This window comes from Bufo gargarizans, chromosome 1, assembly GCF_014858855.1.
Source record: "Bufo gargarizans isolate SCDJY-AF-19 chromosome 1, ASM1485885v1, whole genome shotgun sequence".
Lineage (NCBI taxonomy): Eukaryota > Metazoa > Chordata > Amphibia > Anura > Bufonidae > Bufo > Bufo gargarizans.
Window position 1 is genome coordinate 286,244,697 of NC_058080.1, and position 144,179 is coordinate 286,388,875.

The 144,179-nt window shown below is 44.1% G+C and overlaps 1 protein-coding gene across 1 annotated transcript; it reads right to left on the reverse strand.

Moving 5' to 3' along the window:
- Positions 1-46,419: 46,419 nt before the first annotated feature.
- Positions 46,420-105,675, reverse strand: CNOT6L (CCR4-NOT transcription complex subunit 6 like). The gene is made up of 12 exons (XM_044304435.1): positions 105,331-105,675; positions 78,086-78,207; positions 74,891-75,077; positions 73,151-73,236; positions 72,981-73,070; positions 69,916-69,984; positions 66,787-66,944; positions 60,129-60,283; positions 58,458-58,609; positions 57,274-57,501; positions 55,089-55,291; positions 46,420-54,312 (listed from the first exon to the last, which is right to left on the reverse strand). The coding sequence occupies exons 2-12, from the start codon at positions 78,195-78,197 to the stop codon at positions 54,100-54,102; spliced, it is 1,653 nt and encodes a 550-aa protein (XP_044160370.1). The 5' UTR covers positions 78,198-78,207; positions 105,331-105,675; the 3' UTR covers positions 46,420-54,099.
- Between the last annotated feature and the right edge of the window lie 38,504 nt (positions 105,676-144,179).

A 144,179-nucleotide genomic window follows, 5' to 3' on the forward strand; every position in this document is an offset into this window, starting at 1 on the left:
TAAGGTATTCGCTGATGGGCATAGTGAGTTCATAGAACTTTTTATTTTTTGTCACAAGTTAGCGGAAAATGATGATGATTTTTATATATATTTTTTTCTTACAAAGTCTCATATTCCACTAACTTGCGACAAAAAATAAAAAATTCTAGGAACTCACCATGCCCCTCACAGAATACCTTGGGGTGTCTTCTTTCCAAAATGGGGTCACTTGTGGCGTAGTTATACTGCCCTGGCAATTTAGGGGCCCATATGTGTGAGAAGTACTTTGCAATCAAAATCTGTAAAAAATGACCGGTGAAATCCGAAAGGTGCACTTTGGAATATGTGCCTCTTTGCCCACCTTGGCTGCAAAAAAGTGTCACACATCTGGTATCGCCGTACTCAGGAGAAGTTGGGGAATGTGTTTTGGGGTGTCATTTTACATATACCCATGCTGGGTGAGAGAAATATCTTGGCAAAAGACAACTTTTCCCATTTTTTTATACAAAGTTGGCATTTGACCAAGATATTGACCAAGATGATCACCCCCCTGTAAGGCTCCATTCAGACGTCCGCATGTGTTTTGCGGATCCGATCCATGTATCCATGGATCCGTAAAAATCATACGGACGTCTGAATGGAGCCTTGCAGGGGGGTGATCAATGACAGGGGGGTGATCAATGACAGGGGGTGATCAGGGAATCTATATGGGTGATCACCCGCCTGTCATTGATCACCCCCCTGTAAGGCTCCATTCAGACGTCCGCATGTGTTTTGCGGATCCGATCCATGTATCCATGGATCCGTAAAAATCATACGGACGTCTGAATGGAGCCTTGCAGGGGGGTGATCAATGACAGGGGGGTGATCAATGACAGGGGGTGATCAGGGAATCTATATGGGTGATCACCCGCCTGTCATTGATCACCCCCCTGTAAGGCTCCATTCAGACGTCCGCATGTGTTTTGCGGATCCGATCCATGTATCCATGGATCCGTAAAAATCATACGGACGTCTGAATGGAGCCTTGCAGGGGGGTGATCAATGACAGGGGGGTGATCAATGACAGGGGGTGATCAGGGAATCTATATGGGTGATCACCCGCCTGTCATTGATCACCCCCCTGTAAGGCTCCATTCAGACGTCCGTATGTGTTTTGCGGATCCGATCCATGTATCTGTGGATCCGTAAAAATCATACGGACGTCTGAACGGAGCCTGACAGGGGGGTGATCAATGACAGGGGGGTGATCAATGACAGGGGGGGTGATCAGGGAGTTTATATGGGGTGATCAGGGGTTTATAAGGGGTTAATAAGTGACGGGGGGGTGTAGTGTAGTGTTTGGTGCGACTTTACTGACCTACCTGTGCTCTCTGGTGGTCGATCCTAACAAAAGGGACCACCAGAGGACCAGGTAGTAGGTATATTAGACGCTGTTATCAAAACAGCGTCTAATATACCTTTAGGGGTTAAAAAAAAATCACATCCACTCGCTTACCTTCTGTTCCTGTGAGCGCGCGCGCCTGCGTGCGCGCGTTCACAGGAAATCTCGGGTATCGCGAGATGACGCGCCGATGCGTCCAGGAGGAACAAATCAACCACCTCCCGGACGCATCGGCGCGTTAGGCGGTCGGGAGGTGGTTAAATTCCGCCCCATGATGCATTACTGGGCGGCTTATACTTCTTCCTGGAGTGTGTGTGCATGCTGATCCTGTTTCTCAGTCTGCTACAAAGATAAATGCTGTACATTTATCTGTTATTTTCTGTTTGCTGGATCCCAGGTGACCCTGACTCCCTCCGTGTCTGGTGTAGGGAGCCGGTGGTCGTGTCCCCTCACTATTGTAGGGTGTTCAGGGGTTATATAGTCGAGGTACGTGGATATGCAACCATCCACCTTTGGGATCTTTGCATAGGCTGAGCAGCCAGGGAAAGTGCCAGGTCTTGTTGCAGGGGTCTCCCTTTTGGTTCCTTAGCTTTGGATCCAGTTAGTCATATATGCATGTTGCTTTGTCTTGTTTCCTGTACACCGTCCGTGACAGGATCTTCCAAGTCTGAGGAAGATCAAGACGGTAGGCAACAGGATTGATGACAGACAAGATTTTGTAAGGCCCAATAAACTTAGGACCCAACTTCCAGGAGGGAACCTTCAATTTGATATTCTTAGTAGACAACCACACCAGATCACCAACATTCAGGTCCGGACCAGGCACACGTCTCTTATCCGCCACACGCTTATATCTCTCACTCATGCTCTTTAGATTATCCTGAATCTTTTGCCAAATAGATGACAAAGACGAGGAGAATCTGTCCTCATCAGGTAAACCAGAAAACCCCTCTCCCAAGAATGTCCCAAACTGCGGATGAAACCCATATGCATCAAAAAATGGTGACTTATCAGAGGACTCCTGACGACGGTTATTTAAAGCAAACTCAGCAAGGGACAAAAAAGAACACCAATCCTCCTGATTCTCCGCCACAAAACAGCGCAGATATGTCTCCAGATTCTGATTGACGCGCTCTGTCTGGCCATTCGACTGCGGGTGGAAAGCAGAAGAGAATGACAACCGAACCCCCAAGCGAGAACAGAAAGCCTTCCAGAATCTGGAAACAAACTGCGTGCCCCTATCAGAGACTATGTCTGAAGGAATACCATGCAATTTGACAATGTGATCAATAAATGCCTGCGCCAGCGTCTTAGCATTGGGCAAGCCAGGAAAAGGGATGAAATGCACCATTTTGCTAAAACGGTCCACCACCACCAGAATCACAGTCTTCCCTGAGGAACGAGGCAGGTCCGTTATGAAGTCCATGGACAGATGTGTCCAAGGACGGGAAGGAATGGGTAAAGGAAGGAGAGGACCTGATGGCCGTGAATGAGGGACTTTGGCACGAGCGCAGGTCTCGCAGGCTGCCACAAAACCCTCAACCGACTTACGAAGCGCAGGCCAGCAGAATCTCCGAGCGATGAGATCCACTGTGGCTCTTGCCCCCGGGTGCCCAGCAAGGACCGTATCGTGGTGTTCCTTAAAAATCTTGTGTCTTAAAGCGAGAGGCACAAACAACCTCCCAGGAGGACAAAGATCAGGAGCCTCTGACTGGGCTACCTGCACCTCTGCCTCCAATTCAGGATAAAGAGCAGAGACCACCACACCTTCAGCCAAAATGGGACCCGGGTCTTCAAAATTCCCACCTCCCGGAAAACAACGTGACAGGGCATCTGCCTTCATATTCTTAACCCCAGGGCGGAACGTGACAACAAAATTAAACCTTGAAAAGAACAAAGACCATCTGGCCTGTCTCGGGTTCAGACGCTTGGCTGACTCCAAGTAGGCTAGATTTTTATGGTCAGTAAACACGGTAATAGGGTGTCTGGCTCCCTCTAACCAATGGCGCCATTCCTCAAAAGCCAACTTGAAGGCCAACAACTCCCTATCTCCCACATCGTAATTTCTCTCTGCGGAGGAGAGTTTCTTTGAGAAAAAGGCACACGGTCGCCATTTGGCAGGTGAGGAACCCTGAGACAATACCGCACCCACACCCACCTCAGAAGCATCAACCTCAACTATGAAGGGTAGAGAAATATCAGGTTGTACCAAGATGGGAGCGGAAGCAAAACTCTCCTTGATATTAGAAAAGGCCTTACGCACCTCTACCGACCAGGAAGAAAAATCTACCCCCTTTCTGGTCATATCAGTGAGTGGTTTAACAACAGAGGAATAATTCAAAATAAACTTCCTGTAATAATTGGCAAAGCCCAAAAAACGCATCAGCGCCTTCTGATTCTCAGGAAGCTCCCACTCAAGCACAGCGCGGACCTTCTCGGGGTCCATGCGAAAACCAGAAGCGGAGAGAAGAAACCCCAGAAATTGAATTTCTGGAACCGCAAACACACATTGTTCCAGTTTCGCATACAATTTATACTCCCGCAGGATGAGCAAGACCTGACGTAAGTGATCCTTATGAGTTTTGAAATCAGGAGAAAAAATCTAAATGTCATCCAAATACACTAATACAAATTTCCCCATTAAATGATAAAAAATGCTGTTCACAAAATGCTGAAAAACGTCTAGAGCATTCATCAAACCAAAAGGCATAACCAAATTCTCAAAATGGCCCTCAGGGGTATTGAAGGCCGTCTTCCATTCATCTCCTTCTCTGATCCTGACCAGGTTGTATGCCCCTCTTAGATCTAATTTGGAAAAAACTTTAGCCCCAACAATCTGGTTAAACAGGTCCGGGATCAGAGGAAGCGGATAAGGGTCATGAATTGTGATACTGTTCAGCTCCCTGAAATCCAGACAAGGTCTTAAACAACCATCTTTTTTCTTAACAAAGAAAAAACCAGCGGCAACAGGTGACTTCGAGGGTCGTATGTGTCCTTTTCTCAGACTCTCAGAGATATAAGCACGCATAGCGACCCTTTCAGGTTAGGATAGATTGTATAAACGAGATTTAGGCAGCTTGGCGCCTGGGATGATATTAATAGGGCAATCGTACTCCCTGTGCGGGGGCAAATCCTGAACTCCACTCTCAGAGAAGACATCCGAAAATTCAGAGAGAAAGGATGGTACAGTCTTAGTAGAAACCTCAGAAACAGATGTCGTGAGGCAATTCTCTCTGCAAAAGTCACTCCAACCATTTATTTGCCTCGCTTGCCAATCAATGGTGGGGTTATGTTTAGTGAGCCAGGGTAGCCCCAACACTAGAGGAGTAGGCAATCCGCTAAGGACGAAACATGACACATCCTCAACATGAGCATCACTCACAATTAAACGGATATTGTGAACTATGCCCTTTAATGATTTCTGAGAAAGTGGAGCGGAATCAATAGCAAAAACAGGAATATCCTTTCCCAAAGTGCATACCTGGAAACCATGAGTTATCACAAATTGATTATCAATGAGATTGACAGCTGCTCCACTATCTACAAAAATCTCACAAAAAATGTTCTTGCTCTCTACCGCCACCCTGGCAGGCAGGACAAAACGGGAACTACAAGCAAACGGAAAACCTTCAATTTCCGCCTTAACCCTGCCAATGGTAACAGATGGAACATTTTTAAAGGATTTTTTCCTTTTTGTTTCTTTATTACTCCCAAAAAACTGCCTGAATCTCCTAGAGGGACAAACATTTGCCAAATGATTTATACCTCCACAACAAAAACAAACCTTCCCATGCGGGATGAATCTTCTATTGTCAGAGGCAATCAACCCCAGCTGCATGGGCTCCTGCTCAGAAGGGGCTGACAGCGACTGAGACCCCTGCGCACAGAAAGAGACCGCTGCACTGTCCTGGGATTGAGTATGACAGGAAGGAGTGATCTCTCCTCTCTAAGACGCCTGTCAATACGAACGGCCCGAGACATAGCAGAGTCCAAGGAAGTAGGCCTCTCATGAAAGGCAAATGCATATTTCAATCCCTCTGAAAGACCATGGCAAAATTGACTTCAGAGTGCAGCATCATTCCAATTCCAGTATCAGCTGCCCATCTCCGAAATTCTGAGCAGTATATCTCTGCGGATTGTTTACCCTGGCATAACAGACGTAGTCTAGACTCAGCCAAAGCAATACGATCCGGATCATCATATATCTGACCCAGGGCTAAAAAGAATTCATCCACTGAACGGAGGGGCCGTGCCCCCACCGGCAGCGAAAAGGCCCACGACTGAGCGTTACCCCTGAGCAGCGATATAATGATCCCCACCCTCCGTTCCTCATCACCAGAGGAATGGGGAAGAAGGCGAAAATGGAGTTTACAAGCCTCTCTAAAACGCACAAAATTCTCACTACCCCCGGAGAACGTATCCGGGAGCGAGATCTTAGGCTCAGAACAAACTCCATGAACGCAAACTGAACCGGTCACTTGAAACTGAGAAAGAGTCTTACGGAGATCAGCTACCTCCAATGAAAGACCCTGGAAGCATTCAGTCAAAAGTGAAACCGGATCCATGCTTGAGACGGTTTTGGCGGTTTATAATGTCACGGAAGGTGTACAGGAAACAAGACAACACAAAATGAATATACGACTCACTGGATCCAAAACTAAGGAACAAAAAGGTAGACCCCTGCATCAGACCTGGCACTCTCCCTGACTGCTCAGCCTATGCGAAAATCCCAATGGTAGATGATCGCATATCCTCGTACCTCGACTGTATAACTCCTGAACACCCTATAATAGTGAGGGGACACGACCACCGGCTCCCTACACTAGATACGGAGGGAGTCAGGGTCACCTGGGATCCAGCAAACAGAAAATCACAAATTAATGCACAACACTTATCTTGTAGAAGACTGGGAAGTAGGATCAGCATGCACACACACTCCAGGAAGAACTATAAACCGCACACTGATGCACTATGGGGCGGAATTTAAAGGGAAGCAATCAGTACAACTACATGACAGCTGAGAGAGGCTAACGAGATGAGGAACTGAAAGCAAAACAAAGGAAGCTCAAGGAGGAGGTTCTGAAAGGCATCTGTCAGAGCTTCTCAGATGTCTGGTGGTGACACCTACCTTCAGAGGATCGCGTCTTCTGCTACACATGCCTCTGCACCAACAGATAAAGATGGCCACCCTATTAGGTTAGGATATCCGAGGTGAGCTGTGGACAAAGCACCATCTTGTTATTGATGGAACTGCATCCTTGTCCACTCATGTGTACCCAGGCTGATTTTCCCCTGTGATCCTGTCTTGTGGAGGCCTGCAGAATCAATGGCATGGGTCATGCCCTGGCTCTCCAGGACTCCACAATACAAGAACACAGTCCACACTCTGCTGCCAATCATTCTGTGTCCAATCCCCATCAGAGCTGTGTTACCTGTTCGGACTAGAATTAAGTGCGCAGCACAACATTACACCAATGTTGTCTGTCCGCCCCAGTCCCCAGTGTCACACAGCCCTAACGAAAACCTTGAGCAAAACAGTGTTACCTGTATCGATCAGAGACCTTGGTTGCTCATCGTGACATCCCACTTAACTGTGTTCCAATGTCACCCGTTCCGCAAACCAACAATTTTCTCGATCCACCGTATAACAAAGTTCTACTCAAAGGGGACACAAGAATGAATAAAAAACAGCAGCGACTGGACTTACAGCAAGGAATGTAAACTACAAAAATCAGCATGGTGGAACAGATTCGTAGACAAGGACCACCACCCTCAACCTCAAGAAAATCCTATTTGTGATTGGGACATAACCTGGGTAAGGTTTATTAAATAGTTTATTTACAGATGCCTATTCAGGCATTGAACCTAACTTGCCCCAGGTGAAAATTAATACTTAACTTTTATTATTACTTGATTTAAAAAATCTAAACGTGTACTTGATACCTTTATTTATATTTAATGAACCAAAAACAAAAAAGAAGTTTAAAGTACAGTCACCACTCCTCTGTACTATCAAAGTTTGGTCAGTGAATCAAGAGGAAGAGCATGTGCACTATCTCTCGCCCCTGTCACTTTACAGGCAATGTGCTGCCATTAACCCACTTGCAGTGCCACCATCAACTAGACTGAGTTGTGGGAGCGAGGAGTCGTCAGCCCACTACGATTGCAGCACATTAGATATCCCATGTGCTATCATATCAGCATATATCCTATTGATAATGAACACTGCGGACGGAACAGTCACGGTTTTGATACTGTGTCTGACTGCTAAGATAATCTAGCATTGATAAGTAGGCCAGCCGGACTACTACTAACTAACTTGAAGTAGAGTGAATCACTGAATTAAAAACTAAGTCTGCCCCACAACATGTTTCACCAGATTTCTGGCTTCTTCAGGGGAATTGGGCAGCAAAGAAACATCAAGAAAACTTACAAACAGATAACAAAAACACACAACATGGACATACACAGGGAACAAACGGTGTAACAAATAGTACAGGGGTGTCAAATGTTGGCTAGCCTAGCTTGGCCATTCTGACCCCTCAGCAGCTGGTGATGCTGCCGAGAGGTAACTCCTTTATGGTCAAGCTGACTAGACCCCACTACACAATTTGTTACCTGGCTAATACTACTGTTGGACACATTGCAATTACTTGCACAAGGGCAATTCCTTGCAATGTGTCCTTTGTTCCCACACCTGAAACACGTGACTTGGTTTCCTGTCCTGTGTGTTATGTTCCTATCTGTTTTGCAGTGTCTCGCTATGTGACCTAGGCCACCACATGCAAAATATCTGATGTTTGCTCTGCATGGCCCAGGTCTGTCTACACTGCAGCCGTGCTCCCTTCTCCTGAACTGTTCCATTCTCAGGGACGCACTCTTCACAACAGTTCTTTTTCCCAAAGTTAGGGAAAAATCTCTGTTAGTCTGGACCGGCTTGATCTGATGATTTGACCGGTCACAGACTACTCTCCCCCTTTTTGCCCTGCACAGGGCAAAGTTTTGGGAGATTCCGACCCTGACTTTACGGAAAAAGAAAGGGCCGGCACCAAATTGGTGATAACCTTTTGCATGCCAGACATTAGATGGGACCTTACAGCAACCAAAGCCATCAATTTGGCTACCGTCACGTCAGTAGAGGCAGTCCGCTCCTTGACCTCAGTATAAGGGTCTATTCACACGTCCGTTGTTTCTTTCCTGATCTGTTCCGTTTTTTGCTGAACAGATCTGGACCAGATCTGGACCCATTCATTTTCAATGGGTCCTGAAAAAAAATCTGACATTGTGCTGTCCGTTTTTTTCCAGGACCCATTGAAAATTAATGGGTCCAGATCTGGTCCAGATCTGTTCAGCAAAAAACGGAACAGATCAGGAAACAAACAACGGACGTGTGAATAGACCCTAAGACTGAGTCAACTTAGCCTCAATTTCCTTCTTCTGCCTCTGCAGCTCTACTAACTGTGACTCTATCCTAGCCACCTGCGCATCTCGGTCAACAGTAGACTGCACATTCTCTGCCAGCTTTGCCTGTAATGCCGAAACCTGGTCCAAATTACTGACACAGCATTGGCAGTGAATGTTCTGAGGAATTGTCTCTGTTGACCAAGACACCAGTGCAACTTCCTTTGGCTTGCAGATGCTAACCTCAAATGTATGCACAAGTTTGGCTAGCATCCCAAGCCGTTTGGTGGCCTTGTTCAACACCATCCGTTTGTTAACACATAGCTTGTCGTAACCATCTTCCTTGGTGCTGTCCTTTGTTGTCCTTGGTTGCTGCGTGGAGGAGGTCCTTTAACGCCTTATCCCGTCCAGCCGGACTTCTCTGTTCAGCTTCGACGGTGATGGTCCTCTCTTCAGTCACGCATGTGATGACTTATCTCCAGTGTTCAGTGGGCGTGCAAGGCAATCAGAAAATCGTTACTACACAAAAATCTGAAAAGATTTTAGATTATCTGCTGTAGAGATTGCTCTGTGTTTGGTCCCGATTGAAAAAAAAAGCTTTACCTGTCCGAGCTATCAGGCTTTAGACGCTCAGAATCCACTGACCACGTCCCTCCCGCCTGACTAGTTCACAGCGTAAGTGATTTTTTTCACCAAATTCAAACATAGAAAACAAATTCCTAGCAGTGGGCCTGGCTCACCAATGTTAGAGGGGATATTAATTATTGATATTTATGCAAATCTCAATAATTAATATTCATAAATAGGCGTGAGTCATCTAGTGATGACGCTGCCTATTTATGCCTAAATCAAATATATATATACCTAGCTAGGTTAACTAGCTAACTACCTCTGTTACCTATACACTCCACTGAACTACACTACGTGCGACTTACTACTATACTACGGCGGCGACTACTAAAAACACTATACGCTGTATATGAACAATAAAGTATTTATTATACAATACAATAATACAAGTCTAATTATACGCTATATCTATATATATTTATAGATAAATGGTTATAAATATATATACATATAGACGCACACACCACAGTAAAGCAATAACACTACAGTAAAACACAATACAAACCTAACTACACTAGACAATACACAATTCCCAATTCCACCCCACACACTAGCTATACAATACACTTACATACATTCATTAGCAGCAACCCACCCGCTTGGCTACTCACTATCCCTACGGGGTAGACAAAGGGTTAACACACACTCAGCTGCTGCTGGGGTAAGCAGGCAGCAGTGAAGGGGTAAAGGATAAGAGGGCAGCTACAGGGGTAACTGGGGCTGCCTCAAGGGTACAGGGCTGAGGGTAATTCTGCAGGAGGTCAGCAGCCAGGGTTAGGGGATGGTTGGTGGAGCAAGGGTAATGCAGGGGTTATGCAGTGCTGGAGGGAAAAGGTTACTCAGCCATCTCCAGCGGCATGTGGCCTCTCTTCCTTCAGTGAGCTGTTCCCATGTGTCTCTGTTTGTAGTCCAGTTCCAAGAGAGTGCCTTTGTCCTGGCTAGGGCCAATATAAGCCCAAAAACAGCCCACCTCCCCCTCTTCAACAGGATGGTGATGACATCATCGTGGGCGTGTGACGGAATCCTTGAACTGCCAGTTGGCCCCCCTGAGGCTAGCTCAGGAATCAAAAGACTTCCTGCCCAAGGTGTAAATGAGAGCATCCCCCAAGATGCCACAACATAGCACCTCACATGCCTACATTATAACGATCCCTAAACAGAACTAGGCTGATATATATACACATATATTACACAACCTGGGGATCATATCAGTATATACATACAGTATATACCCACGCAACCTGGGGGCACTTAGGTATACATGTATTTACATACACACAACCTGGACAGATAAATATAATGGGCCCACATTTAGGTATATACATCCATATAGATGTTTGGGGCACATCTACATGCATGTATATATACACAATATAATTCTGGGGCATAAATAATATAAGCCCACCTGCATATAGATATATTATACATAGAGATGTATGCTGACAAGGGGGCATACATACATCTCTATGTATACACCCATACCACCTGGACCGGCCCATGCAAAAGGGCCAATACATATGCATACAGTTGCAAGAAAAAATATGTGAACCCTTTGGAATGATATGGATTTCTGCACAAATTGGTCATAAAATGTGATTTGATCTTCATCTAAGTCACAACAATAGACAATTTACAGTCTGCTTAAACTAATAACACACAAAGAATTAAATGTTACTATGTTTTTATTAAACACACCATGTAAACATTCACAGTGCAGGTGGAAAAAGTATTTTAACCCTTGGATTTAATAACTGGTTGAACCTCCTTTGGCAGCAATAACTTCAACCAAACGTTTCCTGTAGTTGCAGATCAGACGTGCACAGCGGTCAGGAGAAATTCTTGACCATTCCTCATTACAGAACTGTTTCAGTTCAGCAATATTCTTGGGATGTCTGGTGTGAATCGCTTTCTTGAGGTCATGCCACAGCATCTCAATCGGGTTGAGGTCAGGGATCTGACTGGGCCACTCCAGAAGGCGTATTTTCGTCACCCCTTAAGGACCGAGCTCATTTTCACCTTAAGGACCAGGCCATTTTTTGCAAATCTGACCAGTGTCACTTTATGTGGTGATAACTTTAAAACGCTTTGACCTATCCAGGCCATTCTGAGATTGTTTTTTCGGCACATATTGTACTTCATGACACTGGTAAAATGAAGTAAAAAAAATAAATTTTTATTTATAAAAAAATACCAAATTTACCAAAAATTTGTAAAAAATTACAAATTTCCAAGTTTCCAATGTCAGCCGTTTCACCCGCTGTATGGAAAGGGTGAAACGGCTGACATTGCAGCGATGTCAGCCGTTTATACCAGAGGGTCAGGAATATGCTGACACTCTGGTATAAACCACTTACCACCAATGAAAATTCACTCCCGCAAGCCCGCACCGCCCACAACCCCCCCCCCCCCCCCCTGCACCCCGCCGACATAAAATCATTCAGGGGTGTAGGGGGGGTTTAAAAATATTTTACTTTGGCCATTTTAAAGTTTCTGATCAGAAACTACAGAAAGCGATGCAAACCGCAGGTCTGAATTGACCTGTGGTTTGCAGTGATCGCCGATAAGGGGGGTCACAGGACCCCCCTCGGCATTGACCCTGGGTGCCTGGCTGTGTGTAACAGCCAGCACTCAGTGCTGTCACCATGTCTGTAGACATGGTAACAGTTTAATGCCATGACGAGTATACTCGTCCTGGAGTGCTAAGTAGCAGTGCTCCAGGACGAGTATACTCGTCATAGGTCCTGAACGTGTTAAGACATTCTGTTGTTGATTTACTTTTATGCTTTTGGTCGTTGTCCTGTTGCAACACCCATCTTCTGTTGAGCTTCAGGTGGTGGACAGATGACCTTAAGTTCTCCTGCAAAATGTCTTTATAAACTTGGGAATTCATTTTTCCTTTGATGATGGCAATCCGTCCAGGCCCTGACGCAGCAAAGCAGCCCCAAACCATGATGCCCCCACCACCATACTTCACAGTTGGGATGAGGTTTTGATGTTGGTGTGCTGTGCCTCTTTTTCTCCACACATAGTGTTGTGTGTTTCTTCCAAAACTCAACTTTGGTTTCATCTGTCCACAGAACATCCAGGTGTTCTTGTGCAAACTGTAAATGTGCAGCAATGTTTTTTTTGGACAGCAGTGGCTTCCTCTGTGGTATCCTCCCATGAAATTCATTCCTGTTTAGTGTTTTACGTATCGTAGATTCGCTAACAGGGATGTTAGCATATCCCAGAGACTTTTGTAAGTCTTTAGCTGACACTCTAGGATTCTTCTTCACCTCATTGAGCAGTCTGCGCTGTGCTCTTGCAGTCATCTTTACAAGACGGCCACTACTAGGGAGCGTAGCAGCAGTGCTGAACTTTCTCCATTTATAGACAATTTGTCTTGCCTTGGACTAATGAACAGCAAACCCTTTCCTGCTTTAGGCAAGTCAACAATTCTTAATCGTAGGTCTTCTGAGAGCTCTTTTGTGCGAGGCATCATTCACATCAGGCAATTGTCACGGCGGACAAGCACTCAGACACACAGAAAAACCAACAACCAGGCTCTGAGCAAGAAGCAGGGGAAGGGTCACCTCCTAGCTAATCCCTGACCTCTCTCCCTGCACTGCTCAGCCCACCTTGGTGGTAGGAATGCTGTGTCCTAGTGCCTGGGCTAATTCACCCTAAATTCCCTGAGATAGTGAAAAGGGGAAATAGGAGCAGCCTGCTCACACAGAACCTGGATGGGAGAGGTGACCCAAACCCAACTAAAACAGCAAACAACAAAAACAGAAACCACACTTATCTTATCAGAGCTGGGACAGAAAACCTTCCTTCCTTGCTTGCTCCCTAGGCCAGACTGATTTCTATAACCTGCTCAGAGCACTGGAATTGAGAGCCATTTAAACTAATGACCCCACCCAGTGCACCTGATGGGAGGCGGATCCAGCACGACTCCAAAACAAACACTAAACACGTGCTGCTATTCTGGCCTACCTCCGCACATAGTCAGAGCCGGGCATGACAGTACCCCTCCTTCTACGGGTGACCTCCGGACACCCCGGACCAACCTTATCCGGATGGGATCTATGAAAAGCCCTCACCAGTCGGCTGGCACTGACATCCTGTGCAGGAACCCACATCCTCTCCTCCCCTCCAGTGTACCAGATACTGAAGGGAACCCCGAAGAACTCTAGAATCGAGAATCCTGGAGATCTCGAACCCCAAATTTCCATCGACCAGAACAGGAGGAGGAGGCAAAGGCGATGGTTCCACCGGTTTCACTTATTTTTTCAGTAAAGACCTGTGGAACACATCATGAATCCTCCAAGTTTGCGGAAGATCCAGCCGAAACGCTACTGGGTTGATCACTGCAGATATTTTGTATGGACCGTTAAACCTTGGACCCAGTTTCCAAGATGGCACTCTCAACTTAATATTTTTTGTGGACAACCATACCAGATCACCCACACACAGCTCCGGACCAGTCACACGTCTCTTGTCAGCCATTCGCTTATACCTCTCACCCATCTTCTCCAAATTCCCTTGGATCTTCCGCCAGATGGAAGACAAGGCAGAAGAAAATCTCTCCTCCTCTGGCATCCCAGAGGAACCAGTCCCAGAAAAGGTACCAAACTGAGGATGAAAGCCATATGCGCCGAAAAACGGCAACTTACCCGTGGACTCCTGCCTACGGTTATTCAAAGCAAATTCTGCTAGAGACAAGAATGAGGACCAGTCCTCCTGATTCTCAGCCACAAAGCACCTCAAGTAGGTCTCCAGGTTTTGATTAGTACGGTCTGTCTGTCCATTCAACTGCGGATGAAAAGCCGAAGAGAACGAAAGTTGAATGCCAAGCCGAGAGCAGAACGCCCTCCAAAACCTGGAGACAAACTGCGTGCCCCTATCGGAGACCACATCCGAAGGAATACCATGCAATTTCACAATATTATCCACAATAATCTGCGCAAGGGTCTTGGCGTTAGGCAGACTAGATAAAATATAAAGTGAGCCATTTTACTGAAACGGTCAACTACCACCAAAATTACTGTTCTCCCGGAGGAACTCGGTAGATCCGTAATAAAGTCCATAGACAAGTGCGTCCAGGGACGAGAGGGAATAGACAATGGAAGAAGTAAACCAGCCGGTCGAGTATGAGCAACCTTTGACCGAGCACAGGTTTCACAAGCTGCCACGTAATCCTCAATGTTCTTACGTAACCCTGCCACCAGAACCTCCGGGACACAAGATCAAAGGTCGACTTACCACCAGGATGCCCAGCAAGGACAGTATCGTGATGTTCCTTAAATACCTTGTATCGCAGGCCCTCAGGAACAAACAACCTCCCTGGGGGACAAGAACCAGGAGCCCCCTCCTGGGCTTCCAACACCTCCATCTCCAATTCAGGGTACAGAGCGGAGACCACCACCCCATCAGCCAAAATCGGAGCAGGATCCTCTGAATCACCTCCCCCAGTAAAGCTGCGAGACAAGCCATCTGTCTTGACGTTCTTAACCCCTGGGCGAAAGGTAACCACAAAATTGAACCTGGTAAAAAACAGTGACCATCTGGCCTGTCTAGGGTTCAGACGCTTGGCAGATTGCAAGTAAGCCAAATTCTCATGGTCTGTATATACCGTAACGGGGTGAGACGCCCTCTCCAACCAGTGACGCCATTCCCCAAAGGCCAACTTGATAGCCAGCAACTCTCTATCTCGATGTCACGGCCATGGTCATGATCGTGACTCCTGAACCGCAGGCTGTTGCCTGCGGTTTGGCTTAGTGGTTTCAACCACAGGTGAGGGGCGCTAGTGTGTTGCCTCACTTGTGGTAGCCGCGGGCAACAAGTCGTTTGGTATTGTCGCAGCATAGCAGCCTGAGCTGGTGCTAGGCAGCTTGCGACAATGTTCATGCGGTTGCACCTAGCAACCTCTCTGTTAGGTGTGTGTGTGTATGTTATGCACTTTGTATGTCTGGTGTGCACGAGGTTTATGTTAGGTGTGCACTGTGACACTTCCCTTCACTGTGGCTGCCCGTGGCAACGCTTGGTATGATGTACATGTGGTGGCAGTGTCTCGGCCTTCTGGCTGACTCCCAGGACATGGTTGCCACGCATGTCGTTGCCTGCAGTAACAGCTGCAGTGTGATGTTCATTTGGACACTTCCCCTTTAAGTGGTTTCACTCCCTGGTTAGTCTTGGAAGGGTTAATTCCCTCTCCTTGTGTGTCTGTGTGGGTGTGGCCACTTTGGGCTATAAAGCCTCTTTGGAGATCAGAAGCTGAGGGGGTTCTTCAGCCATGCTTTGCTGGAGACACCCTCCTGGTATTTCCATCTGCCAGTGGGGGCCACCCTTGTGGTCATAAACAAATTATTGTTATATATTGTTATACACAATGTTATGAGGATGTGTTTGTGTGTCATGTCTATTGATTGCAGTGTATGGTTTCCTGGCGTCCTGTGTGGTGTTTGTGCTCTGTCTTTTGTGTTTGTGGACAGCAGCACTGATACTTGGGTCCCAGGCTCTGTGTCTGTGGCAGGTAGTAGGTGTTAGTACTTGTTGCACTTACCTGCCATTGCCATATCACTGTTCCAGTTCCCCTTTCTTTATAGTTTGGCCATTTTTAGACTCCTATTTCTCCGTGTGTCACGAGGGTGTCAAGACCCACGCCTGACTCCATTATACCCGGGGTCAGGAAGTTGCAGCGGTTGGCTGCGCGCTCTATGTAAGATAGGGTTGTTTCCTTATGGTAGTTTTCTGGGTTTGCTTTGCAACCCTTTTTGGCTCACTCAGAGATCCGTAGCTCCTTCTCCTAAGCTGTTCCTTGTCCAGCACTCCCAACCTCCTTATATTCCCCCCTCTCACACTTCTCTGGTTGCCAGATATAGAGCTTCCTGCCTGGACTTCTATACTGACCCACTGGAGCTGTGTTGCTGCGTTCTCTGGTTGTTGGTCCAGAACGCTTCCCTCCGGATGCCTGTTGGACCTTTGTGGTCTGCTGTGGTCGCCCACCTGGGTTTATATGTTTGTCTGTATTGTCTGTCCTGTCCCTGGTGTTTCCCTCTTAGTGTCAGTGGTGCGGACTAGCGATCCCACCGGCCCGTTCACTATATAGGGCTCATTTTAGGGAAAACCAGGGTTTAGGCACGTGATCGCCGCACGGGTGAGGAACCCGTCTAGGGACGTCAGGGCAGTCAGGTGCCAGCTGCAAGGTGAGTCAGGGGTCACCACCTTTCCCTCTCCCTTGGGCAGGGCTTTCCCTTTTCCCTCCCTGTGTGTGACGCCGGTCGTTACATTATATCTGGCCCTTATTTAGTGTAGGTAAAAAAAATTTTTTTTTTTTTTTTACCTACTTAGAATCCAGTATGGATCCAATTGCTGCTCTGTCCAAACAATTTCATGGCCTGTCTTTGGAGGTGGCAGGATTGAAGGCGTCGGTCCTCCAGCAACAGCAGCAATTACAACTGACCGCAAGCCCAGCGGTTTCTACTGGTAACCAGGTTGTTGCGGAACCCAAGGTCCCTCTCCCTGACAGATTTTCTGGGGGAAGGGACAAGTTTTTGACATTCCGTGAGGCCTGTAAATTATATTTTAAACTGCGCCCTTACTCCTCTGGTAATGAAGAACAGCGGGTGGGGGTTGTTATTTCCCTGCTGCAGGGGGACCCGCGGTCCTGGGCGTTCTCTTTACCCACTGATTCCCAGGCTCTTCGGTCAGTGGATGAGTTTTTCGGGGCCTTGTGTCTCATATATGACAACCCTGACTGAGTCGCACTGGCTGAATCAAGATTACGGAGACTCCTACAAGGAGAGCGGCCGGTAGAGGAGTATTGCTCTGACTTCCGTAGGTGGGCTACGGATACCCAATGGAATGACCCGGCTCTCAGGAGTCAGTTCTGCTTCGGAGTTATCTGAAAGTATTAAGGACGCTCTTGCATTATATGAGACCCCCTTTTCCCATGATGCGGTTATGTCCCTTTCTATCCGAATAGATAGACGCCTTAGGGACAGGTTGAAAAAACCGGAGCAATTGGTAACCCCTCCCAAGCAGCAGTTAGTCTGTACGGACTTAGACGAGCCTATGCAGCTAGGAGGAACCACTCGTCAGGTCCGTCCCCCTGAGGTTCGCCGTAGGCGTGGGGTTTGTTTTTTTTGTGGTAAGAGGGGTCATTTCATAAATGTCTGTCCTTCTTTCCTCAGAAACAAAAAGACCGTCGGAAAACTACTAACCCCAGGCTGTGTGGAGGATGTCAGCCGGGGGGTATATGTTTCCTCCATACGTACATCGCAATTTGTGTTGCCAGCGGTTATTGTTTTTGGTGTTAAGACGGAGACTATTTCTTTCTTTCTAGACAGTGGAGCAGGGGTAAATTTGATAGATGCCCATTTTGCCCGCACTATGGGTTTGTCTCTCTGTACGCTACAGAGACCTATTCCCATATTCGCTATTGATTCTGCTCCTCTGTCTCAGAGAAACCTCACCCACATTGTTCATAATTTACACCTTCGGGTAGGGGACCACCATAGCGAGATGCTTTCATGTTATGTTCTGGAGGGGCTTCCCACTCCGGTAGTGCTGGGCCTTCCCTGGTTGGTAGCGCACAATCCAGTGGTGGATTGGCAGGCCAGAAAGATATCGGAGTGGAGTGAGCATTGCAGAGAAAATTGCTTAAATAGCAATTGCTTAGTCGCCTCCATAACTACCCTACCTACATTTATTTCGGATTTTGAGGACGTTTTTTCTGAAAAGGGTTGTCAGAAGTTACCACCTTTCCGTCCTTATGATTGCCCGGTTAACCTTATTCCCGGCGCAAAATTACCCAAGACCAGGTTATATAATCTTTTGGGTCCAGAGAGACAAGCCATGAAAGATTATATCTCCAAGAGCTTGGCTAAGGGACACATCAGACCCTCTTCTTCACCCGGGGCTGCAGGGTTTTTCTTCGTTAAAAAGAAAGATGGGGGTCTGCGTCCTTGCCTAGATTTTTGCGAATTAAATCGAATAACCATCCAAGACCCATACCCTCTTCCTCTCATTCCTGACCTGTTTAACCAGATTGCGGGTGCTAGGTGGTTCTCCAAACTTGATCTTAGGGGGGCCTACAATCTGATTCGTATCAAGGAGGGGGATGAGTGGAAGACAGCTTTTAACACCCCTGAGGGGCATTATGAAAATCTAGTTATGCCTTTCGGTCTGACCAATGCTCCTGCCGTCTTTCAACATTTCGTTAATGACATTTTAGTCATCTAATCGGCAGGTTTGTGGTAATATACCTAGATGATATTTTAATTTATTCGTCTGATCTGAACACATGAGGTGCATGTCAGACAAGTACTGCAGGTCCTACGGACGAATAAATTATATGCTAAAATTGAAAAATGTGTCTTCGCCGTTCAGGAGATACAATTCCTAGGTTATTTTTTTTATCTGCTTCAGTTTCCGTATGGATCCTAGGAAGGTCCAGGCAATTTTAGATTGGGATCTTCCTGAGAACCTCAAAGCACTGCAACGGTTCTTGGGCTTCGCAAATTTTTATAGGAAATTCATAAAAAATTATTCAGTTATTGTAAAACCCCTTACTGACATGACTAGGAAGGGGACTGATTTTTCAAAATGGTCTGACGCCGCTAAAGTTGCTTTTTCCTCTCTAAAAGAGAGGTTTACCTTGGCACCTGTACTAGTCCAACCTGATGTCTCTCAGCCTTTTATTGTTGAAGTCGATGCGTCAGAGGTGGGAGTGGGGGCGGTGCTGTCTCAGGGTCCGTCTTCTGGCAAATGGCGTCCTTGTGCTTTCTTTTCTAAAAAACTATCTGCAGCAGAATTGAACTACGATATTGGCAATAGGGAACTATTAGCTATTAAACTAGCGTTTGAAGAATGGCGTCACTTTTTAGAGGGGGCAGTCCACCCCGTCACTGTGATTACGGACCACAAAAATCTTCTGTACCTCGAATCAGCTAAGCGTCTCACTCCTAGACAAGCTAGGTGGTCGCTATTTTTTACCAGGTTTAATTTTGTTATTACCTATCGTCCTGGGGCAAAAAATACCAAGGCTGATGCACTATCTCGTTGTTTCCCTGGAGGGGGTAATGTGAGTGATCCGGTACCCATTCTTCAAAGAGGAGTGGTTGTTTCTGCGGTACACTCTGCTCTGGAGGGGAAGGTGTTAGAGCCCCGGTCTCGTGCCCCTCAGAGAAATTGTTTGTACCGTTGAACCTGCGTTTCGAATTATTAAAGGAACATCATAATTCGGCACTTGCTGGGCACCCGGGTAGTAAAGCAACCTTGGAGCTATTGTCTCGTCGTTTTTGGTGGCCAAGGTTGCGTCAGGATGTATTGGATTTTGTGTCTTCTTGTTCTACCTGTGCGCGCGCAAAAGTTTCGCATACACATCCTGCAGGGTCTCTATTACCACTCGTCATTCCCAATAAACCATGGACACATCTGTCAATGGATTTTATCACTGACTTACCTTTGTCTGCGGGTAAAACTGTTATTTTGGTAGTAGTGGACAGGTTTAGCAAAATGGTACACTTCATTGCGTTACCCGCACTACCTAATGCTAAGACTCTTGCTCAGGTATTCATCAGTGAAATCGTGAAGCTTCACGGGGTCCCTTCCGATGTTGTTTCGGATCGGGGTACCCAGTTTATTTCTAAATTTTGGAAAGCCTTTTGTTCCCGTTTGGGGGTACACTTGTCGTTTTCCTCAGCTTTCCATCCTCAGTCGAATGGACAGACTGAGCGTACCAACCAAAACCTTGAGACATATCTAAGATGTTTTGTGTCTGAAAACCAAGAGTTGTGGTCATCATATTTACCGTTAGCTGAGTTTTCCATAAATAATCGTCGTCAGGAATCCACTGGCAAGTCACCATTTCTTGGTGCATATGGTTTTCATCCCCAATTCTGTACTTTCAAAGAGGGGGGTCTTCTGGGGTTCCCGAAGAGGAACGGTTTTCGTCATCTCTTTCATCGGTATGGCAGAAGGTGCAAGCTAACTTTAAAAAATATGGGAGGTAAATACAAATGCATGGCTGATAAGAGACGGTCGCCAGGTCCGGACCTAGGAGTGAATGACTATGTGTGGTTGTCTACTAGGAATATTAAATTAAAGGTTCCCTCTTAGAAACTGGGTCCTAGGTTCATTGGCCCTTACAAAATTGTAGCCATCATCAACCCCGTGGCTTTTCGCCTGGAGCTACCTCAGACTTTTAAAATCCATAACGTTTTTCATAAGTCGTTACTCAAAAAATATGTTCCACCTCTAGAACCGTCACCGCTGCCACCCCTCCTGTTGTTGTGGATGGTAATCTAGAGTTTCAGATATCCAAAATTGTTAATTCTCGTCGGGTCCGCCGCTCTCTTCAATATCTGGTGCATTGGAGAGGTTACGGTCCCGAGGAAAGAATGTGGGTTCCTGCGTCTGAGGTAAACGCCGACAGGCTAGTTCGGGCTTTTCATGCCTCTCATCCTGAGAGACCTGGTCCTGAGTGTCTGGAGGCCCCTCGTAGAGAGGGGGGTACTGTCACGAGGGTGTCAAGACCCACGCCTGACTCCGTTATACCCGGGGTCAGGAAGTCGCAGCGGTTGGCTGTGCGCTCTATGTAAGATAGGGCTGTTTCCTTATGGTAGCTTTCTGGGTTTGCTTTGCAACCCTTTTTGGCTCACTCAGAGATCCGTAGCTCCTTCTCCTCAGCTGTTCCTTGTCCAGCACTCCCAAACCTCCTTATATTCCCCTCTCACACTTCTCTGGTTGCCAGATATAGAGCTTCCTGCCTGGACTTCTATACTGACCCACTGGAGCTGTGTTGCTGCATTCTCTGGTTGTTGGTCCAGAACGTTTCCCTCCGGATCCCTGTTGGACCTTTGTGGTCTGCTGTGGTCGCCCACCTGGGTTTATATGTTTGTCTGTATTGTCTGTCCTCTCCCTGGTGTTTCCCTCTTAGTGTCAGTGGTGCGGACTAGCGATCCCACTGGCCCGTTCACTATCTAGGGCTCATTTTAGGGAAAGCCAGGGTTTAGGCACGTGATCGCCGCACGGGTGAGGAACCCGTCTAGGGACGTCAGGGCAGTCAGGTGCCAGCCGCAAGATGAGTCAGGGGTCACCACCTTTCCCTCTCCCTTGGGCAGGGCTTTCCCTTTTCCCTCCCTGTGCGTGACGCCGGTCATTACACCGTGTCCAGGAGGAACAGGTAGTCTACCCAGCTCCTAGCTTAGGGACCTGCGGAGGGCTAGTAGGGACCCGAGGTTCCAGAGCATGAGCCCTCCTACCTTCAAGGTCGGCTCATGTCGCTAGGAGTTAGGGTCAGATTAGGGAAGCAATAGGAGGTGACCTGCTCCCTAATTATGTGGTTCTGGCCGAGTCATGACTACCATCCTCTGTCATCGCACGGCTGAGGGTTTTCCCCATCCTCAGCCGTGACACTCGAACATCATAATTCCTCTCGGCGACCAAGAGCTTCTTGGAGAAAAAAGCACATGGGACCCACTTGCCAGGAGATGAACCCTGCGACAGCACCGCTCCCACCCCCACTTCAGATCCATCAACCTCCACAATACATGGCTGAGACACATCGGGCTGCACCAGAATGGGAGCAGACGCAAAACGCTCCTTAATAGCCGAAAAGGCCTGCAATGCCTCATCCGACCAGACAGAGACGTCAGTGCCCTTCTTAGTCATATCCGTGAGAGGTCTTACAATGGTGGAATAGTTTGAAATAAATTTCCTATAATAATTAGTAAACCCCAAGAACCGCATCAAAGCTTTCTGATTCTCTGGTCGGTCCCATTCCAGAACCGCCCAGACCTTTTCGGGGTCCATACGAAAACCAGAGTCAGAAAGCAGATATCAAGAACGGAAGCTCCCAAGAACGGAAGCTCCTGCACCGAAAATAAACATTTCTCCAATTTAGCATACAATTTATTCTCCCGAAGGATCGTCAAAACCTGTCTCACATGATCCTGATGGGTCTTCAGATCAGGAGAATAAATTTAAATGTCGTCCAAATAAACCACAACGAACCTCCCCACCAGGTGGTGAAAAATGTCATTGACGAATCGCTGGAATATTGCTGGCGCATTCGTCAACCCAAAAGGCATAACTAGATTGTCAAAATGACCCTCGTGCATATTGAAGGCCGTTTTCCACTCATCCCCCTCCTTGATTCTGATCAGGTTGTAGGCCCCTCTCAAATCCAACTTGGAGAACACCTTGGCTCCCACAATATGATCAAAAAGGTCAGAAATCAAAGGCCGGGGATATGGATCCCGGACCGTAATACGGTTCAATTCCCGGAAATCCAAACACGGTCTCAGCGATCCATACTTTTTCTTTACAAAGAACAAGCCTACTGCCACCGGAGACTTAGATAGCCTAATATGACCTTTTGCCAAACTCTCGGCAATATAATTTCGCATGACCTCTCTTTCGGGTTGAGAAAGGTTTTAAAGCCGAGATTTTGGCAATTTAGCCCCAGGGATTAGATTAACTGGACAATCATAGTCTCGATAAGGGGGTAATTCCTGAGCCCCACCCTCCGAAAAGACATCTGCAAAATCTGAGAGATACTGAGGTAAAATAGTAGTGGACACCCCAGAGATAGATGTGCCAAGACAATTATCCGAACAAAACTCACTCCAACCAATGATTTGTCTCGCTTGCCAATCTATAATTGGGTTATGTTTAGTCAACCATGGCAACCCCAAAACTATAGGAGCTGGCAAATCCTTCATGACAAAACAAGAAATAATTTCAACATGTGCATCACCCACCCTTAAGTGAATACCATGAACAATGTGAGTAAGACTCCTTTGAGAAAGAGGGAAAGAATCAATTGCAAAAACTCGAATCTCATCCTCTAAAGTGCAAGTACTTAGTCCTAGATTTTGAAGAAAAAGAGAGTCAATTAGGTTTACCCCAGCACCACAATCAAGGAATACTTCAACAACAAAAAAATCTTGACTCTAGCGCCACCACAGCTGGAAGGAGAAAACGGGAACTGCAGGGAGCATGCATATCTGCCTGCTCCACCACACCATTCACGCTACCAAGTGACAGGGAAGTTGTTTTTTCTTTCTTTTTCACTTCCACCTGCGTTTAACATAAGGACAAGAAAAAATAAAATGACCACTCTTTCCACAATAGTAACACAGTTTGTGCAATTTCCTAAAGTCTCTACTATTAGAATGGCAAGAAACCTGACCCAGCTGCATGGGTTCCTCCGCTATCCCAGAGTTACCTGTAGCATCACCCGGGGAGGTAGTAGAGACGAAACCACTCGCAGAAGGGATCCCTTGCGCGGAGGGAGCCCTACACCTTTCTCTGATACGTCTATCTAACAGTACTGCTAAAGACATGGCATTCTCCAAAGAGTCTGGGTATTCATGAAAAGCAAGGGCATCCTTCAATCTCTCAGATAACCCTTGACAAAACTGACTACGTAACGAGGGATCATTCCACTCTGATTCCGTAGGCCATCTCCTAAACTCAACACAGTAAGCCTCTGCAGTATGCTCACCCTGAAGTAAATTACGTAACCTCGACTCCGCCATCGAGACCCGATCTGGGTCATCGTAGATTAATCCCAGAGCCTTAAAAAATTCCTCCACCGACCGGAGGACCCGAGAATCAGGTGGCAGAGAAAAGGCCCAGGATTTTGCATCCCCATTAAGCAGAGAAATGATTATTCCTATCCTCTGACTCTCGTCACCTGACGACGATGGACGCAGCCGAAAATACAATTTGCAGGATTCTCTAAAACGGATAAAGTCATCTGTACCCCCTGAAAATCGATCAGGAAGAGCCACTTTAGGCTCTACACAAATTTGACCTGCACCTGATGCCAGAGCATTCTGACACTGTGTGACTGAACCACGTAGCTCCGCAACTTCTAGGGATAGCCCCTGCATGCGGTCAACTAACGCTTCAATTGACACCATCACAAAGCCGCTGAGCAATGACAGTCAAAGTTTGGCGGGTTATAATGTCACGGCGGAAAAAGCACTCAGACACACAGAAAAACCAACAACCAAGCTCTGAGCAAGAAGCAGGGGAAGGGTCACCTCCTAGCTAATCCCTGACTTCTCTCCCTGCACTGCTCAGCCCACAGGCAGACCTTGGTGGTAGGAATGCTGTGTCCTCGTGCCTGGGCTAATTCACCCTAAATTCCTTGAGATGGTGAAAAGGGAAAATAGGAGCAGCCTGCTCGCACAGAATCTGGATGGGAGAGATGACCCAAACCCAACTAAAACAGCAAACAACAAAAACAGAAACTACACTTATCTTATCAGAGCTGGGACAGAAAACCTTCCTTCCTTGCTTGCTTCCTAGGCCAGACTGATTTCTATAACCTGCTCAGAGCACTGGAATTAAGAGCCATTTAAACTAATGAGTGCACCTGATGGGAGGCGGATCCAGCACGACTCCAAAACAAACACTAAACACGTGCTGCTATTCTAGCCGACCTCCGCACATAGTCAGAGCCGGGCATGACAGCAATGCTTCTTGTGAAAAGCAAACCAAAAGTGTGTTTTTTTTATAGGGCAGGGCAGCTGTAACCAACACCTCCAATCTCATCTCATTAATTGGACTCCAGTTGGCTGACACCTCACTACAATTAGCTCTTGGAGATGTCATTAGTCTAGGGGTTCACATACTTTTTCCAACTGCACTGTGAATGTTTATATGGTGAGTTCAATAAAAACATGGTAACATTTAATTCTTTGTGTGTTATTATACACCTTAAGAACCGAGCTCATTTTCAACTTAAGGACCAGGCCATTTTTTGCAAATCTGACCAGTGTCACTTTATGTGGTGATAACTTTAAAACGCTTTGACCTATCCAGGCCATTCTGAGATAGTTTTTTCGGCACATATTGCACTTCATAACACTGGTAAAGTAAAAAAAAATAATTTTATTTATAAAAAAAATACCAAATTTACCCCAAATATGTAAAGAAATTGCAAATTTCCAAGTTTCAATTTCTCTACTTTTATAATACATAGTAATACCTACAAAAATAGTTATTACTTTACATTCCCCATATGTCTACTTCATGTTTGGATCATTTTGGGAATGATATTTTATTTTGTGGGGATGTTACAAGGCTTAGAAGTTTAGAAGCAAATCTAGAAATTTTTTAGAAATTTTCAAAAACCCACTTTTCAAGGACCAGTTCAGGTCTAAAGTCACTTTGTGAGGCCTACATAATAAAAACCAACCCAAAATGACCCCATTCTAAAAACTACACCCCTCAAGGTATTCAAAACTGATTTTAGAAACTTTGTTAACCCTTTATGTGTTTCACAAGAATTAATGGAAAATAGAGATACAATTTTAAAATTTACTTTTTGGGCAGATTTTCCATTTTAATATTTTTTTTCCAGTTACAAAGCAGGGGTTAACAGGCAAACAAAACTCATTATTTATGGCCCTGATTCTGTAGTTTACAGAAACACCCTATATGTGGTCGTAAACTGCTGTACGGGCACATGGCAGGGCGCAGAAGGAAAGGAATGCCATACGGTTTTTGGAAGGCAGATTTTGCTAGACAGTTTTTTTGGACACAATGTCCCATTTTAACCACCTCAGCCCCCCTAGCTTAAACACCCTTAATGACCAGACCACTTTTTACACTTCTGCACTACACTACTTTCACCCTTTATTGCTCGGTCATGCAACTTACCACCCAAATTAATTTTACCTCCTTTTCTTCTCACTAATAGAGCTTTCATTTTGTGGTATTTTATTGCTGCTGCCATTTTTACTTTTTTTGTTATTAATCGAAATTTAACGAAATTTTTGCAAAAAATTTCACTTTCAGTTGTAATTTTTTTTTTTAAATGACATCCATATACCGTATTTTTTCACCCCATAAGACGCACTTTTTCTTCCCCCAAAATGGGGGAGAAATGCCCCTGCGTCTTATGGGCGAATACTTGCAGTTTTACATCGCAAGCTGCGATGTACCAGCGAGCGGGGACTCGGGGAGGGACTGGGAGGAGGATCTGGGGGCTGTCACAAGTTAGTGGAATATGAGACTTTGTAAGAAAAAAAAAAAGAAAATTCATCATTTTCCGCTAACTTGTGACAAAAAAAATAAAAATTCTAGGAACTCACCATGCCCCTCACGGAATACATTGGGGTGTCTTCTTTCCAAAATGGTGTCACTTGTGGGGTAGTTATACTGCCCTGGCATTTTAGGGGCCCAAATGCATGCAAAGTAGTTTGAAATCAAAATGTGTAAAAAAATGGCCTGTGAAATCCAAAAGGTGCTCTTTGGAATGTGGGCCCCTTTGCCCACCTAGGTTGCAAAAAAGTGTCACACATGTGGTATCGCTGTACTCAAGAGAAGTTGTGGAATGTGTTTTGGGGTGTCATTTTACATATACCCATGATGGGTGAGATAAATATCTTGGTAAAATGCCAACTTTGTATAAAAAAAATGGGAAAAGTTGTCTTTTGCCGAGATATTTATCTCACCCATCATGGGTATATGTAAAATGACACCCCAAAACACATTCCCCAACTTCTCCTGAGTACGGCGATACCACATGTGTGACACTTTTTTTGCAGCCTAGGTGGGCAAAGGGGCCCACATTCCAAAGAGCACCTTTTGGATTTCACAGGCCATTTTTTACAGATTTTGATTTCAAACTACTTTGCACGCATTTGGGCCCCTAAAATGCCAGGGCAGTATAACTACCTTACAAGTGACACCATTTTGGAAAGAAGACACCCCAATGTATTCCGTGAGGGGCATGGTGAGTTCCTAGAATTTTTTATTTTTTGTCACAAGTTAGCGGAAAATGATGAATTTTCTATTTTTTTTCTTACAAAGTCTCATATTCCACTAACTTGTGACAAAGAATAAAAACTTCCATTAACTCACTATGCCCATCACGAAATACCTTGGGGTGTCTTCTTTCCAAAATGGGGTCACTTGTGGGGTAGTTATACTGCCCTGGAATTTTAGGGGCCCAGATGCGTGCGAAGTGGTTTGAAATCAAAATGTGTAAAAAATGGCCTGTGAAATCCAAAAGGTTCTCTTTGGAATGTGGGCCCCTTTGCCCACCTAGGCTGCAAAAAAGTGTCACACATGTGGTATCGCTGTACTCAGGAGAAGTTGGGGAATGTGCTTTGGGGTGTCATTTTACATATACCCATGCTGGGTGAGATAAATATCTTGGCAAAACACAACTTTTCCCATTTTTGTTTTTTACAAAGTTGGCATTTGACCAAGATATTTATCTCAGCCAGCATGGGTATATGTAAAATGACACCCCAAAACACATTCCCCAACTTCTCCTGAGTACGGCGATACCACATGTGTGACACTTTTTTGCAGCCTAGGTGGGCAAAGGGGCCCACATTCCAAAGAGCACCTTTTGGATTTCACAGGCCATTTTTTACACATTTTGATTTCAAACTACTTCGCACGCATTTGGGCCCCTAAAATGCGAGGGCAGTATAACTACCCCACAAGTGACCCCATTTTGCAAAGAAGACACCCCAAGGTATTTCGTGATGGGCATAGTGAGTTCATGGAAGTTTTTATTTTTTGTCACAAGTTAGTGGAATATGAGACTTTGTAAGAAAAAAAAAAATTATCATTTTCCGCTAACTTGTGACAAAAAAAAAAAATTCTAGGAACTCACAGTGTCCTTCACGGAATACCTTAGGGTGTCTTCTTTCCAAAATGGGGTCACTTGTGGGGTAGTTATACTGCCATGGCATTTAAGGGGCCCAAATGCGTGCAAAGTAGTTTGAAATCAAAATCTGTAAAAAATGCCCTGTGAAATCCAAAAGGTGCTCTTTGGAATGTGGGCCCATTTGCCCACCTAGGCTGCAAAAAAGTGTCACACATCTGGTATTACCGTACTCAGATGAAGTAGGGCAATGTGTTTTGGGGTGTCTTTTTACATATACCCATGCTGGGTGAGAGAAATATCTTGGTAAAAGACAGATATTTATCTCACCCAGCATGGGTATATGTGAAATGACACCCCAAAACACATTCCCCAACTTCTCCTGAGTATGGCGATACCACATGTGTGACACTTTTTTGCAGCCTAGATGCGCAAAGGGGCCCACATTCCTTTTAGGAGGGTATTTTTAGACATTTGGATCCCAGACTTCTTCACACGCTTTAGGGCCCCTAAAATGCCAGGGCAGTATAAAACCCCACATGTGACCCCATTTTGGAAAGAAGACACCCCAAGGTACTCCATGAGGGGCATGGCAAGTTCATGGAATTATTCTTTTTTTTGGCACAAGTTAGCGGAAATAGATTCTTTTTTTGTTTTTTCTCACAAAGTCTCCCTTTTCCGCTAACTTGGGACAAAATTTTTAATCTTTCATGGACTCAATATGCCCCTCAGCGAATACCTTGGGGTGTCTTCTTTCCAAAATGGGGTCATTTGTGGGGTGTTTGTACTGCCCTGGCATTTGAGGGTCTCCGCAGTCATTACATGTATGGCCAGCATTAGGAGTTTCTGCTATTCTCCTTATATTGAGCATACAGGTAATGAGATGATTTTTTTTCTGTTCAGCCTCTGGGCTGAAAGAAAAAATGAACGGCACAGATTTCTTCATTCGCATCAATCAATGTGGATGAAAAAATCTCTGCCCAAAAAAAAAAAAGGGGAAAGGCGTCAGGACATAGGAGCTCCGCCCAACATCCATACCCACTTAGCTCGTATGCCGTGGCAAACCCAATTACTCCATTCCCATCAATCGATGTGGATGAATAAATCATTGCCGGGATTATTTTTTTTATATACAAAATGTTTGCCAAAGCATATGAACACCGCCGCCTCCTCAGCTCATATGCCTCGGCAAACGTATCTTTTACTGTAGAGGAGAAATCTCGTCTTGCAGCGCCGCATACACCGACTTTTGTGTAATCTGACAGCAGCGCAATGCCTGGAAGGTAAAAAAAAAAAAGAAAAAAGAAAAAACTAGGCCGCAACGCAATAAATTTATTAACTTTATAATAACATTTTAACTGAACATATAAACTTTTTTTAACTTTTTGAACTAAACGTTAACTTTTTTGCTTACTGGTGATTTATTTTTATTTTTTTACCTTTATAGGACAAACCTCTTCTTCCCCATGGGACAATGTGCAAAGCGCAAATCGCCCAAAGATGTGGCGAAGTACATTATGCACTTTGTCCCAGGTGAAAGGAGAGGTTTGCAGCAGCTGTGAGTGAATGGGCCCTAATAGCCCTGTGTGCCTGTCCTGTGAGATGTGATCCCTATGCTAAGTGTACCTGTGTGTGGTACTTCCGGAAACACTCCCCTAAGCATAGGGCAGGGTGGTCAGGGCAGTCAGGACAGAAATAGCGGGTGTCACGCCTTATTCCACTCCTGCTACAGACACAACATCTTTTTCGGGGTGACGGTTGGGTTGAGGTACCAGCAACGACATTGGGGAAATGTCGCTCGTGTAGACGGCTCACTACACTGGTGGATGGGGCCACGGAACCTCCTGAATACAGGAAGTTCTCGATGATCTCTTCCTGAAATTTGAGGAAGGATCCTGTTCTCCCAGCCTTACTGTAGAGAACAAAACTATTGTTTTAACACCTTCTTATACCAGCGTCTGGTGCGTCGGGAAACTAAATGAGGAGCCAACATCTGGTCATTGAAGTCCACCCCTATCCATGAGCGAATTATAGTCGTGGACTGAGAGGGGCTTTTTAATGACACTGGTTGCCCGTTCTATTTATATTGTCGTGTCTGCGTGAATGGAGGAGAGCATGTAAACGTCACGCTTGTCTCTCCATTTCACCGCGAGCAGTTCTTCGTTACACAAGGCAGCCCTCTCCCCCCTTGCAAGACGGGTGGTAACGAGCCATTGGGGGAAGCCCCTGCGACTAGGTCGCACGGTGCCACAGCAGCCAATCTGTTCTAGGAACAAATGCCTGAAGAGGGGCACACTTGTGTAGAAATTGTCCACATAAAGATGGTACCCCTTGCCAAATAAGGGTGACACCAAGTCCCAGACTGTCTTCCCACTGCTCCCCAGGTAGTCAGGGCAACCGACCGGCTCCAGGGTCTGATCTTTACCCTCATAGATCCGAAATTTGTGGGTATAGCCTGTGGCCCTTTCACAGAGCTTATAAAATTTTACCCCATACCGGGCGCGCTTGCTTGGGATGTTTTGTTTGAAGCCAAGGCTCCCGGTAAAATGTATAATGGACTCGTCTACGCAGATGTTTTGCTCAGGGGTATACAAATCTGCAAATTTGTTGTTGAAGTGGTCTATGAGGGGCCGAATTTTGTGGAGCCGGTCAAAATCTGGTTGGCCTCTGGGACGGGAGGTGGTGTTGTCGCTAAAGTGCAGGAAACCCAGGATGCCCTCAAATCGTGCCCTGGACATGGCAGCAGAGAACATGGGTATGTGATGAATTGGGTTCGTGGACCAATATGACAGCAATTCATGCTTTTTGGTTAGACCCATGTTGAGGAGAATGCCCAGAATTTTTTTAAATTTGGAAACTTGGACGGGTTTCCACCGGAAAGGCTGGGCATAAAAGCTTCCCGGGTTGGTGGCTATAAATTGAGTGGCATACCGATTTGTTTCTGCCACGACTATGTCCAAGAGCTCCGCAGTCAAGAACAGCTCACAAAATCCCAGCGCCGAACCGATCTGAGCTGTCTCAACCCGAACTCCAGACTGGGCAGTGAAAGGGGGAACTACTGGTGCGGCTGAAGTTGGGGGCTGCCAATCAGGGTTTGCCAGCACCTCAGGGATTCTACGGGCCTGTCTGTGCGGTGGCTGCGACGGGGTTACTAATGCACATGCCACCGTACCAGCTTCAACTGCCCTTCTGGTGCTCGCCACTTCACCATGTTGTACTAGGTCCAGTATGGGCTGCGCTGCTGGTGTATGCCTCACCACGTAATCCGACAGCGCCAGCCCCACTCTGCTGCCCTTGAAGCGGATTCTGTGCAATCTGTGGTGTAGCAACACGGGGCCAGGTACGCCTGGTGCTATCAGGGATCTCATACTCCTCGTCCGAACTTTGGGTCAGACTGCCACTGCTTTCTACAGGTTCGTATTCTGACCCGCTGGATTCGTCAGATGAGGGTTCCCATTCCTCATCCGACTGGGTCAGAATCCTGTAGGCCTCTTCAGAAGAATACCCCTTGTTTTACATTTGGACTACTAAATTTAGGGGGTATTCCCTGAGACTACCCAAGAAAAAAAGCAAGCCTGTCTTACAAATGGGAGGCTAGCGAAGTACCGGAGGCCGCTGCGATTGATAAAAAATATCAAAACGGATTTTTTTTTATCACCGCAGCGCTTGTAAAGCGATTGTGCAGTGATAAATAAAAAAATAATAATTTGTCACTGCGGTGGGGCGGGGCGGGGCGTGGGTGAACGCACGTGTGGGCGACCGATCAGGCCTGATCGGGCAAACACTGTTTTGGGTGGAGGGCGAGCTAAGGTGACACTAATACTATTATAGATCTGACTGTGATCAGTTTTGATCACTTACAGATACTATAAAAGTACAAATGCTGATTAGCGATATGCTAATCAGCGAATCAGTGACTGCGGTGCGGTGGGCTGGGCGCTAACCGATCGCTAACTACCTAACAAAGGTGCCTAAACTATCCTAAAACCTAACAGTTAATACCAGTGAAAAAAAAAGGGGACAGTTTACACTGATCACTTTTTCCCTTTCACTAGGTGATTGACAGGGGCGATCAAGGGGTTAATTGGGGTGCTGGGGGGGTGATCTGGGGCTAAGTGACGTGTTTGGTGGCTACTCACTGTGATGCCTGCTCCTCTGAGACCAACCGACGAAAAGGACCAGCAGAGGAGCAGAGCAGCCATTTAACACCTTATATTTATAAATATAAAGTGTTAACTGGCTTCTGATTCGATTTTTTAAAAATCATCAAACCTGCCAGCGATGATCATTGGCTGGCAGGTTGATGATGTAAGCCCCCTCGAACTTTTTCCGGCCTGCGATGCGCATGCGCGGGGCGGCTTGGAGCGTAATCCCGCGTCTCGCGAGATGACGTGCCGATGCGTGACTCTGCCTGGGACAGCCGCCTCCGGAACGCGATCCTGCGTTAGGCGGTCCGGAGGCGGTTAAGCCCCCCTGGTGGACCCCTAGAGTAGAAACTCCATAAAAGTGACCCCATCTAAGAAACTACACCCCTCAAGGTATTCAAAACTGATTTTACAAATGTCATTAACCCTTTAGGTGTTCCACAAGAGTTATTGGCAAATAGAGATGAAATTTCAGAATTTCAATTTTTGGGCAAATTTTCCATATTACTATTTTTTTTCCAGTTACAAAGCAAGGGTTAACAGCCAAACAAAACTCATTATTTATGGCCCTGATTCTGTAGTTTACAGAAACACCCCATATGTGGTTGTAAACTGCTGTACGGGCACATGGCAGGGCGCAGAAGGAAAGGAATGCCATACAGTTTTTGGAAGGCAGATTTTGCTAGACAGTTTTTTTGGACACCATGTCCCATTTGAAGCCCCCCTGATGCACCCCTAGAGTAGAAACTCCATATAAGTGACCCCATCTAATAAACTACACCCCTCAAGGTATTCAAAACTGATTTTACAAATGCCGTTAACCCTTTAGGTGTTCCACAAGAGTTATTGGCAAATAGAGCTGACATTTGACAATTGCAATTTTTGGGCAAATTTTCAATTTTTCCAATTTTTTTTCCAGCGATCGCCGATACGGGGGGGTCACAGGACCCCCCTTGGCATTGACCCTGGGTGCCTGGCTGTGTGTAACAGCCGGCACTCAGCGCTGTCACCATGTCTGCAGACATGGTGACAGTTTAATGCAATGACGAGTATACTCGTCATAGGTCCTGAACGTGTTAAGCAGACTGTGATTGTCTATTGTTGTGACTTAGATGAAGATCAGATACCCTTTTTATGACCAATTTGTGCAGAAATCCATATCTTTCCAAAGGGTTCACATACTTTTTCTTGCAACTGTATATGTAAGGGCATATATACATATATATTTAAATCCAACACTTCCCTCAACAGTCACCATAGAGGGCTTTAAGATACGATCATCTGATCGTTTCTCCCATAGACTGCAATAGTTTAACATGGCAGCCTATGAGAGATTCACTATGTTTCTATCTAGTCCTGCCACAGAAGGTCTGAGGGTCTCATGACAATCATAAAGATCCCTTGATCTCGGAATGGGGGAGCTGATCAGAGCATGAGGAGTTAAAAGATCTCTGATCACCATTATTGCCAATCACAGACCATGCCTCTGAGTATCTGCTGAGTAAAACATCTTTAAAACTTGACTTGGGTCATACGTCTATGGTCCTGAAGGGGTATGCCCTCAAGAGTGTTTAAAAAAATAATAATTCATAGAAATATAGGTTTTAGAGTCAATGTGTCATAATGTGTTACTTACTCATGCTCCGTCAAGGAGGTTTGTATTATCAATCTGCTTGCACTAGTGTGTAGTATTTACAGCTATACAACAGAATAATTAACAATCACAACAAATCTTTGGTCCCACTTGAGGTACTGTTGGGAGTCAGTTACTGACCTTATACTGTAGTGGACTCTATCCAATTGACTTTAACCCCCTCCTGATGCAGCAATTTTCCATTTTTGTTTTATGCTCCCTGATTTCCCAGAGCCATAACTTTTTTGTTTTTCCGTTCAAATAGCCGTATAAGGGCTTGTTTTCTGCGGGACAAGCAGTGGCGTACACACAATCCATGGGGCCCCTGTGCGAAACTGATCCAAGGGCCCCCCCGCCCCCCTAGTGTCCCCGCCCCCCCAGTGTCCCCGCCCAGTCGCCCACCCTCAAGCCACACCTACGCACAGCCCTACCTATATATCGCGCCCATACCTCTTACATCCAGTGACGTCTCCTTTGATGTAGATGTTCTCTTTCTTCATCTTCTCCATTCAGACCGGACCACCATGATGATTTCTTTCAGCCATCTCTCATCTCTGCAGAGTTTGACAGACAGACATCTTAGTTTCCTACCCCCATCAGACCCCCAGTCAGCCCCCATGAGACCTCAGATCAGGCCAAAGACCTCCAGTCAGCCCCCATGAGACCTCAGATCAGGCCAAAGACCTCCAGTCAGCCCCCATGAGACCTCAGATCAGGCCAAAGACCCCCAGTCAGCCCCCATGAGACCTCGGATCAGCCCCCATGAGACCTCAGATCAGCCCAGACCCCCAGTCAGCCCCCATCAGACCTCAAATCAGCCCAGACCCCCAGTCAGCCCCCATGAGACCTCAGATCAGCCCCCATGAGACCTCAGATCAGCCCAGACCCCCAGTCAGCCCCCATCAGACCTCAGATCAGCCCAGACCCCCAGTCAGCCCCCATGAGACCCCAGATCAGCCCAGACACCCAGTCAGCCCCCATGAGACCTCAGATCAGCCCCATGAGACCTCAGATCAGCCCAGACCCCCAGTCAGCCCCCATGAGACCTCAGATCAGCCCAGACCCCCAGTCAGCCCCCATCAGACCTCAGATCAGCCCAGACCCCCAGTCAGCCCCCATCAGACCTCAGATCAGCCCAAAGACCCCCCATCAGCCACTTTTGGGGTCATGGTAGGCCAGGGCCCCCAGGGGCCCTCACTATTTAAGTCAGGGGCCCAGCCTGAGGCGGGCTTTTCCTGCCAGGCAGCTCAAACCCCCCCCCCCCGGGTGCCTGGGGGGCTGGGGGCCTAATGTGCCCTGCAGCTGCCCCCCCCCCCGGTCATCTGGCAGGGGGGGATGCCGGGGGCCTAGTTTGCCCTGTGCCCCAGAGAGCCGACGATTGCCAGGCCAGCCCAGGGTCCGGTCGGGTCCGGTCGGGTCGGGTCCGCTCCCCCCCCCCGGCTTTTACTTACCGTCGAGTTACCGGCTGGCAGGGCAGGGGAACTTCAGTTCTTCTTCTGTTCTTCCGGTCGGCGCCTCGGCGCGGCGGTCCTCTTCTCGAATCTGACGTCCTCTCTGAATTCCCGCGAGACCTGCACAGGAGTTCATACAGGTCTCGCGGGAGTTCACGGGCCCGGCGCCGGCCGCAGGGAGGAAGGAGGAGGGAAGGAGGCGGGCCTGGAGGAGGGAAGGAGGCGGGCCCGGGGGGGGCAACTTAAATGGATGCCAGACGCAGCTGCAGCAGGGGCCAGGGGTCCGCAGGCGGCCGGGCCCCCCTGGGGTGCCGGGCCCGGTCGCAAGTGCGACCCCTGCGACCCCTGTATGTACGCCACTGGGGACAAGTTGTAATTTCTAATGCCACCATTTAATATGACATACAATGTAGAGGGAAGCTGGAAAAAAATGCAATACACTTTTCCTCCCTATACATGTCAAATTTGGTTATAACCAAATTAAACATTTTGTACTCCAAGTTCTCTCTTTTAAACATTAATCTGCTTTGAGGGGATTTTGTGCCTTGAGACTCAACTGGTCGCCTGAAAGTGGACAGTTGTGGTGCTCCCAAAACCGTAACAGTTTTTTTACACATCTGAGCATACTTACATGCTAATTTGGGAGCGCTATATGGGGAGTTACTGATCTCAACTTGGTAGGGGGTCCGATTGCACGCAGCAATGTGCTCTATTTATGCTTTATACATAAAAGGCCAGTATATTTTAATGCAATGCAACCCCTTCTCTATTCAGTTAAGGCGAGTTCATACTTCAGTTAATTCCAAAACCAATAGTAAAGCCTACTCAGAGATAAGGTATAATAGAAAAATCTGCACCTGTTCTGTGTTGACCCAGATCTGTTTTGGGCTCACAATAACTGATGGAAATAACTGACAAAATAAGTGTGAACTCCCCCTTACAACTATTTGTATGATGTTTCCTCAATATTATATCTCATGATCAATGACTGACTCCTGACTGGAACGGTAAAAATAAAATAAAGATTTATTTTGCAACTTCGTGGCATTAGCCCAGTCAAATCAGTTCAGGCTTAGATGGCGTAGCAATTAAGGTGGGATAGGACAATATAACCTCCAAATAGCTTTAATACTAATGTGAATAGGCCTTGTCGCGGTAAGTGGGCCTATGCTCTTTGATCAAACTGTATACTAATGCCTCTTAATAGTGCACAGCAAATGATTGACACTAGTGCTGTATAGCCATGTTGTATCAAAAGAAATGCTGCAAATTGCAAACAGTTGTTGTATCAGAAGTATAGGATTGAGGATGTGCGATTTAGATTCTCTCTACATAATACAATTTATATGCTTTAACTTCTTTTTCCCCCCTCTGAGTCAGCACTCCTCCCCATGTGACCTAGGTGCTTTTAATTAGCAGAAGTCTGCAAAGGGTCTTATAATTCCTACCACATCTCAGTTGGAGTTCCTGAGAAGCTGTGAACAGGTGATCCCTTTGCACCAGTTCACATGCGGCGCTGAACGGTGGCCGTCGCTGCTTCTGTGCCGTGCTGGTGGAGCGATGGGATCCGAGGCCTGGGTGGCTCTGCCGTACGATGGGGCCGCGGTGTGGCTGTTGGATCCCGTTGCCTGCTGGAGCGGTGTGGAGGCGCGGTGGTCGCCGCACGGCACTGCGCTATGGTTAGAGTAGGTCCCCACTTAACAAGAGGCAACCTTGTCGCGGTAAGTGGGCCTATGCTCTTTGATCAAACTGTATACTAATGCCTCTTAATAGTGCACAGCAAATGATTGATACTAGTGCTGTATAGCCATGTTGTATCAAAAGAAATGCTGCAAATTGCAAACAGTTGTTGTATCAGAAGTATAGGAATGAGGATGTGCGATTTAGATTCTCTCTACATAATACAATTACTAATGTGACTAGGCGCTGTGGAAGAACGCTACTCCAATATCAAGAGAGCAGCATCCATTCACCTGGGTATCAGAAAGCAGCACCCGGTCACCTGGGTATCACTCTCAATGGTAATGTAGGGTCAACCAGGGAAAAGGTAAATCTTGCCTCATACAGATAACCCCCAGGTATTAAACTTCCAGTGCCCAGATGCACCTAAGGAGAAACCGCTCTGTGGTGTCATCCAAGGAAGGTAGACAGGAGCAGTTATGTGTAACTAACGACCTGACTATCACAAGCTACTAGTGCCATATTCCTTAAATAGTTGACTTGTTTATGGAGGGACAAAGGTGTCGGTGAAAGTCCATTCACCGATCTCAAATTGCCCTCAATGGAAGTATTATCATTAATGGGTGGATACTTTTTAGGTACCTTTGAGTCGGTTGTAACTGACACACTGTGGTCACTGGAATGTAGCAGTTATGAGATCAATAACATCAGGCATGAGAAAAAGGAGGCCATACAATCATTGGAACATCATCCTGAATAGTTTGAATGTCATTGTGGATTATTGATTTTCATGCAAGACAACTTTCTCCCTGAAAATAGTCTATTGGAATATATAGTATTCACCAATAAGTGACTCAGGTGGTCATTATATGCATTTTTAGAAAGTATTGTCCTTAAATTATGATTTTGGACACTTTGGTGAATGTAGAAATATCACAGAGGTGTCCAAAATGATTGCTGCAAAAAACGCATCGAAATCGCAGGGAAACTGCATGGTCTCAGATGCGTTTTTTTGGCTTATTGGAATCACCTGGTTCATATCTACATATGGATGAAGGGGTTTTTACATACCCAGCTGCAAAGATAATCTAGAACATAATTTTGTCTTTATGTATTGAGAATGTGATGTTTACATTACGAAACATTTGAACACTACATCATCCTGAATAGTTTGAATGTCACTATGGATTATGGACTTTCATGTAAAACAACTTTCTCCCTGAAAATAGTCTATTGGAATATGTAGTGTTCACCAATAAGTGACTCAGGTGGACACTACAGGTCCTTCAAAAAAAATTAGCATATTGTGATAAAGTTCATTATTTTCTGTAATGTACTGATAAACATTAGACTTTCATATATTTTATATTCATTACACACCAACTGAAGTAGTTCAAGCCTTTTATTGCTTTAATATTGATGATTTTGGCATACAGCTCATGAAAACCCAAATTTCCTATCTCAAAAAATTAGCATATTTCATCCGACTAATAAAAGAAAAGGGTTTTTAATACAAAAAAAGTCAACCTTCAAATAATTATGTTCAGTTATGCACTCAATACTTGGTCGGGAATCCTTTTGCAGAAATGACTGCTTCAATGCGGCGTGGCATGGAGGCAATCAGCCTGTGGCACTGCTGAGGTGTTATGGAGGCCCAGGATGCTTCGATAGCGGCCTTAAGCTCATCCAGAGTGTTGGGTCTTGCGTCTCTCAACTTTCTCTTCCCAATATCCCACAGCTTCTCTATGGGGTTCAGGTCAGGAGAGTTGGCAGGCCAATTGAGCACAGTAATACCATGGTCAGTAAACCATTTACCAGTGGTTTTGGCACTGTGAGCAGGTGCCAGGTCGTGCTGAAAAATGAAATCTTCATTTCTATAAAGCTTTTCAGCAGATGGAAGCATGAAGTGCTCCAAAATCTCCTGATAGCTAGCTGCATTGACCCTGCCCTTGATAAAACACAGTGGACCAACACCAGCAGCTGACATGGCACCCCAGACCATCACTGACTGTGGGTACTTGACACTGGACTTCAGGCATTTTGGCATTTCCCTCTTTCCAGTCTTCCTCCAGACTCTGGCACCTTGATTTACAAATGACATGCAAAATTTGCTTTCATCCAAAAAAAGTACTTTGGACCACTGAGCAACAGTCCAGTGCTGCTTCTCTGTAGCCCAGGTCAGGGGCTTCTGCCGCTGTTTCTGTTTCAAAAGTGGCTTGACCTGGGGAATGCGGCACCTGTAGCCCATTTCCTGCACACGCGGCTCTGGATGTTTCTACTCCAGACTCAGTCCACTGCTTCCGCAGGTCCCCCAAGGTCTGGAATCGGTCTTTCTCCACAATCTTCCTCAGGGTCCGGTCACCTCTTCTCGTTGTGCAGAGTTTTCTGCCACACTTTTTCCTTCCCACTGAGGTGCCTTGATACAGCACTCTGGGAACAGCCTATTCGTTCAGAAATTTCTTTGTGTCTTACCCTCTTGCTTGAGGGTGTCAATGATGGCCTTCTGGACAGCAGTCAGGTCGGCAGTCTTACCCATGATTGCGGTTTTGAGTAATGAACCAGGCTCAGAGTTTTTAAAAGCCTCAGGAATCTTTTGCAGGTGTTTAGAGTTAATTAGTTGATTCAGATGATTAGGTTACTAGCTCGTTTAGAGAACCTTTTCATGATATGCTAATTTTTTGAGATAGGAATTTGGGGTTTTCATGAGGTGTATGCCAAAATCATCAATATTAAAACAATAAAAGGCTTGAACTACTTCAGTTGGTGTGTAATGAATCTAAAATATATGAAAGTCTAATGTTTATCAGTACATTACAGAAAATAATGAACTTTATCACAATATGCTAATTTTTTTTAGAAGGACCTGTATATGCAATTTCTGAAAGTACTGTCCTTAAATTATGATCTTGGACACTTCGGGGAATGTAGAAATATCACATAGAGGTGTCCAAGATGATTGCTGCAAAAAACGCATGGAAACCGCATGGTGTCAGATGCGTTTTTTGGTCCACTGGAATCACCTGGCTCAGATCTACATAATAGATGAAGGGGTTTTTACATACCCAGTTACAAAGATAATCTAGAGCATAATTTTGTTTTTATATATTGAGAACGTGATTTTTATATCACGAAAGTTTTGAGACCATTTTAGCATATGTTTTTTTATATATATATATTAAAGTTATTTGGGTAATACGATTGTATATGGTATGGCAAGGATTTTAATGGGAATAAACTCAATGAAATAGAGTGGACCAAAAATCGATTGACTCCAGGTTTTTGGAATAGCTTTTCCATTATATAAGAAAGGGGTGATGTTAAACCCCAAAACGCATCAAGCCTAGACAGGACCCCAAATCTTGGACCACTTGGGAAGCTGGAGATTTGACTGGAGAATCGCAAAGAAAGAATCATCTGTCACACGAAGGGCATATTTGGAAAAGAACTTGGAAGGCCTGATTCCATGGGGAAGGCCTGACTACATGTGCCAAACAATTGCCTGTGTGCGAGTTTATTACGAAATATTGGTCTGCAAACTCAGAGGAACAATAACTTCATCTTTGTCGATTTATCAAGGAAGACGGTAAGACCGTTCGATTTTATCCAGCGATTATTATCCAGCTATTTAAAAACTGCATTAATATTCCAGTGGGACGCCGCTGGTGGATGCTATTAGAGGGACGCAGCTTGAGTTTGTTCATTTGATTGTGCATTGGGACTTTACTTATTTTCGGATATCCCTGATACATATCGAAAGGGACGTTGTTAAAGGACATTGGTTTATAGCAACAATTTAGTAAGAAACTTTCCCAATACGAATATTTGTTGAGTATTCCATTTTATTCCTCTAATTTTAGTATTTATATTGTTAGTATACCATTTTCCATTGGTCTTATTGTATTACTGCATGTTGTATTTTATGGTTTTGTATATTTTAATATTATTACTGTCAGCACGTACAGTTACTTATGCTATTATATGTTAATACATTTCAAATGGTCCAGATATCCTGAGAGTGCCCAGTCATCTTTGTTTTATTATATTGTTCTTTTCAGAGTGGACTGGGTGAGTCCACTCAACTGAGTGCACCTCTTGGGTCATTAGCCAGTCCAGTGCGTCACATTTACTCCTTTAATCATTGGATGTGACATCAATTATCAAACCCTTGAATAAGGCCTCATGCACACGAGCGTTCAGTTTTTTGCGGTCCGCAAAACACGGAAGCCGCCCGTGTGCCTTCCGCAATTTGTGGAACGGAACAGGCAGCCCATTGTAGAAATGCCTATTCTTGTCCACAAAACGGACAAGAATAGGACGTTTTATATTTTTTTTTTGCGGGGCTACCTAATGGAGCAACGGATGCGGACAGCAAACGGAGTGCTGTCCGCATCTTTTGCGGCCCCATTGAAGTGAATGGGTCCGTTGACCAGAACAACGGTCGTGTGCATGAGGCCTAAGGGAGGGAATATAGTTGTGTTTGACCATAAAACAATCTTGAGATGTGTTACAATCTATTAGGTGATCAAGAGACATACAGGATTTTACCTACTGGTCCGACAAACATCTTCAAAAGACAACTCTGACATCCTAATGGGGGGTGTGTAAGGACAAACGTATTAATAAGTCTGGGCTTGCCCTCCTGCTACCTGAACACCCCATCATGGCAACATTTTACAGTCTACCAAAACTGAACAAGGGGCCAAATCCACTGACAACAACCATCAGTGCATATGTTAACATTAGAGTTGAACGGACACCTGGATGTTCGGGTTCGACGGGTTCGGCCGAACTTCACAAAAAGTTCGAGTTCGGGACCCGAACTTGACCCCCTGAATCCGAACCCCATTGAAGTCAATGGGGACCCAAACTTTTGCTGCAAATAGCATCAAAATGTTGTTAAGAGCATGGCAAGTGCTCTGCAAACAAATGTGGATAGGGAAATTACTTTAAATAACAAAATACGTTGATCTAGGAGGACGAGGTCCATATGAAGTAGGAGGTTGAGGAGGTGGTGGATGTGGCGGTGTAGGTGGAAGCGGTGGTGGAGGAGGTAGCCTACACTGCTTTTTGGTTTTACATTTATTTTTTTAAATTAGGGTACACCCCAAAACATTGGAAAATATAACCTGTGATAACCCCCTCCAGTTGTGCTAAACACACGTTCAGACAATACACTGGCTGCAGGGCAGGCCAGCACCTCCAAGGCATAAAGAGCAAGCTCAGGCCATGTGCCCAATTTGGAGACCCAGAAGTTGCAAGGGGCAGAACCATCAGTTAGTTCGTGTAGGCGTGTGCACACATACTGCCCCACCATGTCGCACGTCCCCGTGATGTTCACGATCCAATTGGATATCTGCTCTATCAACTTTCGATGTTCTTTTCTGCACCTACCATGTTGATCACGGTTATCGGCAATCAGGGTTCCACCCCGGAGAGGGAGCGTGAGAAAGAGACCACATCCAAGGGAGATCAATGTATGAAATTTAATTGTGATTGAGCGGAAATGTGGGAGAAGCTATTAAAACTGAAGAATTGAAGGAAAGGGGGGGGGGGGCACAGCAATTACCCACTCCCGACTCGGGGAGGTAGTGACGATAAATAACAATATGCCCTGTTATTTGAATGATTAATTAAAAATTACAGGGAATGTCACTGCAGTATTTTGGATTAGGAAACGTAAGATAGGAGAGGCCCTGCTGCCGCTTTGTTGACTCTAGATAACGATGTTCTTTTCTGAGCCTACCATGTTGATCACGGTTATCGGCGAATCAGGGTTCCACGCCGAAGAGGGAGCGTGAGAGAGACCACATCCAAGGGAAGTTAATGGTTTCAAATTAAATGATAGAGCGTAAATGTGGGACAAACTATTGAAGCGCAAATGTGGGACAACTTGTTAAAGTTTAAGCATTCGATGAAAGGAGGTGGCGTACATCAATTAAAGAAGAATTTCTGAAATGTAATTCCCTGTCACCTATGCAGAGCAGGGGTTTCTATCCGGCAAAATTTGTAAACTGACAATGTAACAGACGATTTTTTTGAAATTTATGTTCCAGTCACCTATGCACGTGCACCACCCATTTGGCTATCTTCTCTATCAACTTTCGATGTTCTTTTCTGAGCCTACGATGTTGATCACGGTTATCGGCGAATCAGGGTTCCACGCCGGAGAGGGAGCGTGAGAAAGAGAGAACACATCCAAGGAGATAAATTGATGAAATTGAATTTTGATCGAGCGGCAATATGGGAAAAGTTATTAAAGCAGAAGGATCGAAGGAAAGGGCCGATTAAAGACGAATTTGGGAAATTTAAGTCCCTGTCACCTAAGCAGAAATTGGTATGTCACCGAGCTCAGGGCAGGATAAAAAGATTGTGCACTGCACCCACACAACTAAAATCTATTGGAGTTCTGAAAACAGATTCTGTCCTATCCTCTCCCTACACTAAGCACAGCAGAGTAATGTGCAGCGCTACGCGACTCCAACTTATATAGAGGGGGGGGGGGGCACACTGCACCACCAATGATAATTACCCCTTTATGCAGGAGGCAGGTACCGGCAGTTAACCCCTTAGGTGTCGCACCTGAGGGGGGGGGGGGGGGGGGTTAACTGCCGCTGATCGCAGCTCCCTGTCAGGGGCAGGGTGCCGGCAACGTGAGTCTGCTGCCGGCACCCGCCTCCTGTATGGTGTTAAAGACTGACTACTTTATATGGGACTCCAGACTTTCACCATTAGGCTACACAGAGCGGCGCCCAGCGATGTCCCAGCACTCACCATTAGTCCTGGGCGCCGCGCCGTTCGCCCGCAGTGCCCCATTTCCGTCTCCTCTCCTGCTCCACATGCTGCTGATTACTATCGGAGCGATGGGAGGAGACAGTAATGGGGCACTGCGGGCGAACAGAGCGGCACTCAGGAATAATGGCGAGTGCTGGGACATCGCTGGGCGCTGCTCTGTGTGGGAATAGTCCCATCATTGGTGGCGCAGTGCGCCCGCCTCTCCTCTGCCCCCTCTCTCCTCATTGGTGGCAGCGGCAGCAGCACAGAGGGGGGGGGAGGGAGGACAGCTTCCTTCTCCCCGTGCTGCTGAGAGAACATGACCACGCCGATAGAGCGCTCAGAGATACTAGACTGCGCAGAAGTGCAGCCCAGTATTGAAAAAAACCGAAATCCCGGTATCGTATCAATACCGGGACAAAAGTATCGATTGGGTATCGAAATTTCAATACCCGCAACAACGCTACCCAAAGTGGATGTTTGTTTCATAACAGAATATGACAGCAGTATATAACCCTTGAATTTCATACGTGCAGATGCAGCATGGGCTGTAAAATTGTGTATTTTGCCCAAAATGGTGTAAAACCCAGAAAATTATAGCTGTATGTCTAACTTAAATTGCACACTGACTAATACGGAAAAGGCCCAAAATGAATGTTATTGCCATAAATGGGTGTTTTTTCAAAGCCAGAAAATTTAAACAATTTTAAGTTTGTTTTTAACAATCACAGATGCAGTAAGGGCTGTAAAATAGTGTATCTTGCCCAAAAAGGGTGTTTTTAAAAACCCAGAAAATTATAGCTGTATTTCTAACTTAAATTACGCACTGTAAACCTGCAAAAGGCACCAGATGTAGGATAGTGCACCCAAAAAATGTTTGGGTTTGTTTTAAAACCAATTATTGCAGTATTTCAAGCTTGGATTTGAATGTCACAAAAGCACAGATGCAGTGCTGGTGCACTGAACTTGCATAAAATGACCGCCACCGCCACCCACCTAACAGACGGATAAAAGTTATTTTTCTCTGTCACTGGGCTCAGGGCAGGATAAAAAGATTGTGCACTGCACCCACACAACTAAAATCTATTGGAGTTCTGAAAACAGATTCTGTCCTATTCTCTCCCTCACAGCAGCAGCATCCTCTCCCTACACTAAGCACAGCAGAGTAACGTGCAGCGCTACGCGACTCCAACTTATATAGAGGCTGGGTCACGTGCTGCACTGGCCAATCACATCCATGCCATTAGTAGGCATGGCTGTGATGGCTTCTAAGGTCACAGAGTAAAACGCTTGTTGATTGGCTGCTCTGAAGCCTTTCAAAAAGCGCTAAGAAACCGCCAAACCTTGAACTTTTACTGAAATGTTTGGGTTCGGGGTCCAAAAATCCTAAAGTTCGGGTTCGCTTAACCCTAGTTAACATCTGTTACATACCATTACTAGCCTTCCCTCATACACCAGGGATACTATGGATGTGCTCAAAAGACTGAAGAGTACATTTTTAGCTAGCCTTGATGTGAAGGCACTTGGAAGATTTCCAGTGACAAAGGATTCCCTCAGTTGATGCAACTCATTTTTGAACATTTATTAAGCTGAAATACGGCTAGATTAGGCGTATTTCAAACGCAGATTGTGGCGCAACAGCTAGTTGCACCGCAATCTGCGGCTTCTCCCAGCTCACCCTAGTCTAAAAAAGTGGACGGGAATAAAGCAGTAATATGTAGATTAGCTTTCTGAGCAGAATCTCAGTATGGTGAAGCTATGGTACATAGTAATATGATATTGCCAGCACTCAGCTCTTGGATATTGCTGTGTCCTCAGCCTGCTGGCTACTCCTGTCAATCAAGGGGAAGGGGGGAGTGTGCAGAGCGCACAGGGAGTGTTCCAAAGCAGTGCTTAAAAAGTCAGCCCCGCCTCCTGGTGCTCCAATTGCTTATTTGAATATGAAATAAACACAGATTTATCTGCTGCCATTTATCACACAGGCAAAAATAAAAAGGTATTGTTTTAATCAGCATGATGAGCCCCAACAGGCAGTAGGTCTGCTTTAATAGGGTTGATCCTGGGGACTACCTGTATGAGGCAAGATTTACTTCTCCCCTGGTTGCTTAACATTGTGTGAAACAGGTGACTGGGTGCCGCTTTCTTGATATGGGAGTAACTTTCTTCTACACCGCATAGTCACATTAGTATTACGGTTTTTAGAAGGTCTTATATACAATAAGGTCTCATGCACACAACCATGTCTGTTTTGTGGTCCGCAAAACAGATGCTGGCAGTGTGCGTTCAGCATTTTGTGGAACAAAGTCCAGCCCTCAATAGTAGTGAATGGGTCTTTATCCGAGCTGCAGTTTTTGCACGGTCGTGTGGATGAGGCCTTAACATACAAGATGTTTAGGCCTTGCATACTCAAGGGAAATTGCGAGCAGCATTTTCATCTCCAAAGTGACTGCACTCAAGAAAACTGGGCAGGTCAAGTGCTTCTTCTGCAGACACCGATTAGGTGTGACTTCATCTGATAGTCACCTTTTCCTCACCCATGGTCAGTTTGAAACCTTTTGTAAAATAGTGGGGCCAGACTGTAAATGGCAAATGTCTGAAATAGAGCTTCAGCGCATAAAGAGAAAAACCACTGCTTCGCCTGACCAACCCAGGTCTTCAACTCAACTGTACTACGTAACTCTTATTTGCCAACACCATATACCAAAACAAGCACACAAATATGCAGTTGCAAAATGGCCATTTATTGCCTACATAGATGGAGGGTAAAAAAGGTACACAAGGATACAAGCAATTTAGCCCTATACATTATATGTAAGCAGTACCCGATCTCCAAAATGGATAAAAGCAATCTGTCATCAGAAATACTGTGAGGTTCTTCAGCAACTCTCCTCTTCAGCTGCCACAGGTCTAGAAAGCAGGATAAACAGTGCAACTTTTAGGCTGGATTCTTTACTGTTCACATTTGTAATACTATGAAATTTCCAGAGCACAGGATTTTATGTGTCAAATATTGCCCAAAATACATCAGCTGTGCAGTCCAGATTGTGGTATACCTCCATAAATACAAAAAGTTAAAAAAAAATGGCTGGTGATAAACTCTTTACCTTCAGATATACATTCTTAAAAATGCACTTCAAAAGATCAATTGCTGTAAATTAAAGAAAATTTTATTTTTGCATATTCATACTGTGTACAGGAAAAAGACCCCATCGAGCAACATCTATATATATTTTTTTAGATTAAACTTCAGACAATGCTATACAAAATATTATATGTGGTAAGCTCAGGCACCATATCATACATCCAATTAAGGCAGTATTAAGCCTGCCACACTTATACAGCAGTAATGAACTGTTGAGAGGAATGATGCATAGGGAGATGGGAAAAGAAATGTGTAAAAATCCTAAAGGACTGCACCAGTAGGTAGTTTACTAAATCTATACTTTGTGCAATATTAACTACAATGAAGGTCTAAACATACATTCCATTTTAACCCCTGTAAAATTGCAGGGTTTTTTTGGGGGGGGGGGACGGGACGGGACGGGACTATACTTTAGAAATCTTCAATAACTCAACAACCAATGTACTTCTAGTAATCCATTTATATATGGTTTGGCAAATAAAATGCACACAAGCTGGAATTGTGCTTAATCCTGAATGTGGAAAATTCATGTAAAAAAAATAAACCCACAGCATTTCTGGTAAAATCTGAGTACTGTCCTGAGCTTAGCACATCAGAAGACATCACCATTCAGCAACTGTATAGTAGATGTATACATTTACTAGTGGCAAAGCGTGGGGAAGTTACATATACAGTATAGTTACTAGACACCAGTTTAAAAGTGGGCAAACCCATGTTTAATTTACTTTTATTGAAAATAGTCCCACTGAAACCATTTGCATCTGTGTAAATCCTCAATGAGGGAACCCAACCAAGCAATAAACATGTTTAAGAGTTAAAATCTTAGGTTAATTCCCAATTCAACAAGACACCATTTGATTGTGATGAAACATGATTTATGCAAGTAGCAAAATGAAACTTTTGTGAAAAATTGTACGCATATGCATTTATTTTAAAATAGTAATATGAAGTCTGTTTTCCATCAGATTTTATTTTCTACAATAATTAAGGGGTGAGGACACTTCATACAATTCCAAAGGGGTGGATCATTATTTTTTTAAATTTAACTTCCATCTGTAGAACATTTTATTGTTCTTGGCCGAATATAAATCACCCCAGCACATACAAATGGGGTTCTTCACTCACATTATTTAATTAGAAAGGTTATAAAGTTCCACAATCTCCATTAGATTTAAAACAAAAAAAAAAAAAAAAAAAAAACACACAACTTAATGGCAGTGCACAATTTGAGTATTCCAGGCATGATCAGAAAAAGTATCCCTCCAGAATGACAGAAGAATCAGCCTTGAATTACAAAGAACTTACTAAAAGATTACAAGCACATCACCGCGTTAAAACTGACGCGATTTCTGGCTTATCTGGAGGGATGTAACCTCGTACATTAGAAATCAGGCAGCTGCAATACAGTACTTTCTGAGAGGAGTACTTCATGGAGCAAATAAGACTGTAGTGATTTGCTAAAGGAAATGAACACATTCTAAAAGCATATGGCAATAGGTTATAAGTGGGAAGGGTTTAGATTTCAAGGTGATGCTTTACATGCTGCATACATTTTAGTTTTTAAAGTTGACCAAGCTAAATATCTTTTCTAATGTGGCTACAAAGCCATGAGAATGCTCAATGTGACAGATTTTCAATTAAACAGCTTCACTTGAAGCAAACACCAATGCATGTTATATGAAATCAATTACAAAAACCACTGTGAAAGGTCATTTTTATCACTACTGCAATATGAAAGCAAGTGTTTGCTTAGAAAAAGTAGTATTTGTACAACGTCACCTTTACATCTACATCATATACAAGCATGAGGAAAAGTGGATTCTGACCAGGCTCGAATGCTTAAAAGGGGTTCTCTGGGAATTAAGATAAAATACTTGAAAATATTACTTTATTATAAATATATTCGTTATAAAATGGCTCTTTTGTCTAGGGAGCAATCACAAGGAGAAACAAAATGGCCACATCCTATTCGTACACACAAAACCAGTCCTAAATCATACAGGAGGACAAGTTACTTCACAGCACCGAGGGTAAACAGCTGCCTCATCCTCTACTTGTCAGGGAATATGATCCTGAATACAGTTTAATATATTTCGCTAAATCTTTGTGGGAATGGAGATCATGAGGAGACATGAAGTACTGAGAGGACAGACAGGTAATGGAGACTACATACAAGTGCTGCTCATTAGCCACATCTGCTCCTGGACTCCCCAACAAGTAAAACAAAGAGGAGGATGAGGCAGCTCTTTATCTCAGTGTTGTGAAGTAACTTGCCCTGCTGTGGACTAAGACAGGTTGTGTGTACCAATAGGACTGCAGCCAATTTGTTTCTCCAAATGATTGCTCCCTAGACAAAACGAGCCATTATAACAGCTAATGTAAGGTATTTGGGAATATATTTATAATGAAGTAATATTTAAGTATTTTAATTAATTCTTAATTCCTGGAGAACCCCTTTAATAGTGCTCCTAATACTTTTTTCCTTTTTTTTTTAACAGGGTTTCAGCTTTTATTAAAAAATTGAGCCCTGGGTGTAAAACAAAAATATATATTTATATATAACTCTTGGAGATGAAAGTATATCAAAAGATGTGACTGTTGTGCCAGTTCTGAGGCTACGGTTTTACAGAATTGACAATCTTTTCACCAATTTAATACACAGAAAATAGAAAATAGCTATTTCATACATTTTATTACATAAAATCACTTTAAAAATCATTACCCTTCATCAGGGCTAAGATTTTTAGTTTTTTTGTTATCTGCTTTCATAGGCAGTGCTGCTGGTTAAATCACAAAAACCCAAAACATAACAGACAAAACTGTTGAACGGAACTACTCAAATCTTAATTCCAGTAATCAGACAGGCCCTGAGGGTGCTGCAGGAAACCAAACATCTAATAGCTAGATACATTTTTTTTACCAACCAACCATAAGCTTTGGAAACAGACAATAGACCACATCAAATTTGGAAACCTCTTACATTAAAAGGAAAAAGTTGCTAAAATGACAGACAGCCCACTATGTGAATGAATGGGACTGTTGTGGGTATGTACACAAGTTTATGTACATATGACGTAATGACTCATCTCTATATTTAGCGATGGGACTATAACCTAGATGAATACCAAGGAGATTACACCTCTCATATTTAAAAATGCACATTAGTTATAATAGGAATTGTGAAGGACAACTTGTCAGATAATAAGTTACAATAAGATTTGCAATTGAACTGGATCCAAATAAAACTGGGTCTTATGGAAGATAAAATGGGACAGAGGGGAAACAATATAAATGCTGGAACCTAAACAGTTGCTGCAAATGTGACGGTATGTGAGCCTGAAAAATGGCAGAACGTGGGAAATTTAAAGCCCTAATGCTATCAAAGGACAGATCTGCAACATCAAAAATATTTTTCAAAATTAGAGCAGGGTAAGCATTATGAAATATTAAGGTAAATGTTTGAAGGGGATTCACAACTTCACAGATCAATGAATGACATTAACTAGTAAGGCCGAGTTCACACAGTTTAGTTAAATTAACTGATCCGTCTTTTCTTAGTATCCGTTATGATCAGTACTGCATGCATGACTTTCTTCTATCAAAAATATCTGACAAACTCATCAGAACTGATGCTCAAAATACTGGGACTTTTTTTTAAACCCGTGTTCTGACAACTGAAGAATGGAAAGTTAAACAGTGATATGAACTCGGCCTAAACCACATGGATGACAAATTAGAATTTTCAAAACTTCTGCAGGAAAAAAAAAAAGGGGAAGGTAGAAGCCAGCAATAGAAACCATAAAAAATAGCCTTCAAATTACATTAGGAAACAGTAAATAAATCAGTGCTTCTGCTTTTTACCAATGCATAATTGATTTAATGGCATTCATAGGCAAGGACAACAAAAATACCGACAGACAGATCCGAGTGCAAAACAAACCATGTTTGAAAAGCAAATGTACCCCTTTGACCTTAGAGGGGGGTCTTCAAATTGTTCCAACCTCTGGCGGTGAAGGGGTTAAGCAAAAAAAAAAAAAGGGGGGGGGGAAACTTTTATTCTTACAATTTTACACAGTACAATTTTTTTTATGAATAAAAACTGGACATTGCTTCTTATTAAAATATCCTTTCACATGTTTTATTAACTCAATTTATAAACGTTAAAACTTTAAAGTCACAGGTAGGACAGCCTAGGCCACATTTACTGCAAATAAAATAGAGATGGGGAGGGGTTTTTTTTGCATTCACTTGCTTTGCTCAATGCAAACAAATGGCAAAAGGTCACGTTCAAAAAGTTAACCAATGAATATAAAGCAAGGGAGAGTAAATCAGCCAGTATCAAGAATGTTGCTGAAAAGAAACCACAACTGAAAAAAATGTAGTAGCAACCTAAAGACAACATACTGGCTTTGACATGATCTAGCACATTTCTTATGCTGAACCCAAAAATACATGGGCGAATGCTTCAGGTAGTCAACACTGCAGCAGTTAAGCATTTAACGTTTCATAAAAGTAGCTGGTATTCATTAAATGACTCGTACATGCGCAGTGATGCCCATCATTCAATGCGACATGGACACTGCCCAAACAGAAGTTCTGATAAGTGACATGCTCTTCCATTATGAACAATGACCCTAATTGAGTAGGACTTGTTATATTTAAAGTACTTTGTGCTGCTACATACATGTCACTTCTGCAGAAAGGAGCGGACTACCTTAATAATCCTTTGTCTGATGCTTTACAGTTTAACAATATATACAGTACCTGAGAAGTTGTAGATGCAGATAATCTAGCTTGTTTTCTATGTGAAAGTTAAATTCGGATTCATTGCATTTGTGGTAACCCAATTGTTCCCAAAGTGGGTCTAAAATATTCTTCTAGTTTCTTTTGGGCCGATAAAGTTCTAAGTTAGGTCATTTTCAGACAACACCTGGCACCACCTATGCTACACAGGAAAGCAAGTGGACAACTCCATAGAAGAAGCATTTCTTAGTAACCCTATGGCATCTGTTTTAGAGAGGCATGTGGGTACAAAGTGCATTCAAAGCCAAGTTTGAAGCAAAAAAAACATTTAGACCTTGTTTAAAGAGTGTGGTTTTGATGCATTTTAAGCCAAAAAAACTAAAATCTCTTGATGTAATCACATTTGTGGCTATAATAAAATCATACAAAAACCACACGTAAACATGGCCTTAGAGGTGCAAGTGTAGACCAGGCAAATGTCAGGGCTACACAAGGCATTTTACTTCATCACCAAATATTTTATAGTCATGTGGAATAGAGAGTTTATATTAAACATATCTACGAAGGCACTTCAGGAATTTAGTGGAGACTGCAGATTATATGTACCTTACGTAAAATACATAAACGGTCTATAGAAACTGTATGTGGGGAAACCCACAGGCAGGAGGGAAATGCAGTCATTAGTGAAAGGGGGAAGAGTCCTGCGTTTATACCCATCGAATGGACCTTTTCGCATCCAGCAGTAACTTTCTAAAAGGGCCCTTGGTTAAAAGTTCAGAAAAGATTGCGTCTGAGAAGTGACCACATTGGGAAACAAAGCAATAAAGTGCATTGAGAATTATTTTCATTTAAAAGCAGTTTTAAAAACATAGCAGCAAGAGACAAGAAAATGTTGCAGCTAGAGGCCATTTAACCAGTGCAATACAAATTTTTCAACAAAAAAAATAAAAATTTTAATTAACAGCAAGACTCTTTAAACCCTTCACTGCCAGGCGTTAGGGAACAAAAAGTTGAAGACCACCTTTAGGCAAGGTACATATTGTTACAAAGCTACACTACAGCTGATTTGTAAAACCTTATCAGATGGGGACAGGTTTTCTTTTTTAATATGGGAATTTAGATGGAAAGTCTTGAAAATGCAGGATGTTGGAAACGTGCCAATGATAGCATGTGAAACCCCACTTTAGAATGTAAACTACTTCTACTCGCTCCTTTTGGCTACCTACCCCAAAAAATAAATTAAAAAAAATTCTCAAAATGGTTCCAAACCAATAGTAAATCAGGATTGGTTAAGCCAGAAATAGAGATGGGGCGAGGGACTAAATAAAAAATTATATAAGTTGGGTTACTAAGTAGGATCTTTGGTGACAGTGTTGGACTGGCAATCCATCCTTTTCCTTCCTCCAGTAATATTATAAATGTGAATAGTTAATCTGCATTAATAACCTGAACAAATCTGTCACCATAATTTTGGACTATCTTCAGCAATACATGACAAATACTACAAATAAGGGGTTCAAATCACCATTTTCCTACTGCACCTGTGTTCTACTACGGTCATGGTTTAAAGCTGCACTGAAATACATTGTCATGACTGTTGTGCATGTGCACAGGAGTCATTCCATTGTGTTGGCATGACAGTCCTGACCAATTCTGTACATGTTTAAAACCAGAAAGTGAGGGGGCGGGGATCAGTAGGAAACTAAAACATCTGGACTCCTTAAGTGCAGTACTACTCATTGTACAGCTGATGAAAGTCCAAGATCACTGTGACAGATGGCATTTAAGGCTGAAATACATAATTTAAAAAATGGACTACCATTGACCTGATCACATTGTGGAAGAGGTAAAGTAAATTCATGACTGGTTAACAAACTATTCACAATTCTTTGCAGCCACCGACAGTGGGTTTTCTCAAGCCAAAAATATAGGGGGAATCAAGATGAATAGGTTGTATTTTTTCCCCTCTTAAAAGTAATTCATTTCTAGGATACATATATGGAAGAAAGTGTGGAAGCATGGAAAGGGGGTAAAACAAGGTTGTGCTTTACTTTTAGGAGAGCTAAGGTAGCCATCAAAAAGTAGGGTAAAATCATGTTTTTTTTCCTAGGACAATTACAGAGTTGGAACAACTTATTAACTACTCATTGGGATTCAGCTATATTTAAAAGGGAAAATAGCCTGGTATCTAGCTGTTGTCAATGGAATTAATTTTAGTTTTTACAAGACAAGGCTCACGGGAGAGTAGAAGAGAAAAAAAAAAAAATTAAGCTTGTTTAAAAAGTAACAAAAAAAAAAAAAAAAAAAAAAAAAAAAAAACACAGTTGGAGGGGGACAGATTCTGTACCAACCCCAATGTCAAATATTGCCTCCCTGCAAAAAAATATGCAGAAACACGGCTTTGACAGAAGGGAAGGAGCCGTGAAAAAGCAGCTTTAGGTTGGCCATATTTCACTCCTACAGACTCTTACAGCTGTACAGGTCCATGAGAACGACTGCCAAGCCTCAGTCAGCACTACCTCCTGCTTGGCAAGTGTACACCATTGATGAGAGGCAGAAGTGGAGGGTGGAGTTCCAGCTGCGTTAACAGTGAGAAGTGGTCAGAAGGTATGTGGGGGTGAGGGCAGCCAGTGATGTTGTTCTCTGCCATCCACTGAGGATCTAAAGGCCCCAGGACGCCAAGAACATCCATGTGTGTCTTGGAGTAGAAGATGTAGTCAATGACACCCTAAAGGATTTAAAGAAAAAAAAAATATATATATATTATTAAGTCAAACCAGATGTTCTCTTCACCTATACACCTAAGCAAAAACACAAGCTAATGAAGCAAACAAGCAATCTTTGCTACAAGCAAGGTGGACATGAAGCACAGCACATGCTTCATGTGTCAATGTATACATAACTAATTTTAAACCTGTATAAATAAAATATATATAACTGACAAACTTTACTTTGAACACATTCCAGGAGCCAATACAATTGACAAATGACTAGCCTTTCAGTCTTCATATAAATATTAAAAAAGGTTTTGGATGAATTAATAAAAAAGTCATTAAAAAGGTGCAAAATAATTAAAAAGCGATACTCACCTGACCAATGCCTCTTCCATTCCAACTAAGGGTTTATGCACATGACTATGTATTTTGCGATCCGAAAAAATAAATAAAAAATATATAGCTGGCTCCCGTGTGCATTCAGTATTTTGCAGAACGGAACAGCTGGCCCCTCATGGAACAGTCCTATCCTTGTCCGGAAAGAAAGTGTTCATGTGCATGAGCCCTAAACAGTCTCAGATTCCTGGTTATCCCCACTATGTAGGAAATAACCACTCAGCCAAACACTGATTGAAGCAGGTTCACAACTCAGCAGATACTCACTAAAACGCGCGTGTTAAGGACCATGAAACGTAAACTGCAGGGTACTGGAAAGGGTTGGAACTGGGTAAGCATCTGAACAAAAAAGGTACACAAGTTGATTCCCTGTAAAACACAGCTTAGAACTTACTTTGAAATCAAAGGTGTAATTGGTGTAAGGCATTAAGTTGTTTTCATAGGCGCTCCTCAGCTGGAAGCCATGTGTAATTCTTCCATCTGGGGTCCCATTCTTCCCATTGCAGCTGAAGTTGGTGAGACACTCATTGTATCGAAGCTCCTTAAAGTCCTTATGATTGTCAGCTACCACTCCATTGGTTAGATATTCCACCACACCTAATGAGGGGCAATATAAAAAAGGGATGATTTTCAGTAGTACAAGGAGGAGAATTTAGTACATATTAAAAAAAAAAAAAAAAAAACACCGAACAGGTGCAGACCCATTTTCAATGGGGCCTGAATGTGCTATCCGCATCTGCACTTTTGTTCTGCACAAAAGTACAAACCGGATTCCAAAAAAGTTGGGACACTAAACAAATTGTGAATAAAAACTGAATGCAATGATGTGGAGATGGCAAATGTCAATATTTTATTTGTAATGGAACGTAGATGACAGATCAAACGTTTAATCCGAGTAAATGTATCATTTTAAAGGACAAATACGTTGATTCAAATTTTCACGGTGTCAACAAATCCCCAAAAAAGTTGGGACAAGTAGCAATAAGAGGCTGGAAAAAGTAAAATTGAGCATAACGAAGAGCTGGAAGACCAATTAACAACATGATTGGGTATAAAAAGAGCTTCTCAGAGTGGCAGTGTCTCTCAGAAGCCAAGATGGGTAGAGGATCACCAATTCCCACAATGTTGCGCAGAAAGATAGTGGAGCAATATCAGAAAGGTGTTACCCAGTGAAAAATTGCAAAGACTTTGCATCCATCATCATCATCAACTGTGCATAACATCATCCGAAGATTCAGAGAATCTGGAACAATCTCTGTGCGTAAAGGGTCAAGGCCGTAAAACCATACTGGATGCACGTGATCTCCGGGCCCTTAAACGACACTGCACCACAAACAGGAATGCTACTGTAAAAGGAAATCACAGAATGGGCTCAGGAATACTTCCAGAAACCATTGTCAGTGAACACAATCCACCGTGCCATCTGCCGTTGCCAGCTGAAACTCTACAGAGCAAAGAAGAAGCCATTTCTAAGGAAGAGCCACAAGCTCAGGCGTTTTCACTGGGCCAGGGATCATTTAAAATGGAGTGTGGCAAAATGGAAGACTGTTCTGTGGTCAGACGAGTCACGATTCGAAGTTCTTTTTGGAAATCTGGGACGCCATGTCATCTGGACCAAAGAGGACAAGGACAACCCAAGTTGTTATCAACACTCAGTTCAGAAGCCTGCATCTCTGATGGTATGGGGTTGCATGAGTGCGTGTGGCATGGGCAGCTTGCATGTCTGGAAAGGCACCTTCAATGCAGAAAAATATATATTCAGGTTCTAGAACAACATATGCTCCCATCCAGACATCATCTCTTTCAGGGAAGACCCTGCATTTTTCAACAAGATAATGCCAGACCACATTCTGCATCAATCACAACATCATGGCTGCGTAGGAGAAGGATCCGGGTACTGAAATGGCCAGTCTGCAGTCCAGATCTTTCACCTATAGAGAACATTTGGCGCATCATAAAGAGGAAGGTGCAACAAAGAAGGCCCAAGACGATTGAACAGTTAGAGGCCTGTATTAGACAAGAATGGGAGATCATTCCTATTTCTAAACTTGAGAAACTGGTCTCCTGTCCCCAGACGTCTGTCGAGTGTTGTAAGAAGGGGAGATGCCACAGTGGTGAAAATGGCCTTGTCCCAACTTTTTGGGGATTTGTTGACACCATGAAATTCTGATTCAACATATTTTTCCCTTAAATGGTACATTTTCTCAGTTTAAAATTTTGTTCCGTGATTTATGTTCTATTCTGAATAAAATATTAGAAGTTGGCACCTCCACATCATTGCATTCAGTTTTTATTCACAATTTGTATATAGTGTCCCAACTTTTTTGGAATCCGGTTTGTAGAACATGTCATATTCTTGTCTCCAATTGTGGACAAGAAAAGGCATTTTCTATGAGTGCGCCAGCGATGTGCAGTCCGCAAAATGCGAAACTGCATATTGCCGGTGTCGGTGTTCTGCGGATCCGCAAAACACATACGGATGTGTGAATGGACCCCAACACTGGTACAGGAAGACGACGCAGGAGATCAAATTCTGTAGAACATCCTCCTTCAATAAAGTGTCAGACAAAACATTTTACCTGAATCTGGCAAGGAGTTTAGATCAGCACACAACACGAACGGGATGGAATTTGGATCAAGTGCAGGGCTGCCAGGTCTGCTTGCTGCCTTCTCTAGAATGCTTTTAAGTTCAGAGACAAACATCATAGTTTGGATAAGCTTGACATCAGAATATTCCGGGTCCCAATGCATGTGGGCATTAGCTACCAAGAGAAGCTGTTTATCAGTTGAATGATGAGCCTTCATACCTTAAAAAAAAAAAAAAAAAAAAAAAAAAAAAAAACCCCCACAACATTATACACACATAATGGCAGGTCAAAACTAGAGTGCCTTAACGTGCCTCGATAATGCACACATTTTTCAAGTGAGATCTATGGTAGCCTATAATCACCTCATCATGTAAAGATGCACTGACACATTTAAACAGTTAACCTCTTTTAGGCTGGATTCACACGTCTGTGTAATACTGGCCTGGATTTCTGAGTGCATGGCGTCATTGGTTGCTATGACACTGTGCGCTTCCTGCTGCCGCCATACAGTAACACTGGTATAGATCATAACCGTGTATTACTGTACTGCAGCAGGAAGCGCACAGTGTCATAGAAACTAATGACGCCGAGCGCTCCTGCACTCAAGAAATCCAGGCCGGTATCACACGGACCGTGTTCCACGGACGTGTGAATCCAGCCTTACACAGCAGACACCCAGTGAAGACTCCAATCACAGACTTAATTCTTCAAATGCAGTGTTAACCATCAGGTGATCACCGGGTGCAACAGGGGAAGCACTTAATTGCATAGCCCTCTTTGAGGTGATAACAGAGGGAATGGTCAACCATTGACTGTCCAAGTTTTCCAATCCAATGTGAGATGTTGAGGGAAGGGGAGACTCCTACCAAGCAGCCTATACAAGTGGGTGTGTCAGGGAAGGTGGTAGATAAACACTGAGGGCGTTTCAGTGTTATTTTGGAATTTAAAATATTTTTGCTTTTTTTAATGTAGTCAAGCATTTCTTCAAAAATCTCTAATACAGTATAATTAAACAGGTTTTTTTCATGACATTTAGTTTTAACTAGTTGCCATAAGATGTAAGAATAAAAAAAAAAAAAAAAAAAACACATTCTGCAAAATAACTGAAGGAATCAATCACCATCCTCCACTTCAGTGCGGTATAGGGGAAGAAACACCAATTGAAATACACCTACCTCCCCCAGGGAGATCTTTGTGGACTTCAAGCAAAACAGAGACGCCAATATTATCCTTTGTCATAACTCTATTAAGCATAGCTTCTGATCCCTCAGAGTTGGCCATGGCTACCTGGTTGAATTCCACTGTATGTTTTGCCACCAGAGAAAATCTAATATAAAAAAATAAAATAAAAAAAAAGTTACACATGACCATATAATACTATAAAGTGAAAGGGAGTGTCACCAGGCAATTCGGTGCTAAACCAAGCCAAATACATAGTAGGGCTAGCTCAGCTGAAGTCATACCTTTCACTTAGTGATCCTTTGCTTCATTACTGGAGAAAAATTACTTTCAATCCAAATGCAAAGTTAAAGTAGGAGTTGTGACATCGCAGACATATCACTAGGCTATGCCATCGAAGTCACAGGTGTGGGTCTCAGAGCTGGGACCAGTACCCATCTTTCCCATCTCCAGAATGGGTCCTGGAAGGAAAGGAGACTGCACTGTGAGTGTGCAGCATGCTCCCTATTAATTTCGAAGCCCCATAAAAATGAATGGAGACAGCACTGCTCAAGCATGACCGCTGCACCATTTACTTCTGTGGGAATACTGCGTTAAAGGGGGTTCTCTGGGATTTTCTAATGGATAGCCTCAGGATAGCCCATCAAGATGAGATCAGTGTGGGTACAATACCTCCGTCGATCAGCTGTTTGAGAAAGCTGCGGCACTCACCAGGACTCAGGAGTGTCACGGGCTCCTCAAGGCTCACTAAGCACAGCGCCATCTGTTGGATAGCCTTTTTTCTTAGCATTGCAGCTCAAGTGCATTCACTCAGCTGCATCATGAATGCTTAGGCCTCTTCATACAGCTCAGAGGGGAGTGCTGGGAGTCTGAACCCCATTGATGACCTATCCTGGAGATCTGAATACTAAAAATTCTGCAGAATATGTAACAGTACTGAAAAGAAATCCTGAAACTGTTTATTTTTGCCTAAACAGTGAAGAGTCAAAGACCAAGGGCAATTCCATGTCAGTTAAATCAACAGCACAAATTGCAAACTTGACCACAATTTCCCACTATCTGCAGACTCACCCCATTACAACTGAAGAAAGCTTGCCCAGTATTTGGTGTGCCACTGGGGTTAAAAGTGTTATATACTCTGGTTAACCCCTGGCCAATCACATTATGTAAAATATAGAGCAGTCTGCAGACAACCAGACTGCCATATAGTTACATTTCCCCAACAATCGTGGGGTTACATCTGAAGGAGGAGGCCAAGTGTGGCTATAACCAACAGCCAGTGGCATTCATTAACCTATTCCAGACCATACCAACATTAGGGTAGTTAGGGTATCCTGTGATGGCAATGATGCAAGCAAAGAGGGGGCTTGGAGGCAGGCAAAGATTAGACCTGCCCATGATGTAACCTATGCATGTATATGGATCACTAGTTATTGGCTGCTAACAGATTCTGTTTGCAATCTGTACATGACAACATGGAACAGAAACAAAATTTGTAAAAAGGTTCTTAAAAAAAAAAAGAAAAAAAAAAAAGCCATTTTGACAAAAGAAATATATTGCACTGCTAGTGCAGTTACCAAACCACTTGCTTCTGATCTTGCAGTCATCTATGGTGCCAGCTCTCTATTGGGGCATTGCACAGTGTGCACCAAGAACAATTTACTTACTTTTCTGTTCTGAAAAATATTGCACAACCATCCACGTGCTTCTTCTCGTGTTCTGACATTATTTTGGCACGCGACTTTGGAGAAAAGAAACCATCATATCCACGGTCTTTTAATGCTGGCAGGAAAAGGGTGAAGTATTGCTCGGTTTCAACTTCCTAAGACAAAAATTGGAATTTGTATAAAAACTAATGGAAGCAGATCATTGAAACTACCAGCGATGGAATGGCTAGATGAATGAGCAAGGGGGATTGTTTTTATTTAAAATTACCCAGAAGTCACAAAAGATGCTAGAAGTGGTCCCCGTTCAAATCTGTGCATCTTTGGGCACGTCAGATAATGTTGGCTGATACTGCGGACACTTGGTTTTAAGTTTCCCCACAGGAAAATAATAATGCACAAGTCTGCAGAACATTGCGGCTGTAACCCCCTTGCTCAGTTTGCTCCTCCGTAAACAGTTCATGAACCCGTGCCAGCAAGTTCTGTGAGGTGCGGCATGTTGCACCATCTTGTTGGGGGGGGGGGGGGGGGGAGAAGATAATAAAAATAAAAAATAAAAAATCTGGACATTTCTTCCTCTGCAGCATGGAGTCAACATAATCCAACATGCCCAAAGATGCATAGATGTGAACAGGGACCACTTTCAGCACAAAAAAAAATAAAATAAAGAAATCCGCCTGCTCCTTCAACTTGGGATTTACACACAAAGTGTTGGCCGCACAACAGGAAAACTAAAGCTGTCCATGGACATGAATTATGCCATATTTTTACCCTATAAAGGCCTCATGCACACAGCGGGTCCGCAATATCCCTGCATCACAGATGTGGACCCATTTACTAATATATATTTTATACCAGCCGCCGCCCGTGCATTGGCGAGTGCAAGGTGCGGTCCCCAATGCCTGGAGAGGCCGCACAAGCGCCGTGTGTATGAGGCCCAAGACAGTTCCTTCCCCCCCCCCCCCCCCCCCAGAAGTGTGTGCAGGAGATGAGATGCCAGTGTCTTAAAAGGTCAAATACTAACAAATGTCTATCGTGTTAAAAAAAATAATAATAATTTTTAACACAAGATCCTTTGTGCAGTGGGGTGAGGTCCACCAGTAGTGTAGAGTGTGGGCTCATAGGCCGTGTGCTGCAGCAGAGATTGAAAATAACCACAGTAGGTAAACAGCCAGGATGGGAGTTAATCGTGACCACAGCATCTGAGAAACCAGACAGGGCCCTTAGAATTCTTGTGTAAAAAGTTATGGGTGTTAGAATATGGCGACTTTCTTCCCCTTTTAAGCTTTTTTTTTTTTTTAAACCCCACCTGTACCCCTCATTGCCAGTGTATTTTAACGGAACCAGGATAAAGGGTAGAACATAAACCAAAGTAAAATTATCAACAAAAGGGTGGGAATATATGTGCAGTCATGAAGACTTCCAGGAAACCAGATTACCGGTGAGTGTAATACCCACTTTACCAGTCTCCATGACAGCACATCCTGAGAACTAACAATGGACAACAGCACCTAGAACCTTTTGTCCAAAAGGCCATGACCTCACTGGCAAATACATCGACCCTCTAATGCTTGGTGAAGGTGAGCCCTCTGCCAAGCGGCAGCTCTGTAAATTTGTTTTAAAGATGCAGAGGCTCTCTTGGCCCAGGAAGTAGACACGGATCTTACCGAATAGGCTCTGAGGGACGGAGGAGCTTCTTTACCAGAGGCTCTATAGGCCACAGAAATGTCACACCTAATCCAGCGGGATATAGAGCTTTTTAACGCTCATTTATTCCGTTTTCCAGCCCAAATAAGGTTTTATCTATCCTCCAATCACTGGTGACATCTAGATAATGAAGTACACTTTTAACATCTAAATTATGACATCTTGTTTCCTGCTAGTTTTTTGTGGTTGGCACAAAACAAGGGAATAACAATGTCTTCTGACCTATGGAAGTAGAAACCTTAGAGAGAAAATTGGGATCTAATTTTAAATAGGAGCTGGTCTTCAAACACTCTAAGGAAGGGCTCCTGGATAGATAAAGCCTGAAGCTCACAAATTCTTCTTGCAGAGGATATTGCCACTGATAAAATGGTCTTAAGGCCTCTTTCACACTACAGTATTTTGCGTTCCGTATACGGTCCGTTTTTTGCGTTCCGTATACGGAACCATTCATTTCAATGGTTCCGCAAAAAAACGGAATGTGTTCCGTATGCATTCCGTTTCCGTATTTCCGTTGAAAAGATAGAACATGTCCTATATTTGGCCGCAAATCACAGTCCGTGGCTCCATTCAAGTCAATGGGTCCGCAAAAAAAACGGAACACATACGGAAATGCATCCGTATGTCTTCCGTATCCGTTCCGTTTTTTGCGGAACCATCAATTGAAAATGTTATGCCCAGCCCAATTTTTTCTATGTAATTACTGTATACTGTATATGCCATACGGAAAAACGGAACGGAACAACGGAACAGAAACGGAACCACAACGGAAGCAAAAAACGGAACAACGGATCCGTGAAAAACGGAACGCAAAACACTGAATTCAACATACTGTAGTGTGAAAGAGGCCTAAGAGTAAGCCACTTAGTAGTCAGGGAGTCTAGAGACTCAAATTGAGAATATGACAAACCTGTAAGAACAGTATTCAGGTTCCATTGAGCGATCATATTTTTTAATTCTGGGTTTCAATCTACCAGCCGCTTTTAAAAACCTAGACACCCAGGGGACCTCATAAAGACTAGTGTTATATAGGGCAACTAATGCAGAAACCTGTACCTTAAAGGGTATTCGGGGAGAGACCCATATCCAAACCATCCTGGAAAAATTCCAGGATGAAAGGGATATTCGGGGAAGATTGGTTTAACCAACCACCACACCAGGATGCAAATTATTTCCAAACCTTAAAGATATGCCTTAGAGGTATTGGATTTTCTACTGAGCAAAAGGGTATTTACAACCCTCTGTGATAGACCCAGACCTAAGAGGATGGATTGCTCAGTAACCAGGCTGACAGCAGAAATAATCTATTTTCAGAGACTCTGAAGGTGACCATGCCTTGTACCTCCCCGACGTTGGATGAAGGCTACAGCAATGGAATTGTCCAAGTGGACTAGTACATGATGGTTCTTGGATTGGGTCAGAGTTGCTTTGAGGCTTTCCTATATAGTCCGAAGTTTTGTCGTTAAACAGCATCCTCCTCTGAGCTTCAGGCCAGTCCTCTGAAAGGAACCTGAGGCAGTAAGGGCACCCCAGCACCGGGAACTGGCACCTGTTGTCCTGGCTCCAAGAGACTCCCGATTCTTGTCTCAGCCACCACTGTAAGGTCTTTACCTCTTTGGTTACAGACATCCTCTGGTCTAGGGTTAACTGAGATCTGTTCCAAGAGGCCTCATGCGGAATTGGGCCCAGGTGACAGTTGGAATGCAAGACAAGTGACCTAAAATCTTCATGGCCTGTCTGTTCAAACAAAAGGGCTCTCAAGAATTGTTGGATCCTCAACTTTAGAGCCTGGACCTTCGGAGATGGAAGTGACTTTTGGGATATATATATATATATATATATATATATATATATATATATATATATATATATATATATATATATATATATTTATCTCTTTGATGGTTTGGGATAAGATTGGATTTCTTCTAATTGACTATCCAGCCCAGGTTCTGAAGGCGAGAGGACCACCTGAATATGAGCTTGTAGGAGATCTGAAGTTTCTGCTATAACAGATCGTCCAGATATAAAATAATTAATATTCCCTTTTGGCTTAGGGAGGCCACTACTTCTGCCATAATCTTGGGGAAGATGCGAGGAGCAGAAGATATATTCCAAAAGGAAGACAGTTGAATTGAAAGTGATAAATCTTTCAGCTTCACTGCAAATCTCAGATATTTTCTGGATAGAGAATGGATTGGAACATGAAAACAGGAGTCCTTGAGGTCTATTGTGGCCATCATAGCCCCTTTTTGATGAGCATCACGGTGGATTTGACAGTTTCCATTTTGAACAAGCGATAGGTTGTGTGTCTGTATAGTGGCTTCAGATTCATAATGGTCTGGAATTTGCCATTCGATTTTCTGAACTAGGAACAAATGGGGAATAGTGTGACCCTTTCCCATTTCCCTGTTGGGAACACATTATTGCCCCTAGGCATAATTCTCCTATGCCTTCGGACAGAGGACCTCTGAATCCAACTCTATGGCATAACAGTTTTTTACGATACTGATTATATACGGATCTGCGATGACTTTCTCCTAGGAATTTATGAAGGAGCTGAGTCTTCCCCCCCTCCCCAACAGAAATTGAGTCATTGCTTGGAAGAGGAAGGAAGGACCAACCTCCATTGTTGGGGTTAAGAAAACTCCTTCCTTTACCACCCCGTGGCATAGCTCCACCTTGCCGAATTGCCTCTATCTGATCTGGTATCCAGCTGTTTACGAAAAAACTGCCTTCTGTTTTTGGATCTGTCTTCGGAAAAACCTTGTGTGGCCTGTAGCATTTTCTATGATCTTATCCAGATCAGGGCCGAACACATACTTCCCATGGAACGGTAAGGATATCAATTTGTTTTTAGAGGTCATATCACTGGACCAGGCCTTCAACCAGAGGACTCTCCTGATGGTGTTAGAGTACTGCTGTACTGGCAGAAAAGTTTTACAGACTCAGCGGAGGAGTCTGCCAGGAAATAAGTGGCCTTTCAAAGCAGGGGAAGTCTGTCCAAGATCTGCTCTCTTGGGGTCTTGTTAATGAAGTGAAGCTCTAATTGCTCCAGTGACACCGATAAGGTACGAGCTACACAGGTCATTGCCACTCAGTTTTAAAAAAGCAGCGGTAGCTTTCCGCTTTTTTAAAGGAGGCTTTCTGCCTTTCTTTCCATAAGAAGCGACTCTGGGAATGGACTCCCAGTCTGTGCAATCTGCCTCGTCAAAAACCTTTCTATGCCATCGGGAATAAAGGCACCTTTTTCAGGTTTATCCCATTCTGCTCTTATGATCTTCTGTATGTCATCTGGAATCGAGAATACAGATCTCAGCCTCACCCTCAAACATTCTGGGCTTCCTGGGAATCTCCATTCTGATTGTGGCTCTTATGGCTTTGGTTAGCTCCTCAATATCCTCAGGATTAAAAAGTAATCTTTTATATTCATAATTTTCACCAGATTCTTGAGATTTTTCCAAGATCTCAGGATCCGATAGTTCAGGATTCACAGAATTGGAATCACTTCCCACATACATAAGATCTCTAGAAGAACCTGGTCCATGGACTTAATATCCTCCAGCAGACTAGATGATTTGTACTCGACAGACAGTACACTCCTAGCATAAAAGGTTAGGACCCTGAGGAAGGTAGTCATTTAAAATGGAGACCACACTTCCTGGGTTTAACCTTGGCAGAAGAGGAAGACTCCTTTTCTCCCTGCAACATACAAGGGAGAGAAGAATCAACCACTAGAGGGCAAGTATAACATAAGCAGGGGACCTGAGACAGGCTACTCACAGAACCCAGGGCAGTTGGGGGCTCAGATCCAGAGCCAGTGGTGGTAAAGGAACTCCTGTTTCCAGTTCCCGTAGATCGAAACGCCAGAGACTGCAGGCAGGGTGAGAACACCGAGGGCCATGTTGGGACCAGCATTGCCCCGCTTTAAAAAAACACTGGACATGCACCAGCCAAGTGACATCACAACGTTAAGCCACACCCCCTCAGCATCTGATGTCATCGCCCAGCGGCTGGAGGGAAGCGCGCCCTAGTGTTGCTCCAGGAGCCTTCCACTCTGCATTAAGCCCTTTCTGGACCACCGCAGGAGGGAGCTTCGCTGGGGCCACCATACAATAAAGGGGCTCGGGCGCAGACAACACAGGAGGAGGGAAGAACTGGGCTGGAGAACAGATCCCCGGTCTGCAGTGCAAGATGATCCAGGTATCAATATTAAGCTAGGAACCCAAAGGAGCTTTGAGCACCTCTGGTCTGCCTTCCTTGGCAGGACAGGAAAAACACTGACGATTAGGGGTAGGGGTGGGGTTTTTAAACCTCTATTTTTTCCTGTCCTATCAGAGGAAGTCAGTCAGTCTCAGGATGGGCTGCCATGGATATAATTAGTATCGCATTTCCCCCAAGAGGGGGGGGGGGGGGGGGAGAATAAAAAAATAAAAAATTGCTGGTTGTGCTGACATTAGTAATGTATGTGTACGTGTGACCCTTCTGATATCTTAAACACTCCAAGATCACTTTGACAATATTAACATGTTCAATTGAATGAGAAACTTTTTTTACTCAGATCTCTTATGCAACACTGTCCTCTTGTGGATGAGAAATGCATACACAGAAACTGAGCAGACCAAATGCAATAGTTAAGGCTCTTTCATACGAGCAGATGCAGTGCGGGTAATCTGCTGCGTGGAAGAGCCAAGCCCTGTTACGGACAGCAGAGACACGGAGCATTAACATGATTGATAATGCTCAGTGCCTCTGATCTTTTTACTACAAAAATCACAGCGAGATAATGTTGTCACCATGATTTTGTAGTAAAAAGGTCAGAGAGGCATAAAGGATCATCAGTCATGTTAATGCTCCTTGTCTCTGCTGTCCGGAATCGGGCTTGGCTCTTTCACGCATTGGATTCCATGCATGGGATCCGCTCGTGTGAAAGAGCCCTTAGAGCTTAAAAACCTACCTGAAGGCTGATGATATCCGCATCACAGCTGACTATTTCTTCCATGATTCCTTTTTTTCGGTACTCCCAATTTAATCCCCAGGAAGGGCAATAGCCGTAAAGCTGCCGAGTAGCGTATTTATCACAAAGGACATTGTAACACATAACTGTGAAGGAAACTGGAAAATAAAAGCATACAACTGCTATTAATTGAGTGTTATAATCCCAGTTCCCTTTATAGATACTTTAGGAGGAATTGCCATCAGCATTTCACAAAAAATGTAGCATGCAGATTTACTAGGGCTGCGTTCAAATCTGTCAGATGATCCAGTAGCCTGATCCGGCATAAAATGTCGGCCATCACCCAGCCAAAAAACGCTGATGCCAGATCACTGCTGGACCTCATTACAATCAAAGGGGTTTTGGAGGTGAACTAGTGAATACAGCAATGCTGGATCTGCTTTACTCCAGCAGGCTGTAGTCTGCCAAAACAGCCTGTCGGGAATGTTCAGAGATGTGGACGCTGCCTTAGAAAAGGCTAACAGGCTGAATTTAGCTGTTGTCTAAGGACTGTATTGCTCTTGGCTCATTCTGCTTTCAAGTGACTGGAGCTAAACCTGCAAAGCCAGAGTCCATAGACAGGAGGAGTACAATTGTTTCTAATCTCAGACTATTACTCTAGGTCAGCGTTTCCCAACCAGTGTGCCTCCAGCTGTTGCAAAACTACAACTCCCAGCATGCCCAGACAGCCTTTGGTTTGGTCTCTGAATGGACCCTTACAAGTAACTGGAATGTTATCCACTACAGATATCCAGGATTATATCCACTACAGATATCCAGGATTACGTGAAAAAAATTTTTGCTTTGTCTCAGGGCATTTACTACTGTATAAGATACATGAAAAATTGTGTAGGTCAGTCCAAAATAAAAAATAAGTAATTCTTGAAAATAGTTCACATTTGTGTTGCTGCATTCAGAGCCCCATAACAATTTAACTTTGATCCACAGAGCTGTAAGGCGGCTTTTTTTTTGCAGGATGAGTTGTAGTTTTCATTGGTAGGATACATAGAATAAAAAAATAAAAAATAAAAAATAAAAAATGCAGCGCTGCCATGTTTAACAATGTTCAATAAATTACGTTCATTTTAGTGGGTCATTACAAATTTGATCAGCAAAAAGGAGAATTTTGGGGCTTTTTACTCTGTTTAATTTTATATATTTTTTTAATTGGCAGGCTCGGAGGTTACCGTTAGGCCTCTAGCTTCCATGGCAATCCCTAGGCCTCAACAATCACTTGGCAAATGGGAGATTTAATAAAACGGAACCCCGCTATCCTTCTACCCATTTAGCTGGGGTCCTTAGCATTGATGGCATCATGTAAGTGGGTTGAACAGCAGCCCACCCCCTTAACTTTGACCTTTACAGCAGCCTTCCCCTTTAACAGTGACATTTACAGCATACCACCCCCTTTACAGTGACCTCCACAGGGCCCCGGCCCCTTAACAGTGGCCTTTACGGGATCGAGGTAGTGTCCTTTTGAACAGCTCACTCAAAGACAGCAGCACTGTGTTGTCCCAGTGTAAGCAGCAGGGAGAAAGTCACCCACCCTCCCACCTCTGCAACTGACAGAAGTGGATTTTAACCTTCATTTTTTTTTCAATCCCCGTTGGCTCAGGAGGAGGCCTAACCAGATAAGGAGCGTGGCTTATAGGGACCTGTGGGCAAGGTTTTAAGTTTGAGGGTAAACACTCTGGCAGGGGGCATGTCTTGGCTCCTTCCTGCAAGAGTGACGCCCCTCTGGGCACCTTACTGGTTCATTTGCATACCAAAAATGGCAGAGGGTAAAAACCATCTATTGCTGGAACAAAGGCACATCTGGAAATAAGGTACTAAGTGCTATTAGCCCATGGCTTTACTGCAATAGCAATTTTCCTGGTGACAGATTTCCTTTAAAAGCTCTCCTACAGCAGTGAAGAAAAATAGCTGGGTTGTTATGGAAACCTGGTGTAAAACTGTATGTGGAGTATGGAGCACCTGCAACCTTCTATTGGCTGATAAGGGTCATGTTACCAAGCTTCTATTGGCTAATGCATTTTTTGGGGAATTTCGGGAACTGTACATCCTAGAGAGCCGAGACCTGGTCAAAAACCTTCCCGGTATCTGATGTATCTGTGTGCCAAATTTTGTGATTGGAAATGCGACGGTGCGGATTCCTTTAGCGGACACACACACACAGCTTTATATATTAGATACAAAGCGTTACATTGTGTAACACAGTTGGAACCTGCAAGTATGAACACGAACGTAGAATAAAAACTAAACATAAGCAGGCCCCAAGTTAATTCTTATTCATAAGACTACAGAAAATTCTTTAAGTTGACCGTCAAGAATGCAAACAGCCAGGGAAATTTTCAACATCTAGTTTTACTGTTCAATCTGTATGGATAGGTTCTTTAAGGTCTGCTAATACAGCTAATGAGTGGATTAGAAACTTTAATTTGTATTCTGTAATCAGTCTTTGAAGCAAAGAAAGCTTAAAAGCCACACAGCTCTAATCTTTTTTTAGGCACATACCAAATAGTATGTGCAGAGATAAAAGCAATTCCTGTAATTCAGAGACCCTTCTAGATTCCCTTCAGACACTACAACTCATGTCCATGGAGTGTAAATAAGTGAAATTACTAATAAGCATCATAGGCATCCAATAAATGCCAACCCTTTGCTGATAAGATGAGCAAATTTAATATTTTGAAATCCATACACAGTTTGTTGGTTAAAGGCGATTTGCGTTACGGATTCCGTTACCACGGACCATAACACTTCTATGACGGAATGCATAATGGAATGCCTTTAGAGGCATTTGGTCATAATAGAAGTCTATGAGCTGCAAAACGGTTCTGTCTGGTTTTAGTTATGCAGGAGAGGACTCATAGAATTGCGTTATAGACCGTGGTAACAGACTCCATAACGCAGTTCACCTTTAACCAACAAACGAAGTGTGAACAAATATCAAAATATGAAATTCGCTCAACTGACAAGAATCAAGAGCAGCATTACAAACTTGGAACGGTTTACTAGCAGTTAATTAACAGCATTCCTGTTCCTAAAATACAGATTGGACATTCAGAGAAGCATTATAAACCATAATACCTGAGGGAAGAATTTGGTCTCGTTCTTTTAAAGTAATCCACGGCCTCTGAGGAAGCTGTTCTGGATGAACTGCAAATGTACAAATCGGACAAGAGGTCAACACAACACCCGCTTATAAATATTCACAAAAATGCAGGATAAATAATAGCAATACAGACTAAGAGTATGGCTACATGACTGCCCATTACTGCTCTACTTCTGTTTGCTTAGGTGTAAGCTTCTGTCGCCACTTACAATTCAGTATTTAAAAGGTGTATTCTGCTAGATGTTATAAACAATAACCATTAGTCTGGTGGGTGTCCTACCACTGAGATGCCGATCGATCACAAGAACAGATCAACAGGTCAGGCATATGCACTGGCACTCCACTTATCTCTATAGGAGTTCCAGAAATAGTCAAGTGCTGTACTAGGCAATCCCCGGAACCTCCGTAAAGATGAATGGAGCGGCAGCTCACATGCTTGATCTGTAGATCCATTCATTTCCGGTGGCTTAAGGGTTACAGAGTCCCCATTCTCATCTTTGGTGAGAGTCTCAGTGGTAGGACCTACACCGAATAGTTATCCCCCACCCTGTGGAAAGAAGATCACTTAAAAGGGGGTGTGTCACTTCAGCAAGTGGCATTTATCAATAAGGGAAAGTGAATACAAGACACTTACTAGTGTATTGTGATTGTCCATATTGCTTCCTTTACTGGCTGAATTCATTTTTCCATCCCTTTTTACCCTGCTCATTTCCATGGTTATGACCACCCTGTAATCCAGCAGCAGTGGGTGTGCTTGATTTTTTTATTTTTAACTCCGGGAAGCATAAATGGTTTAATTTTAAAGCACGAGTCTCAAAACCTTTAAAGGGTTGCCCCATGCCAAACACTTATCTAGCTACAGGAGTGGTGGTCGCATGCACGCTGATATTCCACTCAACTCTATAGGACTGCCGGCTATAGCAGACCACTTGCACTTGAGTATTTAAAACTAACATTTTATTTAGAAACGCATGTTGCACAGAATGTTGGATCTAGAAATGGCAGTGTTAAAAAGTAAAATGAAAAAAATATATAATATTATACATGATATGTTTGTGCAAGTATCATGTATTTTCTAGATGTACAAGTGGATTCTCATATCCAGAAGACTAACGTGAGACAGCTTGTCGTCTGCCAGGGAGGCCTAGATCAGTGGCGTACCGCCCATAGAGGCAGACCACGCCATTGCTATGGGGCCTGCGGCACTGAGGGGCCCGAAGTGCAGCGAAGGCCCCGCCCACACTATTTGGCCCCGCCCACTCATGACATGCGTGCCGGCTATGCGGCTGGCCGGCTGCTTTTCTTCAGCCAACTCTTCTTCTGCAATCGTGCCCCCCCCCCCCCCCCCCCCCCCCGATCTGACCTGATCCTGACCTGATCCTGACAGCCTGCAAGTAGCGCTCGAGTCGCTGGCCAATCAGCACAAAGCAACTCTGTTAAGGCAGCTGCTGATTGGCCAGTGGCGCAAGGGAGGCGGGAGAATCGTTTTGAACTCGGCCGTCGCCAGTGTGCCTGAGCTGAGGAGACGAAGAAGGAAGAACAGAAGCACCTGTGTCCCTGGCCTGAAGTAAGTCAGAACCGTTCGTCCTGCCGTGCTGCCTGCAGTGCCTGGCCCTGGCTGCCTGAGACGAGTGAGACAGAGAGCAGACTCAGTCAGCACTCAGCAAAGACTAGGTACCGTATGATAATGTTATGTCAGATGTGGATACTCAGATTGTCAGACACTGACAGCGGCAGGCCAGGCAGCAAGAGAGAGGAGGGGTGGGGAGGGGGACAGCCAGGACAGGGTGGGACATGCTTCAATCCCACTCCAGTGAGTCCTGTTGTCCTATGAGCCCCAAAATGCCCATGGGGAGAAGGAAGAAGGCACACTGTCCTGAGATTTATGGGGGGCATTAGAGGTTGGGGGGGGGGGGGGCTCATAGAGGACAGTGTGCTTTCCTCCTACACCCACTCCTTCCTAACAACCCCCCACTGGGCATTTTGGAGGGCATTAGGCGGGGTTGGCTGGATATTAACCCCTCTAAGTCCTTGCTGCTAATGCTGAGTGTGCACATAGCCACCAAATGATATTTCACCAACCAGCCAAACCCCCCCCCCCCCCCCCCCACACACAAACATATGTGCACACTCAGCATCAGCAGTAAGGAGTTAAAGGGGTTTGGGGTAAGAAAGAGAAGTGATGACAAAATGGCGCAGGTAGCAAAGGGGTTAAGATGTGGGGGATGACTTATGTCCGGCTTTAGCACAGTGGACAGAGGCAGGAGGAGTGATGTGTATGCGCTCCTGCCCTGCACTCGCTCAGTTGTGTGGCATGCATATTGCGCCCTGTGTCCACTGTCCTGTGCCCACTCTGCTAAAGCCTGGCAAGTGACATGGTCCATCTGTGTCCACTGTCCTGTGCCCACTCTGGCAAGCCTGGGAAGTGACACGCCCATTGTATGAAATTATAAAAAAATATTCCCCATATGGCAAAACAGAAAAGAGTCCAAAAGGCGGATTAGCTGTTTTTAGTCGCTTCCTTTTCCACAATAAATTTAACTAAAAAGTGATCAAAAAGTCATAAACACCCCAGAATGGTATCAATGGAAAGTTCAGATCGCCCCGCAAAATATATATAGTTCCCCCATATAGTTCCGTATACATAATTACAAAAAAGTTATAGGGGTCCAAATATGGCGACAAAAAAGTAAAACCTTTTTTTCCCCCCTAATTTAGAATTTTTTTTCACTGTCAAAACGCAAACAAACAGAACAAATCCTTATTGGAAAATACATGTACATTTTATATGTTACTGCAACAAAGTTGGTTAATAATAAAATAAAAATGTTTATCCCTAACAGTTTCAGTAGGTCATGTATAAATTTATTTAATGGGGGAGTGGCATGGGAGGAGCCAGGTCAGGCAGTGGGAGGGGCCATGGTGGGTAGTGGGCGGGGTTAGGGGGCCCAATTCAGATTTTTGCTATGGGGCCCAGTGATTTCTATGTACGCCCCTGGCCTAGATCATCATTATATCTGGAATAATCTTAGGTAAACACCTGCTAGATTGTCAAGCATGTAGTTCAGTAGCTTTCTGATCCCATCTGGCTCCTGGTACAGACCGAGAATATCCTGTGATAAAGGATTGCCTGGAAGTGAAAGAGAATTTTGTTTATATGGAAACAAATAAATAAAACCCAAAACACAAGAACAACTTGCAAACAAGTACCTTTTAAACCCAGGGTCTGAAGCCTGAACAGTCGCCCCAGTTCATAAGGTAAAACCCGTAACAGATTGTTATTTAAAAGCAATTCCCTGTGGGAGAAACATCAATGTTTAGAAATCAATTGAAACCCCACACTGGCAACAAAAAAACAAAAAAAACAAACAAACATCTGAGCCAAGTTAACGCAATGTTTTTCCAGTTGTCATTACAGTAAAGCTTTAGCGATTAGCCTGTTTTACACCGTAACAATTTCCATCATCCTATTCCAAGAGGTAGAATTTAAATTCATGTTTAAAAAAAATAAAAAACACCTTTTACTGCTATTGCAGAATAAAAATCTTTTTAAAAAAAACATAAAATAAAGTTTCATTGCTAGATCTCAAAACCCATAGCTTTTAGTTTTTCTTTCAACTGAGCTGTTTGAGGGCTAGATTTTCACAGTATGACTTTAGTTTTCATTTGACCATTTTGGGGAACATAGGACATTTTGATCGCTTTTTATTCTATTTTAGGTGTATAAGAAAAAATTAATATTATTGTTTCTTTATATTGTATTACAGTGTTTACTGGAATAAATGAACCGCCTATAGTTCAAGTTGTTACAGCTGTGATATATATGAAGAGGATTGTATTAAAAAAAAAAAAAAAAAAAAGAATTACCATTTAAAAAAGCAAAATTCTAGGAAAGCAAATTTTTTTTACTTGGGGATTTTTGTAACTAAAATATTTCATTCTTTCGCCACCGAGTCCCACAAGAAGACCGACATGCGCTGCTTGATAGAGTTCATAATATATTGTAGTACAGTTTTAGAGTGGCATTGTATTTTAAAAGCAATCAAAAAGATTGCCTGTTATAGCCAATTGCTAATTTATTCTTAATCACCAACGGAAAAAAAATAAAAAGTTAAAATCTATCTAAAAGTGGAACTTATCCCAAAATTATACCACTGAAAACAAGTAGTCACAAAAAGCAAGCCCTCACACAACTCCATAGAAAGAAAAGTCTTAGGAAGCAGCGATGCAAAGATTTTCTTCCTTTTATAAAAGGGTTTTATTGCACAAAAGTAGTAAAATGTAAAACCAAAAACACACTACATGTATTTGGCATCACTGTAATCGTACTGACCCAAAGAGGATAGTGTTTATACTGAAAAATAAATGCTGTAACAGTTTTGCTGTTATCCCCCTCCCAGAAAGTTATTAAAAGTTAGGCCGAATGCACACAGCTGAGAGCAGGAGCGCACAGCGTCATTGTTTGCTATGACGCCGTGCACTTCCTGCTGCAGCAATACACTGGTATGATCTACAGTGTATTACTGTATTGCTGCAGCAGGAAGCGCAGGGCATCATAGCAACCAATGACGCCGTGCGCTCCTGCTCTCAGCAGGAATTCAGCCCGTGGTTTCACGGACCGCTCACAGCCGTGTGCATTCGGCCTTAATCAGAAAGTTGTGCACCCCAAAATGACACCATTAAAAACCACAACTAGCACAAGACAAGCCTTCATACAGCTACATAGCCAGAAAATGCTTGGTCAGTAAGGCCCTAAAAAGGCTGGTCACTAAGGGGTTAAGAAAGAGCAGACATAAGTAAAAGTAAGGAGAAATTAACCGAGCCCATAAGTTAAAAAAAAAAAAAAAAAAAGTTCAAGGGTAAATATCTGAAAAGCAGTATTTGTCCACAAGTGGTTAAATAAAAAAAAATATCAGGCACTTTTTGGTCAAACCGGGGTCACCTACTCACCTGAGAGACACAACGTTCCCTAGCTCTGCTGGTAAACTTCTGAGCTTATTGGAAGAGAGGTCCAAATAAACCAGATTGTGGAGCTTGGCAATATCAGGTGGAATACGAGAGAGGTTGTTATCACTGAGGTGCAACACAGTCAAGTGCGTCAATGACCAAAGCGATGTGCTTAAACTTCGCACCCTCCCTACACAAGAGAAAATGTATAAGAAAGGGGGGAAATAAGAAATAAAAAAAAATTATATAAAATAAAACTGAAGTAAATATTGTAAACCGGGATGAGCAAATCGACTTCGATTTGTATAAAAGTCGATTTGTATAAAACATTAGAATATTGTACGGAGCAATGTACGTAGCCAAAGTTACTTCGCAAAGTCTTGGTAAAGGTTTTTTTACAGTAGAAATTAATTTCTGAAATTATCCGAAGTACCAAAGTTACTTTGCAAAGTAATAGTTTCAGCTCATTGGAGCAAATACATTCTAATACTGTACAGAGCACTCGATCTGTACAGTATTCTAACAGTTTTATGCAAATAGACTTCGGATTGATTTGATCATCCCCAATTGTAAACTCAAACACAGCAAACCCCCCCCCCCCCCCCCCCCCCCATATGATTCTGAATACAGCAAATTATTCCAGTGCAGCCAATTAAATGGATTAACCAAACCCTATAATGACCCACAGAATGGTGTGGCGGCCAGTACGAGGGCGGCGTTGGCAAGCAGCAGGGGAGCAGTTTGGCTGCTGGGTCCCGCATCTGATAGCAGGCAAAGATGGTGCCAAGTGGAGGCAGTGTAGAGATCCAGAGTAATACGGCGAGCGGGTAAGTATGCTCAAGAGGAGGTGCCCAGGCATTCTATGGGGATTGGATAACCTCTAACCCTATAGGAGAGGAGCCACAGACTGAAACATCAAAAGGTCAGCCTTGAATGGTCAACTATGTGATACATTAACAAGATGGGTCTTCCAGTGAGGCAAACTCTCCTCTAAGACAACTACATGCTGTAAAATCAGGGTTGGGATTATGGGTAGGCGCCCTCTGCTACACATTATGGGGGCAAAATTATGGCTGGATTGTGGCCATTCAGCATCACAGGTCGCAATGACACCGCCACACTATGCGCCGGATCTCCAGTGGGGATGTCATGTGGACCGCCTGTGCCGGGACACTGCACTGCAGGCCACAGAACTCTTCCAATCTGTGGCCTATGTTGCTGACGGCAGCAGGGGGAACACGAGTGAGGCAAGCGTTTGTTCTTGTTTTTATTATTAAAACAGTTATAAATGAAAGGGGTCATTAGAGGTTCAGGGGCATTATAAATATTTGAGACACTATGGTTATATTAACACTAATAGGTGCACTGCATTACTATGGGGAATAAAATGTAGGCATGGCTACTAATGGGGGCACTCTTGGAGAGCATTATCAGTAAGGGGGACACTTAATCAGGACAGTCAGGGGGCACCATTATTTCTGACAGGATCGTGTTTGGGGACATGGTTAAGCACACTATTGGGGGGAGCAGCAGGATGACAAAGGTCTGTATGAATTGGGGGTGCTAATTTGCAGAATCTCTAAGGCCACTTTCACACGGGCGAGAAACCTGTGCTGGTTCAATGCGTGAGGTGAACGCATTGCACCCGCACTGAATCCGGACCCGTTCACTTCAATAGGGCTGTGCACATGAGCGGTGATTTTTATGCATCACTTGTGCGTTGTGTGAAAATTGCAGCAGGTTCTATATTCTGCATTTTTCACACAACGCAGGCTCCATAGAAATGAATGGGTATGCGTGAAAAATCGCAAGCAAGTGTGGATGCGGTGCGATTTTCACACATGGTTGCTAGATGATAGGGATGAGCAACCCTGGACCCCCATTAAAGTAAATTCACTATTTTCCCATATAACATGGTTATAAAGGAAAATAGCATTCCATCTTCCTTCAGCAGTACCTGCATTGGTCACTGCGCTCACCATGTGGTGAGCGCGATTACATCACCAAAGGTCCTTTTACAGGACCTAAAAGCAGCAAGAGGATGCCGGCTGCGCGATCAATTGGAACAGGCAAGTTAAAAAATATAAATTAACTCAATCTACATTTTACTAAGCATTCTGTATTAAGAATGCTATTATTTTCCCTTATAACCATGTTATAAGGGAAAATCTACAGAACACCTAACTTCAGTGAAGAAGTCCGGGTACCACAGTCAGTTTTATCACGCGCGTGCAAAATGCATTGCACCCACATGATAAAAACTGAACATTGGAATGCACTCGCAGTCAAAACTAACTGCAATTGTGTACCTACTCGCACTATTTTTCCGCGATCACAGATGCAATGAATACGGACACGCTCCTCTGCAAGGGGCCTAACAGTCATCCATGTACCATATAGTAATACTGGTGTTTTATGTGGCAGAATGGGCTGCACACAACTGACCAAATGTGTGCCTCGGATGGTCTGGACCAAGTGGAGAAGAAAAGGAACTGATCTTCCCCCGATTAAGATATTAAAACACTTTTAAAAGAAGCAAAGTGACGTTACTTCCTAATAGATTGAGGGGCAAGGCAAAATTTCCCCGCCTCGAGCACCAAACTACCTAGTCCTGCCCTGCTGTAAGTGTCTGACAACTAATTTAGTCCATAATAAATATTAATTAGGTCTACCAGAATAATTGTGCATTCAGAAACAGAAGTGAGCACTCAACTCATTAAACTCATTCTAGTTTCTTTATATGTAGTGACAATGCTTAAAAAGGGCATCTATCAGCAGATTTGTACCATGAAACTAGCTGACCCGTTACATGTGCGCTTGGCAGCTGAAGGCATCTGTGTTGGTCCCATGTACATATGCAAATGAGCATCAGCGGCACCCTCTACTGACAGGGCGAGGTGTGAAATTGTTTACTGCATGGTTCTGTCAAAGTGCAGTTGCAGAGGGAGCCGAGTCCCTAGGTGAAATGGCAATGCCCTTGTTGCTCCTAGCGGCTCATTTACATATATTAAAACTTCATTTTTCTTAGCAATGCAGGCATATATAAACATGAAGCCAACACAGATGCCTTCAGCTGCCAAGTGCACATGTAATGGGTCAGCCAGTTTCATGGTACAAATCTGCTGAGAGATGCCCTTTAATTTAGCTTTAGGTTGGGGGGGGGGGGGGGGGGGGGGGGAGACCCCCACACACACTTACCAGAAATTTCCAATTCATCCCAGTGAGACTTCTTGCCATTGGCCACCTCTTCTGCTGACATGATTGTATATATTCTACGAGGATCAGGAGGGTCATATTTTTCTTTGGGCATCCCTGTTAGTCTAAAATATTGGTAGAAAGGGAAAGCAAGACAGTCAGAATATACTTCCAAAGGTTAGAAAAATGTAATTAAAGGGGTTGAATGATATTACTATGAATTTAACAGGTATGCTCATGTGGTTGCTGACCTGAAACATCATGTGCCTCTCCCTTTAAATTGTATTCTGACCCATTCTCACCATGTAAAAAGCCCTGTGGTTTAGATCCTGTATATGCCACTGCCTATTGTATCCAAAGTTCAAGTCCATGATGCACTCTGCCACAGCACCACCCCCCCAATAACATCCTGCTAGTTAGGGTGCCTTCACACACGGGGCAGAAAGTGCATGATTTCTACCAGCCCCATTAAAAGGTGAACAGAACCGATTTTTCAGTTGCAGAATTTTCTACCACAAAAACCTGCCTTGTGTGAAAGCACCCCAACATGGACACCCCTAATAACGTCCAGGTAGTTTATAGCTCCTCCCAGGCAGCTAGTTACACTGACAATCCCCTCTGTTGCCAATTTCACATGGCCATAACAGGAAATAAGAGCTGCATGGTCATGTGACCACAGCCAAAAACAGAAGAGGGGAGCAATAAAGGGAAAATACATAAAAATAATACTTATGAAGGTAGTGCAATTTTGTAAAGGATTTTGATACAAAACCAAAAGAAATGCACCATTTAACCGCTTAAAGCAGTTCTGCCAGGTTTTAGGTCAACTCTTATCCACAGGAGAGGGGGATAACTGATTGGTGGGTCCAAGTGGTTATTTCCAGTGGTCTAATAGAGAATGAATTAAGCAGAAGGGTGCATGCTCAGCCTGGCTCTGAGAAAGTGAACATGTTCCTGGAAGTCAGACCCCCACCGATCAGTTTGTGGATAGACCTGGCAACACACCTTTAAAGAAGGCTCCAGTTCGGCCTCAGATGATTTGTGATTTCCAAACCAAGGGCAGCATGAATTATTGATAGGCTCCCTCATTACAAAACTGTTAAGGGTTTCTGTCACCAGAAATACCCAAATTAAACTGGCTGACATTAGAGATGTGCTAATGTCATCTGAACCCAACTAGCCTATTACTATCCATGCCCCTGAGAGCACTAAACTTTTTCTATTGGCTAAGGCCCCATGCACATGGCCTTAGCCAATAGATCTATACCAGTGTATTACTGTACTGTGCCGGCAGCAGGGAGCGCACGGCGTCATAGCAACCAGTGACGCCGTGCGCTCCTGCTCTCAGGAGGGATCCAGGCCGCGGTTCCACGGCCCGCACACGGCCGTGTGCATGGGGCCTAACACGGTACCAGACTTTTTCCTGTTACTTCATAAATGTAACTTTTATAATAAGCAAATTAGCCCCGATTGACAGGGCCAGGCAGGGTCTGCATAGTCATGCTGGCCCAGTGAAAGGACGCTCACTGGCTGCTGACTTCCTTACTGCGCTGAATACTGAACAGCACGGCGCAGGCACGAGATTTACCATACACTCAGGGCCAGCAGGAGGATGCGAACGCTGCCTGGCCCTGTCAAGACTTAGAGGGAGGTGACAGGTGGGAGAACGGAGCCTCTAGGAGCAGGAGAAATGCCCCCCGTTCCTGGAGGCCAATTTACATATTATAAAAGTTACATTTAGGAGCAACGGGGGCATGGACAGGAATAGACTAGTTAGGTTCAGATGACAATGACATTACCACATCTCTAATGTCAGCCAGTTTAATTTAGGCATTTATGGTGACAAAGCCGTTAAATTCAAAACCATGATAGCATTTATGAGAAAACAGCTCCACAACAAGCTGGGCACATGGAGTGGTGTATGATGGGCGGCTCCCCTCCGGCTTTTTCCTGCCCTTCTTGCCTGACCAGTTTCTCACATCTTTTGACAGGCTGCCTTCAAATTTGGTTTGCGTGCTAGCATTCAACCAGTCACAGTGCTCTTTAAACCTAACAAACTAGCCATTAATCCTAGTATGCAGAGTTGTGTAAAAAGTTAGTGACCACCTAAGGCAGTGATGGCGAACCTTTTAGAGACTGAGTGCCCAAACCGCAACCCAAAACCCACTTATTTATTGCAAAGTGTCAACACTGAAATTTAACCCGAATACCAATATAGCATATCTTCCATGTACTTTATCATTTAGCTATAATAGCCTGCCTACATTTAATGCGATGCCTCTGTTGTTCATAGCATGCCCTGAGCTGATGAATGGCAGGAGAAGTCTAAGGCATATTGGTACACCATAGACTTTTTCCAGGGTGCGGGTGCCCACATAGAAGGCTCTGAGTGCTGCCTCTGGCACCCGTGCCATAGGTTCGCCACCACTGACCTAAGGTAACCTAGTGATCTGTTCTTCCCCATAGTGTCCAATCATGTCTATATGGGAATAGATTCATCTCATCAGCATGAGTTCTTCACCTGAGGTGCTGTCTCGGCAGGTGAAGCGCCTGCCGCCTGATTAACAGGGCTGGACATCTCGCACCTGTGCTGCTGTTCTGCTTCAGGAGCAGCTACCTGGAAGAGCAGCTGCAAGATTGTTAGGGATGGACTACATATCTGGCCCCTTTAAATGGCAGGTGGGTGCTTCATCTGTAGGGACAGCCCCAGCTGATGAGGAATCTATTCGCTCCTCTCTAGTCTACACACTTAAAACGCACATATAAGGGTGCATTCACACATCCGCAACTGTTTTGCAGTCCGCAAAACACAGACACCGGCCATGTACGTTCCTGCATGGCTGGCACTATAATAAAAAATGCCTTTTCTTGTCAGTGGTTGCAGACAAGAATAGGACATGTTCTATTTTTTGCAGGGCTGCGGAACGGAAGTGCAGATGCGGACAGCACACTGTGTGCCATCTGCAACCTCTGCAGCCCCGTTGAAAATGAAAGCAGAATCTCGTGCCGGTCAGTAGTCAGCACAGGCACAGTGAGGAAGCCAGGAGCTGCCGAGCATCCTTCCCTCACTGCGCTGAATACTGAACAGCACAAGATTTACACGGCCGGCGGACAGCAGCGCTGCCCTGGCCCTGGGGGTGCAACAGCAGGAAGTAAGATGGCACTAATATAATTATGTTCAGCCTACATTATGCACATCGCTGATGTCAGACAGCTTAATACCCATTTTTCAGGTGACAGAAACCCTTTAATGTCTGCTAAACACCACAACATTTTTGGTGCATCATGGGTAAATTTTTTGGGCAGAAATCTTGCTCCTCGGTCACTTCTCAGCTTACTAAACATAGCACCATACATTGACATTACACAAGATTGATATTGATCGCCTATCCTGAGGACAGCTAATCAATATCAGACCGGCAGGATCCAACCCGAGCACCCACTGATCAGCAGTTTGAGGAGGTAGTATATGAAAGTTGGCACTCTGGTATTTCTGATGTGCTAGAGAGCACGATGCATATATGTGAAGAAAACACGGGCACTTTGTTGATACATCATGGTGTTTATCAGCACATTGTAGATATATACTGTAGAAAGCTACAGTGTGGCGATAAAACAGCAGGATATATCAAAGTAAGTGCCAGTCTTTTCTTAGCAGTTTAAGGAGGTCACAATGTTTTGGTGAGTGCCAAAGCCTCCTTGCAGCTTACCAGGTACAGCACTGTCCTTTGGATAGTAGCATTGGTTGGTATCACAGCTCAGCACCATTCACTGGAACCGAGCCGTGTCTAGGCCATGTGACCGATGAATGTGAAGTCACTAGCCTAGGAAGAGACCACAGGTTCTTAAAACAGCTGATAAGGGGGACCCCACTGATCTGATCGCGATTATATCAATGTCAATATCTCATAATCCCAGCCATTTTGACAAATCTGCACAGAACAGCCTGACGCAGGACCTGTACAATAAACATATTTGAGATCCTGGCTCTGCCCATCCCACTGATTTCTATAGGACAAATGCTTTCAATCAACACCAGGGGTGCTAAGAGTTAATGATCATAAGAACTCACTAATGCACACTGGGTCCTGAACTCCTCCTAATTGGGGGGGGGGGGGGAGTCAATTGGGTATCTGGCACCAGTTTAAGGTGCCCTTGGTCAGGGCAGCATTAAAAAAAAAAAAAAAAAAAAAAAAAAAAAAAAAAGTGACAAGCCCATCCCTCATTAGTATAAAAATATAAGCCAAAGCTATATCTCTATCTTACTGTGGACACAGCATGTATCATCATGTGATATGGGAACGCCACTGCCACACATGCCTGGCAACTGCTTATATCCCCCATGTTGGCAGACAATATATTATATCACAGTACAAGCCCTTTAACCCGCCATGATGTACAGTTACATCATGGTGATCATGTGAGCAGAGCCCTGCACTTCGACAGTTGGGCTTCCACTGCCATGGCTACAACTGGAAAAGACTCCCTCTGTCACCATCAGCACTCCTGATGTGTTGCCATGCTGACCTGGCAAGGCATCAGGGGTGTTCATAGGGACAGGGCCTAACAAAGGATCGCAGGCCTGCTATGACTATGTCCCTATTAGGATATGCCATGGCCTAATAGACCGCATGTCACATGTCATGTTTCTTTGTTGGGTAATTATTCTGTACTGTCCATAAGGTGGCTGCTGATGGATGGTCATGTGACCAGGGAAAAGTAACTCCAGACATATCGCTCAGCCTTCCCCACATCAGCACTTAGAAGGCTGAATTTATTGCAGGTACAGTGCATTTCACTGGAGGAGACCGTGATTTGCCTGGTCACATGACTCATTCGGCAGCCACTATATGGACAGGACCTCTGTGTGGACAGCACAATATACTTCAACAAGGGAGAATACTTTATGAAAACATGGAAAATGGCACAGAATATCAAATACTGTTATTAAGTGCCATAAAGTCATCTTACAAACAAAGTAGCCACATAGTGGCCAACCCCATTACTGGAACTCTACACATGCATGACGTACTGGCATACGCAGGTACAGTCCTGATCAAAAGTTTAAGACCAATTGAAAAAAAATTGCAAAAAGAATCATTTAGCATGGCTGGATCTTAAAAAGGTTCCAAGTAGAGCTTCAACTTACAACAAGAAGAAATGGGAGTGAGACAAAACATTTTGAGCATTCAATTTTATGAAAACGAATAAACTGAAACAGGCTATTTTTCAGCTGATCAAGATTTTTGGACCACATTCCTTTAAATCGCCAAATCTATGCAAAGATGTGGATTCATTGTCCTTTTCTGTGAGGTAGTCACACGTTGTGATGACAAAGGAAGAAAAAAAAAAAAAAAAATCCCTTTTTGAACGTGTTCGGGTTGTTGAACTGCATAAGCAGGATCTCACAGCGCGCCATCGCTGCTGAGGTGGGACGCAGTAAGACAGTCATTTGGAGTTTCTTAAATGATCCTGAGGGTTATGGAACAAAAAAAGTCAAGTGGAAGACCCCCCAAAAAAAAAAAAATCTGAACTGAGCCGGAGGATCCAATTGGCTGTCCGTCAAGACACTGGATGGTCCTCGACCCAAATTAAGGCCCTTACTGGTGCTGACTGCAGCCCTATAGCCATCAGATGGCCTCTGAGACTGAAGGGCTTCAAAAACAAAAAACGTCTTCAAAGACCTCGTCTCCTTGAACGCCACAGAACTGCTCGTTTGGACTTTGTAAGAGAGCACCAAACATGGGACATTGAAAGGTGGTAGAAAGTTTTATTCTCTGATGAGAATTATTTTTTTTTAACCTTGATGGTCCTGATGGTTGCCAATGTTACTGGCATGACAAGCAGACCCCACCTGAGATTCTTTCTACGCGCCACAGTGGAGGGGGTGCCATAATGGTCTGGGGTGCTTTTTCCTTCAGTGGAACAATGGAGCTTCAGGAAGTGCAGGGCGTCAAACGGACGCTGGCTATGTCCAGATGTTGCAGAGAGCATTCCTCATGACTGAGGGCCCTCGTCTGTGTGGTAACTGGGTTTTTCAACAGGACAACGCTACAGTACACAATGCCCGCAGGACAAGGGACTTCTTCCAGGAGAACATCACTGTTTTGGTCCATCCTGCGTGTTCCCCTGATCTAAATCCAATTGAGAACCTTGGGGGACAACAGTTCCAGACAGTAGATGGCCTTCGTGCGGCCGTCTTCGCCACTTGGAGAAATGTTCCCACTCACCTCATGGAAACGCTTGCATCAAGCATGCCGAAACGAATTTTAGAAGTGATAAACAAACGGCGGAGCTACTCATTACTGAGTTCATGTTTGGAGGTGTGGTCCTAAACTTTTGATCAGCTGAAAAACAGCCCGTTTCAGTTTAGTTGTTTTCATTAAATTGAATGCTCAAAAAATGTTTTGTCTCACTACCCCTTCTTGTTGCAAGTTGAAGCTCTACTTGGAACCTTGTTAAGATCCAGCCATGCTAAGTAGGATTTTTTGCCATTTTTCAAGTGGTCTTAAACTTTTGATCAGGACTGTATATCTATACATGGCAGTACATTTTAAGAATAAAAGCAAGAAGAAGTTTTCAGTAATTAAAGTTTAGAGTTTTCTGAGACTTTAGTACTGATGACACACACACACTGATTAGCCATTTGAGAAGGCAGCGGTGCTCCTGTGAGCGCCATGGCCTTCTCCATGCTTACCAAGCACTGTGCCGTACATTGTATAGCAGCTTAGCCCCATTCACAATGGGGTTGAGCATGATACCAAGCACAGACACTATACAATGTATGATGCTGTGCTTGGCAAGCATGGAGAAGGCCATGGCGCTCACAGGAGCTCCGCTGCCTTCTCAGACAGCTGATCGTGACGGGTCCCGGGTGTCGGACTCCCACCAGATACTGACGAGCCAACTTGTGTTTTCAAGTTCGGGTTATGAAAGAATGCTTTTATGGATTCCACTACCGCGGACCATAATAGAATTCTATGACGGCATGCACCACGGAAGCCTATAAGAGGCCATAGACTTCTATTATGACAGAACGCAATACAGAATGCTTCATAGTCTTCCGTGGAGCATGCCATCATAGAATTCCATTATGGTCCGTGGTATCGGAATCCATAATAGGATTCTTTGATAGCCCATATGCCGAACATAGTTCTCTCATCACTACTGATTCCTATTCTGAGGATAGGTCATTAGTATGATATGTCATTAGTATGAAAATCTCAGAAAACCCATTTAATGGTATAAAAAAAAAAAAATGTAATACCCTCTATGAAGTGAATGTCACAAAACCACTGGTTCTTGCCACTGAAAGCAGATCACTATGGTGGTAAACCTGTAATATCTTCTGTAAAACATCCCATGATAAATAGCCAAGTGTACTGCTCTGCATAGAAGGGTGGTACTCCCAGATGCCATTGAAATAGTTTTGTCTTCCAAGGACAGATGGTATTCCCATTTAGAGCAGCTCAGGAGGGTGGCAGTAATGTCACATCCAGCTGCAAGCATTCCATCTCCTATATTGTCCACTATCCAGAGCACCACCAGCATGGCAGAGAAACCGCCTCACACATCTCTAACAAAACAATTAATGTTCCTCCGTCTAATTAAAAGTTAAAATGTTCAATTCATTTTGATTAAGGTCATAATCGCCCAGCAACAATATACTTCACTTCCACAGAACAGTGGAGGGGAGCTTATCTGTATCCAGCTTAGTGTTTTATATTTGGATTGGAAGAGAGATTTAGAATTAACACTTAAACGTAGCAAATGTTTGTTACCTGTTAAATCAGCATGAAGCAAGCTGAGCTGCTCTGTCCGTAGGTCAGTAGATGCTAGAGGAAGTCTACTTTCACACTGGCGTTTTGGCTTTCCGTTTGCGAGATCCGTTCAGGGCTCTCACAAGCGGTCCAAAACGGATCAGTTTTGCCCTAATGCATTCTGAATGGAAAAGGATCCACTCAGAATGCATCAGTTTGCCTCCATTCTGCTCTGGAGGCGGACACCAAGACGCTGCAGGCAAACTGATCCGTCCTGGCACACAATGCAAGTCAATGGGGACAGATCGGTTTTCACTGACAATAGAAAACGGATCCGTCCCCCATTGAATTTCAATGGTGTTAAAGACAAATCCGCCTTGGCTATGTTAAAAATAATACAAACAGATCCGTTCTGAACGGGTGCATAACAGATCTGCACCAAAACACGAGTGGAAGTGGCCTAAGAATCTCCAAGCAAAACGCCTCGAGCAGCGTTATGGGTGAAATCAAGAGGGCAAAAACCTGAAAGAATTGAAGGACATTACTGACTGCATGGGAGAGATCTGGGGTGGTGTAAGGGACAAGACTAGTGCATTAAATAGATACACATCCAGAAATGTCTCTGTAAGGGTACTTTCACACTAGCGTTCGATCGGATCCGTTCATATTAATGCAGACGGAGGCTCCGTTCAGTACGGATCCGTCTGCATTAATAACTTAGAATTTTTTCTAAGTGTGAAAGTAGCCTGAGCGGATCCGTTCAGACTTTCAATGTAAAGTCAATGGGGGACGGATCCGCTTGAAGATTGAGCCATATGGTGACATCTTCAAGCGGATCCGTTCCCATTGACTTACACTAAGTCTGAATGGATCCGCTCGCCTCCGCACGGCCAGGCGGACAGCTGAACGCTGCAAGAAGCGTTCAGCTGTCCGAGCGGAGCGGAGGCTGAACGCCGCCAGACTGATGCAGTCTGAGCGGATCTACTCCATTCAGACTGCATCAGGGCTGGACGGAAGCGTTCTGCTCCGCTCGTGAGCTCCTTCAAACGGAGCTCACGAACGGACCTATGAACGCTAGTGTGAAAGTAGCCTTAGACTGCATTTCTGAGAAGTCCACAGATTTATGCAGACCAGCTTTCCTGAGATTTTGTTGCATTATATATTATGCATACTTGCCATCTTTTTTGAGAAGCCCATCCATTAAGACTACTTTTCAATGCAATTTGGCTAGTCATCTTGCTGCACAACTACAGATTCAGTGGTCATGGTGCAAATGTCAGTTCTAGATTAAGCCATACCAGTGGTCGCTCTACAGCTAAACCAAGTACACACCTGTGGTTAACAATTAAACCCAGATGGGCAGGTAAGGTGAAGGCTCACAAGGTGATCCCGCTCCATACAAGGGTGCCAGTTGTATATTACAGACAGCACCTGTCCACAATGACAAGGATCGGAGATAACGCCGACCCTGTTCATTTAACATCAGATGTAGTGGTCAATAGTGACAGGCTTTTATTTTTATATTTTTTGAGTAGTAAAACATAATAAAAACTACACAAAGACAAAATTTGATGCCACACTAATCATACTGACCCGCAGAATAAGGTCATGTCGCTTTCAGCCCACAATGAATGCTGTAAGAACAAAGCCCAAACATTCAAGCCCTCATACATCTATATGAATAATAAAAAAATAAAGTTACTGCTCTGGAGTCAGGAAGAAAAACTAAAAACACGTTGGCTGGGTCAATAAGGGGTTAAATAAAGGGTCTGTGGCCACAGTAGAAACACTATTAGACCTCCCATATGACAGATCAGATGTACACTGAAACCTTGCCATATTTCTTAATGCATGCCAGAAACCCAGGGAACTAAACAAAACTGATATTTGTTCCCTGCAATATTAAACAGATATCAGTGCATCAGAATTGGGACAACTAGTTAGTTTTTTTAGCCCACAGGCTTCACCCAGTCACACCATAATCCTAGCCTATAGTACAATATCCTGACCCCAGTCCTAGCTACAATGTAAAGAGCACCTGCCGTCACTGCTGACTTGTGTGCTTTCTAACTACCTTTATTTCCCATAAAATAATCCAGGAGCTATTTTCTCATAGCTCTGCATTGTTCTGTTCCTTTGCTGTTCTTCCGATAAACCTAACAAACTGGGTGTTACCATTTCTCTTCCAAAGGGGTGTGTCCCCACACAGATACCGGCAGCAGGGATTGGTCAGTGACACACCCCTACCTAGTAATACGCAGGTAGCAGTTTATTCATTTGTAGTAGGAACAAGCAGCAACACACCAGAGTTCTTAGAACAGATGTTACAGAATGATTATACAGTTAGAGAGACCGCGTTAGGGCCCTTTCACAAGAGTGGCTGCCATGCATGACATCCACTGCGTGAAAGAGCCAAGCCCCGTTTGACAGCAGAGACATGGAGCAGTAACATGATTGATAATGCTCCGTGCCTCTACTACAAAATCGGTATGAGATAAAGTGGTCACTGATTTTGTAGTAAAAAGGCCACAGAGCATTATCAATCATGTTACTGCTCCTTGTCTCTGCTGTCCAGAACAGGGCCTGGCCCTTTCAGGCAGCGGGTTACCCGCACGGCATGCGCTCGTGTGACAGAGCCCCGATAGTTAACAGAATACGGCTATTCACTAACAGACATGTTAACAGTGGTGACAGCTCCTCTTTAAAGGGATTCTGTCACCAGGATTTCACTTATTGAGCTGTTAACATGACCACATCAGTCTATTGTCCATAAAAATAATATGCAAATTACCTAAATAAGGAGCCCAAGGGTCTGTCCCACTGGCCGTTCGAGCCCAGCTGCAGCCGCCCCCCCCCCCCCCCATGTATTCACTCATCACCGACCGCATATGCCTTGTGCGCCGTAATCTCGTGCATTTGCTGTGGATAGACCTGTCAGCGCCCGTGCAGTGTCCTGGCAGCGGCCTCACAGAACACATTGCGCATGCGCTGACTGGTCTTTCCACAGCACTTGCGCGAGATTACGGTGCACCAGGCATATGAGGTCGGCGGCAAGGAGTGAATAAATTAGCAGTGGGGCAGTGCTGGGCTCAAGGAGAAGGGCTGTGGCTGGGCTCCAACAGACAGCCCCTTGAGCTCCTTATTTAGGTAATTAATAAAAGTGATTTTTATAGACAAATTACAAGACACAAGGCAGTAATACTGGTATATTGTAATATAAATCGTGAAGACTGATGTGGTCATGTTAACAGCATCCCTTTAAGGCCCCATTCACACGTCTGTAGCACGTTTTGTGGATCCACAGATCCGCAAAACACAGACACCGGCAATGTGTGTTCCACATTTTGCCGGCACTAATATAATATGCCTATTCTTGTCCCCAATTGCGGATTTAGATTACCGCTGAAAACTAGAGCACACAGCTCTTTACATTAAAGAAGCACTCCAGGATTTTTTTTTATGCTTCTAGTGGTGAACAGGCCATTATAGAGAAAGATCAGAGGAAGGGTGCCACCAATGCAAACATGGCGGTGGGGTAGTGTCAGTGAAAAGAATGGTGGGGAATAGTGTGCACATACCAGCAGAGGTTCCCACTTCTTCCCAATGATCTGAAACACAGCCAGCAGCAACATAGAAACACTGGGGTTAATGTGCCTCATTAACCCCAGTGTTGCCAGTATGAGATAAATGAGGGGGTCACTTATTAATGTGAGGCCTCATGCAAAAGATGCAGATAGCACTCCGTGTGCTGTCTGCAACCGTTGCTCCGTTCCATGGTCCTCAAAATATAACCTACCCTATTCTTGTCCGTTTTGTAGATCATATATATTGTATACATGAGGTCATTAGAGATTAGCGAATTTCAAGTTATGAAATTACTACACTTAGTTTACTGGTATAAGCTGAATTGCGTTATGGATTCAGTTACCACAGACCAGAACGCAATGCCTTTAGAGGCATTCAGTTATACATTCCGTCATAATAGAAGTTTATGGGCTGCAAAACGGATCCGTCCCATTTCCGTTATGCAGGGAAGTCCTATAGTATTTAAGGGGTATTCCCATCTCAGACAATGGGGACACATTGCTAGGATATGCCCCTATTGTCTGATAGGTGCAAGTCCCACCACGGATTTCGTCCACAACCAAGCACTGCTCCGATAAAACTGAATGGGAGCACACCGCGCATGTGTAGCCCATGCTCCCATTAATTTCTATGGCGCAGACTGCAACAGTCGAGCCAGCGCTCAGCTATTTTGGGCAGCCCCACATGCGCAGTGCAGCCTTCGTTCATTTCCCGGCTCTGTTCTCAGCGTATGTGCGGGTCCTAGCGATATGCCCCCATTGTCTGAGATAGAAAAACCCCTTTAATGTGACACAAAAATTCAAAAAGGAACACCACCATTTGCCTCACATTAATAGTAATTAACTCTATGATATATCTCACGCATTAACCCCATGCTATCCATTACCTCAAGAGGTACTTAAAGGGGTCTCATCATAGAGAAGAGTTTAACAGCAGCTAGTATACCAGTGACACAGAACTTCTGTCCACACGGCAGCTTCTACCCATCTCCTGACCATAAGATTACACTAGCCAGATTGAAGCATTAGGCTACTTTCACACTGGCGTTTTGGTTTCAGTTTGTGAGATCTGTTCAGGGCTCTTACAAGCGGTCCAAAATCGGATCAGTTTTGAACTAATGCATTCTGAATGGAAAAAGGATCCACTCAGAATGCATCAGTTTGGCTCCGATCAGTCTCCATTCCTCTGGAGGCGGACACCAAAATGCTGGTTTCAGTGTTTTGGTGTCCATCTGATGAAACTGAGCCAAAACAGATCCGTCCCGACACACAATGTAAGTCAATGGGGAGAAATCCGTTTTCACTGACACAATAGAAAACGGATCCGTCCCCCAGTGACTTTCAATGGTGTTCAAGACAGATCAGTTTTGGCTATGTTAAAGAAAATATAAACTGATCCGTTCTGAACGGATTCATGCAATTGTATTATCTGAATGGATGAGTTTGTGCAGCTACATAACGGATCTGCACCAAAACACGAGTCTGAAAGTAGCCTTTTTTTAAAGGGGTGCAAAAGTATGTGGCAGCAATGTAAGGCCTCATGCACACAACCGTTCCGTTTTTTGTGGTCCGCAAACAAAAGCCGCCCATGTGACTTCCACAATTTACAGAACGCTCATTGTAGACATGCCTATTCTTGTCCACAAAACGGACAAGAATAGGACAGGCTATTTTTTGGGTGCATCTTTTGCAGCCCCATTGAAGTGAATGGGTCCGCACCTGAGCCACAAGAACTGCGGCTCGGAAGCGGACCCGAAAAACGGTTGTGTGCATGAGGCCTAACCGTACTGTCCCAGAGAAAGTCATTTGTCAAAAAATGAACACTGCAAAATATGATGCAATGTAAAAACTCAGTGGCAATACTGCTGTTTCACCCATCCCCCAGAAAAACAAAAGTTAAAAAAAAAAATAAAATCGGTAAGTTGTGTACCCTACGATGTTGCAATCAAGTCTACAACTTGACCCGTCCCACAAAGAAACAAGCCCTCATACGGCTACATCAAGGGAAAAATGAAAATAGTTACAGCCCTTGGTAAAAAAATAAACAGACGCAACTAAAAACCAGAATTAGTTTCAACACATACAAAAAGGGTCTGAAATATTTAAATATTACATGCAGTGAACATTTGACCTGAAAAATTAAAATATAAGAGCCCTCACAGAACTGAGTTGATGAAAAATCTAAATGTTATCAGTTAGAGTATAGCAACACAGCATGCTGAAGTTTGCAATTTTTGTTTTTATTAGTAAAACAAAATCTAAATTTGGTATTGCTGTGATCTGACTGACCTGCACAATAAGGGCCCTTTCACACTTGCGTTGTCCGGATCCGGCGTGTCCTCCACTTGCCGGAGGTACACGCCGGATCCGGAAAAACGCAAGTGTACGGAAAGCATTTGAAGACGGATCCGTCTTCAAAATGCTTTCAGTGTTACTATGGCAGCCAGGACGCTATTAAAGTCCTGGTTACCATAGTAGGAGCGGGGAGCGGGGGAGCGGCATACTTACAGTCCGTGCGTCTCCCGGGGCGCTCCAGAGTGACGTCAGAGCGCCCCAGGCGCATGGATGATGTGTACATGCGATCACGTCATCCATGCGCCTGGGGCGCCCTGACGTCACACTGGAGCGCCCTGGGAGCCGCACGGACGGTAAGTATGCTGCTCCCCGCTACACTTTACCATGGCTGCCAGGACTTTAGCGTCCCGGCAGCCATGGTAACCATTCAGAAAAAGCTAAACGTCGTATCCGGCAATGCGCCGAAACGACGTTTAGCTTAAGGCCGGATCCGGATTAATGCCTTTCAATGGGCATTCATTCCGGATCCGGCCTTGCGGCAAGTGTTCAGGATTTTTGGCTGGAGCAAAAAAGTACTGCATGCTGCGGTATTTCCTCCGGCCAAAAAACGTTCCGTTCAGGAACGGAAGACATCCTGAACGGATTTCTCTCCATTCAGAATGCATTAGGATAATCCTGATCAGGATTGTTCCGGCATAGAGCCCCGACGACAGAACTCTATGCCGGAACTGGCCAACGCAAGTGTGAAAGGGTCCTAAGGCTACACTAGCGTTATTTTTTTCCCGGTATCAAGTTCCGTCCCAGGGTCTCAATACCAGAATAAAAGGTGCATCCGTTTTGTCCCAATGGATTCTGAATGAAAAGTGTTCCGTTATTTGACCAGAACACTACCGCACTTACTGGATCCAGCATTAATTTCCATAGAGATTAATGCCAATACCAATTAATACCAAGTGTTCTGGAAATTGCTGCATCCGGTTTTCCAGTCTGTGCATGAGCTGGGCTTTGTATCTTTGAAAAAATAAAAAAACTACATGGATCAGTTTTTCCGGATGAGAAAGATAAAAAAAAAAAAAAAAAAAGGAAGATCTGTTTACATTGCTGAAACTGCCTGTCGGATTCTGATAATGCTAGTGTGAAAGTAAACTAAAATAATTTTTATTGCATGTGAACACTAAAAGTGAAATACACACATCCAAAAACAAAGTATACGTCAACGTATTTTTTTTTAAACCGGAGCAAAACCAGTAGGGAAGCCTCCAGAGAGATGAGGCAGAATGGGAAGATCTGCTCATGTTCGGTGTTTTTGACCCAATCCTAGTTTTGGCTCACAATCACTGATGGAAGTAACTGATCAAATAACTGAAGTGTGAACTTGGCCTTAGGTCTCATGCACATGGCCTAATAAAGGACCACAGGCCTGCTATGACCATGTGCCCATTAGGTTATGCCACGGCATAATAGGCTGCATGTCACAGTTAGGGCTCACACACAGACGTGTGGCAGTCGTTCCGTGCATTGGGAACCGCAATTGGAAGTCAAATAGGACATGTCCTATTTTTTGCAGAATGGCCATGTGGACACGGACATGAAATGCACAGTCATTTCAGTTTTTTTGTTTGCGGGCCCGTTAATGTGAATGGTTCGCCATACGGGCTGCAAAAAAGACAAAAAAAAAAAAACAAACTGAAGGGACAAAAAAATAAAAGAAATACGTTTGTGCGCATGAGCCCTAATACTGCCCTACACACAGCAAGGGTTTCCCAGTAATGTGTCTTCCAGACTGCAACACTTCTTTGGCCTGCCAGTTGCCAGACTTGTTGTGAATCCAGCATTTGTGGGACACAGTTGGCATGCCAGCTTCACCAACCTATGAGTGTGCAGGATCTACAGGCCCAGCTGCAACATCTGTGGGCAAAAACGCTGCATCGCAACTTGTATCCAGGCTAGAGGTAACCCACCAGGGTACTAGATCCTCCTTTCAATTCCACAGTTTTCCCCCCCCCAAATAAAACATATCCTTACTCTTTTTTACAGTTTCTTGGTACATTATATAGACCACTAAAGGCTTCCATTAGGGTGCATTCATATGGACAAAGGTTTTGCAGTCGACAAATTTGGGATCTGCAAAACACAGATGTGCACCCCACATCACAATGCAAGCCCACTGATGGTATTCTGCATCCATGCGGCCACTGCGCAAAAGATAGGCCATATCCTACACTCCACATCTATGGGTCCATACCATGAAACTACTAGCATCAGCCTGAAGAGGAGAAGGGAAAAAAAAAAAGAAATTACCTTTTGTTCAATTTAGCGTTTTTTTGTCCTGCTGAGAAAGAAATTCTTCATATGCTAATGAGGCCCCATGTGCCCAGGGGGTATTTTCTAGCTTTGCAAGTGCTCAATTGAGCAGACAATTCTCAGAAGAGTTCCTTCCTGACAATCACCTGATCAGGGAAGGAGACAGGTGCATTTACATGCAGCGATCTCCTCCACAGTATGGGGAGGAATAATCACTAATGCCATTGCTTATCCCCATACAGAATCACTGTTTTCTGGCAGCGGAGTGTTTAGAAAGCAGTCTCCTGCCGGCAAATAATGATTTTGGAGACCACACAATCTTACAGCCCAATGAACAAGGGTTTGGTTGTTCAGGTAATAGGCGGCACCTTTATACCGATAGATTATTCCTAACGGACGTTCCTATGAACGCTTGTTAGCGATTCACAGGCCGAGCTTCTGCCAGATAAATACTGCTAGGATATGACCCATTGTCTTATAGGTGCGTGTCCCGCTGGAACCTGCACTTATTTCCAGAATGGAGCCCTTCAAGGTGGTGGATCCGACAGGGTGAACAGCCTGTCGGATCCGTCCTGTCACTAGTGTGAAAGTATCCCAAGGTGGAAGAGGGGTTAGTTACTGCAGACAAAGGGGGATGAACTGGGATTGGCTAGAAAAGGCAGATTTGGGCACATGTGAGGTAGGCACATGGGCCCTTAAAGGGAACCTGTCACCGGGATTGTGTGTATAGAGCTGAGGACATGGGTTGCTAGATGGCTGCTAGCACATCCGCAATATCCAGCCCCTATAGCTCTGTGTGCTTTTATTGTGTAAAAAAACCGATTTGATACATATGCAAATTAACCTGAGATGAGTCCTGTACGTGAGATGAGTCAGGGACAGGACTCATCTTGGGTTAATTTGCATATGTATCAAATTGTTTTTTTTACACAATAAAAGCACACAGAGCTATGGGGACTGGGTATTGCGGATGTGCTAGTAGCCATCTAGCAACCCATGTCCTCAGCTCTATACACAAAATCCCGGTGACAGGTTCCCTTTAAGGTACTTTCACACTAGCGTTATACTCTTCCAGCATAGAGTTCTGTCCTAGGGGCTCTATACCGAAAAACAACTGATCAGTTTTATCCCCATGCATTCTGAATAGAGAGCAAAAAAAAATAAAAAATGATGCCACACTAGTTCAACATGAGAGCCGTATACTTAGCCTTCTAAATGTAGAGTGAATGCAAAGAAATAAACTTGACACAATAAGACACGTGGGGATTGAGTGCTCACACAGAGGCAGAGCTGCAGCCAGTGGCGATGTGTCCAGCGGAGTGAGGATATAATTTACCGAACAAAAAAAGGGAAGGGTTGGACACCCCCTGTAAGGGGTTGTAAACCGTGAGGTGCACCACACGTCTCAGCCTTATGCTTAGCATATACGTTAGCATCCAAAACCCTGGATTCACTGGTCATAATCCAAAACGCTGTCCATTTGGCCTTGGTTGGACAGTACCATTTTTTTTTAATACTGTATAGCAAAGTGCATCAGCCAGCAATTTCCTATACTGTAGACTATTACAATAAAACATCAAGTTTTTTTTTTTCCTTAGGCTACTTTCACACTAGTTTTGGGAGGATCCATCATTGATCTGCAAAAACGGATCTGTTACATAATACAACCGCATGCATCAGTCATGAACTGATCCTTTTGTGTTATCGGTAACATAGCCAAGACTGATCCGTCTTGACCACCATTGAAAGTCAATGGAGGACGGATCTATTTTCTATTGTGCCAGAGAAAATTGTGTCAGGACGGATCTGTTTGGCTCCACTTTGTCAGGCGGACAGCACAATGCTGCAAACAGTATTTTGGTGTCCGCCTCCATAGCAGAATGGAGACGGAATAAGGCCAAACTGATGCATTCTGAGCGGATCCTTATTCCATTCAGAATGCATTAAGAGCAAAACTGATCCGTTTTGGACAGTGTGCGAGAGCCTTGAACGGATATCAGAAACTGAAAGCCAAAACACGAGTGTGAAAGTAGCCTCATGATATAACTGCCCATTCTTGTCCGCAAAACGGACAAGAATAGGACAGGCAATTTTTTTACAGGGCCACGGAACGGAGCAACAGATGTGGACAGCACACGGAGTGCTGTCCACATCTTTTGCGGCCCTGTTAAAGTGAATGGGTCTGCATCCAAGCCGCAAAAACTGTGGCTCAAATCAAATGCAGACCAAAATAACGGCCGTGTGCATGAGGCCTAACAAGAAGACAACTGTGTGCAAATGGCTTCAGCAGCCCAACAGCTGACAAGTAACATGGGCCCCAAGTTGTAACAATTCCAATTTGATCAAGTGCTCCCCTAGCAGACCCCCACCAACACATAATCTACACCTAGTCATAGCATAACCTCTTACTTAAATTTAAAAAAAAAAAGCCATTAGTAAACCAGCAGGCAGCTTGCAAACCCCAATTCCTGTTCCTATGCTGAACCACAAAACTAGAATGTCGCTGCAGATGTGACTTTAGCCCAACAAGACTGAGCAAAGGTTTGAAGATAAACACTAACATCAAGAGTGGGTTCACAGCAGGCTGTTCTCTGCCAGAGAGTTCACTGGACCCAGCCTAGCCAGATTCCCAGACCCCTTTGACCATTATATGATCTGGAGGGGACCCGCCTGCTTTTCTGTGAAGTGCTGGCTTTCAGCAGCTTAAGAACTGTTGCATGCAAAGGTTTTTGTCCTGCCAAAAACCAGCACTTATGCCGGAAAGCGGCTGGAACTCTGGAATTATCAAAACAGATAGAGGGAAAACTGGCTTAGTTGCCCATAGCAACCAATCAGATTTATCCTTTCATCCAATCAGGCGCTTTTGAGAAAAAGAAAAAGGGAATCTGATTGGTTGCTATGGGCAACAAATCCAGTTTTGACAAACCTCCTCCTAAGTTTTCCAATAACATCGTATGTCCAATATATATTTTTTTTCAACAAATATTTCAGGCTACTTTCACACTGCTGTCTTGGCTTTCCGTTTGTGAGATCCGTTCAGGGCTCTCGCACGCGGTCCAAAACAGATCAGTTTTGCCCTAATGCATTCTTAAAGGGGTTATCCGAGTTATTTTTTGTTCTTTCTATGTTCCTAACTAGGCAAATGTAACAGCTTTCCAATTCACTCACTTTATCTCCAGTGGCTGGTTTCTCAGATTTCACTGAGGGTCACATGACCTGTGACGTCAGCTTCTCTCCCTGCTCTGATAAAGGTCATTTACTGTGCTGGCCACGCCCCCCTTCACTGCCATCTACTCTCTGCTAGGATTCTTAACCCCTTCAGCTGTGCAGCAGTGAGGAGACAATGCTGGGCACTGGAGCTGATATACTAGAGAGAGCATTGCACAAGAAGGTAGGGTGAAGATCCTGTGTGTATTAGCAATGTCATTATACAGCTGGGACATGTAGTTCTACACATACAAGTTGCTGTTTTCTCCCAGCACTCAGGGCAGCTCTTGTATCCACTCCCTTAGCAGTGTCATTATACAGCTTGGACTTGTAGTCCTTCACATACAACATGCTGCAGAGTCTCCCAACAGGCAGACATGTCACCACTTGTATTCACTCCCTTAGCAGTGCAGGGGGAGGGGCAGAGATTGTTTTTATTGAAAATCATATACATCTAATTTTTTTTTCAGTGCTACACACAAAAATGCCGCTTGCAGCGTTTGTGTCTGTCTGATGAAACCGAGCCAAACAGATCTGTCCTGGCACACAATGTAAGTTAATGGGGACGGATCCGTTTTCTATGACACGATGGAAAACTGATCCATCCTCCACTGACTTTCAATGGTGTTCAAGACTGAAAGATAGGGGTGCACCGAAATTTCGGCGGCCGAAAATATCAGCCCCCACCCACCCCATAACAGTGCCATCCACAGACCCCCACCCACCCCATAACAGTGCCATCCACAGACCCCATTGTACAATTAATAGATTAATAGAAAATAGCGGGGAGGGACTGGGAGGAGGAGCTGGGGGCCGGTGCGTTCACTGTGCTCCGGCCCCCAGCTCCAGTAGTTATAAAATGTTGTACAATTAATAAGCATTCTATTCATTTGGCCCCCCTCTGCAGTATTACATTCAATACAGCCACATCCTACTCACAAGGCTGTGCTGGCCGGCCGGCCAGACGAGCGGCAACGTCACGACTGACGTCACATGCCTGCGCCGCCTCCTTCATTCAGAAAGTAGGCCGGGCACATGACGTCAGTTGTGACGCTGCCGCTCCTCTGCCCGGCCGGCCAGCATTAAGATGACAGCCCTGTGAGTATGATGTGGCTGTATTGAATGTAATACTGCAGAGGGGGGCCAAATGAATAGAATGCTTATTAATTGTACAACATTTTATAACTACTGGAGCTGGGGGCCGGAGCACAGTGAACGCACCAGCCCCCAGCTCCTCCTCCCAGTCCCTCCCCGCTATTTTCTATTAATCTATTAATTGTACAATGGGGTCTGTGGATGGCACTGTTATGGGGTGGGTGGGGGTCTGTGGATGGCACTGTTATGGGGTGGGTGGGGGTCTGTGGATGGCACTGTTATGGGGTGGGTGGGGGTCTGTGGATGGCACTGTTATGGGGTGGGTGGGGGTCTGTGGATGGCACTGTTATGGGGTGGGTGGGGGTCTGTGGATGGCACTGTTATGGGGTGGGTGGGGGTCTGTGGATGGCACTGTTATGGGGTGGGTGGGGGTCTGTGGATGGCACTGTTATGGGGTGGGTGGGGGTCTGTGGATGGCACTGTTATGGGGTGGGTGGGGGTCTGTGGATGGCACTGTTATGGGGTGGGTGGGGGTCTGTGGATGGCACTGTTATGGGGTGGGTGGGGGTCTGTGGATGGCACTGTTATGGGGTGGGTGGGGGTCTGTGGATGGCACTGTTATGGGGTGGGTGGGGGTCTGTGGATGGCACTGTTATGGGGTGGGTGGGGGTCTGTGGATGGCACTGTTATGGGGTGGGGGGGGTCTGTGGATGGCACTGTTATGGGGTGGGGGGGGGTCTGTGGATGGCACTGTTATGGGGTGGGGGGGGTCTGTGGATGGCACTGTTATGGGGTGGGGGGGGTCTGTGGATGGCACTGTTATGGGGTGGGGGGTCTTTTAAAAGTATCTGGGTAAAAAGGCAGTTTCGGTTTCGGTCAAGGGGTATCCTGAATTTTCGGTTTCGGACCAGAATTTTCATTTCGGTGCACCCCTACTGAAAGATAATACAAACAGATCCGTTCTGAACAGATGCAGACGATTGTATTATCTGAACGGATCCGTCTGTGCAGATCCATGACGGATCTGCACCAAACATGAGTATGAAAGTAGCCTAAGCTGTGGGAAGAATAAAACCAATTGGTAACCTAACTAGGCAAACTGAGCCCTGGCGTGGGGAATAATGGAGAGCCAATGTAAGAGCTGTGCGCTGCTGGGTGCATAATCCCTGCCGCTGGTTTGGTTGTTTTCTTCTTCTGTGCTGGGCCGAGGCTTTGTGTTTGTCTCAACCACCTCCTCTTCCTTCCTACAGCTGCACATATACATCATATGATATATATAGACAAAAGCATACACCGCTTATGCAATCAACACTACAATAATATTTTGCACTTCAGGTCTTTAGGCATTTACAAGAGGCCTCTGCGAAGAGGAGTGAAAAACAAGTTTGGGAGCAGGAAGTGAGGCTAGGCCTCTGCTACACAATCACCTGGTACCATCATTTCTGATACACTTTCCACAACAGGAGTCCTGCAGCTGACTGCATACAGCACCATAGCAAATGAGACCACACCAAACAGGTCAAACTTTTTAGGCCACTTTCACACTGGCGTTTTGGCTTTCCATTTGCGAGATCCATTCAGGGCTCTCACAAGCGGTCCAAAATGGATCAGTTTTGCCCTAATGCATTCTGAATAGAAGAGGATCCGCTCAGAAAGCACCAGTTTGCCTCTGTTCAGTCTCCATTCCGCTCTGGAGGCGGACACCAAAACGCTGCCTGCAGTGTTTTGCTGTCAGCCTGACAAAGCAGAGCCAAACGGATCTGTCCTGGCGCACAATGCAAGTCAATGGGGACAGATCCGTTTTCTCTGACAATAGAAAATGGATCCATCCTCCATCGACTTTCATTGGCATTCAAGACGGATCTGTCATGGCTATAGAAAACATAAAACCATGAAAGATCTGCCCAAAACACGTGAAAGTAGCCTAAGGCTCCATTCACACGTCCGCAAAATGGTTCCGCAATTTTGCGGAACGGGTGCGGACCTATTCATTCTCTATGGGGACGGAATGGATGCGGACAGCACACAGTGTGCTGTCTGCATCCGCAATTACGGAGCCCAGCCCCGATCTTCGGGTCCGCAGCTCCGCAAAAGATAGAACAGGTCCTATTCTTGTCCGCAGCTTGCGGACAAGAATAGGCATTTCTATGGGGGTGCCGGGCTGGTGTGTTGCGGACCTGCAACACATCACGGACGTGTGAAGGAGCCTAAAGGGGTTTCCCCAGCCTACAAGTACAAATCATTAACGAGAACTTGTGTCCATGCAGGCACCATGTTATAGAGCAGGAGGAGCTAAGCATCCTGATATCTAGCTTTAAGCAACAAGATTCAGTATACCTTGTAATTTATGCATTTACATTCTAGCTCATTCTAGGCTATGAAGACAAGGAGACGGTCCAATCAGTGACCGACAGCCTTCCCTCAATGACTGTGTATACAGAGATACAGTGGATATAAAAAGTCCACACACCCCTTTTAAAATGTCAGGTTTCTGTGATGTAAAAAAATAAGAAAAATAATTTCAGAACTTTTTCCACCTTTAATGTGACCTACAAACTGTACAACTCAATTGAAAAACAAACTGAAATCTTTTAGGTGGAGGGTAGAAATATAAAAACATGCATAAGTGTGCACACCCTTAAACTAATACTTTGTTGAAGCACCTTTTGATTTTATCACAGCACTCAGTCTTTTAGGTATGAGTCTATCAGCATGGTACATTTTGACCTGGAAAGACTTGCCCACTCTTTACAAAAACACTCCAAATCTGTCAGATTGCAACAGCATCTCTGATTCAGGTCTGGGCCATTCCAAAACTTTAATCTTAGTCTGGTAAAGCCATTCCTTTGTTGATTTGGATGTATGCTTTGGGTCGTTGTCATGCTGAAAGATGAAGTTCCTCTTCATGTTCAGCTTTCTAGCAGAAGCCTGAAGGTTTTGTGCCAGTATTGACTGGTATTTGGAACTGTTCATAATTCCCTCTAGCTTATCTAAGGCCCCAGTTCCAGCTGAAGAAAAACAGCCCCTTGGCATGATCCTGCCACCACCATGCTTCACTGTGGGTATGGTGTTCTTTTGGTGATGTGCAGTGTTGTTTTTGCACCAAACATCTTTTGGAATTATGGCTAAAAAGTTCAACCTTGGTTTCATCAGACCATGAAACCTTTTCCCACATGCTTTTGGGAGACTTCAGATGCGTTTTTGCAAAATGTAGCCTGGCATGGATGTTTTTCTTCGTAAGAAAGGGCTTTCGTCTTGCCACTCTACCCCATAGCCCAGACATATGAAGAATATGGGAGATTGTTGTCACATGTACCACACAGCGAGTACTTGCAAGATATTCCTTCAGCTCCTTTAATGTTGCCGTAGGCCTCTTGGTAGCCTCCCAGACCAGTTTTCTTCTCGTCTTTTCATCAATTTTGGAGGTACGTCCAGTTCTTGGTAATGTCACTGTTGTGACATATTTTCTCCACTTGATGACTGTCTTCACTGTGTTCCATGGTATATCTAATGCCTTGGAAGTTCTTTTGTACCCTTCTCCTGACTGATACCCTTTAACAATGAGATCCCTCTGATGCTTTGGAAGCCCTCTGTGGACCATGGCTTTTGCTGTGGGATGCGACTTAGGCTACTTTCACACTTGCGCTCAGAGCGGATCCGTCTGGGGTCTGCCCAGACGGATCCGCTCATATAATGCAGACGATGGGATCCGTTCAGAACGGATCCGTCTACATCATATTGTAGAAAAAAAAATTCTAAGTGTGAAAGTAGCTGCAGACGGATCCGTCCAGATTTTACATTGAAAGTCAATGGGGGACGGATCCGTTTGAAAATTGAGCCATATAGTGTCAAATTCAAACAGATCCGTCCCCATTGACTTACATTATAAGTCTGGACAGATCCGCTCGCCTGGCCGTGCGTATGCAGACACCCGAACGCTTTGAGCAGCGTTCGGGTGTCAGCCTGCTGAGCTGAGGCCAAACGCCGCCAGACTGATGCATTCTGAGCGGATCCGCATCCACTCAGAATGCATTAGGGCTGGACGGATGTGTTCAGGGCCGCTTGTGAGAGCCTTTAAACGGAACTCACAAGCGGAGCCCCGAACGCAAGTGTGAAAGTAGCCTAAGAAAATTTCAGGAAAGACCAACTAGAGCAGCTGAGCTTTATTTGGGGTTAATCAGAGGCACTTTAAATGATGGCAGGTGTATGCTGACTCCTATTTAACATGATCACAGCTACAGCCCCAGTTATAAGAGGGTGTGCACACTTATGCAACCACATTATTTTAGTTTTTTGTTTTTTTCGCTTCCCTCCACCTAAAAGAATTCAGTTTGGTTTCAATTGAGTAGTACAGTTCAAAGGTCACATTAAAGGTGGAAAAAGTTCTGAAATGATTTAATCTTTGTCTCATTCTTTTACAGCACAGAAACCTGACATTTTAACCGGGGTGTGTAGACTTTTTATATCCACTGTAGCTGTCAGTCACTGACTGAAGATAAGGAGGAGGTCCTATCAGGGATGGACAGCCTTCCCTCTATGACCGTGTACAGAGATAGCTGTCATTCACTGATGGGCCCGTCCTCCATGTCTTCAGTTATGCATTCCGTCAAAGAATTGTGTTATGGTCTGTGGTAACGAAATCCATAACGCAATTTTGCTTTTACTACCAAACGAAGTTCAAAATATGAAATTCGCTCATCTCTACGGATTACCTATTCTCAGGATAGGTAATTAGTATCTGATCGGTGGGGGTCCGACACCCGCCAATCAGCCGTTTGAAAGGGCACTGGTGGTCAGGTGAGTGCCGCAGCCTTCTCCGAGCTCCCCAAGCACAGCTCTGTACATAGTATACTGGTTGTGCTTGGTATCGCACTCAGCCCCATTCATGTGAATGGGATCTGCACCTAGGCCATGTACTGATGAACATATCACTGATCTAGGAACAGCTGAAAGAAGGCTGCGGCGCTAGTGCAAGAGTCACTGCCTTCTCAAACAGCTGAGCAGTGGGGGTCCCAGGTGTCGTACCCTCACTGATCAGATACTAATGGCCTATCCATCCAGAGAACAGATTAGTATTAAAGTCTCAGGAAAAAAAAACTTTAAATATATTCGGAATGCCATGAAAATGATCTCTACAATATCCTTTATCCATTTTACATAAAAATTAAAATAGGCACTTAAAGTTGAGGCACCTATACCGTTTAGGAATTTGTACACTTCTACACTGCTGTAGTGACTTTAGTGGCCTGTGTACTGGTAGGAGAACACAACGGATCTCCTGCCCGTGCCGCTAAAGCCTGGCATAGCACATTGGTCACCGATGTGCAATGCTAGGACTTAGCAGTGGGTACAGGCAGGAGCTCTGTTGTGTTCTCCTTCCAGTACACTGGTCACTGCAGTCACTATTCCAGCAGTACTCTGGAACCCATACACATCAGCGGTGTAGAAGTGCACAGATTCCAAAACGCTATAGACCCATGAATTTGGGGAGCCTATTTTTCAGAAAACAAAATATATTGTAAAATACATTTTTATGGCATTTAGACTGTTTTTAAATAGAGTTGTCTAATAGGTTAGTTACCCTTTAAAAGGGGTTAATTCATCTGGGACATTGATGGCACATTGCTAAAAATATATCAGTGTCAGATGGGTACAGGTCTCACCACTAAGACCCACCACTGTCTCCAGAATGGGCCCCCACCAAAGTGAAAATGGAGCACGCCACAGATTTAGAGAGTGCTCTCTAGTCACTGAAAACAGCAGAGCAAGCGCTTGGCTGTTATCTCCAGAACAGAGAGAGGCCCAAGGGTGAACAGATGTCTATGTGCCACCACCCTCCATTCACCACAACAGGAGTTCCAAAAATATATAGGCAAGCACCAGCTCAGCTACTTCTAGCAGTCCCATGGCGGTGAATGGAGAGGTGCACTTTACAGTCATGGTTTTGAGACTTCCAAAAACAAAAGCGCTCGCTTGGCTATTTTCAGAAGTGTCATAGCAACGAATGGAGAGCTCACCTTCACTTTGGACACACTGTTCTGGAGATAAATACGCGCCCCAACTCTGGGACCACTCCTTTAGCAGACCTGTGAAGGGAAGCATACTTACCTCAGTTACCTACTTCCCTCCTCACCCCAGCCTCAACTGCGCTCCCCAGAGACTTCCATTTTGACCGCATGCAGCCAATCACTAGCTGCAGCAGCGCCCTGCTCCCCTTGAATCATGCCAAATGGTCATGTGACTCAAAGGGAGCGGGTCACAGCTGCATCAAAATGGTAGTTTCCATCCTGGGAGCAGGTAAGTATGCTTCCCTTCACAGGTGTCTCCCTCCCCCCAAAAGGGACACGAGCCCTTTAAGTCATGTCAAAAACCATATCCATCCATATGCCATTTCAAAAGTTTATGCCCGCCATTGGGTGAGGATGCATAGAGTAGTGTGCCCGTACATCTAGCATGTCCTATACATAGACCTATAACATATGCTTTGTTGGGCAGAGAATGCAGGGAGTTGAAAGCTGAGGGGGGAGAAGAAATCCTTAAAAGTGAGGTTCTAACAGCAAGCCACAGCCTGTGTCCAAACTCCAGGCACTCTATCCTCCTCATGGCCCAGCATGGGAAGGGAAACAAAGAGCACACCAGAGAGTAGGTCACAGGCGAAAGGAAGGAAAAGTCAACAACAAACAAGGCGAATGCAATAAAAACCTGACGTCCACCAGACAAAGGCACAGGAAAACTTGTGTGAGGGGAGGTAGAGCTGGAATTTTATGGGGGGGGCAATAGGGAGCTCGCAGTGGTGGCCAATGGAAGATGGGGGGGCCTTACCTCCATTCACACCTCTGTGTGCACGGGAAGTAAAGCGTGGCGGGGCCTTAATACCCGGGGAAGAAGGAGGGGGTTAAAAACTGGTAGAGTCCGGGCACATGTGCATACACATAGGACCGTGTCAAGACAAAGCACTGCATCCCCCCCTCTTCTACCTCACATTCACTGCCCCCTCCCTCACCTGCATTCAGCGCCTCACAACACGGGCTCAGTCGCTGCGGTTTCGGGCCCGGTAGTTGCTGCTGCTGCTGCTGGCGGCGGCTGGGGGTAGGGGCTAAGCGGGAACCACTAGACAGTAAATACATGCAGGCAGCAGGAGGTGTGGGGGAACTGGCCGAGCTCGGGTCTCCTCCGTCCGCTTTCTCTCTCTAGCTCCCGGTGCAGTCGGCGTGCTCCTCTCCAGACACCACGTTCGGTTGCTCACCTCCCCGGCCGCTTATAAACGGTACCCGCTGGGTGCAGGGATATAAATATTGAGATGAATAATCAGGGTGAGGAGGATGTGTGTGTACACTGAGGGGGGATAAAAGGGGCGTTCACAGGCCGAGGCGGGCTCTGCTGATGAGGAGGTGATGATGACAGAGGAAGAGGAGGAGAGATGGCCGCTCCGGCTATTTTTAGTCGTTAGGGTTACGTAGGCTTGGAGTTGTCCTAGAGGTTTGGGCAGCGTGCTGATTTAGGGCGAGGGGCCAAGCCATGTGTCGAGTATAAGCATGGCAGCCCTCTGGCCTAACGTGGAACTTGTTGTTGGACGCCCCCAATGGTCTGAGGCGCCCAACGTGACAGGAATATGTATGTGCGGTCTCCACGGGTTCAAGAAAATCCCAAATAAGCACCCCATGCTTGCCCCCTGCACGTGGTGGAGCCTCAGGGGGCTGGAGGGACTGGCAGCTGGATGGACCAGGCCAGTGGCATTGGGGCATATAGAAATTTAGTAGGCCGTTTTACACGAGCGTTACGGATTCCCTCAGGGATGCGTTCAGGGAAACTGGAACTATTTTGCAAGCAAGTTCAGTCAGAAATGTCTGCGATTCCGTTCAGTGTTTGTTTTTTTCCCAAAGAGTTTTTTGATGCGTTTTTCAAGTGCGTTAAAAAAAAAAAACCCTGAAGGTTTACAAACATCTCCTAACAACCATCAGTGAAAAAACGCATTACATACGGATGCAATGCGTTGTTTTTTTTTTTTACTGAAGCCCCAATCACTTCTATGGGGCCAGGGCTGCGTGGAAAACAGAATATAGAACATGCTGCGATTCTCACACAACGTAAAAATGATACGTTAAAAAAACGCTCATGTACACAGACCCATTGAAATGAATGGGTCAGGATTCGGTGCAGGTGCAATGCGTTCACTCGCTCATGTGAAAGGGGCCTAACATGCTTGTGTGATTGAGGCCACCTGCACACGTTCTGGGATATGTGCGGATACACCACAGAGTTTTCAATTGAAGGGGGAGATCTGTGGCGAATTTGCAATTAGAAATGGCAGCTTATGGTGCCGAAATGCACAAAAATCCGCATGGAAATTCGTGCAGATCTTGTGTGCAGGCGGCCTAAAGACTCCTTTCAGACCTCATGTGTTGTCTGTGGTCTCCTCGCATATCCATTGAGTGGGGCAGCCGCATCGGATCGCGGACCCATTCACTTTAAAGGGTCCGCGATCTGCCTGTCCACAAAAAGATAGGACATGTTCTATCTTTTTGCAGAACGGAAGTACGGGAAGAAACCCCACGGAAGCACTCCAGAGTGCTTCTGTAGGGTTCTGTTCCGCAGGGGCAGACATAAGCCAGTGCAGCTAGTTCACACAGGGGCCCGGTGTGTGAGGGGGGCCCATTCATACTAGTAAGCGCATCCAAAAACGCTCACAAGTATGCAAGAGATCGGCGCTTACTTACCCCTCCGGCTCTGCTTCCTCCCTGGTCTCCTCCAGCCTGACTGGGTACAGCGTGCACTATGACCTGGCGCTGTACGCAGTCAGGTCACTTGACTGTGCAGAGCGGGCTGTTGGAGACCAGCAGGGCAGGCACTCGCATCAGGACACAGAGAGCAGCGGCGCAGGAGAGGTGCGTTTTAATTATTTATTTTTAGTCTGATCTAAAGCCCGCCCATCAGTGCCAGTGATGTCACCGGGCTTCCTGGCAGCCCCATGGAGAGCCAGGTCCGTCATCGGAACTCTTGAAAATGCCTTTTGCGCAGGGCAAAGGAGAGCATCGGAGCTTGAACTGCTCGGATGCTCAAGTTAGGGGGGCTGCCTGGGTGAAAATGAAGGTATGTCCTGGTTCAGCTTTGAAACCGAAAAACCCCTTAAGTACACCTTGTTTGCTAACAATATGGGACTTGTGGAGAGCACAACTGATGAAATTCTCATTGTGAAACTGGACCATCTCTACCCAAGTTGAGGCCTTACCATTGTTGAACCCTATATACATACTTATTTTAGTTTGTTTTATTAAAGGGGTTGTCCAGGTTCAGAGCTGAACCTGGACATCCCTCCATTTTCACCCTCGCAGCCCCCCTGACAGGAGCATCGGAGCAGTTCATGCTCTGATGCTCTCCTTTTCCCTGCGCTAAATTGCACAGGGCAAAGGCATTTTTAGGAGTTCCGGTGACGTACCGGGGCTCTCCATGGGGCTGACAGGAACCCCGGTGACGTCACCGGCACTGATGGGCGGGATTTAGCTCTGCCCTAGCCAGTAAAACGGCTAGGGCAGAGCTAAAGCCCGCCCCTCAGAGCCGGTGACGTCACCGAACACACTGCCGGGCGGAAGTTACCGCCTGGCAGTGTGTTATTGAAAACAAAAGAGCCAGTGCCCTGCGCGGTTTAGCGCAGGGCACGGGAGCGCATCGGAGCATGAGATGCTCCGATGCTAGGCTCAGGGATGCTGCCGGGGTGAAAATAAGGGTGTAACCGGACAACCCCTTTAAAGGAGGTGTTCCTATGAACAATATTTTTCAAACCACCACCTGGATCTGAATACTTTTGTAATTGGATGTAAATAACAATTTTGTATATCCTCTGGGTTATTGAATAAAATGTATCTGTATAGCACCACCTGCTGTTTGTTCTTTTTCTTATCTATCTGTCCACCTCACTGAGGTGGACACACATTTTAACACTGTGTGATCCTATCAGAGGTCAGAATGGGGCCTTACACTGACACACGCAGTGAGTTCCTCACAGTGAACTCGCTTGTGTGCGTTTGGATTTAAAGGCTTTGGACACCTTTGTGCACTAAAAATCAATAACCCCATATCTTACCGTAATGCAGCACATAATAACATTGCACTTGTTTATTTACTGGTATCAGCTTTGCTTCACATGCGCTCAGAAATGCTCTGATATGAGCTTTATGCTGTCCTCTCCTGTGAAAATCTGTGGGTGTTCCTGTGGATTTCACATGCACCAGCACAAGCTCTGCTGCCCCGCCCCCATATCCTGTTACATAGCACAGCTATCAGCCACTTACATATAGGCTGCTGGAACTTGTAAGATTTTATTCCAATCCACAACATTGTGTGTCTTATAGTATGCTACAGCCTGTAATGAGCAAATCTATTTCTCACTTTCCATTCTGTAGAAAGTCCATTATTTGTAGACACAATAGATATTTATGCTGATAACATTAGTGCAGCGAGCTACAGTCAGAACCATGGCGTTATAAGCCTGATATAGATCTCATTATTGACAGCTCTCACTACATGCACTCTCTTCTGAATACAGTATTGTGTGCAGTCCGCACAGTGAGCGGTCACTTTTCCCACACAGATTAGTACAGTGTGACGATACACAATGCTATATATACATAGAAGTACACAGTGGGGGAGATTTATCAAAACTGGTGTAAAGTAGAACTGGCTTAGTTGCCCATAGCAACCAATAAGATTCCTTTCATTTCCCAATGGAGTTGTGAAAAATGAAAGGTGGAATCTGATTGGTTGCTATGGGCAACTAAGCCAGTTCTACTTTACACCAGTTTGATGATAAATGACATATATAAAATATATATATGTATATATATATATATACATACACTCACCTAAAGAATTATTAGGAACACCTGTTCTATTTCTCATTAATGCGATTATCTAGTCAACCAATCACATGGCAGTTGCTTCAATGCATGTAGGGTTGTGGTCCTGGTCAAGACAATCTCCTGAACTCCAAACTGAATGTCAGAATGGGAAAGAAAGGTGGGCTACAACAGCAGAAGACCCCACCGGGTACCACTCATCTCCACTACAAATAGGAAAAAGAGGCTACAATTTGCACGAGCTCACCAAAATTGGACTGTTGAAGACTGGAAAAATGTTGCCTGGTCTGATGAGTCTCGATTTCTGTTGAGACATTCAAATGGTAGAGTCCGAATTTGGCGTAAACAGAATGAGAACATGTATCCATCATGCCTTGTTACCACTGTGCAGGCTGGTGGTGGTGGTGTAATGGTGTGGGGGAAGTTTTCTGGGCACACTTTAGGCCCCTTAGTGCCATTTGGCCATCGTTTAAATGCCACGGGCTACCTGAGCATTGTTTCTGATCATGACCACCATATACCCATCCTCTGATGGCTACTTCCAGCAGGATAATGCACCATGTCACAAAGCTCGAATCATTTCAAATTGGTTTCTTGAACATGACAATGAGTTCACAGTACTAAAATGGCCCCACAGTCACCAGATCTCAACCCAATAGAGCATCTTTGGGATGTGGTGGAACGGGAGCTTCGTGCCCTGGATGTGCATCCATCAAATCTCCATCAACTGCAAGATGCTATCCTATCAATATGGGCCAACATTTCTAAAGAATGCTATCAGCACCTTGTTGAATCAATGTCACGTAGTATTAAGGCAGTTCTGAAGGCATGAGTGTGTATATATATATATAAAGAAAGAAAATGTCCGCACTCTCAAACACTTTATTCACTCCTGTGGTCGCATTGTTTTCAGCTCATTCACAGGTCTCGTTTCAAGCTATGAGCTAAAACGTTGCGACTAGTGTTGAGTGAACTTTTGTTTCAAGTTCAGCGTACAAGGCTCATCTAAGAATTCTACTACTACCACCGGCCATAAGGATCCATTCACACGTCCGCAAATCAAACACGGACCGCACATGGCCAGCGCTATGATAGAAATGCCTATTCTCGTCCGTGGACAAGAATAGGACATGCTCTATTTTTTTTGCAGGGCCGTGGAAAAAAATTAAAAATAAATAGGTCCATACCCCTATTGCGGAATGGATGCGGACCCATTATGTGAATGGACCCTTAATTATGGTCCGTGGTAGCAGAATCCATAACAAAATTCTTACAGAACCTGAACCTTGTACGCCAAACTTGAAACACAAGTTCGCTCATCCCTAGTTGTGACCACAGGGGTGAATTAAAGGGAACCTGCCACCTGGATTTTGGGTATAGAGCTGAGGACATGGGTTGCTAGATGGCCGCTAGCACATCGTAATACCCAGTCCCCATAGCTATGTGTGCTTTTATTGTGTAAAAAAACAGATTTGATACATATGCAAATTAACCTGAGATGAGTCAGAGCTTGAAAATATGACTTCTCTGGTCACACAAGTAAGATATGACTCTTTTATGTTTAATTTGCATAAAAGGCGGGCAGTACAAAAATGCATAATACTTATAGAATTCGTCTGCAAATGAAAAGTGTAATTTATATGTTTAGGGTAACACAATGAACATTTAGAAACGCTCAGTGAGGGTAGCATAGTAGAGGTGACAGGTTCCCTTTAAGTGTTTTTCTTTTCACTTATTTTTTGTGAGAGTGCTGCCATTTTTTAAAATTATTATATTGTCCTGGATTTGTTGCCGGATCCATTGGCCTGCACCTCCATATAAATTTTTGGCCTGATGTGCTGCCATTGTTATATATTTGGCTTATACAGTACATAAATCTTTTGCTAAAGGTAGTTGTGCGTTGTGTGTGTTGTGGGGTTTCGCTCTGGTAGACAGGATTAGCAGACGCAGTATAGAGGCAACAACAAGTTCTTTGGATCAAACAGTTCAGTGTTTTATTCACACTTTAGGCAAGTGACAAAAGTAGCAGTCATAAACAAGCAAAAAGTCACCTTGCGGTGTTGGTGGTAATTCACACCATGCGGCAATTATGCCTCAAAGAGTTCTTGAGCATACCAGCATCAACCTGTTTTCACGCCAAACAGGTAGCTAGCCTTCATCCTGACACAAGGCTCCAAGATCCCGCTTCTGAGCAGAGCTGCCTAAAATCTGGATTGGCACTTAAAATCCGGTCCAGTATTTGACCCCACCTGGCTGTAAATCAGCCCAGCAGTACATGCTGGGAGGAAAATACCTGTTTTCCAAGACCAAAGCTCTCACTGTGTCACAGTGTATATATATATATATATTACACTTTTTATGAGGCAAGGTTGGTTACCTTGCCTCATAAAAATAATGGCTGTCCTGGCACAGTTTTTATTTTTTGCTTTTTATTTTTGCTTTTTACATTGTTCACCTAACAGATGCAGTGATACCTAATATGTCTATTTTTTATTTTATTTTGGATTTACACAAATTTTCAATTTTCTGAAAGCCATTTTATTTTTTGGGCGATTGTCTTCGGTAGGGTATCATATTTTGCGGGATGACATGATGGTTTGATTGGTACCATTATGGGGCATATATGACTTTTTGATCGCTTGGTATTACACTTTTTGTGACATAAGGTGATAAAAAATTGCTTTATTGGCACTTTTTTTAAAGGTGTTCACTAGATGGGTTGGATCACATGCTATTGTTTTGGAGCAGGTCGTTACGGACATGACGATACCTAATATGTACATTTTTTAAAATTTTATTTTACACAATAAAAGCATTTTTGAAATAAAATCATGTTTTTGTGTCTCCATTTTCTAAAAGCCATATATTTTTTTATTTTTTTTGGACGATTGGCTTAAGTAGGGGGCTAATTTTTGGGAGGGATGAGGTCACGTTTTGATTGGTACTAATTCTGTGTACATATAACTTTTTTGATCATTTTTTATACAATTTTTGGGGAAGTACTGTGGGCAAAATTGCAATTCCATCATAGTTTTTTTTAAATGGTGTTCACCGTGCAGTAAAAGTACCATGATCCTTTTATAAAAGAGGTCCTTATGGACGCAGCAATACCAATCATATTTAGTGTTTTTTATTTTTAACATTTTAACCAATTATTATTATTTTTATTTTTTTTACCTTTTTTATTTTTAACCCAGACCTACTTGGTTGTTGAAGATCCAGTAGGTGTGATAGCTTACAATACACTGCAGTACACTGTATAGTGTACTGCAGTGTATTGAACTCACAAAGGACTCATGCACACAAACGTATTTTCTTTCCGTGTCCATTCAGTTTTTTTTTGCAGACCGTATATGGAACCATTCATTTCAATAGGTCCGCAAAAAAAAATGGAAGCTACTCTGTGTGCCTTCCGTTTCCATATGTCCATATTTCCGTTACGCAAAAAAATAGAACATGTTCTATTATTGTCCGCATTACGGACAAGGATAGTACTTTTCTATTATGGGCCAGCTGTTCCGTTCCACAAAAGACGGAATGCACACGGATGTCTTCCATATTTTTTGCAGATCAGTTTTTTGCGGACCACAAAATACATACGGTCGTGTGCATGAGGCCTAAGCCAGTTTTCCTTTGCACCTATCAGTTGTTTGCATGGTCCAAAGCTTCATGGCTTTGTTACCCTTAGATGCCTCTGCTCCACTGCACAATAATAGTGCTTACTGTTTACCAGGGAAAACCTAGGCAGTTACAAACTGACTTGTAGGAAAGGTAGCAACCTATGACAATGCCACATTTAAAGTCACTGGAGGTAATTTATCAAGATGGTTTATGCCAGTTTTTGGTGTAAAAAAAGAATCAAATGACCCCCTCTTACAACGTTTTAAATGTCACAGGGCACAGGACGTTTTTACGCCGTCCTCGCCAGTGGGGGGTGGGACAGGCCATTGGCCTTGTCAAATTCTCTAACATTTATGCATAAATAATGACTGAAATCTACTTCAGCCAGGGACTGGAGATTTCAGTTTAGATGTGTGGATTTCCAGAGGATGCTCCTAATTTATGATGAGGCATTCGTTATTAATTTATAAAGTTTCAGTTGATTCCACCAACTCCTTGGAGCATTATTTTTCTTTTCAATAAGCGTATATGTAAGTGATTATAATACAATATTACAGTGAAAGGATACTTTTATTGGGGAAAACTGTACAATTGAAATGAGGCTCTAGTACCCTGTTGGGCCGTCTGTAGCCTGGATACAAGATGAGATACAGTTGGGCATGGAGACATACAGGTTCCATATGGTATTTTGCGGTACATTTGCCCAAAGATGTTGCAGTTGGGCCTGTAGATTCTGCACACTCATAGGTTGCTGATGTTTGCTTCTCAGCTGGTCCTCTAAATTCTTGATTGGTAATAAATCTAGCACCTGGGCAGAGACATTCCTGGGAAACCCTAGCTGTATATGGCCGAATGCACACGGCCGTGAGCGGACCGTGGAACCGCGGCCTGGATTTCTTCCTGAGAGCAGGAGCGCACGGCGTCATTGGTTGCTATGACGCCGTGCGCTCCCTGCTTCCGCCGCAATACAGTAACACACTGGTATGATCTATACCAGTGTGTTACTGTACTGTGGCGGCAGCAGGGAGCACACAGCTTCATAGCAACCAATGACGCCGTGCGCTCCTGCTCTCAGGAGGAATGCAGGCCGCGGTTCCACGGTCCGCTCTCGGCCTATGGCCCCTTTCACACGTGGGTGCGTATTCCGCGTGGGTGCGATGCGTGAGTTGAACGCATTGCACCCGCACTGAATCCTGACCCATTCATTTCTATGGGGCTGTTCACATGAGCGGTGATTTTCACGCATCACTTATGCGTTGCGTGAAAATCGCAGCATGCTCTATATTCAGCGTTTTTCACGTAACGCAGGCCCCATAGAAATGAATGGTTTTGCGTGAAAATCGCAAGCATCCGCAAGAAAGTGCGGATGCGGTGCGATTTTCATGCATGGGTTCTAGGGGACAGTCTATTCACTGTATTATTTTCCCTTATAACATGGTTATAAGGGAAAATAATAGCATTCTGAATACAGAATGCTTAGTATAATAGTGCTGGAAGGGTTAAAAAAAAATAAAAAAGTTAACTCACCTTCTCCTCTTGATCGTGTAGTTCCCGGTCGGTGATGGACCATGTGATTGGAGCATGTGATCTGACATCACCACAGGTCATTTAGCCCACAGCTAAAGAAGAGACCGACCGGGAACTACGCGATCAAGAGGATAAGGTGAGTTAACTTTTTTATTTTTTTTTAACCCTTCCAGCACTATTATACTAAGCATTCTGTATTCAGAATGCTATTATTTTCCCTTATAACCATGTTATAAGGGAAAATAATACAATCTTCAGAACATCAATCCCAAGCCCGAACTTCTGTGAAGAAGTTCGGGTTTGGGTACCAAACATGCGCGATTTTTCTCACGCGAGTGCAAAACGCATTACAATGTTTTGCACTCGCGAGGAAAAATCGTGCATTTTCCCGCAACGCACCCGCCTCTTATCCGGGCAAAAAACATGACGCCCGTGTGAAAGAGGCCTATAAGCGAGCATTATCCTGTTGAAAAATGCCAGTACGAAACTCAGCCATGAAAGGCAACACATTATCTGCAGGATGTCATGCACATATCACCGAGCTGTCTCCCTTATATCACTACTAGATGTGAATGACTTTCATATGCGATGGCTCCCCAGATCATCACAGCAGCAGTTGATGCAGTGTGTCATGCCACAGCAAAGGCAGGTTCCCATAACCACTGCTACCAACATCTCCTAACAGCTAGGTCAGAATGGCCTAAATGGTGGGCAGTTTGTCAAAATGACAATCCTGCTTCTCTCAGTCCATTGATGCTCAATTTCTCAAAGTGTGTCAACTTGGAAAAATGTCTTTGACTGCATTGTAGAGACATGTCTAGCAGACACAGATCTCTGACGAAGAGGTACACTACCCAAAAGTAGCACTTTTATACCCTCTTGTGGTAAGACTCAGTGTCTAATCAGACCACACCTGTAATCATTTACATATCTGCCTGAGACATAAATGCATGCATGCTACATTTCTAGATTTTTCAGTGAGTGTACTTTTAGTATGTTAGTTTAAGGCCCCTTTCACACGAGTGTGACGGATTAGGTCCGGATGCGTTCAGGGTGCGTTCAGTGAAACTCGCACTACTTTGCAAGCAAGTTCAGTCAGTTTTGTCTGCGATTGCGTTCAGTTGTTCAGTTTTTTCAGCGCGGGTGCAATGCGTTTGGATGCGTTTTTCACACGTGTGATAAAAAACGGAAGGTTTACAAACAACATCTCCTAGCAACCATCAGTGAAAAACGCATCGCACCCGCACTTGCTTGCGTATGCAATGCGTTTTTCACGCAGCCCCATTCACTTCTATGGAGCCAGGGCTGCGTGAAAAACGCTGAATATAGAACATGCTGCGATTTTCACGTAACGCAGAACTGATGCGTGAAAAACAACGCTCATGTACACAGCCCCATTGAAATGAATGGGTCAGGATTCAGTGCGGGTGCTATGCGTTCACGTCGCTCGTGTGAAAGGGGCCTATGGGTTCATTCACACGTCCGTAGAATAGGTCCGAATCCGTTCCACAAATTGCGGAACGGGTGCGGCCCCATTCATTCTCTATAGGGACGGAATGGATGCGGAGAGCAAACTAATACACTGAGAAACTTCTGTGGAACTAAGGTCCCTTTCACACGAGCGTGATTTCCGAGCGGGTGCAATGCGTGACGTGAACACATTGCACCCGCACTGAATCCTGACCCATTTATTTCAATGGGGCTGTGTACATGAGCGTTGTTTTTCACGCATCAGTTCTGCGTTACGTGAAAATCGCAGCATGTTCTATATTCTGCGTTTTTCACGCAGCCCTGGCTCCACAGAAGTGAATGGGGCTGCGTGAATAACGCATTGCATCCGCAAGCAAGTGGGGGTGCGATGCGTTTTTCACTGGTGGTTGCTAAGAGATGATGTGTGAAAAACAATGCTCATGTACACAGACCCATTGAAATAAATGGGTCAGGATTCAGTGCGGGTGCAATGCGTTCACGTCACGCATTGCACCCGCGCGGAAATCACGCTCGTGTGAAAGGGACCTAACTGTTAGGGTCCATTCACACGTCCGTAGTGTATTGCGGATCCGCAAATTGAAGATTCGCAATACACCTGGCCGGCACCCCTGTAGAACTTCCTATTCTTGTCTGCAATTGCGCTCCGGAAATGTGGATGCAGAGAGCATATTATATGCCCAAAAACACAGCCATGAATAAAGAATGGTACCAAAACCCCCTTCAACAGCAACTTCTTCCAACAATCCAACAACAGTTTGGTGAAGAACAATGCATTTTCCAGCACGATGGAGCACCGTGCCATAAGGCAAAAGTGATAACTAAGTGGCTCAGGGACCAAAACGTTGACATTTTGGTTCCATGGCCTGGAAACTCCCCAGATCTTAATCCCATTGAGAACTTGTGGTCAATCCTCAAGAAGCGGGTGGACAAAAAACCCCCACTAATTCTGACAAACTCCAAGAAGTGATTATGAAAGAATGGGTTGCTATCAGTCAGGAATTGGCCCAGAAGTTGATTGAGAGCATGCCCAGTCGAATTGCAGAGGTCCTGAAAAAGAAGGTCCAACACTGCAAATACTGACTCTTTGCATAAATGTCATGTAATTGTCGATAAAAGCCTTTGAAACGTATGAAGTGCGTGTAATTATATTTCACCACATCACAGAAACAACTGAAACAACGATCTAAAAGCAGTTTAGCAGCAAACTTTGTGAAAACTAATATTTGTGTCATTCTCAAAACTTTTGGCCACGACTGTACATCCGCAACATTCATTATTATATCGTGCAGGATGTTTTATATATTTTTTTCTGTGATTTGTTTAACTTGTCTTGAAGGAGTGGCACCTTCATTTGTGAATACGTTCCTATTTTGGGAGTAGTATTCATGTGCACTTTTGCCCCACTTATCTAATAGACGACCTTGATTTAAAGTGGTACATATAAGTGTGTGTGCTCCTCCTCCCACCAGTTGCTGCTGCACATGGAGGTAACTAGGAGCAACACACTATATGTGCGGGGTCTGCGCTCCTGAACATAAATACATAACGGCATAGGCAGGTTTAGCAAAGGACCCGCCTAAACTGAGACCACCTTGTCGCTTGGTTGGCGGGCTTAGATGTGTTTTGATCAAAATGTATTGACCAAGTGTCTCAGATTTTATCAATAGAGTGAGGGCTTAGTCCATATGTTATGCTTGCATCTATTATTATAGTGCATTGTTTTCTGTGACTGTATAAATGTAGCTACAGTATGTACATCCGCAACATTCATTATCATATCGTGCAGGATGTTTTCCCTTTCTGCGAGATCAGTGAGACCATCAATATCAAAAAATAAAAGGAAAACATATGCAGTTTACATAGACTCAGTGTTTGTGAATCAGACCAGGTGGCCAAGTCAGGTGATTTTTCTGGTCACTTCTTATATTTGCTTGTGCTTACACAAGGGGACTGACAAGAGGGTTTCCCCACCTCCCTAGGGACAGGAAACAATGTTGAGAACAAAATAAAAATTCCCCTTTACCATTAGCTCTTCAGTTGTTTCCTGCCCCTCTGGGATGCGAAGAGAACTCTCCTGTCCTGTCCCCAAACTTGGTGGGAGGGCTGAAGAAGAGAACTGGACCTCTGGAGCGGTTGTGTGCTTCCTTTCCCAATTCTTGGTATAAGTCCTCCGGGAAAGGTGGCTTCCGGCTTAGCTAAGTAACCAACATGTGGATCAAATACTTAGGACTAGTGCACATGCTGGCTGCCTCTTACTTCTAGAGCTGTAACGGTGATTCAGGTTAGTGTCTGGGGCATATAAACTGCCAAATTAAAATGCGCCTCTGCTGTCCCTGGCAGTCTTATCATTTGTGCACCAGTCCTCCAGCAGGTTGCTCCTGGTAATGCTCCTGACCCCCTACCCCCACAAGTTTGCTGATTCTACCAAAGTCCCCAGTCTTATGCGTCTCCTCTTTCTCTGCTTTGTATACACGTGTTATTGTGTTGGCACATACGTGTATTCTCTGCAGTTATGTTTTTACAGCCTTACATATGCAGTTCTGTTTCTATGTATTTGGGTGCTCCTGGATTCGTTGGGCAGTTATATTTGGAAGCGACCTTATTTTTGTTAATATTTTAGAGTAAAGAACCTTCCTACAAATAAGAGGGCACGATCTCCTACGCACAAGAAACTGCTGTGTGTCAATAAAAAAAAAAATCTGAATCCTTTTTATTAAAATAAAGATTTGTACACAACAGCAAGGCTCCTGTCAGTCTATCCATCAACAGCAAGGCTCCTGTCAGTCTATCCATCAACAGCAAGGCTCCTGTCAGTCTATCCATCAACAGCAAGGCTCCTGTCAGTCTATCCATCAACAGCAAGGCTCCTGTCAGTCTATCCATCAACAGCAAGGCTCCTGTCAGTCTATCTTAAAAATAAACTCGTTAGGAGTGTTTTTTCTACACCCAAGAGCGAGACTTGGCTTGATAAGCCTAAGGGCAACTTTAAATGCGGTCATTGTTCGTTCTGCACACTCAATGTATGCAGCAAACATCTACACATGGGGGGGTAACACACACAGTGCGGGAGTTTATAAATTGCCGCACCTCGTACGTGGTGTATGTAGTTTTCTGTCCCTGTGGACGGTTTTATATAGGCAAAACCATTCGTCCTCTCTTTGAGCGTATTCGTGAGCACGTTGGCTCCATACGCTCGGGTAGAGGCTGCCCACGTCTAATTGATCACATCCGCACCGCCCATGATGCTCATCCACGTTGCATCTCCTTTGCGGGGGTGGAGTTTGTCCGCCCCATCCCCCGAGGGGGTGACCGACACCGTCTACTCCTGCAGAGGGAGGCAAGGTGGATAATGCAGACGGGCGCCATGGGCCCAGCGGGCATGAATGACAGGAACAATATTTCCGTCTTTCTATAAGCTGTATGTGCTCAATGTTTGTGGACACACGCCCTTAGGTTTTAGTCTTTTGATATTCCACCAGCCCATATCCATATTTTTCTGTTCTTTACCTAGTGCGCTGTGCTTCTGTCCCTTGCCCCATGTCATATAGCCGCCATTGACTGCGCTAACATAATGCGCTTCCTCCATCCGTTGCATCATTTATTTGCACTGATCCCGCACTTCATCCATGCCGCCTGTTTAGATCCTTGCACTGATGTCCCAATTGGTGTGGGCAGCAGCAAGTGAATCATATTCTTGTTGTGCTTACCTGAATGTATTCGCATTCATTACTACTGTTCGCATGTTTTTAATATATGTCACTTATCCTAGGGCGCACACCTGTGGTTGACGGCGTCGGCCGTCCCCTGTCCGCCCCTTTAAAACGCGTACCAGCGCCATGACGTATCCAGCGGCCTGAGGAAGCGCGATCTCACGCGCGAAACGGCCGTCGCCGCCTGCAACACTGTGTCCGCCCCTGGACCCAAAATTTATCGACTTCCACATTAAGTTTTGAATAAAGATACCTGCTTAACATCCTGGTGAGTGCCGCATATCTATTATTTTCCTTCTCTACATTGTGTTACATAGACTCAGTGTTTGTGAATCAGACCAGGTGGCCAAGTCAGGTGATTTTTCTGGTCACTTCTTATATTTGCTTGTGCTTACACAAGGGGACTGACAAGAGGGTTTCCTCACCTCCCTAGGGACAGGAAACAATGTTGAGAACAAAATAAAAATTCCCCTTTACCATTAGCTCTTCAGTTGTTTCCTGCCCCTCTGGGATGCGAAGAGACCTCTCCTGTCCTTTCCCCAAACTTGGTGGGAGGGCTGAAGAAGAGAACTGGACCTCTGGAGCGGTTGTGTGCTTCCTTTCCCAATTCTTGGTATAAGTCATCCGGGAAAGGTGGCTTCCGGCTTAGCTAAGTAACCAGCATGTGGATCAAATACTTAGGACTAGTGCACATGCTGGCTGCCTCTTACTTCTAGAGCTGTAATGGTGATTCAGGTTAGTGTCTGGGGCATATAAACTGCCAAATTAAAATGCGCCTCTGCTGTCCCTGGCAGTCTTATCATTTGTGCACCAGTCCTCCAGCAGGTTGCTCCTGGTAATGCTCCTGACCCCCTACCCCCACAAGTTTGCTGATTCTACCAAAGTCCCCAGTCTTATGCGTCTCCTCTTTCTCTGATTTGTATACACGTGTTATTGTGTTGGCACATACGTGTATTCTCTGCAGTTATGTTTTTACAGCCTTACATATGCAGTTCTGTTTCTATGTATTTGGGTGCTCCTGGATTCGTTGGGCAGTTATATTTGGAAGCGACTAAATTTTTGTTAATATTTTAGAGTAAAGAACCTTCCTACAAATAAGAGGGCACGATCTCCTACGCACAAGAAACCGCTGTGTGTCAATTTTACTAAGAATAAAAAAAAATCTGAATCCTTTTTATTAAAATAAAGATTTGTATACAACAGCAAGGCTCCTGTCAGTCTATCCATCAAATTCCCAACAGCATAGTGGATCCAGCACCATAGTAAAGTCAAGTCAGCATAGTATAAGTTATGTAGATAAAAACTTGATGCTATAACAGGACGTTACAAAAATAATGTTAAATAACTACTTAACAACCTACCAACTCCCCCCCCCCCCTCCCTCGACCTAATTTTACTAAGAAGTTGGTGACAGAAGAATCTCCTTCTTAGATACCATGAGAATGCTATTAAAAGAGGAAGTAATTTCAGCTACCTGATGGTCCACTGAAAATCAGATATTTCTAATTTAGAAGATCTCTCAGCTTCCATCATTATGATGATTCTGAGTCTATTGACATCTGCCATTCCTTCTGAAAAATGAGCTCAGGCACATTCAATATTTTTCTACTGCCATCTTTGGCCAACTAGTAATGCTCCCTGGACAAGAGAATAAAGATCAGGCACCAAGTAAAACAGTCTATCAGTTGGTGGCTAATCAGAAGAAATCTCCAACAGGGAGTATACTGGTGTCAGTAAAACCAAATCGTGATTACTACTGATGCCAACAGTCCAGGGAGGGAATCCCACAGTTATCTATAGGTGAAACTCAAAAAATTAGAATATCGTGCAAAGTTCATTTATTTCAGTAATGCAGCTTAAAAGGTGACACTCACATATGATAAAGACTCATTACATGCAAAGCGAGATATTCCAAGCCTTTATTTGTTATCATTTGGATGATTATGGCTTACAGCTTATGAAACCCTAAAGTCACATTTTTGAGGTACCCTCTGGTCAGGGGATATGGATTAATTTGCTGACTAGAGTGTGACACTTTGAACCTAGAATATTGAACCTTTTCACAATATTCTAATTTTAAGTTGCATTAATGCAACTCCTTTTAAGTTGCATTACTAAAATTAATTAACTATTGCACGATATTCAAATTTTTTGAGTTTCACCTGTATGTTGGGTCCAAGGTACCTGGGATCAAAACGCAAGTCAGACCTCCTCCAACCTGCGGGAGCTAACAGCTGTATTTCAAGCAATAAAGGCTCTGCATACTACCATAAATGTGAAAATACTGTCAGTGGGAGCATAGTAGCCTACCTTAACAAACAGGGAGGTACAAGGAGCAAGAGACCTTCCGAAGTCTTGCAGAGATCTATTAGTCAAAGGGAAATCTAGCCTGCATCTAAGCAGTTTACTTAACAGGAAAGAGTCGGCAGACTTCCTCAGCAGAAGGAGGAGAGGGGAAGGAGAGTGGAAGCTGAATCCAAGAATATTTCAACAGGTCACAGAAAAATGGGGTACAGCAATTCTGTTTGTCCAGGACCATCATCTCAAAGTATACACTCTCTCCTTACCCTGGCTGAAGGGTCTTCGTTATACCTTCTCCCTCCTTTCTTTGATTCCAAGAACTCTAATAAAGGTGTTGTAACAAAAAGGCCCAGTTAAAGGGCATTTGTCGGTAGATTTGTACCTATGACACTGGCTGACCTGTTACATGTGCTCTTGTTCATATGTGCTCACATTGCTGAGAAAATTATGTTTTTATATATGCAAATGAGCCTCTAGGTGTAGGAGCAACGGGGGAGTTGTGATTACACCTAGAGGCTACTCTCTGCTACTGCCACCCCCTCTGTGCTTAAAGGATAACTGTTGTATATATTTTTTTGGAGTACTGGATTGTGGTTATTAATATCACCTTGGTGGCCCTATTTCAACTTTTCACTGTGTGTTCAATTACCACTTAATTCTACATTTTTGTTCCCTGTACTGCCTACTTTTACCTGTGCTTAAAATAGAGTTGCTAGGCATGGTCCGTCTATGTGTTGAAGGACGGACGCAGAAGCAGGCTGCGTGCAAGGTCAGATTACTGACAGCCAGGGACTGTAAGTAAATGATTAAAGCCAGGTCCCCCCAGCAGTTGATAACAGCGCCTGGGCTGTGTGCACTTCTCCCTGTCCCTGCGCTTGGCAGACGCTCCCTCACTCAGCAGAGATGGAGAATGCAGAGTTGGAGCAGCGCAGACCAGGGAAGGGAGATCTGCCATCTGCTCAGTGTATAAATGAAAGGAACATGTGGTAAGAGGACCCCTTTGTGCTGCAGGAGATTAACCCATTAGGGGGGAGGGCTCTGGTTACTGACACTTTTGGGGGGCTATTGTTACTGGCTAGTGAGGGCAGGCGGGATTAGCCTCAGGGTGAGGGCAGTGGCGGCCATCTTAACTGAAAAGTAAAATTGCAGTTTTATGCAGACTGGTTGCTAAGGGCTGAATCTTATTAAATATGGGGTAACTCAGTCTAATAGTAACCATGTTATTAGTAACTACATATATGAAAATTGAAATTAGGGTCTAAATGTGACAGTTATCCTTTACATTGACGAAGAAAGGCATTATGATGTTTTCACTGTTTGGCTCTTTCAATTAAAAAATTACTTTTTTCCCCTTATCCACACTTTTACAATTGGAAAAAAAAAGAAACATTAAATATATTACATATAATTGGTATCACTGCGTCCATAACAACTCAATCTAGAAAATGATCATGTTACTTATCCTGCACAGTAATGCAGGAATAAATAAATAATAAACAATGACAAAAATGCTGTTTTTGGTCACCTCACCTACCAAAAATGGTATAAAAAATTCTCTAGATGTAACCCCTGTAAGAGATGTGTAACAGCAGTTAGTGCTACAGTGGATGGTCATCAGTAAGAAGAATTCTCTGCAGCTGTTGGGGAGGCAGCAGAACTACATTTCCCAGCGCTCCTTGGAGCAGTGAGCAGGAGACAAGTAACTGGCACTTAGATAAGTAACGGATATTTGGTTTGCAGCGGATGATTAACTGAGAAGCAGTCATCTACGGTTAAACTGGAAAAGCAAAATGCCTGTTTATTAAGAGAGAAAAGAAAAGTATTAAGCCAAAGCACAATGATTCATCTACTCCAGTGTCATCTCAGAGTGATCATCCTAAAAGCATCCTGCCATTCTTCTCTTCATTTACTAGAGGATTCTGCAGGTTCTTGGAGGCCTAAACCAAGCCTAACCCTGGATTAACAGAAGAGTGAGTAAACTATCGTACCCCTGCAGGCTTCGCTTCCCCTGGACAGTGATGAATAAGGCCTTACAGAATATTATATACTTAATCCATTTATTACTGAAGTAAGAGTTACTACTTGAGCTATTGTTACCTGTGTCATTAAGTGCACCTACAGTTTATTAAGCGCACCAAGGCAACTGGGCCCCAACGTGTAGAACTTATATTATATTTGATATTCAGACTGTAAATTATTGTATATCACATATATTTAGAATGCATGCACTTGTTGGAGGATTGTGAATAGTGTGATAATATAAACAATAGGTGAAAAGAGCAGAGTCACTTCCAAGGGAATAAGATCATACCACCAATTTTATAACTTTTTGGTTAGTACCATTTGTCTTATCTGAATATCCTATTCTTATTATTATTTTTTTACAATTAATAATTGAAATTACGAGTTTTTTCTCCCATCCTAATCCCCTTTATTTAATACCCACCCAGCACCCTTAGGGGAGAGGGGGGGGGGGGGGGGGGGTGACAAAGAAAAATAAATAAATACAAACCGGATTCCAAAAAAGTTGGGACACTATACAAATCGTGAATAAAAACTGAATGCAATGATGTGGAGGCGCCAACTTCTAAAATTTTATTCAGAATAGAACATAAATCACGGAGCAAAAGTTTAAACTGAGAAAATGTAGCATTTATAGGGAAAAATATGTTGAATCAGAATTTCATGGTGTCAACAAATCCCCAAAAAGTTGGGACAAGGCCATTTTCACCACTGTGTGGCATCTCCCCTTCTTCTTACAACACTCAACAGACGTCTGGGGACCGAGGAGACCAGTTTCTCAAGTTTAGAAATAGGAATGCTCTCCCATTCTTGTCTAATACAGGCCTCTAACTGTTCAATCGTCTTGGGCCTTCTTTGTTGCACCTTCATCTTTATGATGCGCCAAATGTTCTCTATAGGTGAAAGATCTGGACTGCAGACTGGCCATTTCAGTACCCGGATCGTACTGCCATGATGTTGTGATTGATGCAGAATGTGGTCTGGCATTATCTTGTTGAAAAATGCAGGGTCTTCCCTGAAAGAGATGACGTCTGAATGGGAGCATATGTTGTGCTAGAACCTGAATATATTTTTCTGCATTGATGGTGCCTTTCCAGACATGCAAGCTGCCCATGCCACATGCACTCATGCAACCCCATACCATCAGAGATGCAGGCTTCTGAACTGAGCGTTGATAACAACTTGGGTTGTCCTTGTCCTCTTCGGTCCGGATGACATGGCGTCCCAGATTTCCAAAATGAACTCGTCTGACCACAGAACAGTCTTCCATTTTGCCACACTCCATTTTAAATGTTCCCTGGCCCAGTGAAAACGCCTGAGCTTATGGATCTTGCTTAGAAATGGCTTCTTCTTTGCACTGTAGAGTTTCAGCTGGCAACGGCGGATGGCACGGTGGATTGTGTTCACTGACAATGGTTTCTGGAAGTATTCCTGAGCCCATTCTGTGATTTCCTTTACAGTAGCATTCCTGTTTGTGGTGCAGTGTCGTTTAAGGGCCCGGAGATCACGGGCATCCAGTATGGTTTTACGGCCTTGACCCTTACGCACAGACATTGTTCCAGATTCTCTGAATCTTCGGATGATGTTATGCACAGTTGATGATGATAGATGCAAAGTCTTTGCAATTTTTCGCTGGGTAACACCTTTCTGATATTGCTCCACTATCTTTCTGCTCAACATTGCGCAACCAAGTTGTTGAATTGGTGATCCTTTACCCATCTTGGCTTCTGAGAGACACTGCCACTCTGAGAAGCTCTTTTTATACCCAATCATGTTGCCAATTGACCTAATTAGTGTTAATTGGTCTTCCAGCTCTTCGTTATGCTCAAATTTACTTTTGAGAGCCTCTTATTGCTACTTGTCCCAACTTTTTGGGGATTTGTTGACACAGTGAAAATTTGAATCAACGCATTTTTCCTTTAAAATTATACATTTACTCAGATTAAACGTTTGATCTGTCATCTACGTTCTATTACAAATAAAATATTGACATTTGCCATCTCCACATTGCATTCAGTTTTTATTCACAATTTGTTTAGTGTCCCAACTTTTTTGGAATCCGGTTTGTAAAATTTTCACACGTGTCCAGCCCTATAATAACCAATTTCTCGATATTTCGTCAAGATTTTGTGTTTTTTTTTACTATGGCCCTCCCGTTCTTCTTTAATCAGATTATCAATTGCTTTTCTCCACTGACCCGCTGTCGGGGGGTCTTCCTTTACCCATTTCCTAAGTATGAGGAGTCTAGCTTGAAATAATACTTTACTCAGGACCAATCTTATCTTTTTATTTAACTTCAGATGTTCGGTTGCCCTAATATACATGTTACTGGATCTTCAGATATTTGAACCTTCAAGAATAGAAATACAGTCTCTGCTATTTCTGTCCAATATCTGAACAGTCTGGGGCATCTCCAGAAACAGTGTATTAAGTCCGCTCTCTCTCCGCTACATTTTGGGCACTTATCTGAGGCTCTCACACCTATTCTGTTCAACATCCACGGGGATCTATGTAATCTATGGACTATAAAAAACTGTGAGGTCTTATGTGAGCCCCTATCCGAGACCCTAGCATAACTTCTGAGGGCATCTTTCCATTTCTCTTCCGTAAAGAATACTAATTCTCTCTCCCATTTTTTCCCGGCGAGCATTATGATTCGTTTGCTCTTTACCTTCATCAAAATCTTATATCTCCTTGCGGTTATTCCTCCTCTTTCCCCTCCGTTAGTAAATTTGTACAACATATCAGATTTTTCCCTTCTGTACTTATCCTCCTGCTCCACTGTCCGCAGCGCATTCCTGAGCTGAAAATATTTATACATATCCTTTTGGGGGATCCCGAACTCCCTGGCCAGTGTATTGAAGTCTTTCAACTTATTCTCATCAAATATCTGGTCTAGATATTTCATCCCCTTTTTTTCCCAGTCTATATAAATCCTAATCGTTTGCAGTTCCTTTAAATTGAAATTTTTCCAAATAGGTGTATAGTGCAAGAACCCTTTGATCTCTAATATTTTTTTTATTTCCACCCAAATATACTCCAGTGAATTTAGTATTCTATTGCCTGTATTATTTTTCCCCAATGTACCTGATTCTAACACCTCTAAGTGATTCCATTCCTCTTTCCAGCCCAATCTATTTACTTCCTGCCTACCCACTAAACCATTTAAACTACCTGTTATGTGACCATATTGTGTTATTAAATAATAGAAAAACCAATTCGGAACGGCTAGTCCACCCTCTCGCACTGGAAGCTGAAGCACTTCTTTCTTTATCCGAGGAATAGCGCCTTTCCAAATAAAATCCCCCATTAGGCTATCGAATAGCTTGAAAATATTCTGCGGTAATCTCAAGGGGGCATTTTGTAAAAAAAGATGCTGAGGCTTAGGTTTCCGTCCGGACCTGATTCAGTCCGATCATTGCTTCACTGGGAGAGTCCAGAAGCTGGAGGTGATATCTTATGTGACTCAGCGGCTTCCCACTGCAGTGAGAAGCGGTGGGGTTATACGATTGAACCAGTGAGAGTTGTGTATTAAGGGCGGAGTGGCTGGGGAGGCTGGAGAGGACGGGGCGGCAGCTGAGAACATTATTGGGCCTGATACAGAGTCGGATTATTTGCTCTGTGGGTCTATTTTTGATGTTCCTTCTTGCTGGAAGGAATAAAGTTATAAGCAAGAGAATATTATTGGGCCTGATACAGAGTCGGATTATTTGCTCTGTGTGCCTATTTTTTATGTCCTTTCTTGCTGAAAGGAATAAAGTTATAAGCAAGAGTGGAGAGAGGGAAATAGGGAAGGAAAAAGGAATAAAAAAGGGGGACTGAAGACATCCATTAGGTGGCTGACGCAGTTCACTGTAGCCGCTATGTGTTTTCCCCTATTCATACTTTCATATGTGTCTGGACCCTAGACCCTAACCCTCTAAAGACAGCCGTTTTCTCCTACAGGACTAACCCCTTCTTTAATACCGTCAAACTTTTTCGGACTAACCAGGGACTAACCTACCTCTATGCGGCTCTATCCTGGTATTTAAACTCTATCCTGGTATTTAAACTCCAAAGTGACTATCTGCTGCACCACTATTGTGACTTTCTATTCCTCCCGTTTTTTTTTAATTGGACTCCTTCTTCATCTTTTTTTTTTTGGTATTCATGGACATTAGGAAAGTGTTTTAACTTGTTTGCTGGAATTGTCTTTTTTTTTTTTTTTCTCTCTCTCCGCCTCCCCCTATACTAATATACTATATTAATATAATATACTAATTATACAAATAATTTGTGTCTTTAACAAATGTATGGTTGTTTCAACTGACCGTTTGTTATAATATTTTCGGCAGGATCTTAAATTTGTGGGTTAGCATATTGCTGGATCTGAGGTTTTGCCGGACGACAAGCATATTAGTGTAACGTGTAACGTGGAGGGGGGAAGGTGAGGGAAGGGAAGGGAAAATGAGGACAAAATTTTAAAAGGCCGTCAAAAAAAAGGGAGGAACAGCGCGGCCCTACGGGGAGTACCGTCAGGCGATCAGTAACAGGGTTAGAGAGCGGGTCTAAACAACAGGGTTTAAAGTAAAGTTCTTGGTTCCAAATTCACCCGGGTCTAGATCCCCACAAAAAGAAAAAACTATAGAAAAAACTATAGATGTCGGGCCCCAAGGCTCGACGCATGAGAATGGGTCTGCGGGGGGAGGGGGAGAGAGGGGAATCTTGGCGACATTTACAGAAACAGACGCAAGAATGATGCAGGACATATTTTGCACTGTCTCTAGGATAGAAAATTTTATGGGTAATATAGTGACGCAGCTCGGGGCAGTGCAAATGGATGTTACTGTAATACGGGACGAGATGGAGAAAGTAAGGCAGCGCTTGCATGAGATGGAGAAAAGGATTCCCGTCCTGGAACACTCTGTTCAGAATTTAGAGAAGGAGGTGGTACTTTTAAAACAGATAAATGCTAAGATGGAACAAAAACTAATCAAGAAGATAGATCAAGAAGATCCAATATAAGATGTGTAGGGATCCCAGAGCGTGCAGAGGGGGATAATTGTACTGAATGTATGGAGAAATGGATAAGGGAGAATTGTAAAGAGGGTATTCTCTCCCCCCTGTTCGCTATTGAAAGAGTACATAAGGTCCCTACAAAAAATAGGGTCCCAGGGATTATCCTAGACCAATATTGGTGAAATGTCTATTAGCTAAGGACTGCGATATAATAATAGCCGATGCTAGAAATTAAGAAAAATATCAGATACAGGGTGAAAAGATAAGATTTTTTCCAGATTACTCAGCTAATACTAATGCCCGTAGAAGAGATTTTATAACTGTAAAAAAAAGATTAAGGGAGGCAGGTCTAAAGTACAGCTTACTTTTTCCGGCAAAATTAAGGGTGGAATACAAAGGAAAGAGTGTATTTTTCCAGACTCCGGAAGAGGTTAGCGAGTGGGCGGACGGGGAGGGCCTTTGAGGCTGGGGGTGGCAGAGGGGAAAGGAGCCTTTATGCTAGGTTATGGAGTCGCCCCGCCTGCTGGCCAGCAGAGGGAGGGACTATTTAGGGTGGGGGGGTATCTATGGGATGAGGGAGAGGGGACGTGTTTTTATTTTTTTTTGCTCTTCCCTCTCTGTTAGATGGTTAGGATCCTTTCGTTGAATGTGATAGGTCTGCGAGAGAGAGTTAAGAGATATGCTATCCTTGAGTGGATGAAGAGGTTCTTGCCAGCCATCATCTGTCTTCAAGAGACCCACTTGGATAAGGAATCATTAAGGTGGCTGGAGAGGAGATGGATCGTGGAAGGGTACCACTCCGTATATACTACTTATTCTAGAGGGGTGTCAATCTTGATACATAATAAGATTAAATTCGAGTGTGTGGTATGTGAGGCCGATGATTATGGCAGGTACCTCTTTCTACACTGTAACATAGAAGTGATTAAAACCGTAATTGCTAATATATATATTCCACCACCATATAAGCCAGATGTCTTGTATCAATTGCACAGATTTATGTTGAACAGACAGGAGTGTGTAATGATTGCGATAGGAGACTATAATGCGGTAATGGATCCACTCAGGGATAGAACGTCTAGCAGAGGGGGAAGAGCACAAAATGTAGATTTTCTTAAACTACCCCAGGAATTTAATTGGGTTGATGTTTGGCGTTTTCAGAACCCGGATGAAGCCATGTATTCCTGTTATTCTAAAACACATCAAACTTCGTTAAGAATAGATATGGTCCTGGGAAGCAAAAATTTAATATCCCAAAATAGGATTAGGATAAAGTACATACCCATGGCCCTATCAGATCATAGCGCAGTGGTAATTGAATTAGACCTGAATAAAAAGAATATTTTGCAATTGTTTAAGTTCAATTCCCATTGGTTACCACTGATCCAGATAAAGAGAGTATAATCGAAGAACTAAAAATTTTTTTTAAGGGAAATAGTGACTCCAGTAGTAGGTTAATTGTCTGGGACACTGCTAAGGCATATTTGAGAGGATTGTTGTTTAAAAACGTGAATTACTGGAAAAAAAAAGTACTAGAGAAAGCGGTAATGTACTGGAAAAAAAACTACAAGAAGCAAGAATAGCATGTATAAGTTATAATAGCATGTAAAAGTTAAAAATACATCAATTAGAAAGAAGTAGGAAATAACTACTTTTTCAAAGGATCCGGTTAGCCTCAGAGGGTGAAAAGGTTGGTAAAATCTTAGCAAGTATAGTAAGAAATCAAAGAGGGAAATCCTGGATTGGCGCGATTAGAGATAAAATGGGTGATATAATTAGTACATCTGAAGGTATTAAAAAAGTGTTTTTGGAATACTTCATGGAACTATATAAGTCCAGGGTACAAGATTTAGACCTATACTTAGATCAGATTGCTTTCAGAGAGATATCCCAGGCCCAAAAAGAATATTTAGAAAAAGAAATATCAGTGGTGGAAATAAATGAGGTTCTGGGGATAGTAAAATCTAAAAAAGCACCAGGTGGTGATGGGCTCCCCTTCGAAATATATAAAACCTTTTCTCAGGTGTTAGTACCAGAGTTAAAAATAACAATGAATGAGGCCCAAAAATTAGGTGATCTACCGGATTCCATGAAAGTGGCAATTATCACATTAATCCCAAAAAAGGGGAAAGAACAATTAGATCCTGGGTCATACAGGCCAATATCGCTCCTAAACATGGATGTTAACATTCTGGCAAAGGTTTTGGCTGATAGGCTGTCGAAGGTTATTAAAGTAGTAATAAATGAAGATCAGACAGGCTTTATACCTGGTAGAACGATATACTCAAATATAAGAAGGTTGTTCCTTAATATCGAAGCCAACAGATTAGAAGCAGGGGAGAAAGCGGTACTTTCACTAGACACTCAAAAGGCATTTAATTGTATCGAATGGGAGTATTTATGGGCAGTATTAAAAAGGATTGGAATAGGAGATAGAGATTAAAGGGTTTCAATACGCGGGCGGAGAAGAAAAACTGTTAATGTACGCGGACGATATTTTATTGTTTTTTTAATAGAGTAATAGAAATAATAGATAATTTTTTTTTTTTCTGGTTTAAATATTAATTGAGGGAAATCACATATGTTGTTATTAGGAGACGGACAATCACAGGGAGATTCAAGGGTGCATGTCCTTGAAAAACACGAGAACTTTAAATATCTAGGCATACAAATTTCTGGAAACATAGAAGAATATGAAAAATTAAATGTACTCCCCTTAATAAAAGAACTTAGAACCAAAATACATATTTGGAAAAGATTACCAATGTCAATACAGGGTCGGGTAAACCTAATAAAAATGGTTTTCCTCCCAAAAAGACTCAACGTTTTACTATTCTTATTTTTGAGTGTCTCACCTTTAGGAGGAGAAAATGACATACTGTAAGATTTGTGTATTATGTTGTTTCTTTAGTCATAACCAACTTGTAACTTTACCAAAATCCCATATTGTTTTACTATTCAAACATTAAATTGTGTATATATACACTTAACACTTTTGCTATTAAATGACCTCCTAAATATGTGACCAAAAAGCAATATGTACCAGTAAATTATACCAATAAAAATTACATTCCATCTCATAAAATAGCAAGCTTTCGTACAGCTTAGTTTTTTGTTCATCTCACCTCACAAAAATTACATAAAAAGCGATAAAAAATATCACATTTCCCCCAAATGGTACCATTGAAAGATACAGCCAGTCCTGGGAAAAAACAAGACTTCATACAGCTGCGTCCATTAAAAAGTAAAAAACGTATGGGCATTAGAATACACCGGGGGTGGAGCCTGACCTCGCTAGATGGCGGCTACTTAAGAGAAGCGCTCCCGCCACCAAGCTGCTTCTAAGCCTTCTTTAGCAAACTATCCCCACGAGATGGTGAAGATTCAACCCAAAAATCACCCGGGAGAGACGACTGGTACTGGAAAACCGGCAAAAATTAATAAGAACATGGAGAACTACCTTAGCAACCAGTCGTCCCAGCCGGCAGCACACGCTGGCAAGATGGCGCCGAAGGGTCAAGACATAACGCTGCAGTGCGCGGACGGACCCAGCGAGGGCTGCGAAATTGATGCAGATGCCTCTCCTATACAACAGACGGTAAGTGAACCTACACCTGGATCGGGCCCTACAGAGAGCATTAGCACCCATAGCCACAGACCTATCGGTCATTAAAGCAGGTGTCTGCAATATTGGCGACAGAGTGAAGGCCCTGGAGCAATCACAAGAAGTCCTGTTTTCTTTTAACTCGGCAGTCAAAAGCACCTTAGGGACTTACGATACTGCTATAACACCCTAATGATGCTAGAAGGCAAAAGAAAATAGAAATCGCAGGAGGAATATCATATCAGAATACGAGGTCTTCCTGAAGCTGTAGACAAATAATTTTTTTTGCTGTCATGCATGACTTGTTTTCAACTTTACTGGGCTGGAGTCATCCATTGTTGTGGAGCGAGGGAGAAACACGGGATATTATTTGCGGCTTACTGAGCTATCGGGACACTGAAGCCATCTTACACAAGGCCAGGGATATGGCGGAATTAATGTTGGCAGACTCCAAAATACAAGTCTATCAAGATATATCTCCCTCAACCCTCCAGAAGAGGAGAACCTGAGGCCCCTTACGGAGCCACTGCACACATAAAAAATCCCTTATAGGTGGCTTTTCCCTTTTGGCTTTCTCATCTCCTCTGGCAATGGACGCTTCACTATCCGCACCCCTGAAGATTTACAGCAGCTCTGGGAACCCCTGGACCTAACACCGGTGGAGGTCCCCTCGTAGTTGCCTGTGTCTCAAGATGGTGAACTACCTTCCTTGAAGATTCCTCCTACATAGTCGACTATCAAGAAACAGAAAACCATGAGGAGCAAAAGATCATCTTGCATGGATTATAATGACTGATCGCGATTACCATGCTGGCAGTCATTTATTGCTTATTGCTTAATGCCATATGGTAGGCAACCCTTATGTTGAAGACAATGCAGGGCCAACCTAATTCACTCCCCCCACTCCCCCCCCCCCCCACACTCTCCAAACACTGTTTGAATAAATGAATGCTTACTCGTTGGGATTGTTTTTTTCTCTCTACTTTACCCATCTTAAGCTACGGGCTTATCTGATAGAAGCTTGGGCAGATTGGGCTACACGTATATCGGTGTTTACCTCCCCTTCTTGCATCTTATGGAGCTCCCAGACGCATCTTACTTGTACCCTTTTCATATGTTTCACTTACAGTTGTATTCAAAATAATAACAGTCAGACATCACTAACCTGATCAATCACAGTTTTTGGTAGAAATGATATTACTACATGGCAAATAATTTACTAACAGGTGTAATAGAGTAATAGAAATCCAACAGACCCAACAGTCATGCCATGCATGCTGCTGATTCTGTGTAAGTCAATCCCTATTTGAAAGGGGCATGTTAAAAATAATAGCAGTGTGGAGTTCAATGAGTGAGGTCATTCATTCTTTGAAAAACAGGTGGCAATTATTGCCATTATTTAAGGAAGGAAGGCAGCAAATGTTGTACATGCTGGTTACAGTGCATTTCTCTCTGAAATTCTGAAGGAAAATGGGTTGTTCCAGACATTGTTCAGAAGAATAGCGTACCTTGATTAAAAAGTTGATTGGACGGCTTTTGGCTCAATCTTAGGATTGCAAATAAATTATACCAAAAGTGAAATTCTCTTTTTGCGAAGTTCTGGGTCAAGAGGAGGAGAGAATACAGTGGAGAATATACTAGTCGCAAAGTCATTTATCAAATATCTTGGCATCAAGATAGGTAAAACCTTGGAATCCATCTACAGGCTCAACTATGTCCCTTTAATAAATAATATCATAAATGAGTTACGACAATGACACAACCTCCCTTTGTCATTAATGGGCCGAAATTATCTCCTCAAAATGATTTCAATGTCTAAACTATTATATCCCCTACAAACTATCCCTATTTTCTTGAAACATGCTGACATAAATATGATAAACAAAGCTTTCACAACCTTTCTTTGGCACGGCAAGCGCCCAAGAATTAGTTTGCGTAAGCTAATGCCCCCTAAGGAATTGTGTGGTATAGCTTTCCCAGATGTAAGAAGTTATAACCTGGCTTGTATGGCAAGACACATTGCTGATTGGATTAATGGCACTGACTTTTATTCTGCCTTGCCTTTCGAAGCTGGTTTCTGCGCTCCCTGGTCCCTAGTAGCCCTATTACAAACTTAAACTCTGTCCTCATCAAGGATACCATTGCTACATGGAGAATTCTGAGGAAAAGGTTTTGGTTATCATATAGGATATCTAAACACCTTCCATTGTGGAATAACCCGGAGTTTCCACAAGGATATACAAATAGTCTATTCAAAGAATGGGCATTAAAGGTAATCCTATAGTCAAGCACTTGCTACATCCTGTGGAGCCCAGATGACTCAGGGAGTCGGAAGTGATAGATAAATTCTCTCTAACCCCTTTTCAAGACTATACAATATGCTCAAGTAAAGGCAGCCATACACTCAAATCTACTAATGGTTCACAAAGAAATAAAACATAATATTTTGGACAAAGTATTGGAGCTGGGGGAGGGAGAACCTCAGTCTCCCATTTATACTACAGATTGCGAACCGAAGAACTATTAAATGATAGAGAAGGAAGTTTTCAGAAATGGGAAGAGCAGCTGGGTTTAGTAAACATTACCCAATTGATGCATAAGGGATGGTTGCGAGTTAGGAAGCATATAATAAATGAGGTATGGAGGGACACTCAGTTGAGAATTATCCATAGGGCCATCTTTGGTTTCAATGTACCTTCTCACCCGCTCAAACCTGACCGTATAACACACTGTCTTAAATATCATATAGATCATACAGATCTTTTTCATGGACTATGCACGTGTTCCAGTAGTAGTCAGCTCTGGTCTGAGGTGGGTGATATGGTGGAGGAATTATGGGGGAGAAAATTGAGATTGACCCCAATGTTGTTCCTTTTTACTGTGAAGGGGAAGAAAATGATGGCGGAAACCTTCCTGATCTTTTTCACTCAATTTGTATGGTTGTTAAATGCTGTATCTTACAGCAATGGCTGCAACCCGAAATCCCCACGTTTTGACACAACTAAAGCAGTTGTTTCATCTAGAACGATTGGCGACCTTTCAGTCAAAAGAACGATCCACTCATAAATTGTTCAAAAAATGGAAACATTATATTCTTAAGCACATGTCAGACAATTAGATTCAATTCATAATGAAACCATTTTCCTTAACAGAATGATATTTGTTAGAACAACTGAAAGGAAGATTGGGCAGACTACGGATGAGGGACACAAACATAGTGGGATAGGTGGGTTGTTGAGCAAGACCCTCTTTGGTCTTTGAAATATCGCTACTCGTACAAAGTACAAACAAAAATTTGGTCAGGCAGATTGTCATATGTAATATTCCAATTCACGCAGGAGGCATGATATTTTTTACACTTGTTGATCCTTTGATATTGCGAGTGATGTTCTAAAGATGTTGATTTTATTATTTTTCACACTGTGATTTTGGGTCTGCGTACCCATATTATGTTTGCTATAACTCAATAACTATTTCTCTAATATTGCTTCTATTGGGTGTTACGCCCTACTTGTATGTTTTGAAAAAGATGAAAATAAAAAAATTTCAAACAAAAAAAGTTGAGGAGAAAACATATAAAGAAGTGTAGAAAATGATAGGCTGCTCAGCTAAAATGATCGCAAATGCTTTAAAATGGCAACCAAAACCTGAAAGACGTGAAAGAAAGCAAAAAACTACCATTCGAATGGATAGAAGAAAAATAGCCAAAATGGCAATGGCAAAATAGCCCAAAAAATCAGCTCCAAGAAGATCAAAGAAGGTCTAAAGTTAAATGTCAGTACTGTTAAAATTAGACACCTATGTGAAGCCAAGCTATGTGCAAGAAGCCCCCGCAAAGTCCCACTGTTGAAAAAAAGACATGTGCTGAAGAGGTTACAATTTGCCAAAGAGCACATTGACTAGCCTAAAGAGAAATGGCGCAACATTTTGTGGACTAATGAAAGTAAGATTGTTCTTTTTGGGTCTGGTGGCCGGAGACAGTTTGTCAGACGACCCCAAACACTTAATTCAAGCCACAGTACACTGTGAAGACAGTGAATCATGGTGGCGCAAGCATCATGATATGGGGATGTTTTTCATACTACGGTGTTGGGCCTATTTATCGCATACCAGGGATCATGGATCATTTTGGATACATCAAAATACTGGAAGAGGTCATGCTGCATTACGCTGAAGAGGAAATGCCCTTGAAATAGGTGTTCCAACAAGACAAGGACCTCAAACACACCAGTAAACGTGCAACATATTGGTTCCAGACCAACAAGATTGACGTTATGGAGTGGCCAGCCCAATCCCCGGATCTTAATCCAATAGAAAACTTGTGGGGTGACATTAAAAATGCAGTTTCTCAGGCAAAACCAAGAAATGGAGAAGAACTGTGGAATGTAGTCCAATCATCCTGGGATGGAATACCTGTTCACAGGTGCCAGAAGTTGGTTGAATCCATGCAACACAGATGTACAGCAGTTCACAGAAACCGTGGTTATACGGTTATAAATATTAGTTAAGTGATTCAAAGGAAAGCAAAATCCGAATGTGGATCCATCTGACAAATGCATTGCAATACCCAATCCATCTTTCCAGTTGTCATCCGGAAAAATTGATCCAGTATTTATCTTTTTCACATATTTAAAGGTCTGCGCATTCCGTTTTTCCGGAACACTTAGGGCCAGGTCCGGCATTAATGCATTTCAATGGAAAATAATGCAGGATTCGGCATTCCGGCAAGTGTTCAGGATTTTTGTCAAGAGAGAAAACTGCAGCATGCTGCGGTATTTTCTCCGGCTAAAAAATGTAAGAGGGACTGAACTGATGCATACTGAATGGAATGCTCTCCATTCAGAATGCATTAGGATAAAACTGATTAGTTTTTTTCTGGTATTGAGCCCCTGTAACGGAACTCAATACCGTTAAACAAAAACGCTAGTGTAAGAGTACCGTAAGAGAAGCCTTGTCTTTCAAATATTGAGAAAAGAGAAGGCAGAAGTGATCATGCTACAAGAAACGCATTTCAGACAAAGACATTTCATGTTTCTATGTTTGTTCCACTTATTATACTTATTACCTTTGAGTCTAGCCTTGTGCCTTACCTATCTTATATTGTGGTTTATACAGTTGGGTTGGTTAACCACCATGCACTAATATGATATGGCCAGTGCCGGCTTTGTAGGTTGGCTAGGGAACTTTTTACCTAGCTATATAAATCATCCTGACTTTCAGGATTAGTGCACTGATGGATATGGGCCCCTCTGATTAGTGGACTCTTACAGGTGTTCTTTGATACGCATAGATCGCTATATGCTTTTAGGTATGACTTACCACATGCTGCTATATGGTATTCGTTTTTAACCGTGTCTTTGTGATTATATCATTATACTTTTTATTATATGGAATTCAATAAATATTATATTTATTTACATTTTTGTAGTGTGGCTTTTTGGGTGTTTTCCTTTGTGTGTGTTGCTTCTAGGTCTCAGGGAGACGCTGGTCCCTTCACAGTGGAAGGTACCGGCTGTCTCATTTCCTGCTCCCTAAGTTAGGGTTTGCGACAGGGTCAGCAGGGCTTAGGTTCCAGCGTATAAATTCGTTCACCATCAGGACTTGCTCATACTGTCAGCAGACAGGGAGAGGCTCAGGGATTGTTAGGAGATTACCATTCCCTCCTCCCTAGCTTTGGGGCCTAGTCTGTTTTACTGTTGCTGTTTATTTACTTGGTGCTCCTCTTATCCCCATCTACCATGACATTATCAACCACCAAGTCAGCAGTAAGAGGCGGAATTAAATAGAGCCTCTTAAAGAGCTAACGAGCAGAACCTGTGGAGAGGTGGAATCCTGCCCACAACAGCAAATAGAAAGGAAACACAAGAAGACCTGTCAGATAGACTCACGTGCTGCAAGTCTATCTGATCTTCTCAGATCCCTCACAGGGCAGGCAGTGACAGTGATATTCAATTGATTCCCATGTTGAGTCCATTTCTTGTTTTGTACTGAAGGGTTTGCCTGCCCCTCTAGTGCTAGGTTTACCATGGTTGACCAGACAGAATCCTACCATAGATTGGCAAGCAAGACAGATCAGTAATTGGAGTGATTTCCGTATAGTCTTGGTGCGTCACTTTCTGTGGTATCCACTAAGGTGTTACCACGTTTATTTCAGATTTTTCTGACGTATTCTCTAAAGGGTGGAGAACAGGAGTTACCCCCTCACCGGAGTATGATTGTCCGGTCAACCTTATTCCTGGAGCTAAATTGCCAAAGTCTCGGTTGTATAACCTTTCCCAACCCGAGTAGCTATGCGAGAGTATATTACAGAGAGTTTGGCAAATGGACATATTAGACCATCTAAGTCACTGGTGACTGCCGGCTTCTTTTTTGTTAAAAAAAAAAAAAAAAGATGGGACCCTTAGACCCGGTTTAGACTTCCGGGATCTTATCATTGTCCGTGATTCTTATCCCCTTCCCTTGATCCCGTATTTATTCGATCAGATTGTTGAAGCCAAGGTGTTTTCCAAGTTGGATTTAAGAGGGGCTTATAATCTGATAAGAATCAGAAAGAGGGCGAATGGAAGACGGCCTTTAATACCCCTGAGGGCCACTTCGAGAACTTGGTCATGCCCTTTGGGTTGACTATTACTCCGGCGGTCTTTCAGCACTTTATCAATGATATTTTTCATCATTTGGTGGGGAGGTTTGTTGTTATTTACCTCAATGACATACTAATTTACTTGCCCGATATTGAAACTCATCAAGATTATTTAAGTATTACTGATCCTTCGGGAGAATAAGTTATATGCTAAGATAAAGATTAAAAAATGTGTGTTTGCTGTTCAGGAGCTGCAGTTCCTGGGTTACCTGCTTTCTTCCTCAGGTTTTCGTATGGATCCCTAAAAGGTCCGTGCTGTATTGGACTGGGATCGACCTGAGAATCAGAAAGCGCTGATGCAGTTTCTGGGGTTTACTATCTACTACAGAAAATGTATCCTGAATTATTCTACTGTTGTCAAGCCTTTGACCAATATGACCAAGAAAGGTGTGTATTTCTCAGTCTGGTCTGAAGAGGTATTACATGCTTTTTCTGCAATAAAGAGATGTTTCACTTCTGCTTCTATTCTGGTGCAACCTGATGTGTCTCAGCCTTTCATTGTGGAGGTTGACCCGTCAGAAGTGGGAGTCGGAGCAGTTTTGTCGCAGGGTCCTTCTCCTGGCAAATAGCGCCCTTGCGCTTTAAAAAAAAAAACTCTTCTGTCAAAAGAAATTATGATGTTGGTAATAGAGAGTTACTGTCCATTAAATTGGCCTTTGAAGAATGGCATCATTGGTTAAAAGGAGCAATTCATCCCATTACAGTAATTATTGCTAATAATAATCTGGCTTACCTGCAATCGTTGAAGCGTCTGAACCCAAGGCACCCCAGATGGTCATTGTTTTTTGCCAGATTTAATTTTGTGGTCACTTATCGCCCTGAGGTCAAAAACGTCAAGGCGGATGCTTTGTCACGTAGCTTTCATGGGGGGGGGGGGGGGAGATTCAAAGGATCCTGCTCCGATTTTGGCTGATAGGGTGGTGGTTTCCGCCGTTTATCCCGAACTTGAGGCGGAGGTGTTGGAAGCTCAAGGTGAGGCACCTGATTCCTGTCCTCCAGGGAGGTTGTTTGTTCCTTCTGGGCTTCGGCACAAGGTGTTCAAGGAACATCATAATACTGTCTTTGCGGGACACCCTGGGAACAGATCCACTGTGGATCTTATTTCCATGAGATTCTGGTGGCCAGGTTTACGTAAAGGTGTGGAGGGTTATGTGGCAGCCTGTGAGACCTGTGCACGTGCCAAGGTGACTCATACTCGGCCTTCAGGATCTCTTCTTCCTTTGTCCATCCCATCCGGTCCCTGGACGCATTTGTCCATGGACTTCATCACTGATTTGCCTAGTTCCTGGAATATGGTGATTTTGGTGGTGGTGGACCTAATCAGTAAGATGGTGCATTTTATACCATTATCAGGTTTGTCCAATACCAAACCTCTGTTGTGGTGTCTGATAGGGGGACGCAATTTGTTTCCAGGTTCTGGAGGGCATTCTGTACTCGTCTGGGAGTTCAGTTGTCCTTCTCTTCGGCTTTCCACCCTCAGTCGAACGGACAAACTGAGCGCACTAACCAGAATCTGGAAACTTATTTGAGGTGTTTTGTCTCCGAGAATCAGAAGGAGTGGTCTTTATTTTTGTCTTTGGCTGAGTTTGCCTTAAATAACCGTAGACAGGAGTCGACTAATAAGTCACCATTTTTTGGTGCATATGGGTTTCACCCTCAGTTTTGTACCTTTTCTGGGACTGAGTCCTCTGGTATACCTGAAGAGGAAAGATTCTCTTCCTCATTGTCATCTATCTGGCGGAAAAAAATAGGCAAAATATATAAACGTATGGCTGACAAGAGACATATGACTGGCCCGGACCTGTGTGTGGGTGATTTGGTGTGGTTGTCCACTAAGAACTTTAAGTTGAAGGTACCCTCTTGGAAGTTGGGCCCAAAATGTATTGGTCCTTATAAGATCTCTGCCATTATTAATCTGGTTGCGATTTGTCTCGAACTTCCGCAGGCTTGGAAGATCCATAATGTGTTTCACAGGTCTTTGTTGAAAAACTATGTGGAACCTGCTGAACCATTTCTCTTGCCACCTCCTCCTGTCTTGGTAGATGGTAATCTGGTGTTTCAGATCTCCAGAATAATTAACTTGCGTATTCTTCATGGTTCCCTTCAGTACCTTGTACATTGGAATGGTTACGGGCCAGAAGAAAAAATGTGGGTTCCGGCGACTGATGTCAGTGCTAGTCGCCTTCTGAAGGCTTTTCACAGTGCGCACCCGGATAAGGTCAGTCCTGGGTGCCCGGAGGTCATCGTAGAAGGGTGGGTACTGTCACTGCCTGCTCTGTGAGGGATCTGAGAAGATCAGATAGACTTGCAGCATGTGAGTCTATCTGACAGATCTTTCTGTGTTTCTTTTCTTTTTGTTGTTGTGGGCAGGATTCCACCTCTCCACAGGCAAGGCCGTACTGGCCATAGGGAAGACCAGGCATTTGCCTGGTGGGCCAGGCCGCCTCAGGGCTCGAGTCGAGGGCATAGGCGTGCGCACGGGGTGTGCCGGGTGTGCCTGGGCACACCCTAATCACACCCCTGTGCTCCGCCTCCTGCACTGCCGCCTGCCAGCCCCGCACTAGTGTCCGATTCAATCATGAGTGACACAATAACATACTGAGTCTGTAGAGTAGATATCCAGTCCACCCCCAGTCCCCACTGCTCCTGTGCTCTGCCTCCGTGCGTGACTTCATCTCCCGGTGGCCGGCGGCGTAACGTCACTCACTCCGACGTCACGCGCCTGCTCCGCCTTCATTAATAAAGTGGGAGGAGCATGCGCGTGCGGCGTGACGTAGTGAGTGACGTCACATTACGCTGCCGCCGGCCACCTAGTTTGAATGTTTGAAGAGCGGGACTGGAGCCACCAGCCTGCCTGCCCGCCCGCCCCAGTGCCCAGCTGTGGCTGCCCATGCCCACAGTGAATGGATGTGGTGATGACAGTGATGTCTTTTGTGCACTGCAGCACTACTGTCTGTGAAAAATAAAAACTGATGCGAATTGTTTGTGAATACTATCGGAGTCCTGACTGTCCCAATCCCAGTCCCAGTCCCAGTAAGTTAGTGATTGATTATCAGATAGTAACTACTCATATACTTTGCACAAGTTTATTTACAAGCTCAATAACTCACTTACATAAGGAACAGGGGGGTCCGTCTTTCAATAGGGACACTGTCAGGGACACTGTTATTGGGGGGGGGGGGGGATATCTGTGGATCATGTGGATGATGACACATATATAGCACAAGATGCTTGCGCTGCCATATATGTGTGTCATCCATAGATCCCCCCGGCCACCCATAACAGTGTCATCCACAGATGCCCCCCGCATCTGTGTCAGATTCCATCATTCCACACAGATGCCTCCATAACAGTGCCATCCACAGATATCCCCTTAACAGTCTATTAAGGGGATATCTGTGGATGACACTGTTATGGGGGGGGTCTATGGATGATACTGTTATAGGGGGATCTGTGGATGACACACTGTTAATAACAGTGCATCATCCAAAGATGCCCCCATAACCGTGTGTCATCCACTGATGTCCATAACAGTGGAGTGTCCTCCACAGATGCCCATAACAGCGCGTCATCCACAGATGCCCCCATAACAGTGCGCCATCCACAGATGCCCCCATAATAGAGTCATCCACAGATGCCCATAACAGTGTGTCATCCACTGATGCCCATAACAGTGCGTCATCCACCGATGCCCCCATAATAGTGTCATCCACAGATGCCCCCATAATAGTGTCATCCACAGATGCCCATAACAGTGTGTCATCCACTGATGCCCATAACAGTGCGTCATCCACAGATGCCCCCATAATAGTGTCATCCACAGATGCCCCCATAATAGTGTCATCCACAGATGCCCATAACAGTGTGTCATCCACTGATGCCCATAACAGTGCGTCATCCACAGATGCCCCCATAATAGTGTCATCCACAGATGCCCCCATAATAGTGTCATCCACAGATGCCCATAACAGTGTGTCATCCACTGATGCCCATAATAGTGCATCATCCACAGATGCCCCCATAATAGTGTCATCAACAGATCCCCCATAACAGTGTCATCCACAGATGCCCATAACAGTGCGTCATCCACAGATACCCCCATAATAGTGTCATCCACAGATGCCCATAACAGTGCGTCATCCACAGATGCCCCCATAATAGTGTCATCCACAGATGCCCATAACAGTGCGTCATCCACAGATGCCCCCATAATAGTGTCATCCACAGATCCCCATAACAGTGCATCATCCACAGATGCCCCCATAATAGTGTCATCCACAGATGCCCCCATAATAGTGTCATCCATAGATGCCCATAACAGTGTGTCATCCACTGATGCCCATAACAGTGCGTCATCCACAGATGCCCCCATAATAGTGTCATCCACAGATGCCCCCATAATAGTGTCACCCACAGATGCCCATAACAGTGTGTCATCCACTGATGCCCCCATAATAGTGTCATCAACAGACCCCCCATAACAGTGTCATCCACAGATGCCCATAACAGTGCGTCATCCACAGATACCCTCATAATAGTGTCATCCACAGATGCCCATAACAGTGCGTCATCCACAGATATCCCCATAATAGTGTCATCCACAGATGCCCATAACAGTGCGTCATCCACAGATGCCCCCATAATAGTGTCATCCACAGATCCCCATAACAGTGCATCATCCACAGATGCCCCCATAATAGTGTCATCCACAGATGCCCCCATAATAGTGTCATCCATAGATGCCCATAACAGTGTGTCATCCACTGATGCCCATAACAGTGCATCATCCACAGATGCCCATAACAGTGTGTCATCCACTGATGCCCATAACAGTGCGTCATCCACAGATGCCCCCATAATAGTGTCATCCACAGATCCCCCATAACAGTGCGTCATCCACAGATGCCCCCATAACAGTGCGTCATCCACAGATGCCCCCATAACAGTGCGTCATCCACAGATGCCCCCATAACCGTGTGTCATCCACTGATGCCCATAACAGTGTGTCATCCACAGATGCCCATAACAGAGTGTCATCCACAGGTCCCCCATAACAGTGTGTCATCCACAGCTCCCCCATAACAG

Coding starts and splice junctions, on each gene's coding strand:
- CNOT6L (XM_044304435.1), bottom strand. CDS start 78,197: ATGCCCAAAGAAAAATATGACCCTCCTGATCCTCGTAGAATATATACA. Junction 60,284..66,786: donor CGGATATCATCAGCCTTCAG/GTAGGTTTTTAA, acceptor TTTTTGTCTTAG/GAAGTTGAAACCGAGCAATA. Junction 58,610..60,128: donor ATATTTTTCAGAACAGAAAA/GTAAGTAAATTG, acceptor TTTTTATATTAG/ATTTTCTCTGGTGGCAAAAC.